Source organism: Perna viridis, chromosome 7 (assembly GCF_037379345.1).
Source record: "Perna viridis isolate PV_CMFRI_1.1 ecotype Kerala chromosome 7, ASM3737934v1, whole genome shotgun sequence".
Taxonomy (NCBI): Eukaryota; Metazoa; Mollusca; class Bivalvia; order Mytilida; family Mytilidae; genus Perna; species Perna viridis.
Genome location: NC_142451.1, coordinates 46568444 through 46712622, shown reverse-complemented (window position 1 = coordinate 46712622; position 144179 = coordinate 46568444). Strand labels below are relative to the sequence as shown.

Genomic DNA, 144179 nt, shown 5'->3' with positions numbered 1-144179 from the left:
TAATTTGCAATACACTCCAAAAATGGCTACATATTTTTTATTTTTGTTTTTTTATTAAGTTGTTTTATGGGTCTGTATGATGAAATGTATAATAATTCATTCCAATCTTTCTGTTCTTATGAGATAATTCACATCGAAAACCCAATAGTGCGTATTGCATTTCATTGTGATTTAAAGAGTTATCTCCCTTAATTTTGAATTCTACAGTAAATTCTTTATAATTTATATTTCCCAAGAACAAGGGCTATATAAAAAAATCACTATGTGACTTGTTAATACATTGAATTTGTTTACTTCAACATTTAAATTAAAATAGCAAAAATAAATATATGTACGCTTTCCAACCATGTATCATATTTTGCATGATTCTTATCTGAAGTGCTACTTAAATGTGCAATTTCATTTGATTTGATGATATAAAACTCAAAAATTAAGAACTTAGCCATTTTCACTACTTAATATTGTATGTACTTTGTAATGTGTAACTCAATACGTCCTAAAGGATATCATTCAAACTATTAATGGTTGACACCTACTTCAGCTTGGCCATTTTCACACGTTACGGTGTATCCATCTGCACCATGAAAACTGATTTGTTCGATGTGTCATAGTTTTTCTTTCCTCTTTCTTCTGTCTTGGACTTCACTTTTTATGAGAAAAACTTTTCTAGAAAAGCTGAGGACGCTTACCCTACCGGTGCACCTGGTCCATGTCCCAGTTTTTAGTGGAGTCTAAGTTGCTCATGTATTTTTGTTACTTTGTATGTATTATTTTAGTTACTTTATGTTTTTTTTGTGTTTGTCTGTTTTCAATATCTGGTCTTTGTCTCTGGATTACAGTCTTTTTATTTCCGCTAGAATTTTGGTTCCTTTGATTTCTCTTTCACACTTTATGGTATATTAGTAATACATAAAGTGTAGAAACAATATTGTTCTAACTTATAACTTGTACAATGTTTACATACATATTGAAAACGTGCATCTCCAATTTTTGATAAATTTGATATGATTGAATTTTAACCTGTTAACTAAGCCATATTTTAGCAGTATATACACTTTAGGTATTTGTAGCCCACATTTTAGTTTGTAACTTACGTGTAAGTTACCTGAGAGAAACTTGGATCATTCAAGTTTAGAGGTCAGGTAGTCATTTGTCTATTTAATTTCATATTGGACTACCTTGAAGTTTTAATAGTAGTCCTTTGAGCTCCCGGATTAATTCTTCAAATTTTCTCAATCTTTAGGACAGGACTGCTAAATAATAACGAGAAAAGTTAGAGTCAAATTCTGATAAGTCAACATTATTGGAAGACAAATTGGAAGCAAGTTGGTGGATACAGAGTAAGTCATTTTTTAGAAGGTAATACCAAATAACAACAATAGAACAGATCTATAAGATACTCCTTTATGATCGATCTTATAGCTTGAAATAATCAGCGGCGGATCCGGAGGGCTTGAAGAGGTTGGCACCCTACTTTTTATTGGAAATTAGTCATTTATTTATGTGTAAAATTGACAAACAAATGGCCAATAATGTTCTAGTACCCCCTTTGTGAGGAACCCCGGCTAGCACCCTCTTTTCAAAGTGTCTGGATCTGACCCTGAAGTTGTACAGCACCAACAAAGGTTAGTTAACATGTGCCATCAGTCATCCATATGTCTGGGTATCTTTGTGAAGATAATCTTACCAGATCTTTTAAATATACTGTTTCCCTCGTGATTATTCAACAAATGTATGATGTTAATTTGTCTAGGACAACAAGAAGCTGGATCCAGAAATTTTGAAAAGGGGGAGGGGTTCCATAAGAGGGAAGTTTTCGGGTTATAACTTGCTCATTTTCCCAAATTTTGCAACGGAATAAACAATTTTTTCCAACAAAAAGAGGGACGTTCCGATCTTGACCAGCCACTGCACTAATCATCACCTATTTTCAAAAAGAACGGTCGTCGGCCAAGTTAAGAATGACTCTACTGTATCGGGTTCAATTAGTAGTATCAGATTTGATTTTGCCGATGAAGCATCTGTTTTCAATTTATTTGACTGATGGACCACCAAACGACTTCCTTAGTTTCTATATTTTATTTTCTTAATGACATTTTGATCACGGAATAGAAACTAATAGTGCTTACATGTAATTATAGGCAGATCAAAAGGAGGGGGACCCCAAGGTCACTTGTGAAGTTTAAACATTTTGAAACGTTAATATTTAATCTCAGTTTCCGCTACATAGATGACGTATTATAGTTAAACGATCCTAGTTTCGGGGATTTGATACACTGCATCTACCCCAAAGAACTTGAGATGAAGGATACTACAGACACTGTGTAGTCAACCTCATATCTTGACCTACACTTACAGATCGATAGTAAAGGAAAACTATTGACCAAACTATACGACAAACGCGATGACTTTCCATTCCGTATTGTCAACTTTCATTTCATCTGTGGCGCTTGCGTATGGAGTATGAAAACAAATTTGTTCAACGTGTCATAATTTTCCTTTCCTCTTTCGTCTATACTAGACTTGACTTTTTATGCGCAACGCGGCGGATGTTTCTAGAAAAGCAGATGACGGTTAAACTACCGGTCTATGCTCCCAGTTTTTAATGGCTCGTTTACTTTCGTTACTACTTTCTATTATTTTGGTTATTTTACGTTCTTTTTGTGTGTGTGTCTGTTTTCCATGTCTGGTCTGTATCCTGGATTACATACTTTTGATTTCGGCTCTTGGTTCCCTTGATTACTCTTAGTGTTTAAAAATTGAAAAAAGAATCAAACGTTCAAAACACAATAAAGCAAATACATTATTTAGCATTGTGTTTTAAGTCAAAATGAATATGATGCATATTTCATGAGCATAAGTTAGGTATGGTGCGGTTTTTTTACGTGTTTATGCAAATGCTAAAATCGAATTAAGAATATGTATAAATGCTTATTTTTTACTCAGATATGGCGTGATGTCAAGGTCAAAGATATGTATTTATGCAAATGCTTAGATAATTGTGCATATGCTAAATTCGACATATATATGCATATGCTAAAATTGAATTCTGTAACTGCTAAATATTTCTAAGCACATGCTTTATTCGAATTAAGGATATGCTTTAATATTTTGCCATATGCAAAATTTGAATTTATCCCTATGCAGAAATCGAATTAAGCACATGCTTAAATGCTCGTTTTTACCCTGATACCGCGCCATAGTCAGGCCATCCTTTGGTAAATCTTAGGCACGCCAATGTTAATATTACATTTGAAAATGAAACCGGTGCATGGGCGGTTCCCATTCTCTTCTTATTTGGAAATGTTGAAACGTTTATAAGTTTAATTATTTGAAATGTGCGATTTATTAACACATTGTGTTGTTTATTCCACCCATTGTAACATAACACACGTTCACATTACAAGTAATAAAAAAACTGAAGAAGCCGTTTGTACAATCTTCATTACGTTCGACCTTTATAAGTATAATATTTCAAGGTGAATTTCAATTTAGAGCTATACCTTAGCTCTCCAATCCTCCGTCGCCTGCTACACCCTTGATATGTTAAGGGACCAGAAGAATGATTTTCATGACTTGTTCCCTATTCATAGAACAAAGTTCGTTATAAAAATAACACTATATCATCGTAAAAATGTAATTTAGGCGGATTTAGTATTTTTTGGAAAATGATATGATAATCGCACGTTATACGCCTAGTCATATTCACTTTCCTATGTGGTTTAACTTTTCCTCCTGAATCAGGTATAGTTTTTGGCAATAAGCCGGACGAGCAACTATTGGATGGAGGTGCTTCTATACATCTGCTGAAGTACCAGTGTCTGTAAGACTCAGGAAGACGGTGAAACATGGTTTGAAACAAAAACAAGCATTTTGTAAGGCTGATAACTCTGTCAAAAATCTCCAATGAATTTCTAACATTCCATTGATTTTTTTGCTAATCCAATGATGCAGAGGTAAAAAAATGGTCTTTTCAAATAATGAAAGCATCCTTGAGCGAAATTATATTGTCAGATTGGTGGGTTTCGATCAATCTAATTAAAATTAGACCTTTCAGTTGTTGCATTCAGTCACGGCATGTATGGGATCTAACAACACTTCATTCTACTTTCTGTTCTGATGACTTTACTGATCAGCTAATCATATTTCATCTTTCATGATTCTGAAAGCATTATTCAAAGAAAAAAAACAGAGGATTATGAGGTCATCCAAACAGAAAATTGAATGGGGTGTTGCTAGATTCTATACATGAATTGGCTGAATGGAACAATTGTTAGGACTTACTTTAATTAGATGGGTTTTCGACATGTTTGTTTCTGATTTTCCCACTTTGCCTGATTCGTACAAGAACTTACACTCAGTACTGAACTAACTACCTTTCAAACACATCTTAAGTTTTTCACAATTTACTGACAATTTCTTAATTACAATGTAATTATATTCACGTGAATGGATAGACAGGTAAATGCGTGTGTACTGTTTTATTTTTTCACAGGTTCCATCTCCCAATAAATGTTGACCGGTACCTTATGTTGAACACACTGGTCCATGAAAACGCTGTCGATGCCAAAGCACTGAAGAGAGGTTAATTTGAGCGGAAACATTTTTATATCTCCGTACTAAAATCGGACGGTATAGATAATTCGGTATTTTCGTCCACCTGTTTTCTTATATTGAAATGGACACGTTCACGTTTCTGCTAATACTAATACAATAGATCTTTCATACTATATTAAGATAACGACGCCGAGAAAAGATGATCTCTTGAATTTAGATAGGGTCATACCGTTACTTGATTTCTCGTGCGAATGTGGAATATCATTTACAAATCATTTTGTAGCATTCCTAATTGACTGACAACCAATAATCTCTTGCATACGCGCACGTTTCATTACTTTCGGTTAAAACTGTCAAAATGCGCAATTACAACACCTACATGAGAGCACCGCTTCTCTTATGCATATCAGTGTAAACAAGCCAAGAACTATGTTTTTATTAACTAGAACTGTTTACAATTTGTGTATGTTTCACACCCATCTGTCATGATCTTTGCTGAGATTACCGGATATATTGTTTATTCAATGATGTTGTATGTCTTCATTTTATGATAAGGAGAGTGGGAATTCTTGTAGGAATTCCAGATAGTTTTTATCCTTGTACAATGAGTTGCGATACGTGTGAAATAGTTTTGTGGTAAATTCATTCAAGGTATGGCATTTTTCTTTTTATAAAACTCTTGCTGACTCGTCTATTTTCAATGATTTTTTTCTCTCTTTTTTTTGCTATTAACTGCATATTTATAGTTATGCTAGTTAATGCGGGATTAGTACAAGTAAAAAAATGTCAAATCTGTTTTAAATTGTGTTTAAACAGACAAAACCAAATATAAATAGAGACGTCTTATGTCGAAATTGTATCCCTTTTCCATTTATTGTAAAGTACATGTAAAGACCATACATTTTCTTTATCACATACTGTCTTGTTTTTAATATTTAAGTGTTAGTGTTTGTAAGAATCAGGCAAAATTGAAAAAAAAAAAAAAAACAGAAAGACGCAAGTTCAAAACCCACCATTTTACTCAAGGGTGCTTTCTCTATTTGAATAGACCATTGTTCAGAAATATGTCAATAGAATGATAGAAAAATTAGAGTTATCTGTCCTTGAAATGTTCATTATCAGTGCATTTCAATGAAATTATAACTAAACTTACAAAAATGACATGGAAAATCTGGTCTTTTTTCTTTTAAATTTGATGGTGTAGTTAAATTACAATTACAAAATGATGTTTTTATCATGCTATGTTTCGCCGTCAACCTATTTCTTTCAGAGACTTACTTAAGTGTAGGTCTGAAAAAATCAAGCAGTAGATGAAACTTGGTATAAATTGGCCCACCACTTTGGCAGCACTGTTTGTGCCATCAAAATCAAGTAAGACAAGATTATCCGTATTATTTTGGTAAAATAAGACATAATTTCAAAGACATGAAAATTATGTAAATACCTTAATTTTTTTAATAATATAGGTCATTTCACATAGACAAATATCCTAGTATGATTGAAATAATATTGTCATATCGGTGGGGTTTTGACATGCATGTTTGAGATTTTCCCATTTTACCTTATTCTTACAAAGACTTTTACTTAAAAGTACACGAAACAAAACATTGGTATGTCCTTCACGTGTCGACGAAAACGTAAATTTTGGTTTAATGTAAGCTCTTCATTTGGGTTCCAGGACTGCGCTACAATATTATGCTAGAAAGTATTTATACGATTCTAAAAAAAATCTTCCAAAAATTATTAGAAAAATCAGTGTTGCCACCATTGAAAATAAAACGCTTGAGAACGATAACAATGGAAATTTATAAAATTGTCAAAAAGGATGGTCCTGTTTTATTACAAGATCTTGTAACTACAAAAATAATTCCTATAACTTCAGGTACATCAGCATAACAGACAACCAAAGGACAAACTACCAGGTATGGTCTTAAATCATTTATGTATTCAGTCCTAAGATTTGGACAGTCTCACAAATGGTATATGTATTCAGCCCTAAGATTTGGACAGTCTCACAAATGGTATATGTATTCAGCCCTAAGATTTGGAATAGTCTCCCAAATGGGCTGATAAACAAGTATAATCTGATCCAGTTCAAAACCCTCTTTTATACTCGGACAGGTCCTACCTGTTCATGTGTTAGCTGTACATCATAGGAGCTGGATGGAGTTTGTTTATTCTGTTGTATGTTTTCATATTCATGCACGTATTGTTTTAGATTTATAGTGCTTCTACTATGTGCTTTTTAGCTTTTAAGTCTTAATTTATGTTGCTCCTGCATGCTTATTGACTTTAGAATTATAAATAAGGAATAGCCACGTTTAAAAGGTAAAAGGAACTACATACAAATTAGATATAAATAAAACGTAAACAAATTAAAGAATATCAGAAATATAAAGAAAAAAATACAAGAAAAAAACAAACGTTTTATTTATATTTTATTTGTATATAGTTTCTTTCTACCATTTAAACGTGGCTATTGTTCACTTATTTATTATTGTAATTAACGTTTAATTTGAGCCACTTCACAAAATGTATAATTCTCATTGACTAAAGCTTATTTTGTATTGTGCGGCTTATTCATTTTATGTATGTCTGCAAGCTTATGTTTTAATATTTGCATGTCTCAAGTGTGTTATCACATTAAAAATTTAAAGTTGTATCAAGAATGATTGGTGTGTTCATACTTGTCCCAACCGTTCGGGGTTCGACATCTGCACTCGTTTATCGAACTGCACCCTGGGAAGAACTTGATTGAGGAGCAGAAGTAACAAAGAAAAAAAAACAAAAAACAAAAAAAACAAAAAAAAATTAATATTCTATACTTACCTCCTACAGATCATGGCTTATTCAACATCAACTAGATTGTTATCAAACGAATCTTCATGGATTTGTTACAAAATTAACCGGTTAAAATATGCGTTCCACTTAAATCATTTCTGTCAGTTAGATTCTACAGCGGTGTATAATAAAAAATCTGTTATTATGGTACAGATCATTCATCATTGAAGTTAAGTCCTGATACTTGTACCTCTCAACTAGCTACTTGTCTCTGTTCCTACGCTTTATAGCTGAAGTGCTGCAAGCTATCGCATAGACATCTATTTGTCATGTAAAAGCGCGCAGTGTCTGGTCACCTAGTTCTAGAGACACGTACATTAGAATGATTATTACAAAAAGCAATATCACCAGACCACAGACCGATAAATAAGTGTGAAACAAGTCTCTTGTTCGGAACGACTGCCCCATTTCTGTAAATGCTTAGTATTTGGAACCACCAGGGCCTGCATGAATATCTGAAGACAGCTCTTCCAATTGGTACTCTGCATTCCTCTTTATATTTCATTTCAATGATCGATGACTACTTATAATCTCGCAGGGTTTCCATTTCTAGCTCAATATCAAATGGTTTATTATGTTTCTACATGGATTTATATATCTAAACTCACTAGCGTCTATAATTAAGAATAAAGCATTTGTACGCATCTTAAATATATCGACAGTGAACGAATGGTTTATTCGGGTATAAATTGCATATAAATACAAAACAAATTAATCAGCATATTTAGTTAAAGTTGTTTATTGGGTTTATTTATTGGCGTAATTAACATCGAAATAAATATGATGTATTAGAAAGTATTATCAATTAAAGTGGACCTACATGTAACTTCAGTTCATATCTGCATTTGAACCTTGATGAGGTATGCCATTGAGACTATTTTTCTGCGGTAGAGCAAGATAATTGCAGATGCTAACAAATCTAATGGCTCTTGCGACTGGTATATCAATTCAGATCTTCGATCTAAATTGATAAAAAGAAACGATACATAATTTACTTCATCAATATTTATTTATTATTTCCATTAACAGCTTCAATAACAATTTATTTCTTCAAAAGAGACCTAAACACATCCCTAGATCTTTTTTTAAAATTCTGATTGTCACTTTTTTCTTTTTTCCTTTTCCGACGCTGTCGGTATAGTTTCGCTTTGTAACATTTGACCTTAAGAACGCTCTTCTATGGAAACGCAAGTCACCTGATATAACAGTTCTGTTTCGCGATTGGCCAAATATTGGTAACTTAGTGGCATAAAAAAAACGGTATAAAAATTTGAAATTGCGTTCGAAAAAACTGTATCGAAAATTTGAAATTGCGTGCCATGTTCTATTCCTTGAAAGAAATTTAGAAACTTAGTTAAATTATTCTGCGTCGGCTATCTTTTTTTAAAGATAGTACTTGTTTACAGCATATAAACATGTCATCTAAAAAAAGTGGAAAGCAAACCCAGATTTTGAAGCTTTCGTTACTCCGAAATGAGCGTAAAAAGACAGTAGAGATAGTTTATAATATAAGTTGAATAATCGCAATATATTATTTTATCTTCACCAAGCATCTCATGAAAAAAAAAATGAAACACGTAGACAAAAAGTACTACGTATAATCTACCTGAACGTTCACTATTGACATGCTCGCTTTTATATCATTTTAAAGGTTGAATCAAAATGACGGAGGTGTCGACGAATAAACCTACAGAATGTATGAAACAAAACAGAAGTAAACTGCAAATAGGTATCCTCTCTACATTGGTTGCCGTGTTAGCAGTTTGCATAATCATCATGGCGGTATTCATGTCCAGAGCGCAGACTCCGTCGTGTGAACAAGGATATCCGGTACAACCGAGAAACTTAGAAAAACCGTCAGTGTTTGAGCCATTAACACCAAATGAATATACAGCTACAACAGATTTCCTTATGAAACAGAAAGATCTTAATTTGGTTCCATTGCATAAAGGAACACCTAGTAAAGCTTACATATACTCAGTTGACCTTTTACTACCATCGAAAAAGAAAGTGCTGGATCATTTGGATACAGGTATGGAACAACCAGAGAGAAAAGCACAAGTGATAGTTTTTCGCGGTGACTATTATACCCGTTTGGTCGAAGAGTACGAGGTTGGACCTTTACCAAAACCAACGTATTTCAAAAAGATAAACAAAAACCCAATACCGTACTTCTTTAAACCAATGGATGTTCCTGAATATACTCGTATATTTGAAATTATTACCAAAATGTCTGAGACTCTTTATCCTTTACTCATGGAGAGCTATCGATTAGCCTACCACAACTGTACGGAGGGGGTTAATTGTTTAACGTTTTATGACGTTGCTCCGCGTGGAATTAGCGATAATGAACGTAGAAGTTGGTTTTGGGGATTCCGAGATGTTGAGGGATTTTATATTCATCCTCTCGGACTAGAAATTCAAATTGACCATTCAGACAGAATGTTCTCTAAATGGAAAATTATTCAAATAGTTTACAACGGGGAGAGTAGACCGACAGCAGAAGCACTCCTACGCGATTATAATAATGGGAAGATACCAAAACTGCTCATACCAACTCCTTCAATAGAAGAAGTTATGTACTCTTCGTATAAAAGGAGGGGATCAAGTAGATTGAAAACCCCGAAGAAAGGTCCGATGTTAATTGAACCAGAGGGACATCGTTATCAAGTGAATGGATTGCACGTCTCTTATATGGACTGGGACTTTAACATTATCAATAGGTTTACTTCAGGTGTTCAACTATTCGACATCAAATTCCACGGAGATCGCATTGCGTATGAGCTATCCCTCCAAGAGGCATCAGTGTTTTATTCCGGATATGGACCTGCGCAGGGTATCACAAATTACTACGATACCTCTTGGATTATGGGAGCCTACATGAACGAACTGGTTCCCGGGGTAGATTGTCCAGGGACAGCAACATTTCTTGACATTGATTTTTTAGCAAACACACAAAAACCCAAACGTATTAAAGGAGGCATATGTATTTTTGAGGATTATGGAGATCATCCAATTAGAAGACACTATGCAGCAGATTTTCAAGGAGGATATTTCTTCTATGGTGGACTTGGTGACTATCGTCTTGTTGTTAGATCAATTTCAAATGTGTGGAACTATGACTACATCTTTGATTACGTATTTCATTTAAACGGTGCTGTAGAAGTCAAAGTGTCTGCTACTGGATATGTACAAGCCGCTTTCCCACTAGAATCGGAGCGGCGGTATGGAAGCAAGCTTCAACCATTCATGATGGCTAACATTCACCAGCATTTATTTCATTATAAAATTGATTTTGACATAAATGGCCAACACAACAGGTACTCAACTCTAGATATCAGCACGGAAACAATTAAAGCGCAGTGGTATCCAGATTTTAACAAAACCCAATTTAGATATGAATTAAACCCTAAGCTCAATGAATTTGATGCTAATTATGTACAAAAGGCTAAAACGCGATATGATATATTCTATAATGACAAGTTTGAAAACGAATTTGGTCATAAAAGAGCATACAGAATTATGAACTTGGGTCAAACCGAATTCTTGCTCGCCGAATCGAGAGAAACAAATGCTGCTCGTTGGGCAAAGTTTCCTATAGCTGTTTCTAAATACAAAGATAGCGAGTCGTCAAGTTCTTCTATATATGCAAATCAGGGACCAAGAAATCCAATTGTTGACTTTGAAAAATTTATATCTGATAATAATACATTAAATGACAAAGATTTGGTAGCCTGGGTAACAATGGGAGTCCATCACATTCCACATACAGAAGATGTGCCATCGACAACCACAACAGGATCACAGTTCAAGTTTTATCTCCTTCCGTTTAATTATTTTTCGGAGTGTCCAAGTATGGCGGCATTCGACAACGTTCGTATAGTACCAAATGGTGAAGACGGAAAAACTGTAGATACAACATACACAGATGTAAAATGTTTTCAAAAACATAAGGGACCAGAGTCATTTAATGGTCGGTTATTTGATATAGATTGATATATATATGTTATCTACTCCAATAATTTTTTTATTGATATGGTTTAATACTCATTGTATACATGGCACATTGATTTTGCGTCTCTAAGTTTGTCCTATTGGTATATCAAGGAAATAAGAAATGATTTTACAAATGGATACAGTTGAGAATAAAAAGGATCCAGGTACTTTTAGATAATGAAACATCTTATCTGAATATAGAGAATGGATATGGTGAGTATGTTTTGTAGACAACAACACCCCCCACCCCCCCCCCCAGGATGAAAATTGTCAGCCCAGAGCCACCCTTTGATCTTCAATGAACGACGAAGAAGCCCTCGTACCATCAGACAAGCTGCCGCTACTTCCAAAACAACATTATACACAGGTACAGCGAAATATATACTAAAAAAACAACAACATAAAAGTAAACTGTAAGTTCAAACGAAACAAGACATTCCTGACTTGGGACAGACGCCAAAACTGCGGCGAGGTTAAAGTATTTTGGCGTGATCAAAACACTTCCCTTTAAAATATGGACACTGTGGAAAATGTTACACAAAAATCTTTGAAAAAGTCTAAGTACCTTGTTAAAACAATCATAGGACTACTAGGGTCATATAAGAGGCGAAATATTCGTTAATGTCATATTAATCAGACATTATTTTGTTTCCATGAAAAATCACAAAATAAAGGCGTTCAACATATATGTTGTAATATGATTTAAAATATATTATTATTACTTTCATTCCTTTCCGTAAAGTCCCGATGTTATAGGTTACAGACCACCAATTCAACCAATGAGCATTTGGAACGTACGCAAAAATAGTCCTACGCAGAAATTACCCCTGTTCCTCATAGTGCTGTGAAAAAAGTTCTCATCTTATTTTAAAAATTTAAACAGTTTCTGAAAGGAAAAACATTTCTGTACATTTTATAGGTGCATTTTGCTTCTTGTGATGTGAAGCCTAATCTCCATAATGATTTTTAAATATACCCCTATCTTGTGAAAACACTAGGATTTCCCATGCTATTTATAGACCCTTCACTTCCGGTGACCAGTACTGCACTGCAAGTCTGTTAACCCCACATGCCATTCTGAGGGTTGTGAGCTGACATATGTAGAATCATGCTGATATATAGTCCTCTGCAGGTTAAAGTTAAGGTAAAGTCCAGAGAAGCCATTGAATATTGTGAAATTAGCATAGAAGCCTATGGAAAGTGGAATTAGTGGTTTTTAGCCTGAAGGAGAAGCCATGGCAAAATGAAAAGTTTCTTGAAATAGCTTTAAACTACTTGAAGATCTTGTTAACTTTGCCATGAGAGGAATACACTACAAAAATCCTTCAAAATATGCATTTCTTTAAGTTATAGGTCCAAATTATGGAAAATTGGTCTTTTTGGCTGATTTTTATGTCCTATCTTGTAAAAAGTGTAGAAAATTTAGTAAAAATATCAAATATTAAACTTTGAGGGCTATATTTACCTAAATATGGTGGTAATAAGCACTTGAAATCAAGTTTTGTGTAGATTTGAGCAAAAATTAGGTTAGAAATGAGGAAAAACTCACTTTCATTACTGCGGTTAAGGCCATATCAGCATTCCCCTATGGCAACATGGAAAATCCATTATTGAGTACTTTTTTTGCTTTAGGTGCCCTTTACTGGTCATGTTTTAATGTGAAAACACTGTATTTACAAATTTAAAGCCAAATATATCACCTTTTAGTGCTGTGAAAAAAGTTCTCATCTTATTTTAAAAATTTAAACAGTTTCTGAAAGGAAAAACATTTCTGTACATTTTATAGGTGCATTTTGCTTCTTGTGATGTGAAGCCTAATCTCCATAATGATTTTTAAATATACCCCTATCTTGTGAAAACACTAGGATTTCCCATGCTATTTATAGACCCTTCACTTCCGGTGACCAGTACTGCACTGCAAGTCTGCTAACCCCACATGCCATTCTGAGGGTTGTGAGCTGACATATGTAGAATCATGCTGATATATAGTCCTCTGCAGGTTAAAGTTAAGGTAAAGTCCAGAGAAGCCATTGAATATTGTGAAATTAGCATAGAAGCCTATGGAAAGTGGAATTAGTGGTTTTTAGCCTATAATACAAAAGGTTCAAAATATTGGGGTTCTTATCAAAATTTACAATATATATATATATGTAACCAGCAAACTTAATGGGTATCGGATCGTCGAGTCATGACGATGCAGCACAAACAAAAATAATTATATAAGTCTAAAGGATTGTACAAAGATACCGATAAAGATGTTAATACACTATAATAAAATATATAATGAGCAAAATTTTCAGTCAACAAATGACCTTCTTCAGTGCCTTAAACATACATACATACATATAATTGGTAAGTTTTGTTTGTATTTTATAACCAGAGGGTCGATGTCGCTTCTGGTGTACCAAAGGTTCCCAAGGGTATTCGTCAACACAGTAGTCAAACACCTCTGACCCCGATTTATATCTGATTTTTATTTATGATATCTATCAAAATTTGTAGTGTAACAATCTCAAAATACCTAAAACACTGAGACTTCCTTGAACTGCATATGGTAGAACCTTTCGTCGATGGATTTGGCTTCTTCTTTCGATAGTTTTGGTTTTGAGCAATTGTTGTGTACAATTAATGTTTGGATTTTGATTTTAATGCTGCGGATGAGAGGTTACTCCTTGTACAGCATATCGAAATTTGCACCAAATATGATTGGTAATATATATATTTTATTTCATTGTTTCGTCATCAGATGTCCAAAAATTAAATACTGTAATAATTTAAACCATGCGCGGATCCAAGGACTGGCGTACCGGGCGTACCCCCCCTAAATCGATAAGAAAAAATTTTTTCACCACAAGTTTCACCCCATAATATTTTTTGCCTTGCTTTGCACGGCATTTAATTCAAATAACGCCCCCCCTAAACTCAATTCCTGGATCCGCCCCTGTAAACAGCTGAATAGACCGACTGAAATAAAAAAAGTTTCACAGTTTTACCATATCAAGTAAGTGGGTGTTACCGACTTGATTTATAAAAATTGAATGAATCATGCTTTACCTCACTGTAACTTACTATAGTGCACTCCCATTTATTGCCAAATTTACGATAAATTGCATAATAGATATTTCAAATGGTAAATTAAAGAGAAAGATATAAGGTTGTCAAATAAAATCGCAATTGGAGAACATAAAAAATGAATCAGAAAACTTTCCCATGTATTTGCTTAAAATATACAGGACGCGATTACACAAAACAAGTTGTTTTTATTTTAAGATGATGTATACAGGTATTTCAAACATAATTGTAACAAGCTTGTCACAAAGTCAGGCAGGCGTTGGTTGAATGACAATAATTCACCGACTCAATAAAATGCATAAAACAACAAACTACCCTCTACACAGGAAAAAATTGCAACTTATGTTTTTCGTATGTTTTGAAAACACCCGATCTGTTTTTCATATATTAAAGACTGCAATGAAAAACAAACGAAAAACATCTGTGAAAGACTGAAAAGTTAATTCACGAAAAACATGTAAATAAAAATAATATGGTTATTATATGTCTCCACTCTTTTTGGTGGAGTCCGACTTTTTGTTAACTTTTTGTATGTCTGTTTTCCATGCCTGGTCTTTGTCACTGGATTACATTTCTTTGATTTCCGCTAGAATCTTGGTTTCCTTTATCACCCTTAAACATGTAAACAAAGATTGAATTATAAATGGGGATTTGGAGCTCTGTAAGATAAAAAAGACGAATTTTTAGGATAAGCTTAAGATGTCATGACCGAGCGTAATAAATCATTTGAAATGTTGTCATTAGTGAATTCCCACAGAAGAAAATTAGTCATATCAACGCAGAAATTTTACGAGTAAAAGCACACCCTATTTCTTCTTAGGTGATTTTTTTTTTCAGTGATAGCATGTGCTTATTTTGTGATATTCAATAAATAGAAAGAACATAGCTTAATTTACTTATAAGTTTTAAGTTGTCGAGGGGCGGTCAGAGCCATCGTTCTCATCTTAGTATTAATTTCTGTTAAAGCAGTCAGAGTATAATTTCTCATTTGCACGATTCTTTTTCGGAGCGGTAATTTGCTACAATTATTTTATAGTAAACAAGTACATGTCAATCAATCATTGCGTGAGATGACCAACAATGACAATAAACAGCGGATTAAGGCTCGTTTGCATAATCCCATTTAAATTAGTGGGATTTCCATAAAAGCAAAGAGTTCCGAGAAAAGATAGTATTTTTAAGGAATTTTAAGTCGAAAAATACCTGCGATCCCGTATATAAAGAAGGAGCACCATGCATCTTCAGCAGTGCATGACTAAAAGATAGAACAAAAGGTATGTCAATATTCATACTCAATAAGTTGTTGTCATTTATCGAGTTCTATTTCTAATACACAATGAATGCTTTTAAGGTAGGTCAAATGTATTACACGGAGAATTCTTTTCTGTCATCTTGCAAAACCACATATAAATGTTTATTTTAAATGAGCAAATAATGTTTGAAAAAGATCCAAAAATGTCTTTAACTTATATAAGGTTTTTTTAAAGTCATAAACCGATAAATGGTAAAATTATAAACATTAACTTTATAAACCCTCTTTCAAGGGGCAAAAAGGGGCGGGAAAATATTCCATAGAAATGTAATAGGAATTTAAGGTTTTTTTAATATTACAAGAAAGAAAGTTCGGTGACCTCCAATTTTCTTTTTGAAGTAAGAAATAATGTGAGGTAAATGTTCTTTATACAAAATTTTAACAAAATTTATCTACCAGTTTTTTAGAAGTAAGCGAAACTGTAAAAAATCACTTTAGAATCTATATTTAGGTTCAATTACCTGGAAATTAAGTTCGGTGACCTGTATATTTTTTCTCAAAATTTTACAGTATGTTCGTTCAGGGTCATTTGTGAAAAAAAAACTTAGGAAAATTTATTCACTTAAAGTATTAGGTATGATCTACCTTCATTACAAATAATTTAGTATACCTGTTTTGGTTAATGATATATTCTATCTAATAACATTATGTCTTTTCTTGTATTTTTCAGTGATAACATATCACCGAAATTCAAAGATGAACTCTAGACATGTTAAATTGGCGTTCTTCCTGGTGACTTTTATAACTATCGTAAGTTTTTTTTAAAGGCGCTTTAAGTCTTTAAAAAAATTATTTCTTATACAAATACATGTATACGATTTTATTACATAGATAGCAGTGATTTACCGAATGTTCCCAGTGTAAAAATTTGCGATAATTGACACTGAAATTTATAATATGGTAATTTCACTCTCGCACTTTCTCCCGCCAAAACGTCACAACACAAATATTAATCCGCCGTCCACAAAATTTAAATTTTATGTTGAAAATAGCAACGAATAATGGAGATAATCTATATAATAAATAGGATCAACAATTGGTTATCATGAATAACCAAGATAATGATCACTTGTGCCAAGAACGCAATAAGATTTAACTCGTGCGCGAAACAAGTTCCGCACACTTGTTAAATCTAGGCGTTCTTCGGCACTCGTGATAATATTTTGTTTATTCACTCTTTCCAATTGATTATCCTATCATTCTTTCTTAAAAACGTAACATTATCCATTGTAATCGATTTCACCTTTCAGATTTCTTAAAAATCTAATTTTAGTATTGTGGGTAAGATGCAAAATTGTGAGCTAATTCAACGGTCTGGTCTACATCATCTCTAATCTGCTACACTCATTATTCAGTGATGAGAATTTAAATGTGAAATTCGAACGTGATAATGTTCAAAGAATTAAATAGAGTGATACAAAGTTGATAATGAGTTTCATCGGCAACTTGATCCATTTTGCGTTGATCCTACATGCCTTTAAATGTCTTGTCTCAGTCATACTAAGTAATATTGACATTACGTAACATCGAATGTGACGTCGCCGATAAACAGAATAACATCAGATTTGAACTCCTCGACAGAACAATTCACTCTGTCGGGCTCGGTGCAATATTTTCTGCTTGGCTTCAAAACTGTCGTTATTCTGAATTTAAACGAGTTATTGATATACACTAATCATTTGTATAACTTATCAACATTCAACAAATTAATTTACGTCAATTTCTTCATTTTAAAGGAAATTGTAAGCATATTCTTTATAAAAATGTCCTTCCGCGGTCAAGGCTTCCTACCGATTAAAAAATGCACGCATTTTTCAGAGGCTAATTATTAAACAACAAATGCCTTAAAACCGTTAAAGGTATTACAAATGATTTCAGGAACTTTTTTCAAACCAAATTGGAGTAGATGAGGGCAAATGGTTTCGCATTATAAAGAAGGGAAACCTTGAGTTGTATTAATTTTAATTCTTGTATCAATATACATGACTGTAGTAAGATACATAATTCATTTCAGCAACTATCTTCACATCAAACGGGAGTTGCTGAGGGCAGATGGTTAGGTCGATTACTACCAAAACTTTTGAAACCAACATGTGCTGGATGCGCAGGTATCTGTGAAGTAAAAGTTCCAGGAAAATGTCGCTGTAGAGTTGATCAAAATTGTATGAAAAACAGGGGCGGATAAAATTAGCACCATGTTGTTAATTTGATAACTTACTGTTTGTAATACTTTTTTTGTTGAAATTAATTGTTAGTTTTGTTATGAAATCCCTTACAATTTAGACATTAAATATGTTCTTTGTAAACTTTGTTTGTTGTTTGTTTCTTTTTAATAACACACATTAATAATTAAATGACAGAATACCTGCGATTGCATTGTAATGTTCTTTTCAGTCTTATCAAAATTACATTTATCAATTGTTCAATTCAGTCCCTATATGTAAGATATAACAACAATTCATTTTATCTTGTGGTTTGATAACCTTCTCAGAATCCTCAGAGTTTTCCATTTGAATATTGCTTTCAAAATCAATACAGATGAATTCTGACTGGCTAATAAGAAAAGGTTTTATTAATCGACCAAAAAGAAGCCCAGACTTACAACAAGGGTATCAAATTTAAAAACAAACGCAAGTATTTGTCACGTGAAAGTTTACAGGAAAGTCTTGTTACAGTACCAACCGAAACGTCCATTGAGAACAGGAATGAGACTTATTTACCGGAAGTTGCAACGTTTTATATTTGCTTTGATTTTGCAAGTCCATCTAAACAGCAGAAAAGTAAAGAGTAAGACATTAAATGTTCTGAAATAGGAACAATACAATTTTTACCTGAGCGTAAAAAAATGATATATTCATCATTGACTGTAATAAATCTTCAAACTGCTGAAACACATAAACTGCACCTTTGAAGAATAATTCAGAGAGGGTATTCTTAATAAGTCAAAGAATACTTTATTCTATGATACATGTATTAAGTATCTTCTTTTATTAAACACACAGCTACAAATAAAACGAACTATAGTATCGCAAGATATTTAAAGGTACATTGACACAATAATTACATAATCGATACTCAGACGTTGTGTAAGACCAGATACATATTCAACAAGGGCTTGAATTAACGAGTTTGATCCATAAATTCTCAATAATGCTACTAAAATGCAATTTCAACGATTTTTGCATTTTAATATACATTTTACTATCGCTTATAACAGTATATGAAGTATACGACTCCATTAAAATCAAAACTAATTAACTTTTTTTTTCAATTTTATATGAACTTATACATACGCAGGCAAATATTTTTCACCTGGAATTCATGTTAATCGAGCTTCACGTGAAATTTACGTGAAATTCACATGAAATTAACATGATTTTCATGAGAAATTCACTAAATACGAATTTCATGTGAACATTTCGCTATAACCTTGGTTCCTTGATTACTCTTTTAGGTGAAAATCATGTGAAATAATTTTGCCTTTGTACAAGATATAAGTAAGCCCTTTTACTGGTTTTGTTTTATTTTCATATTTTTGTTGATTTTTATGCTGTTGTTATAGTTTTGGGGGTTTGGTTTTGTTAGGGTTTTTCGTGAATATTCTTATAATAAATAGTAATCAATATGAGTTTAACCATTGATATTAGAACACTAAGAACATGTGAATCTGTAGTACAAAAAAGGATCTTTAGTAGTTTCGTATCTTTAACCACAAAAAAGAAGAAAGAAAACCATCTGTTCATGGCTCACAACGTTATGTTTTGTTTAATTGTGTAAAACTGAAAAAAGCATTATTATTTTTAAAACCATCTTATGGGTTTTAGGTCACTAATTTAAGTACAAACATATTAAATTTCGTTCTCTTACACGTTACACCTGCCTCATATTTGTATCTTTAGTGATTCTTCAAGTTGTGAATTAAACATATTTACATAGGGTAGCGAAACGAAATGTATACCATGCAAATTATAACACACCTTTAAAGACAACACAGCAGCATTGAGATCAGACAAAGCAAGAACAAGGGAAAGAGTATAAAAATGAAAAATAAATAGATTAAAATAAATAAAGAGAGAGAGAGAGAGAGAGAGAGAGAGAGAGAGAGAACTCAGGCTCCAGTAAAGCTTAAGTCATCTTTGTTGTTGCTATTTTAATATTTTTACAGAAGAACTTTAAACGTACTTTTTTCAATTATAGGCGTCATTCAACTGTCTCTTAAATATATAATTATAACTAAATCCAAGATTTTAGACTGGCAAGGTACCAATTAAGTTTAAAAAAAATACACACCTGAACAGTAACTATATTTGAAAAGTCTATTAAAAATTGTATCGAACTCATAAGAGTTAGCAAAATTCGAAATTGGAAAAAAAGAAGTTAACGCTAACGCTTACTGTAAGTAAAACGTCGAAAATAAGACTCCCCCTCCCCCCCACAAAAAAAAAGAGAGAAGAAAAACAACAATCTTAACAACAGAAATGTAAAAATACACTTCCGACAATTGATGCACTCATACACTTCCGGCGACTGATGCACTCTAACATTTTATGTATTTGAGCATACTGAGAGAATACTATTGCACGTGGGGTTCTTATTTTGGTGGTTTTTGTGGGTAGACTAAACCGCGAAATTTTGTTCCAAACGAAAAGAAAATTTTCATTGATTTGTACACTGAAAACCATAAAACCACGAATTAAAAAATCCACGAACTTGTGTTTCTTCTTTTATCCACGAAAATTGATTTCCACGAATTAAAGTAATTTCACAGTATATACAAAAGAACTGATATTTGAATAAAAAATGAAGTACTCCAGTTAATAAAGAATTTTTTAAAGGATATTAAAAACCAAAGTATATAAGATTGAGTTTCGGTTAACAGTAGAACGGGTTCACATGGAATTACACACTATCAACATAAATATAGTCTGTTTGTTCAATGAAATACGCCATGGTTGTCTCTCTTTTACCGCAAAAAAAAAATTAGTTCTACTTCAAAAAAGTCTTGCAACACTTGTTTTTTTTAATAACACAACGACGAATTATTGCTTGAGGAATATTTTGCCATTCAAAAGCTGAGCGAATGTGCAGATCCAGCAGAGGTTGATGTAGGTTAGTGCGGCTGAAAGTTCCGTTTCTCAAGCGACCGTGCTCTCGTATGATCAGAAAGAAATGTTCTCCCTGACGCCTATAAACATTAAACATCATTAAACTTCAGGTTAAATCTTGACTAATCGGAAATCATCATACCGTACTCAATTGACATTTCAACGCAAAAGAATGTCTAATTGGATTCACACGTTTACACTTACAGCTTTTCTACAATCACTCTGAAGATTAGTTAACACTAGAGACGAATGTTGATAATTTTTAGTTAACACTGGAACCTGATTTATCGTTTTCTCAGCTTGTCATCCTTTTTGTCACTCTGATTACCATCAGAAAAATATCAACATTAAAAAATGGACTAAAATCAGGATTCAAGCCCTATAAGTTTTTTTTTCAACATACAATTTATTTAATCAAATTAAGTGTGGCTTTGAGCTTTGTAAAGTAAAACGGCAGATGGCGGAAGCGGTGGAGGACACCTTCAATAGTAACTACGCATACAAAGAGTATCTAATAGAACTATTCTAGAACAACTATATCTAATTGATTACATTAAAAAGGAAAAAAGGAAATAACAAGATCCACCCATATCTTTACCTTGATCATTTTTATGTGTTTATTTTTTGTAATATTCAATAAATAGGCGAAGACATTACCCAAATTAGGATTTTAATTAGAAATATCGAACATGACTGTAGTCGAGAAAAAAAGGGAGACTATCCGTAAACGAATGGCAATAGTCTAATTCTATTAAAAGCAGTTTAATTTCATATTTGCATGAATCTTACTCGTAGCGGTACTTTGCTATAATTATTCTGTCGTAAACAAGTACATGTCAGTCTTTCACCGCAAAATATGACAAACGACGACAATAAACAATTTAAATGATCCCACAAATAAAAATGAGCCTTAAAATTTGGTTTTTCCAAAGTATCGAAGAAAAGTTCCAAGAAAAGTTCCAAGAAAGGCTAACGATTATATTTTCCAGTCGTGAATTCCTCTCGATCCTATATATAAAAGGGTTGCACACTGTACCTTCACTGTATCAATAGTACAATTGTAATAACTACATAACATCAGGTAAGTCAATATGATTATTTATTATCTGAGTACTACCATTTCATTAACATTATCAAGATTAAGAATTTTACACTACTTTATAAAGTGAAATATGTTTAAACCAAACTCCTTTAAGAATGTTGGATTTGTGCAGTTTAGAAGAGTTTCCAGTTTATCAAGATTCAAAATACATTTTGACTGATATGGATGACCTTTCAAAGTATTATTCACGACTGTTTGAACAGGTTTTTTGTTATTCAGTGCTGTTCAGACAGATTTTACTGGACATAATGTATACATCTAGAATTTCAGTGGTCGTTGTAACTGATCTTTTTTTACCTATTAATATTTTTTTCTTTTCTTTACAGGAATAATCATACTAGTAACAAATATGAATTCTAGACATGTGAAACTGGCATTCTTCTTCATGGCATTCATAACTATCGTAAGTTGTATAGTAAATTAATTACTAAGAATCTGAGAAGAAATACTGCGTTGTTGTGATAACTTTTTTTAAAAAAGGCATGACCGAGTTTTCAGTTACTAACGTAGGATTTTTGCCCAATTGTAAAACATCAATAATTATTTTAGTAAACTGCAATGCAATACAAAAAGCAAAATACTGCACCTAATATTTCCTGCAATTTATTTCCGTTTCTAGGGGTCTGTAGAGTATGCTAATACAAAAATCAACAATGCATAATGTAACTTCACTAAATGTGTGTTACAATTAGTCGGAGACGAATACGATCAAGAAAACTTTTATTAACCACTCACAAGAACGACAAATCAAAGAGTAATCAAGAGAACCAAGGTTATAGCGCAATCAAAAGAATGTAATCCAGGGACAAAGACCAGACATGGAATACAGACATACACAACAAAGAACACAAAGTAACTAAAATCATACATACAAAGTAACAAAAGTAAATGAGCAACTCGGACTCCACTAAAAACCTGGAGCATGGACCAGGTGCACCGGTAGGGTAAGCGTCCTCTCTGTGTAGTTTCGGCGAGCTCTAGCATAACGTATAAGTTGTGATATGAACATTCCATACGCAGGGGCCGAAGGGATGTTGCCACAGATGAAAGGAAAGTTGACAATTTTGAATGAAAAGTCATCACGTTTGTCTTAAAGTTTGGTTAATAGTTTTCCTTTACCATCGATTTCTATGTGTAGGTCAAGATATGAACCTGCCTTCACAGTGTCTGTGGTATCCTTTATCTCAAGTTCTTTTGGGTAGATGCAATGTATCAAATCCCCGAAATTAGGATTGTTTAAAGATAATACGTCATCTATATAGCGAAAACTGAGATTGAAGGATCTAGCCAAACGATATTCTTTCTTTCTGATCAGATCAGCTATAAAGTCAGCCTCATAAGAGTGAAGGAATAGGTCAGCAAGTAGAGGAGCACAATTTGTTCCCATTGGAATGCCGACCGTTTGTTGAAAAACACGTCCACCACACTGGACAAATATGTTGTCGATTAAAAATTCCAGCATTTTGTAAACATCTTCCTCTGTATATTTGGAAGATGATTTGGAATTATTTCTTACAAAGTCTGAGGAATCTCTACCAAGAACTATATATTTGTATCAAATCATTAACTATCATTAAGAGCCATGATACAGTTAAAATGCCGACAACCATTACTTTTCATGCATTTGAACTAACACAAAAGCTTTCTTTTTTTCAAATAAAAATTGATAATCTCAATATTTCAATAAATATGGACCACGAAATAGTAAATGCAAAACATTAAAGGGAACATTGAGTTTCATTATTTTTTCTCCGAACATGGCATATATCAATGTACATAACTGCACGATATATACTTTCTTTCAGCAACTATCTTCAGATAAAACAGGAATAGCTGAGGGTAGCTGGTTTCGTAAATTATTACCAAAAGTCTTAAAACCAACATGTGCTGGGTGCGCAGGTATATGTGAAGTAAAAGTTCCAGGGAAATGTCGTTGCAAAGTCGACCAAAACTGCATGAAAAACAGGGGCAGATAAAAAAAAATCTAACATGTGAATTTGATATCTTACTGATTCGTCTTGCATGGTTTATTTACTAGTAATGAAATCCTTCAATGTTTGAAAATAAAATATATTCTAAGAGAACACATGCTTGGTTCATTTAAGTATTGTTACACTTACGACTATAGCAAAGTATACGATAAATTAATGAGTACTTTTTACCCAATAAAAGTATAAATGAAACCGTTATGTACAGCTTTTTCTTTTGGGGAAGGAGGTGGATTGCATTCTACCGTGAAAGACTAAGACGTTAAAAAACAAGAACTGAATACCATAGTTATCGTAATACGAAGCCAAATCTACAATCGATTAGTTCTACCAAAGAAAGTCACAGGAGCTACATTAATGTCCCATGTTTGATATAAGGATTAAAGCCTTAAATTTGTCGGTTAATTATATGTTATTATGCATTTTTTAGACAGAAAGTAACTCATCACAATACAAACTACTTCATATATATATAATTATAAAAAAACCAATCATATACATTGCTTATTTCGATATATTGTACACAGGTTTCAATGAGTAACCTCTTATCAGCAGCATTAGAATCAATGTTAGTATATAGGAAGATCTAACAGTCGCAACATTAAGTAAAATGTATCAGTTGAGACATATTTCATCCGTTTGAGCAGCTGGGATGTTACAGCTTTGATTAAGATAGTTAACAATTGGCAGATCAGAGTCGTCGCATTTATCATACAGTTTTGTTGCAAGCTGCCAACTTTCGCCAATTTTCAAGATGAGGGGCAAGATAAGTGGCAAACGTCAGTGTGTCTGTAGTTTCTTTAATATCAAACTTTTTTGGGTTAATAAATTGAATGAAGGTAGTCACCAAAACTATTAATAGATAAAACACTATTTCCAAATGGAAGTTAAATTGTGCCTACTGTGTTATGTTGAGGTTTTAGATGAGATCTATCTCAATTAATGTATAGAAGTAGACCAGCAAGAAGGATTGCATAATTGGTGTCCAATGGACACACTACTGTCTGTTAGATGTTGTACAAATAGGTTGTCAATCAAAAAAGTTTAACATAGAAATGATATCACTAACTGTATATTTGCACAAAGTAGGTTTATTCTGACCTTTTTTTTATTTTGGTATGTCGCATTTCCCGTCCTTTGCTAAAAGGATGCATTGAATTAGAATTTGAAGTCTTCCTTTTACCTACGTACGTAAGTGAGAAAAAATGCTGCTACTTAGAAAAAGGGATATGGATTATGATTTTCTGTTAAGTCCACACCCGTGGATTAACGCAGATCAATACTTGTAGGAGGTTTAGCTATTGTAATTTCCGAAAATTTGAAGAAATATGGCATCAATCGACAATGCATTTAAAATCTAAAGTACTGCACGGGTTTTATGTTCATTTGACTGCGTTGGTCACCTGTTTGTATTTTGTAGAAATAGTTTTATATTTTACTTGTTTAGCTTGTGGGTACATGATAATAGAATATGATCCTTACGCCATTCAGAATCATCATATATTTTTGTTTTGTATCATTTTTCCCAATTCAGTTGTGACAAAGCATAGTTGTTGATGTGGTGTCTATGATTATCTATAATCAATGTTTGACACTAGATGCAAGAGTCATCAAAGAAACCAAGATACGAGCGGAAATCAAAAGAATGTAATCCAGGAATAAGACCAGACATCGAAAAAAAACCAAAAAAACACATACAACAAAAAAACCCCAAAAATAATCAAATTAGTACGCACAAAGCAGCAAAAGTAAATGAGCAACTCCACTAAAAATTGGGAGCGTGGATCAATTGCATCGGTAGGGTAAGTGTCCTCTGCTTTTCTGGAAATATACCGAGCTGCTCATACAAATTCAAGTCCAGGATAGACGAAAGAGGAAATGAAAACTATGGCAAGTTGAACAAATCAGTTTTCATGGCGAAGATAGATACACCGTAACGATCCACAAGTACATGATGACGGGTATAAAACTTCTGTAGTGATATTATTAATTTTGTAGCAACAAAACCCTTTTGCAGAAACCTAATTGTAAGAAGTCTAGCGCGATACAAAAAATACCGCAATCTCTGGCATAACGTATGAGTTGTGATACGAAACATCCATAGTTAAGTGCAGAAGGGATGTTACCACAGATGAAAGGAAAGTTGACAATATGGAATGAAAAGTCATTGCGTTTGCCGTATAGTTTGGTCAATATTTTTATTTCCCCTTCCATCTATATATGTAGGTCAATATATGATATGATATCTCAAGTTTTTGGCAGTTGATGCGAAACCATGATTATTTAATGATAATACGTCTTCTATATAGCGGAAACTGATAAGAGGATCCGACTAAAGGATGTTCTTTCTTTCGGATTAGATCAGCTAAAAATTCAGCTTCAAAAGAGTGTAGGAATAGGTCAGCGACAAGAGTAGCACAATTTGTTCCCATTAGAATGCCAACCTTTTATGTAAAAAAACTGGACAAATATGTTGTCGAGAACAAATTCCAACATTTTAAAACCATCTACGGTATATTTGGAAGATGATTTGGAATCGTTTTTACAACGTATGAAGAATCTCTACTAAGTACTACATATCTGTATCTAGGTGTACCGTCTTTTGCAGTAACAACGATGTATAAATGGACTCGGAATTTTAACAGAGTATGGGGAATAGAAGGAAAAAAGAGTTGATGAAATCATATGTTTTATATTAAAATATTCTGATAATAAACTTAAATTGACGGTCTTTGAAAACTCATGTAGTATTGACGCTTACTGACCTACATTTTACATTTGAAAATTGGAGACCTCACAATCTTAACCCACCCCCCTTACAGTGAATCAATGTTTTTTTGTTCTCGTTTTATCCATTTTCTTTCCCATAAATTTATGGGACTTGGTTCACGGTACTTGGGACCTTTAGAAAGTACCTTACGGAAAGATTCTTATCGATGATGTTTAATTATCCCCCAATGACGTGACTGGAAGAACCATATTTGAGGAGACAGTTTTTGCAAGAACATTCAGATGGTTTAGGCTTAAAGTCCTCAATCTTGATGTCCTGGAATAGCCTTTTTTTAGTTGAAAATTTAGGATGTAATAGGTGGAGTATAGGAATATGAAATACTGTCAATGATGAGGTAGGTTCATGACTTGTTTGTAAAGGGAGTATAGTAAAGTGAGAAGTATAGAATAAAGTTAAGTTCGAATGTGATGAAGTCAAAGCTGTTTTATGAAAGGAAAATGATCATCTATGGAGGAGTAATCAAGGGAACCAAGGTTATAGCGGTAATGATAAGAATGCAATCCAGGGACAAAGACCAGACATGGAAAACACACATACACAACAAAGAACATAAAGTAACTAAAATCTTACATACAAAGTAACAAAAGCAAATAAGCAACTCGGACTCTACTAGAAACTGGGAGCATGGACCAGGTGCACCAATAGGATAATCGTCCTCTGCTTTTCTAGATATTATGTATCTTAGGTGATGTATCGTGGCGAGGCCATGACTCCATATCCGTCTTGCATTTTTGTCAAATATGTTATATTTTTCGTGCATTGTATTTAAGTAATATAACGACCGTGTTAAAGGTAAACAGGTGGAATTCTTGTTTTAGGTAAGTTCTTCAATACCTGGCTATGTTCACGCGAGTTTTAGATTAAACAATCGGTTATAGTCAATATCTTAAGTGAACCTGTAAATTTTATGTTTAATTGTTTTAGAGAAATAAAAGTTTTTAAGAAAGGAACAGGTACAAACTTAAAGATACGATTGTAGTTACCATGACTGAATCATGCGCGGTAACAAGAAGCATAATTATAAAACTAGAATGTCAATTGATTCTAAATCAAGTCTTTCCATTTAAAAGCTTTTCCCTTGTTAATATTTGAACTTAATGTTTTTTTTAAATGTGCTCATTTAGACCTTTAAAATGATGTTTCACATGACCCCCTTCGAGGAAGTTGAAAAAAATGATGAAATTTCAATTCCGTAAATAGGTACTGATAAAATATACAAAAACATTGTAAAATATAAAAAGAAAATTTAGTTGTTATGGTTTCGTTATTTTGTATATTGGTCCTTGCTATTTTGTAAAACAAAATTTCATTTTGGGTAAACAAAATTATTTGTGTATATGTTGTGGTTTTTGAAATGGATACCCCGACCTTAAATACTAAAATTACATAAGATTCAAAACAAAACAAAATATATCAAATTAAAAAACTGTATGATAGTCTGTCGATCATATACAACACATTGACAAAATATTCGGGCAATTGTAGAGCGGTATGTGGCCACAATGAATAATTGAAATATGATGCAATACCAAACTCCAGAACCGGTAGTATTAGAGACAAAATATTACCACCCTACAACTGGGAATCACTTGACCCTGAAAAACAAATCACAAGGTCAACATCACAAACCTGACCATGTTAAACAATTAAATTGTCAGAACGTTTGAACAAACAATCGGACTAGTCTTTAAACTTATGCTCTTATAAAAAGTGTCATTTCACACACTGCATGTATGCACTTCTTTCTTAGCATTTTCTTAAAATCAAGGTCTTAACTTTGCAGTGCAAATAAAAGATCATTGGTACACGAGTTTCGGTTCTCGAAATATAAATAATAAAATCTTAAGGATGAGATTTCAAGGGATATAATTCCCATATGGTTATGTTCATGTTAATTCATTAGGTGGTCAGTTTGTGTACTTGTAAGCAATTTCAGATTGATTATGTCTATATTGGTTTTCAAGACATGAACGATTCAAAGAAATTGTTTTAAATGGACATAACTCTTTAAAAAAAATGGTGAAAACCTTAGCAGGGACAATTGCTCATAAAACATGATGATGTTTATATGTTAACAAAGTATGGCCAAGATATCCTTAAAAATTAAGAGGGGCCAAGCTGAAAAAATGGCAAAAAAGGGGAGATAACTTTTATAATGGATGATGAAACCCTTACAGGGTCATCATGTAAAAGTCCTAAATGAGGTCTATCAATGGTCTAAATTTTGTTATGATATATTAAAAGTCATGTCAAAGTAAATGTTGGAAGAAAAAAATAAACATAAGAAAAACAAAGAAAACCTGTTACAGCATAATTTCATAATTGAAAATAACATTAAAACTCATTTTCGTTGCTTTGATCCCTCCTAACTTTGAAGACGTTGATTCTCTGTCAGAGTGGTTAAAGGTCGTGATGTCCTTAATTTTGAAACGAATGAAAATTTAAGTAGGTCAATGAGTGCCAAGGCTACATCAGTTTTCAAGGACGCTGATGTAGCAAAAACATTGTCTACTATACATGACACATATATTGTCGTATCAGCAGATAGAGCCCAAAACAACATTGTTTTTGTCTGCAAAACGTTTTACATCCAATGTTTATTATCAGAGGTTGACACAGAAAACAATAGCAGTGATAAGACCTATACTGCTACCACACTCTCCAAAGAAGAAATTGTGGAAAACCATAAATCTGTGCTATCCTCTTTTGGTCTCTCTACCAAGGACGATGACTGTGATTTACCGTCTATGTACTGGATTCCTAAACTCCACAAGAATCCTTACAAACAACGTTACATTGCTGGATCTGCAAAATGTACAACCAAACCTTTTTCAAAACTTTTCACTTCTATACTCACAACTGTAAACGAGGGTTTACACAATGCTTGTTACTCCAGTAGTGGTATTAATTCAATGTGGATCCTGAAAAATTCGAAAGATCTTTTGGAGACAATCAGTTCAAGACAATTATCAGAATATAATAGCATTAAAACCTATAATTTTTCGATACAGTATGCTCCTATTCCACATATTCAGTTACAATCCCGACTTAAAACATTATACATCGTTGTTTTTTTCTCAAAAAGATGGTACACCTAGATACAAATATATAGTTCTTGGTAGAGATTCCTCATACTTTGTAAGAAATAATTCCAAATCATGTTCCAAATATACAGAAGAAGATGTTTACAAAATGCTGGAATCTATAATCGACAACATATTTGTCCAGTATTGTGGACGCGTTTTTCAACATACGGTCGGCATTCCAATGGGAACAAATTGTGCTCCTCTACTTGCTGACCTTTTCCTTCACTCTTATGAGGCTGACATTTTAGCTGATCTGATCCAAAAGAAAGAATATCCTTTAGCTAGATCCTTTAATCTCAGTTTCCGCTATAGAGCTGAAGTATTATCTTTAAACAATCCTTATTTTAGGGATTTGATACATCGCATATACCCCAAAGAACTTGAGATAAAGGTTACTACAGACACTGTGAAGTCAGCCTCTTATCTTGACCTACACTTAGAAATCGATGGTAAAGGAAAACTTATGACCACACTTTACGACAAACGTGATGATTTTTCTTTCAAAATTGTCAACTTTCCTTTCATCTGTGGCAATATCCCTTTAGCACCTGCGTATGGAATGTTCATATCACAACTCATACGTTATGCCAGAGCTTGCCGAGACTACTCAGACTATTTGTATCGCGCTAGAATTCTAACAAATATGCTTCAGGAGCAGGGTTATATTTCTACATGATTGAAGTCATCACTACAAAAGTTTTATGGCCGTCATCATGAACTCGTGGATCGTTATGGTGTTTCTACTTCGCCATGAAAACTGACTTGTTCAACGAGTCATAGTTTTCCTTTCCTCTTTCGTCTAAATTCTCTAATATTTGATTATACAATCACTAAAAAAATCACTCTCGAAAAAAAAACAAAACAAAACAAAACAAAACATATAGCAATACACATTTAATTTTTTAGAAACAGTGAAATGGGAAGAACACACAAAAAAGCTACACATTATTATTTTTTACTACGTTGCTTTGTATGTCTATAAGATTAAATGTATAATTACTCATTCAAATACGTCTGTACTTTAGGAGATAACCCACATTAAAAATCCAACACTTCATATTGTTTATTAATGTCAGTTACATAGTTATCTTCCTTTTTAAAAAAAAAAAAAAATCTACAGTACATTCTATATATTTATTTTCTCCCCAAACAACAAGGGTTATATGAAAAGCAACATGTAATTTTCTATAACATTGTAAACAAGATATCAAAAAGAATAATATGTAGGCTTTGCAACCATAAATCACATTTTGGATGATTCTTATCATGAGTGCCACATAAGTTTGGTCTTTATACTCACTAGGCCTAGTTCAATTTATCGGTACCCTTTGATCCTATCTATAAATAGAAATTCTATCCACAACTGTCTCAGTGTGATATTACAAGGAATTTACTCTGCTACGGAGAACATTTGAGATCCGATATTGTTTATATCATTTGAACGTTGGTTATATTTTCATAAAAACCAATTAAAGACAAAATATCACAATTATAAGAGTAAGCATATGGTATATTCAAAATGAATGAAGGTTAATTGAAACCTTACTGTCACTAATAATATTAAAAACTTTCAAAGTCCAATTTACGAACCAAGTTTAGTCACAAATCTTTTTGATATTAATTAAATATATTAAATATTTCACGTACAGCAATTATCAATGAAAAGCATAAAAACACTATTTTAGATACAAGTGGCACAATTACGTCAACACGTTGTTGACCTTTGGTAAGATTTTAAGTTGATTACAAAATAATTGTTACACGTTTGTATTTGTACTATGCATATAATGATTAATGATAAAATATGTAGAATCCCCTCGAAAAAAACAACACAAAACACCGCACCCCGCAAAAAATCCACAAAACAAAAGAAAGACTCGACAACAACAAAATTTCCAGTTAATTATAAAAAAAACTTCAATCCCAATAATTTAAAGTAGCTGTAAATCGAAAGTGGTAAAAGTTAAGCAGTTTCAATTAAAATGGGATGCACTTGATACTAAAACCAATCAATGATTGGTTTCAGTTACAATTAGAACCTATGCCGTTTTTTATTCTTTTTATTGATACCACGTTATTACCGGGAAGATGTATATGTATATCCACATTTCAAACCGAATTTAATTAATTAAAGAGGTTAATTCTCTGACCGATTCTTCACAAATAAGTTTACTTGATTCCTACTTTTTGCAATATGAAAAAGAAGTAAAATGGTTTCACACTGATTAGGAATACCTTAATATTGAGATAAAAGACAGTATAAACCTAAGATGTTTTGATATTGAATTTAAAATACGACTTTGAGCTGTCAATTGAAAAAAGATGATGAACATGGAAAACCAAGGAAAGTGGTGACACATGTCAACTTAGTTTTAAAACTGTTTTCATCCATAAGCGTTCACAAACTCGTGTTTTCTAAGAAATGAATGTTAGTTTGTCATTTACTGAAATGGTTAGAATGAAATAAATTACAAAGAAATCAATGGAAACTTCTATAAAAGGAAAATAACTCTTTGATATGTTCATAATTTAGTTATAATTTAGATTTGTCAGGGAACTCTGACAATATAGTCTGAATCATTCATTTTCGGTAGGGAAAACGTCTTGCTCTTTCTGACATCACAATGAGTTAGACATTCCACTGGAACCGAAACAATTGGTGGGATAAAATTGACTCTGACCCACCCATATTAAACAATATGGTTTTTAAATGGACAGACTCTTAAACTACGTTGCTGAAATCTGTAATGAGATTATATCCCTAGAAAAAAACAGAAAACAAAAACAAAACAAAAGAACAAAAACGAAAAAAAAACAAACAAAAAAAACAAACAAAAAAACAACAAAAACAAAAAAAACGAAAAACAAAAAACAAAAACAAAAACAAAAAACCAAACAAAAAACAAAAAAAAAATAAACAAGTAAACGAACAAAAAAAAGGACAAAAAAAAAAGAAAAAAAATTACACCTCAGTGTGATGTTTAACGCCAATCGCTAGACATATATAATAGCAATAAGTAATTACTTCTGGTCAAGGACCCATACTAAGTACGTCAAATTAATTTATGTAGCCTCAATATCTGCTCATAATTAAACATTGAAGCTTCCAATAAGGAATGACTGTTATATATTTCGGTCTAGGAAGAAATAATCTCAATCTCTTGATCCTCTACTTGCTGACCTACTCATTTACTCTTATGAGGCTGATTTACAGCTGATGTGATCCAAAAGAAGGAAGATCGTTTTGCTTGTTCCTTTTATCTCAGCTTTCGCTAAATAGATGGCGTATTATCTTTAAAAATCCTAGTTTCGGGGATTTTACGCATCTCATCTACCACAAAGAACTTGATATAAAGTGCACTGTGAAGCCTCATGTCTTGAACTACACTTGTACGATGTTTAATTTTACATTACTGTAACTAAAAACTTCCGAAGTCAAATTTACGAACCAAATTTAGTAACGAATCTTTTTGATATTTAATTATATGACAAATAATTCAAATACCGCAATTATCCATGAAAACCAAAATGATAATCCGACCTATTTTAGATACACGTTGTACAACTACGTCAACATGTTGTTGACTTTCTGGTAAGGTTTAAATATACCAACATAATTGTTACACGTTTGTATTTGTACTATAGAGTAATCATGTCAAGTACACACTGAATACATCAGTTTTGAACTCTGATGTAGAAAATAATTTGTTAGAGTCTAGATCTTAAACCCATTGTTTTGTCAAATTTCTAAAAGGAAAGTAGTATGTTTAGTACCTGCCTATTTTCACTTCACCGTTATTTCTTAGAAGCCATTAAAGGTATGCTGCAAATTTTATGAGAGAGTCTTTAAAGGGTTTTCTCTATGATAAAACCTGTTAAAGTTCATTTTAACAAACTTTAAAAAAGATTGGGACCTTGAAAACTGTTTAATTCAACATAGAAAGTAATGGGACTTTTAATAGTGGTTTGACACCTTCTTTGGTTTAAATGCAGGCAGACGAACAGACATATCCCTACAGTGTTGAATGTTTACTGGGTACAATAGGTAAGACATAATAAGCGCGTACATGTCATTGTTGATAAACTTTAAGTTAATTTCAACTGAAATCAACAATACCTTATAATACTTACAAAACTTTGAAATGTATAAATGAAAAAAAAAATTCATTAGTACTGATGACTATGAAAAGGAGTAAGTCAATTTTCGACGGCGAAAATCGCTAAAATGTCTTATTTTAAAAAAAAAAAAAAAAAAAAAAAAAAAAAAAAAAAAAATATTATGACAATAATAGATCTTGCTTTTTTTATTTTTCTTATGAGCTGTCTTTTTTATTTCTTTAAAATTTCAATCTTTTCTACTACCTCCGGGTGATGAAAATCAACTGGAAGTTCCCTTATATGAGCTAAACTAAAAAGTAAAAAAAATGGATATTTGAACAGACACTAAAACGAAGATATTAAAAACTATTGGTTTCAAATGAAAAAAGAAGTGAAGGACGCGATTCAAAGTTAGTACATTCACGAACATGCATGCATGTTTACAGCAGTGTTATATATTTCAAAATCGAAATCCGATCAAAGAAGATTATTTCAAACTTTATTTGATACAAAAATGACCTATAGAGACAAAATATCTTTAATCAATGTATCTACTGCACTTATTACGGTGCAATTAGTTTTTAGGGGTATTTAATCATGTGAAAATGAGCTAGGTCACGTGGTACATTTAAAGGTAAAGTTGGAACTTATCATTTTTGAAGCGATTTGAAGCGTGATGTTTGAAAGTTTTTTTTTTTACTAAATGGACATAGATATCCAGTCTAAACCAAAATTCCATTTTTCCTGTTGAAAGAATGAATAAATGCACACTTTCAGTTTGAATGGGTTTTTTTTGGTTATCGCTGGATCTCATCACAAAATAAGTTGCAAAAGCCTTATTGGCTCCCATCCTTTAATTTGTCTAGTGAACAAGTAGACAACATCCACTTCGTAGGTGTAATACATATGACGACAATGACCCTTAGCCTTAAGTCCATCTGAACAATATCATTCCAATTAGAAATGGTTATGACATGGTTTTTACATAATTACTGACTCACGATGCTGTATATAATAGGACAGCACCATGTAACTTCAGTAGTGGAGCGGCTTCACAAAACAGGTACGTAATTCAGACAATATGTCTGTATGTTACTTTGATATGTACTCTGTAGAAATAAGTATTTTCAAATTGTTTTGTTTTAGTGGAATAACAATTCATGATACTTTAAGTATGTTTTTCATTATTCATAAATAAAATGTTTGCATTAGCCGTAAAATCTCATTTTGTCTTTTTTTTTTTACAGAAAATTTGAATTCTAAAACAGATTCAACCATGTACTACACGCATTCAAAGCTGGCTTTCTTCTTTATTGCATTTATAACCGTCGTAAGTTTTATAGTATATTGTTTGTTGTCTTTGTATACGGATTTGCAGGATTTTATACGCCCACGTTATATTGTATAGACGGGGCTTGTAATGGTAAACTGATGTCTGTCAGTCCCTCTGTCTACCTTTATGTTGTTTACGCTTCGCACAATAACTTAAAAATATTCACCAATTTTCATGGTAAGGACCCTATTTCTATTTATGTGAGGTCCATTTCTGTTTATTTAATTTCCCAATTTTACGTCTTGAAGTTTTCATTATTTAGAAATAAGATTTAATGAAACTTTCAATTGACAATAGCCTCCTTCTGATTTTTTTTATACAATTTTGTATGGTTTTTAAAATTTAGGGCTTTGTTAAGAATGGGGTTCTCCACTATTTGCTTAAAATTTTAAAATGAATCAGCAGGTGGCGAATATGCATGATATTTGTTAATAACAATAATGAAAGCAAAAACAGTTTAGCATCGTCCTTAGTTACCGTTCATTCTTCTTCCGTTTCTCTCCTTTACCCTTCCTTATTTTCTTTATCTCGCCTACTTTTCGTTTGTCTCCCATCCCTCTGTTTCTATCCAAACTGCAAAAATGTGTCAGCCTTACATTTTGGCCTGTATTTCAACGTATTTTACAATTGTGCAAATTTTTAGGGCAATCCTTTCATTCGTTCTCAAGTTAACATCTGGAAACATATATCTGTAAAAAACGGGATGAAAAGAGCGAGAAATTGCATAACTCGAAAATAAGTTCTTGAATTTGTATGAAAACTGAACTTAATCTGTATTTTATAGTACTTAACAACTGTGCAAAATTTCAAAACAGTTCATTGGCTTTTCTCAATTCAATTAATCACCTGCAAACATGTATATATTGCTCAGGAACCTAGCCGGGTGATAGGCGCTCTGCCCACAGAGCAACTGGGATGTGTTCCCCAGGTGTTGGAATGTAGTCCCCCTAGCGTGTTGCATGCTGGGGTTGTCAGGCTATAATACGGAAAACCTGACTTCAAACCATAGTGGTGCACCGTGTTGGGAAAAAATATCACATTCCTCGCACGTTAAAGAACCCTGCTGTGGTATTCGATAGGAGTAGGAATCTTTGTTCTCCGCCATAGGAGGCTAAATTGCCCGACCCTACCCATCCCTCCCTTTTATCTTGTGGCAATCAGAATTTGTCGACCCTATTATCCCTGTGTCCCTTCTCTTTTTCATTTCATCATCATCATCATCCATTTCATGTTCATTGCCTGAATATAGCTGAAATATTGCTGTTCGGGCGTTAAACCCCAACAATCATTCAGTCAATCTAAAAGTATTTTTGAATTTACATGATAATTACAACACACAACGGCAAAACTGTTCTGAGGGTATCACATAATACCTAATAATGAAGGTTTCCTCGTCTTTCATTGAAGACCAATGGGTGGCCTTGGGCTGACATGTTCATCCCGATTGGGTTATACAACATATCTATTTTTGTTATACTTTATTTCAGCAACTTTTTGCACAGCAGACAGGAGTAGCCGAAGGATTATTTATGCGCGGACAATTTCCATGTGGTAGATGCCAAGTCTATTGTGACAAGATTACAAAGCTATGTAGTTGCATATGTAGCACAAACTCAGGCAAATAAGTTTGACGACATGATATGATAAAAATACAGATACATATCTGATGTTTATGTGGCATATAACTGGTTCGTCTTTCTGTGTTTATTTGTCTTAAATTGCTTTCTGATTATTTGAAAATAAAATATATAAAACAACTATTTTTTTTTGTTTTCATTTAATTATGCAACAATTAGTAATTTTGAATTTTTGCGAAAAAGGCCAAAACAAGCGTTACCGTTAACAGGAAGGTAATAAAGAACCAAACTGGAAATGGACAACAACACAATTGTTTCTTCATTTTTTTCCGGAAGATCGCAAATGCAGTACACAACACGAAAACACACATGAAATATCAAACAAACAAAAATAATGAGAATAAACTTTATGAATATGGCAGAGACAACAACCCTACCGGGAAAAAATGTCAGCTCAAGGAAACCCATGCATCTTCAATGAATGACGAGGAAACCCTCATACCAAAAGGCAAGCTCTAGCTGGCCCAAAACAGCTTTATACACAGCTACGATGATATAGTTGTCCTTACAGACTACAGTAACATGTAAGAAAATTGAAAACGAAACAAGAGGCCAAAAGTGCCTGACTTGGGAGAGCCAAAAATGTGCGATGGGGTTTAGGTACTACGGCGTGATCGCAATGCATCTCCTTTTAAAATTGGGCAACTGTGGAAAGATATTACATAATTGCAAATCAGTTCAAAAAAGGTCTAAGCCCCTTTTTAAAATAGAAATAAATAACTAATTATAAGTTACACTAATGCACAAACAAAGGACTACTAATATTTAAAGAGTAATCAAGGGAACCAATATTCTTACCAAAATGAAAAGAATGTAGTCCAGTTAACTGACCATAAGTTATGTTCTTAACGTATGTAATATCAATGCCAATAGTTCCCAACCACGATTAATAATTACGGTACATTATAAGTGATATGATAAAGATACAACCCATGTAGCATTTCGACAAACAAGCAGAAAATATTGATTAATACTTAAGACTGACAACCGATAACGACAAATATGAATTAAGGTATTTTGAGACAAAAACAAATGAGACAGATAAAAGATAGCAAAAAATACATAATAACAAATCGTTGTCATCTCCAGCCGCTGGATATATTGTTCAAGTGATGCAGCAATAATTCATCTTGGTATCAGATTGTTAATTTTGCTGAAAGTGAAATCCTTAATGTTCCAGGTCACCTTCACATTTGGGATTATAAATTTCAACTACTTACAAACAAAATGTCACGTACGTTCGGGGTAAACAAAAGAGGGAAGTAATCATGAACATTTGCATATCTGCATATGTACTTTCCTTTCCTGGTTTGTCTACCACGGACTTGATTTTTTATGAGCAACTCGGCGGGTGTTTCTCGAAAAGCAGAGGACGCTTATTCTACCGGTGCACCTGGTCCATGCTCCCAGTTTTTAGTGGAGTCCGACTTGCTCATTTGCTTTTGTTACTTTGTATGCATGGTTTTAGTTACTTCATGTTCTTTGTTGTTTATGTCTGTTTTCCATGTCTGGTCTTTGGCCATGGATTGCATTCTTTTGATTACAATGTGAAAAGGCGGGATGCCAACCCCATGCATCCCTCTGGATCCGCCGCTGCTCTGAACGGATTATACTAAACCAGTTGATAAAAACAAACCAGACTCCTTGTAAAAACTCTAACACAAAAAGAAGAAAGAAGTTCAGACGCAATAAAAACTTCAAAGATGTTTTATCTGTTGAAAAAGACTCCAGATTTAGAAGCCGTATGAATAGCACACAATGGTAACATGGTTGTAATAGAATATTAATTCAAAGAATACATCATAGTCCAGGCCAGGAGCGGATCAAGAATATTAGAAATAAGAGAGGGGCTCCGATAAAGACGTTTATAAACAGGGGATACTATTGTTTGCTGTATTTACTGTCTGTAAGTTGTTATAAACTTACTTTTTTGCGGCGTAAACATACATGTACAGAGCTATTGTAGTAAGTGGTTTGTGCATTGAATTTTGCGTTACTTCAGTTGTCATATTTTGACAAGGAAGAAGAGCTGTTTTGCACATTTACAATGTCAAAATTTCAATTTTAAGGTAGCCAATCACGTCTGTTTGTTTCACGCAAAGAATGAATAAGTGAGCCACTTTATGGTTCATTTCTCGAACTCTGATTTGTTATAATCTAAATACCAATAAGAATCAAAGTGAACATGAGATCACAACTGTAAAAATATCTTCCCAAGCCACGGGTTACGATCTTGCCCCTTCCCTTCACGCAACGGGAGGATCAGGACCGTAACCCTTGCCTAGCAAAGATGATGTAAAATCTAGGAATCGGAAATAAGACACTGATAACTTGGAAACTTTTCATTGGTCTATATGATAGTAAATGCCGATTTTATTTGACATAATCCATTTACAAAACATCTTTGTAACGTTCTCTTTTTCACCGTCTTATACTAGATGATTTTTAAGCAATGCTAAGAGTTTCCCTCCTCTGTTTAAATCCGGAATGACCTCATTTATATAAGAACAGATAGACGGGCGCATAAGGGAAAACAGAGAAAAAATTAATATCCTACCAATGAACCTGGTTCAAACCCCAGGTTTCCTTATCAAGCGTGGCTTGCTAATTAATTCTTTAAATTTATATATGTTATTCTATTGACTATTTTTGTAATTTTGGTGCTTTGTCTTGACTATGGATATCTTGTTCTTCATTCCAATTTCCTCAAAACGAACATTGTTGAGCGCTCAATTATTGAATAACAGACAAAATATGTCAAACTTTTCTCAATCTGCTTCAAAAGCACTTGAAATATTGATCATGTCAAAAAGTAAGTTACTTTGGCTAATATTCATGCTTTTCTGTTGTACCAACAGTTCGGAAACAGAACGGGTTGCCCGGAAAATGATATCGTAGTTTACATTTTTAGTATTAGTAGTTAAAATATGATATGTGGAAATTTGCAACTTCAAAAACACATTTTGTAAAGCTCATGTTGCATATCGATTCAAGAGCGTTGTGTTTATTTTATTTGTTATTCAGTAAAGAATATTTAGATATACATTGTAATTTTCTACGGTGTCTTATTATCTCTTAATCATTGAAAATGCACTAAAATTCAACCATTTTAGGGGCAATTTTGTTCTGTGAAAAAATAGTCAACTTTCGTCGGAAATTGTTTTTTCTCACATTTTTGAAATTCTATACATGTGCTCTTTACATCTCACTTGTTTCCCAATACCTACAAGAAACGTTTTGACTTAAATTACGTATGAAAGTGTATTGGGGTCGATTGATCTTTGACCACTACTCTAATTAATGCAAAATAGCAGAAAACTTTACCGTTTTTCATTTTGATAAGTACGATATTCAAAAACCTCATTGATTTATCTTTCCATTGACATATGATATAGCCGTATACCCTCTAGGGCCATTAAACTCGAGAACTAAAGCACTTTTTGATACCTGTCCGCAGCACTAATATATATATTTTATCAGTTCTAGGTTTCTGTTGTCTATAATTACATTATTAAGGTTACCTCATTAAAAATGCTTTCTTTATAGTTGAATAATAAGAAGTTACATTAAAAGTATGTATGAACGTGCCAAAATATTTCAATCCTGATTTTAATTTGTTCATTTCTTGTCGACGGTATCAGCAGTAGAATCTATTGAAAGAAATTATATACACATGTTGATAATAGAGTTCCAAATCTGAAATGAAAAAAAAAGTATTCACCATTAGGTGGTTCTAATATCATCAATGTATAACTGTTCATAAAATTTACTGAAATTATTCATTTTTTACCAGGTGGCACATTTCAATGTACCTCAATTCTATTGATACATTATTATATTATTATATTTATAATAAATCATAAATCAATAAATTATATAAAATTAGAGTAGAGATTGTCAGACAATAAGCGTTTTTCATAATTTGCTTTTTTTGTGTTTTTTTTGTTGATTTTGTAAAGATTTATTGGATGGGGTACTTGTTCGTTTAAGAAAGAATTCCTGATTGCTTGTGTTTTGGTAACCTTTTGTTTTGCTGAATGTTTTTAATTCTGCTTTTTTATATCTCTACGAAATATTTACATACTTTTAACCGCAGCTGGTAACAATTATGTTGTAAACAATTGTAAAAGTTGTCAAAAGGTCAATAACAATTTTGTGGTTGTGTTTCAAATATCTCAAAAAAGTAATATGGCAATTAAGGCAGTAATGAAACTCTTTACTTTTTGAAAAATACATTGTGTTTATACATTGAATGGAAAACACATGTTTAAAGACATAAAAATACTAGAATCCTGACTATGCTACGTTGTATTAAAATAGGTGAGTTAGCTAGAATTTTCAGTTTTCATTTCGTTAAAACATGTATCACATATTAAAGTTATAATGGTTTAATTTTTGATAGTCCATAAAGTCATTATATATGCACTGGTTCCTGTCTCTAATTTTGTTCATTTTTGTCTATACACAGAAATTGTCTCCTTGGTCGAAAACATGAATGCATTCAAAGGTGGCTTTCTTCTTCATGACATTTATAATCACCGTTTGCCAGGACATGTCATTCAATCTGTGTATTATTTTAGTCAATTGTCGAAAAAGGAATCAAGGGAACCAATGTTATAGCAGTAATCAAAAGAATGTAATCCAGGGGCAAAGACCAGACATGGAAAACAGACATACACAACAAAGAAAATAGAGTTAGATGTTCACAAATGTTTACTCGTTCATACCTTCCATGCTGTTACTTCTTCATATTGATTCTTTTGAAGATAACACGACAAAGGTATAGGTGAGTAAGAGAAGGTCACTTTTCTCGGCAATTAATATTCAAATGACGATGCCAAAGGGCAGGTGTTATGTTACGAAAAAAAAACTAAAAAAAAAAAAAAACTAAATTTACAATTAATTTTATTTATCGAATTTCATTTTATAAATAGTGTGGTGTTAATATGTCTAAAGGGTAAACCTATCAACCGAATTAGACACCAAATATATACTGAATGTTACATGTAAAAATCTGTATCGCATGTGGTTTCAATCCGAGACTCCTATTTCGTCCCAAGAGCCACCGGCCTGCGGGGAGTATAGGTTTAGGATTGACTCCACAATTAATTAATTTTTTATTTATTTAAATCTGTGGTACACAAATAAAAATCAAGCGTGTTACATGTATGTTTTATTTGATGTAGAACATAGGGTGTGAGTTTGTCTACCGAACCTCATTAACTTCATAGAAATTATTATATACTTTTGTAACTTCCATTTACAATTGTTTTTTCTTAAAAGATTATACTAGAATGCTTACAATTGTACCCCACTGGGTTAAACCAAATTTGCTTAGTTCAGGTGCATAATTTCCTGTGAAAATGTGACCTTAAAAGAGATTTTTCAAATGTCATAATTTCATTTTTTATCTTTTTTCCCATCTTCGTTTGGCAATGGGTTGGTTTTTAGCGCATGTTTTATTGCTTTGTGAAATAAAGTTAAAGATGAAATTTGAATGTTCAACAAATTATTGATAAATGACACATGTTTTTGGATTTGGATGATTTTTCGTTGCTTGAATCTAATTTTGTCGATTTCGGATGTTTGTCCACTATTAAGTTATCTGCAGCGCTTAAAGCATAATACTTGGTTAAAATGAATGATTTACCTTAGTGTCAATAGTGATTAATATTGTTTGTCATTAATGCGTCTTCATGTCATTATTTGACTAGTTAGTTTATTTTAAGAAGTGCCATCGTTCTGTTGCCGTGGATTTTATGACATTTGTTGTCGGGCCATTCAGAGCTTACTTTGTATGATTACATTTATTGATCTCTGTAAATATTTACTATTTATATAATGGTTATACGATGGAGCATTTATTGCGTTTCACCATATCTGTTCCTTTTTCTTCTGTAATTGATATTAAAGAATACTGTAGCTCAAACAAGATTTATATAGTGAAGTAGATTATTGACAATGTAACCGTGCTTCATTTATTTATATTAGATGATTGCATTAAAATTTGTTTTGGTGGTGAGTATTTATGCTTTTGATTGGAAAATTAACACGTTTAATAAGTATTGCATATCCGTCACTGCAATTTAATCAGTTAAATATTCTCATTACTATGAAGATAAAGCAGAAAAAAGCACAATGAACGAACTGACATGCACGTGAAACAAATATTTCAATAAAACTTATTACAATACTTAAAATTTACGCCCAGTTTTGAAATTGAGATATACTTCAATTTAATATCATTGTATGATAAAACAAAATGTGGGGACAGCTTTATTTTCTGTTACTTGCACGTCTTACTATGGAAATGGATAAACAAAATACAAAATACGTCCGACTTTTAGGTAACATACAAATTTGCACCAATCGTTCACCCATCACTAGTCGATCTGTTTCTACCCTACAACGAAGCAACATTACCAACAGAAGAAACACAAAATATTTTCTTCAGCTTCCGCTACATTTTTTCTGTATAGTTTTAATCGCTAAAAATCATAGATTTAGTAACTATATTTATCACTTCTAATTATAGGGTGAACGTAACGGCTCCGACAGACAGAGTGAAATCTGCTTCTTATCTTCACATCCACCACGACATTTACAAAGCGTTCAAATCCATTCTAACTTTGATATCAAAATTCTAAAAAAAAGCTTTCCAGCTGATTCATTGTATTTTGTCTGCCAACTCACACATTTTGCTGGAAATTTTTACCAGTACCTTTTTCCCAGAAAGAGTGTTGCGGCGTACACAAAGGCTACTTTGATAGCTTGGGCCAACAACATTATATTGACATTATAAATAATGATCGACCTCTTTATTTCCCTTTTACCCTCGGCATTGTTAAAGGTGTGGTTTTATTGGATACAAGGTAGTTTTTGAGGCAGTTAATAACTAGGTACAGTACATGGAAGCTTGATACACCCTTTTCATAATATGCTAATTTGAAGTCAACGTACCGATTTTTGTAATCTAACTTTGTCTCCATTGTAACTTCGTGGCATTTTAGATAGTTCAACTCGGTGGGTGTTTCTAGAAAATCAGAGGACGCTTACCCTACCGGTGCACCTGGTCCATGCTCCCAGGTTTTAGTGGAGTCCGAGTTGCTCATTTACTTTTGTTACTTTGTATGTATGATTTTAGTTACTTTATGTTCTTTGTTGTGTATGTCTGTTTTCCATGTCTGGTCTTTGTCCCTGGATTACATTCTTTTGATTACCGCTATAACCTTGGTTCCCTTGATTACTCTTTCAAGCACTTAAATTGATAAGATTGTTAACAAGTAATGCAAAATTAATTAATTCATCACATTTCCACAACACATTTATTCACCAGTACAAAAATTGATATGTCAAACTTTTCTATTTTGTGTTTGCCTTTCCAATCAAAACTTCCAAGTCTTATTTTAAATGCATCTTGATTTTAACAAATCATTGTCATATAAGCGAATCAAATGCATGAAAAACCAGATATCCTTATTTAAAATCAATGTTTTTGATAACACGAATAGATATTCAGTTCTATGGCCCTTTTTAGAGAGTAACTTAATACAATGTAAGATATCTCTAATTTTATTTTGTCTTTTTTTTATGATTTTTTTTGGAAAGAAGTTGGATTGGAATTGCAAAACAAAAAATCTTTTGGATACAGGTTGGGCTATGTGACATTATGTTGTAAACGTCATTTGCTTACAACATATCCCTGACTCGTCTTGACATGTTTTCAATATAATGTTGTATTCGAACTTGTGATATCATGTGTCACTCATACTTGAACGAGTGCTGAGGATTTTGGTTGATGTATTTATTTTGACCCACACGGTTTCAGTTTGTCATATTAAAACGCATTCAATTAAAGTTCTTCGTTTATGATTGAATTGTAAAGTAGGTCAGTATTTTTGTTTATTATTTTTAACCTTTCTGAACAAATTCGACATTGCATTTATTTTTGAGAGCATACGCAATTTTCAGAATCGTGTATGTCTCCAACGCAAACAGTTTTAAGCGTTTCAGTAGGTGTGGCATATATATGTAAGGCTAAAATAGACCTTCCGTAAAACAACCGCTTTAGTTCAGCTTTGAAACTTTTACATGCTGAAATGACATATTAACATATAACAGACAAACGCAAAAATGTATTACACCAGCAAATTTAAAAAGGGTTCAATATCGTGATTTTATGTGGTTGACGTATTTCGTAACAACGTTTCAGTGTGTTGTCATTTGATGACTTCTCATGCAGACGAGGTTATATAAAATACTTAAATACCAATAATATAATGTTTCAAATTTCGATATGCTGTACACGTATTTCAAGGAGAAACATCTCATAAGCTGTATTAAATTCAAATCCAATAAAATATTTATATCCGAAATGACTTTGAACTAATGATTATTAAATGCAAGGGTACCAATCATTTGATATAGCAAATTTCGATATGCTGTACACGTATTTCGAGGAGTAACATCTCAGCTGCATCCAAAAGAGGATATAAATCCTAAAACTATTGTATACAAGAAGTTCTCAAAACTTAAAATATCAAAATAGAAAGTCAAATGAAGCCTTCGTGTTTTATGAATTTTAAATTTGTAAAAAAAGTCTGATAACTGGATTGGCGAATATTCGGAGACCTTTGGCCCACCAGCAGTTGCATCGATCCAGTGGTTATAGAAAAACAATACTACCAATCATAGAATATCGCAAATGTTGAAATGCTGTACACGTGTTTCAAGTATTAACTTCTCATTAGCTGCATAAGAATTAAATCAAGTACAAAGAAAGATTTAAATCCTTATAAACATTGTATACAAGAAGTTCTCAAAACAAAAAGGATCGAAATCGTTCTTTTCATACCAGTCATGTTAACGACATTTACATACAAATTAAACGCACACAACGAAGAACATGAAATTGTGTTCATATTTTCGGCGGGTGTTTCTAGATGACGCTTATCCTACCGGTGCACCTGGTCCATGCTCCCAGTTTTTAGTGGAGTCCGAGTTGCTCATTTGCTTTTGTTGCTTTGTGTGTATTATTTTGGTTATTTTATGTTCTTTGTTGCGTGTGTCCGTTTTCCATGTCTGTTCCTGGATTACATTCTTTTGATTGCCGCTATAACTTGGTTTCCGTGATTACTCTTTGTCATTGTTTTTCATGTGTGTGTATCAATTTAATAAAGTATAAATATAAAGTAAATAGAATGTATCATATGTACACTGTGCTTCAAACTTTATGTTTTTCCGTGTGCGCTTTCTGGGGTCAGCTCATATATTTTTCAATGATTTCTAAGAAGGGAATTTGGATTTTCAATTTTCTTTTTTAGGAATGTTATGCAGAAAAGTTTATTAGGACCAATGGTGAACTCTATTACTTATTAGGATGTAAAGATAGCACGGTTAGTATTTCATTACTTTTTCCTGTTCTTATTTTAAATTGTTCCAATTTTAAAAAGCATTCTGATTTGTCATTTTGGTTCAATTTTCTAGATACAAAATTAAAAATAATATAACTATTGCCAATTTGGTATGCTCTACACCTGTTACTAGGAGCCTAGGAGTAACCTATCACTAGCAACATTGCAAACAAATACCTAAAAAGAACTAAATCCCAATCAAATTGTATACAAGAAGTATTTTAAACCAAACATATGAAAATAAGAAGTCAAATGAGGAATTTAAAAGTTTACATGGCACAATAGCAGGAATGAAGCACCAATGATTATACTTAAACCTAAAGCTATTATGATGCAAAAAGGAAAGATTGATACACAAAGTTTCTCAAAGATTGTCGCAATACACCCGAGTCAGATGTTACTCTGTTTATTTACAAATGCGTGCAACAAGACAAACAAAAATAAAATGATAATAAAAACAAATAAAACAAAACGAAGAACAAAACAAACAATAAACAAATGTTTTTTGTTTAAACCATTAATATTGTAGTTTATTTCTGTATTGACTGTTTGCAACTTTAACAAGTGGCACACGACCATCGTATTATAAGATTAAAGATGCTACCTTAAAAAGTTACTTTCTGAAATCCAGATCTTATTGAATAATATTTTGTGTCCAAAAAATTATAGACGATGGATATTTATGATATCAATATATCATCACATGGAACCTCCAGTCTTACCACAACACTTGTTACTCCCGTGGTGGTATTAATTCAATGTGGATCATGAAAAATTCGAAAGATCTTTTGGAGACCCCAATTCAAGATTATTTTCATATTTTCATAGCATTAAAACCTATGATTTTTCAACACTGTATACTTCTATTCCCCATACTCAGTTAAAACCCCGACTCAAAAGCATTATACATCGTTATTTCTCCAAATAAGATGGTACGCCTAGATATCAGTATACAGTTCTTAGTAGAAATTTCTCATACTTTGTAAAAAGTAATTCCAAATCATCTTCAAAATATTCAAAAGAAAATGCTTTTAATCGACAACATATTTTTCCAGTGTAGTGAACGTGTTTTTCAACAAACGGTCGGCATTCCAATGGGAACAAATTGTGTTCCTTTATTGGCTGACCTATTCCTTCACTCTTATGAGGATGACTTTATAGCTGATCTGATCAGAAAGAAAGAATATCGTTTAGCTAGATATCCTTCAATCTCAGTTAGTTTCCACTATATAGATGACGTATGATCTTTAAACAATCCTAATTTCGGGGATTTGATACATCGCATCTACCCAAAAGAATTTGAGATAAAGGAAACTACAGACACTCTAAAGTCAGCCTATCTTGATCTACACTTTGAAATCGATGGTAAAGGAAAACTATTGACCAAACTTTATGACAAACGTGATGACTTTTCATTCAGAATTGTCAACTTTCCTTTCATCTGTGGCAACATCTCTTCAGCACCTTCGTATGGAGTGTTCATATCACCACTCATACGTTATGTCAGAGCTTGTCAAACTACGCAGACTTTTTGTATCGCGCTAGAACTCTAACAAATAGGCTTCTGGAACAGGGTTATATTGCTACAAGATTGAAGTCATCACTACAGAAGTTTTATGGTCGTCATCGTGAACTCGTGGATCGTTATGGTGTATCCATCAGCACCATGAAAACTGATTTATTCAACCGGTCATAGTTTTCCTTTCCTCGTTTGTCTACCCCGGACTCGGCGGGTGTTTCTAGAAAAGCAGAGGAAGCTTACCTTACCGGTGCACCTGGTCCATACTCCATAAGTTTTTAGTGGAATCTGAGTTGCTCATTCATTTTTGTTACTTTGTATGTATGATTTTAGTTACTTTATGTTCTTTGTTGTGTATGTCTGTTTTCCATGTCTGGTCTTTGTCCCTGGATAACATTCTTTTGATTACCGCTATAACCTTGGTTCCCTTGATTACTCTTTGAAATGCTGGAATTTTTTTATCCAGAACATATTTATGCAGTCTTGTGGACGCGTTTTTCAACAAACGAGCGGCATTCCCATGGGAACAAATTGTGATCCTTTCCTTGTTGACCTATTCCTTCACTCTTATGAGACTAACTTTATAGCTGATCTGATCCGAAAGAACTTCGTTTACGTAGATCTTTTAATCTCAGTTTCTGCTATAAAGATGAGTATTATCGTTAAACAATCATAGTTTTGGGTATTTGATGTATTGCATCTACACCAAAGAACAAAGATGAAATATGCTGTAGGCACTATGATGTCAGCCTCATATTTTTATCTTAATTAAGAGATGGATGGTAAAAGAAACGTATTGACCAAACTTTATGACAAACGTGCTGACTTTTCATTCAGAATTGCCAACTTTTTATCTGTGGCAACATATGGAGTTTTCATATCATAACTCATACGTTATGCCAGAGCTTGCAGACTTGTTGTATCGTGCTAGACAGGTGGGTCCGAGTTACTTTTGTTACCCTGTATGTATTGTTTTAGTTACTGTATGTTCTTTGTTGTGTTTGTCTGTTTTCGATATCTGGTCTTTGCCCCTGTATTACATTATTTTGATTACCGCTACAACAGCAGTCACACTAACATAAGCCCAGACGATTGTTGTAGTTAAATTTACCTTTTTTTTATTTTCGTTACACTAGCAGTCACACTAACGTAAGCCCAGACGATTGGTTTAGTTAAAATTATGTGTTTCGTTTTACAGTGTAATCTCTAATGAGGTCTGTATATCGATATAGGAAATTTTAGAAGAGCAGATGGATCAAGTCTGGTTAATGAATATGTGTATTAAATTAAAAATCATTCTATAAAAACTGTCTAATATAGTTAAACACGCATTCTAATTTTTTAAAGAGATGCCTCAGCCCAGCGTTTGGAAGAAGAAACGAACTAAACTACCACCATCAAAACGATATTGGGGATATATCTTTTTGCCTTCAATGTTGTAAAGGGGATGTATATAACAACGGTGTCTTTTGTGCTTCGCCAGGTAAAGGATGGGAATGTATTTAACAGGGTCTCGGTAGGAGTTCATAAATGGAATTTGGGAACAAAAACAAATTGATGAAAAATATAGATGCTTTTTCTGGGTTAAGATGTATTTTTACGTTTTTGTACAGATAAGGGTGTTTGTAATTTTTACATGCTATAAAATGTATTTACAAGTTGACTTGTTTCGCTTAAACATGTAATGTTCTGATATTTAACACTATGCTGTGATGAGCGTATTCATTTTTTTAGCATTGAATCATACCGAAAGCAAAATGTGTTTCTCTTGCAAGAATTAAGAACATCCTGGTTTATGTCACAACGTTGCAGTATGTAGTTGAGCTGAGGTATTTAATTTTCATCCTTCTATTTTATTCTTTATGTTCCTTACAGAAAGTATTTTTTATCATCAGAGGGTTTTCATGTCCGATTAAAACCAGGGGGTATAAGGCTATTGTTTTACAGAGGTTTATAAAATAATTGGATAAGCCAAAAAAGTTTGTTAATATGGTATTGATGTCAAATCGAATATACCCGATAGTGATTGTTAAAATATATCTGTTACTTGACTATACGTACGATTGTAAATCACGGACAGTTTAATTAGTCAAATGACCAAAACATGACATCTTGTTTCGATTTCAGTACAGTATAAACGTAAATAAATCCTTAAAAGGTTATTGTGAGTGAACATAATGTTGAAACAATAAACACTACTTTTCATCTAAATAGAAAAGTGACAATAATTGTTAATTAAATTAGAAGTAATGACAAATTGCAAACGATTTTGAAATGCCACATTGCCGGATGTATTTTTTTTTGTTTCAGGTGTGCCATGTGGAACGATATATAAACAGCTTTTCTAAGTTCTCTATAATGTTTGATGTAAAAGAATGGGGGTAAGAGCAAATCTATTAGCGATAGTCTGCTTTGTTATAAAAAAAATGTTATTCTCGTCATACTGTTATAAGCAGTGAAATATACGTCAATAAAAATGAATGAAATGACACAGAAAATGACACGGGTTTGTCGAAAGCTAACACTACAACGATGATATACTGTAAGCATGTTATAAATATAAAGTAACAGTTAAAAACTTACTTGGTTTTTAAAGTATTTTTTAAGTATCTCGAATGCATTTGTTATGTCGAAAAAGCATATTTTGTTCGGTGGACTTTCCGGGACATTGAATCCCCACTACAATTGAAAGTGAATAAATTAGATGTAGATTAACTACTTAAGGTACATCGTCTGTTGTCGTTATCGTAATTTATCTCAATAAAACTATTGTGCAGTTTTTGAAATTCATGTACATTCATATTTATTCATATCATATTTTGAATATTTTTGCTTTGGGAGTTTTCTCAGTTTATACTAATAAAATATTATTATATTTCTTCTAGGGTTGTATGCTAACTGAAGATGAACGACGTAGACACGTGTATCAAAAATGCTAAATTAATGTCTTATCTCTTAACAATTAGTGTATGGTAAAAGACTACCAAATCATTTTTCAAATTTTATTTTTTTATTCTAAATAGCAATGTAATGATAATGAGTTTTGCCGTAAAACCAATCTTTGTAATGATCATATGCGTAAGTATATACACAAGGATGTATTTTTGCACACAATTTTAAGAAGCGTGTGCAACGTTGCTATTTTAATTAGGAATAAAAAAAGTTTTTTGCTGGGTCTTAAACAGTTGCACGACTTAAGTCATTTTAGCATTGTCCACTTAAATAATTACATCTTTGTACAAAAAAAGGAAGAGGTTTAGTTTTATGTGGTTAAAGTACATGGGCTTTGTTATATTTTTGATGCTTTGGTAGTTGTCGATATCATATATCATATATAATCATATATATCAAATATACTATCCACTAGCATGCCAGGTAAATATACTATCTACTAGAATGCCAGGTAAATATACTATCCACTAGCTATGCCAGGTAAATATACTATCCACTATCCACTAGCCATGCCAGGTAAATATACTATCCACAAGCATGCAAGGTAAATATACTATCCACTAGCATGCCAGGTAAATATACTATCCACTAGCCATGCCAGGTAAATATACTATCCACTGCTATGCCAGGTAAATATACTATCCACTAGCATGCCAGGTAAATATGCTATCCACTAGCATGCCAGATAAATATGATAATGAAACCAAAACTAAGTCCGCCGTACGAAAAGAATGAAATTTACAAGTTTAGCTGTACATTCCAATCAGTGACCAATAATGCGGATGCGACATATAAATTCAGGTGGTTGGTAGACGGCAAACCACTGATAAATGAAAGGGGAGATACCATCATAGACATACACAGGCAAAATTATTTCACATGATTTTCACACAAATTTCACACGATTTTCACCTGAATTGAGGAAATAAACTACATGACAGAGTTCACGTGAAATTTGGGTGAATGGATCCTTCACGTGAAATTCACACGAAATGTTCACATGAAATTCATGTTTAGTGAATTTCACATAAAATTCATGTTTAGTGAATTTCACATGAAAATCATGTTAATTTCATGTGAATTTCACATGAATTTCATGTGAAGTTCGATTAACATAAATTTCACGTGAAATGCCTGTGTAGCAATATATGAAACACATGGTTTTTAGAGATTAACCAAATGAAAGGAAACTTGAACAAAATGGTAAGGATACTTTTATCTTGTTTCTTCTGGGTGATTGTATAGTTACATCAAATAGTTACGTCATATATTATTTCAAGCATTTGATACTTCATTACCTGTTGACGTTTTGTAACCAATACTCACTATTTGTGTGTTTTGCCATATTAAATTTAGATTTTTCATCAAAGTATTTGTCATTTAACTAAGGTTGTTAAATAGTTAGATTTTTTTACGCGCAAATGTCTAATGCAGTTTCTTCTATTAAATTAATAATGGTAAGATTTAAAGTAATAATATAGATTTTCTTTAAGGTTTATTTATTTCGCAGCATACCACTTGCTACTTAAAGGCATCTAAATATTTGGAAAGTCATTAAGGGGAATCCATCAAAAAAAAAAAAAAAAAAAAAAAAAAAAAAAAAACCGCAATGAGGGAAAATATTGTTTTGGATATTCAGAGTCTTTAATAGTTATAATGATTAATAAAGAATAACTTTAACATTATTGAAACTTGTGATCTAGTTATTAAAGGGAGCAGATTCTTTTGTTATTTATCCTTACCCAAAATTGATACAATGTTTAAATGAATTAGATTGTCATCTTCTTAAACTTACACTTATAAACAAAAAGGTATGTACAATAGAGACAGACATGTATTTCACACATATTAGAGACGTTAAATGTAGTGGTTAGTCGTCATTTATATCATTACATGTTCTCTTTTCGTAGATCATGACATTATATACATAAAGTCATAATATATTACAAACAATTAAAAAATAAATTTCATGAAATCACTGCAAAATATTTTCAATGCATTGACAAATAAAAGAACGATTTCTTTATATAGTTAAGATGTTGGTATACCTCATGAATAGATTTTAAAGTTGACCGATGCAGAATCGCATGCAAATTGTGTCTTAAACTATGACATTTATAAGAATATCGGATTTACTACAGAAACAATAATAAACTTGTATGTTTTACTTTTTTCCCTTTTTGTCTCTCCCAGACTCCTTTCCCGAAACAATGCATTTTTATTTCTTTTGGTGGTAACAAAACAGTTATGAAATTTATCCAAAAAAAAAAACCCCTAAAATGTAATCAGCTGAATAGAATAAAACAATAGAGTTAAACATCACATATTTTTTTCATACGAAAACAACAAGTCTATTAGTACTTAATAATGTATTGAAAGATAAGTATTAGTTGGTATATCTGATAGGACTTGTTGATTTAATAATGTATTCATAGATAAGTATTAGTTGGTATATCTGATAGGACTTGTTGATAGTATTTTTCATAAATGTATAACTGTCATCCAAAGTTTTGAAACAAATTTTGTTAGTTAACTGTTTTAGTTATTCTGTTATATTTAAGTATAGATGAACTTATATTTTAAGTAAACAATCTATAAAATGCTTCACACCCGTTAACAATAACTACTATAGAGGTGTACAAATTTCTTTTATAGGGTGGATGTGTGCTGGCCAATGGTCTGAGTATGCTGAGGAGTTTGTAAGGTCATATCTCAAAACATAATCGTATACATTATGTATAATTTTAGTTGCGATGTAAAGTTCAACCTATATGATGTCATGGGAACCAAATTGGAAGTAGAGAAGTCCATAGTAACCCTAACTGCATTGGCATCAGAGTGAGTTAAATATTATATGAATAGATAATTTGCGTTATTTCAAAAAAAATGTTTACGTGTGATAATGTCGTAGTCAAATATTTTTTTCATTTACATGATAGCATCATTTCAATAATAAGAACGGAACGTCAGCGACGTCCTTTATATATATATATATATGTGGAATGTAAGACCAGAACTATGAATGGCGAAGAAACATGCTGACGGAAGTGACGAAATTAGTCAACACGGAAGTAGACGATTTAGCAAGTGCCGATGCGTAGTTTTGTCTTTTTATATGTCGATGGATATTATTATATATGTATTTATCTATTTGATAATAACTAGGAAATTATTGGTTGTGTAGAAATGTATTCCAAGAAGAGTCTCACACATTCTCCACACCCATAGCAACATGCTGGTAAACTGTAAATAAAGAATAAGCTCCGTTCATCATAGACATAGCCTAAAATAATATTATAATAGTCAACAAATAAAATTAAATTTGGCTAAATTTGTAGTTATTTATGTTTTTGATTTTTTGTCTTTAACAGCTTATTTCTGTGCAAAGACACAACAAATATGTTAATCTATTTAAAAGAGTAATCAAAGGAACCAAGGTTATAGCGGTAATCAGAAGAATGTAATCCAGGGACAAAGACCAGTCATGGAAAACAGACATACACAACAAAGAAAATAAAGTAATTAAAATCATACACACAAAGTAACAAAAGTAAATGAGCAACTCGGACTCCACTAAAACTTGGAGCATGGACCAGGTGCACCAGTAGGGTAAGCGTCCTGTTTTGGCTAGAAACACCCGCTGAGTTGCTCATCAAAAGTCAATTCCGGGGTAGACAAACGAGGAAAGGAAAACTATGATCCGTTGAATAAATCATTTTTCATGGTGCAGATGGATACACCATGACGATTGACGACTTCATGGTGACGACCATAAAACTTCTGTAGTGATGACTTCAATCTTGGAGCAACATAACCCTGTTCCAGAAGCCTATTTGTTAGTGTTCTAGTGCGATACAAAAAGTCTGCGTAGTTTCGGCAAGCTCTGGCATAACGTATGAGTTGTGATACGAACACTGCATACGCAGGTGCTGAAGGGATGTTGCCACAGATGGAAGGACAATTTTGAATGAAAAGTCATCACGTTTGTCGTAAAGTTTGGTCAATAGTTTTCCTTTCCCATCGATTTCTAAGTGTAGGTCAAGATATGAGGCAGACTTTACAGTGTCTGTAGTATCCTTTATCTCAAGTTCTTTGGGGTAACAATTAGAAGACGAAATGATGAAACGTCTGGTACAAACAGACTTAACCTATGATGAATCATGCGCCGGAAGAGGTAGTAAAGTCACGACTCGGGATTCATTTGTTAACTTGCGGAAACACGACCCGAAGAATAATATGGACATCATCACTACAGAATTTTGGGTCAGCTGAAAGATGAAATATTTGTTCTATCTAATTCCACAATTTGCAATTCCTGATTACTATATTTATCCGTCCTTATTTGATACAAAAACTGCCTTCGACGCTATTTTTGTTTGTTACTGCGTCACATAGAACGTAATAATTAAACATTTTGTTTATTGGTGTTGTTGTCTACAAAAGATAAAATATTGTTAAGGATGGAAATGTTGTATCTATTCTTTTGCTGATAGTATATTTTGTTTCATTGTGGTGTCAATATTGGGGAAACATAAATAGAGTAAAATGTTTTAATTTTTTTTATATTAGTAGAAGTAGTGAGAGCAAAAAACATTTGTACTTGCTTATGAAATAGGATCGAATTTATGAATTTATGCAAATGAATACTTTAATCAAAGGTCAAAACTTATTCAATTTTAAGAATAAAATAAACATCATCTGTTTTGTCTTGTATAAAGTCGTCTGATAATATTTGCAGATATCACCACTTAAGCTTACACTAAACACTCAAATTGTTACCATGGACACTACAATACCAATGATTCCTACTGACAAATCTAAAGGTTTACCAACAATCCAACTTCAAAATGGAAAGACATGTACCTATTGAAGTAAAATAATTAGTTTAATTTATCTGTTTTCATTTTTTGATTTTGTACATTAATTATTTTCCTGGAATCCTTAACTGACTCTCTCCAAGACGCTCTGATAAAATCATGTAATGTAACTTTCAGTCCGTGATTTGGTTTAAACAAAAGTTTTTTCACAAATATAAAAATCACTGGCCAATTGCTATACCATCATTGAAATATATCGATATTTCCTCAACTTATCAGGATAAGATGTCCCAGTGCCACAAAAGTTAAAAAAATACTTTAGTCTGAGAATATTTTTAACTTCAATGGTAACCCCAATCTAAGAAAAAGATGACGTCACAAACATTTAAGATTTTTTAATTACTTAAGTAATGTTTTAAGTTCTGTAGGGCCATGACTCAATTCTCAAAATCTGTGATGTTTAAAAAAAATGACGTTTTTCCCAAAACACTCAAGAACCCAAGAAAGATAATGACAGGAACATGGAACGTGCAAAAAAAAAAAGAAGATCATTTAAATCGACCTAAATATTACAATCGTTTAACCAAAATCGGATACACAAATACCAAATTTTTCTTCCCATTGGAACATAAAATTTGCCTATTATTTTTTTAAAAATGCATGGTGTCAAATATACTTTTGTATTCCTTTTTTACAGTAAACTACGTTTTCGTAAGAGGAGGTAAACTTGACTTCTGGCATTTTAGTTGTTTATGTTGGGTGCATTTTAAGGAGCGGATAGCACCCCTTTTTGGCATTGTTGGTGTAATTGGCTTCTTATTTCAAAAGTTTTGATTTATTTGCTTGATTTGTTTGCTCAATTAGCTTTTTTGGTTTTATATTTTACATTGTGCTTCATTCTAATGCTGATAATGAACGATTACTCAAAGAAACATGTTTACAACATATCGAAATTTGCGATATTACAATGATTGGTTACAAATTTCAAAACCCCTAGAATACGGAAGCTTGATTCTTTGTATTAAACATGGTAGAAACAATTAGTGATGGATTCGGCTTTCTATTTCGAAAGTTTTGAAGTTGAGTTCTTGTAAGAATTAGATTTTTGATTTAAATCTTCAAATGTATTTAAGTACCATTCTGTGTAAGAATCGGGTAATGGGTGGCACATCATATTTCTCAATTTGGTCTTTTTTGCCTCAAATATATTCAATACATCTAGAAAACAACTATTAAAATTTATCCTGAAGCGCCTGTGACGTAGATATTTTTTTACTGCTTATATAAGAAAAAAAATGCGGGAAAATTTTTCCGACATTTATCCATAGCGCATTTTAACTAAATTTGACCTACCAATGTCTGAAAAAAAAATTTACAAACACTTTGATGGTTATTTTTGGAGGTTATCGGATATACATATTTGGTTAATGCAGTAAAATTTCTGCGTTTTTTCCTTCATGTGCCACACCTTATATACATTTTTTCCAATTATTAGACGGAGAAGTACTTAATTTAAAAGTGACGATGAGAAGTTACGCCTTAAACACGTGTCCAGCATACCGTGAATTTGCAATATTAATATGTATTTTTGTATCTTATCCATATATCAGGCAGTTTTGATATGCAAAGCTTGAAAAAACTTTTTATTATTGATTCGACTTTATTTTATTGCATGTCATAATTGGAATAGCTGCAAGTACCATTTCCAACCAACCAACAATGACACTATCAGTTTTGTGAATATACCAGTTATTGTAAAGGAACATTCCTTCACAAGGAGTAGAGATACACTTATTTTTAAAGTCTTGACGGATACAAACTACCCTCTGTGGATGGCTTTCAAGACTTCTTTAATTCAGATTGGAGTAAGATGTTTCACTTTTTCTAAAATGACGCGAACGCTAACAGAACCCCCAAAACTGCCAAGTAAAGCTTTGATAATGGATCAGAAAGAATGATAGTTGCTTATTGTCTATCTGTAACGTTCAATCTCCTAAATAATTAAGGATTGTCATAAATGTTTGTTAATATTATGCGATGGGTCAGTTCACAGTTCCTAAAAAATAAAATGTCCTAGAGTGACTCATAGAAACTTTACCATTTACAGCCAAAAACACTTAACAAGAATAAAAAGACTATAAGGTATACATTTGGTTGATTGATAATACAACAACCCTTTTACCTTCTTTACCGATATCTGTCATAATTCTATTTCAGAGTTATATTAGACCCGATGTTATGAAAACGTGTCGACTGAAAGGTGATATCCATAACATATTGGACGGGTAAGTCTGTAGTGAAAGTCTCTAGTGAAAGTATATTTGTTTTAAGGAAATTCGCCAGAATACGTTTTTGAGAGGTGAACTAATGTAACCAGAATAAGATAGGTAATAAAAAAGAACATTCTTCAGGGGGAAAAAGTAAAAAGACACACACACAAAATATGAAAAACACAAATGTCAGCTATTGAGCGGAAACTGAGATTAAATGATATTTTTTACATGTTATCTTTCGGATAAAATCTACAAAAAAGTAAGCCTAATAAGGTGGAAGCATATGGCGAGTAACAGATCACAATGTATTTTCATTGCAATGCCAACCGTCTGCTGAAGTGTAATCAAGGGAACCAAGGTTATAGCGGTAATCAAAGGAATGTAATCCAGGGACCAGACATAGAAAACAGACATACACAATTAAGAACATAAAGTAACTAAAATCATACATACGATGTAACAAAAGCAAATTAGCAACTCGGACTCTACAAAAAAACTGGGAGCATGGACCAGGTGCACCGGTAGGGTAAGCGTCCTCTGTTCTTTTAGAAACACCCGCCGACTTGCTCATAAGAAGTCAAGTCCGAAGTAGACGAAAGAGGAAAGAAAAACTATGAATACGCCCATAACACTAGACAAATATGATGTCGATTGAAAATTTAAGAAGTTTAACAAATCCTCTTTGGAATATTAAGGTGACTTGATAGTTTGTACACAGTGTAAAAAATCTCTGTCAAATACTGCGTATTTGTGTCTAGGTGTTTCATCTGTCTTAAAGTAAAAACATTTATAATGCTTTTGATTTGGTACTTAAACTGAGCATGGTAAGTAGTAGCATAGAGAGTTGAAATCATAAGTCTTGATATTCCCTGAATAGTGTATCATTGAATTTCCAAAAGATCTTTTGCGATGCACATTCAATTGATTCCTCTCCGAGAATAAGTGTGGCGGTAAAACTGGAGATCATCTTCTACAGCTTTGCGTATGGAAGTTATTGGTTGCAAATTTCAATAGAGGTTTTGACGTAATTTTGCATATCTATTTATGTAGCGTTTTATATGGATTCTTGTGGATTTGTGTAACCCAGTACATAGACGGAGGATACACAATCATTTTACTTGTTTTTTTTTAAACAAAATGACGCGTTAATGTATATTCCTTACACATAGAAATCATTTTGACAGCCTTTACAGATTTGTTGTTAAAGTTGCGGATTTCTTATATGACAGTGTTTCAGTTGGCTGTAACAAAGACGTAAGAAAGCAGCCAGAATGTCTGCAGAGGGAGTAATGACTTTGCCTTCCCCTTTGTTCATAACTATAAACATGCTCTGATTGCCAGGAACTGAGTGTCGAGTTCCTATATGATCAACAACCTTATATTTTCACAATTGTTTTTCCTTTTACTGGATGTAGCACGGTTGATGACGCTCAAAAAGTATACTCATTCTTCTAGAACACCTAAGTACACTCCGTTGTTAATTTGTTTTAGGTGCTTTGTGATTTTCGTCTGCGGTCCGCTTGGTAATTAGCACTAATTTGTCAACAATTAAACTCTCCCATGAAAAATCAAACTTTCCCCATTTGTTAATTTACATATAAGAGGATGTTGATAGTCAAATGACTTTTATATAAAGCAATTGTATGCGAAGACATTCAACAATGTTATTCGCTTGTAGACAATTGAATATTAATAATACAGGTGTCACACATTTGGTATTATACAGGACAGATTCAAGGCACTTTTTTTGAAGTGAGATTTATACTTTCTTGTCTTTACCAACCAAAAATTTGGCAAAATTAATTGTTAAGTATCTGTGACTTTCTGCCAATCAATCCGCCTTTGAGATCCGTAAATAAGTTTAATTGAGAGATAAAATGACTATATGATCTTCGCATCGATTATTTAGCGTTTTGATGTCATCCACGAAATTTGTACACCTTCAAAAGTACTTCATTAAGAGTACATAAATATTAAGGTCTATTCATTTCAATAAAAACCTTGATAATACACGTATACCTTTGTAAAGCGTTTCTTTGAACATTGGCGTAATGTCGACGTTTCTTCGTCGTTATATCTCACACAACAAATTTGCGGGTATATAATGTTTTTGACCCGTCTGTCCGTGTGTCATATCATGTTGTCGCCTTGATCTCGCCACCATCTTTGACCGATACATTCAAACTTAATAGCAATAAAATCTCGTATGGAATAGATGTTCACAGAAATATTTCTTTTAAAGGAGGACCATTTTTTATATGGGGACTTTTCACAGATTTCCTTCAGACTTGAATGTTAAGTAGTTATAAAATATTTGATTGGATTGATTTCACAAATATCTGTCCAGTGTGACCACTTTTTATCAGGGTAGATGAACCGAGTTGTGTGCGCGTTGGATATTGTGAGCGTGCTGACAGAATTTCTTTTATTATATATGTATCTTACAGGACCAATAATTGCTTATTTTTGAAACAGTACTTGAATTTGCATATTCGTTTCTCTTTGCAATATAATTGGTTTTAAATCCTACAGTCAGTAATGCATGATTTGTCCACTATATGTTAGTCAACAAAAGAAACGGTACAAACTTAAAAGTTAAAAATCTTAATAATAATTTTTAAAAAGTTTGAAATTGTTTATAACCGGAAAGTTATAACTGGTATTTTAGATGTAAATAAAATTAAGCATTAAAATATATTTAGGTTCAGATAAAATAGTAGGCTTGTACTAAAGGAATATGTACATGCGCAGTGGCGGTGAAGGAAGGAAACGATGTTAAACAGATTGATGTTTGTGGACACACAACAGATTTGGTGCCAGTTGTCACGTACCTGTCAAACAGCTCTCATGAGACTATTTAACGCGCAAACTCAAAACATTCTCTTTATATACCTGTAACATAACCTTATCTATTTAACTATCTGTATTATACCGACCAAGTCAAGTGAAACGTCAATGATAATTTTCGGCTACATATAGATTTATAGCTGAGATAATCCTTTTTAATCCTTAAAAATCAAACTTTTTTTTTTCGAAACCGATTTTTGATTGATTTTTAAGTGATTGTCTTGTATAATAAAATTAGAAATAGAAATAGAAGCTAATTTTCAAAATGAGAAAACTATAATGTTGTCATGAAACTTTCAGCTTACAGTTTTATCTGGGGCATATGTTATGGTGAATATGAGTGGCCCTGAAAATGATATGGACATTACTCTTTCTGTAAACTCGGAAGATATTGGAAGACCTGGAGGACTTTGTGGTAATGAAACATGGCTATACATTCCCGGGTTTGGAAATATTGCTTCTATAGGAGAAGTTACTATTACAGAAACTGACTTCTTTAATAGATGGAAGTAAGTGTAACCTCTCTTAACTATGGGTCATCATTTGCATGAAAACTGCGATATTCCATTCAACAGAATACTTTTTCTTAGTTCAGATTATATTTGAGATTTTTGTTGAACAAATCAAATACTACAAATCCGTAAGGATTTTCTCGATTATATTTGAAATTTTTAACGTTTATTAAACGTTATTTACTTAATTGACGAGGTATGTCATTGAATCAACATTTTTATTTTGCATGTGAAGAAATAGAAACTACTTAAAATGAAACAACCAACTTTAAACAATCCTAATAATTATAACTATGACTTTTTAAAAAATAATAATTGTCAACTTTCAGCTATGCGGCTTTTCCGAAATTTAAAGTACGTTTTTAATCACGGATTATGGATTATTCCTTATCGACAACTTTGTCGTTTGTCTATTGTTATGACTGTCTGATATTTTCTATATGCAGTAATACAAAACAATTACAATGACAACATTGCGTTAACTCGACTGCGGTGTCGCCGATAAACAGCTAGATTAACGTCAGTTTGGAATGTCTCGATAGGACCTCGAGAGGATGTGATTTCACATTCTACCTCATCGGCATTGGTGTGATATTTCCGTCTCGGCATGAAACCTTTATATGTGGCGTTAGAATTAGAACAAAACTTTATTCTCTACCTCTCACTCTACTACACTCCCTCTACAAAACAAGTCTTGACACTCCTGTTTCTGACCCCACCTCATCATTATACAATCTTGTTGCCATCATTTTAGATATTGGTTTCCACAGACTCTTTAAACCAGTTTGTGTGAAAAGTCAAGATGAAGAAAAACTATCATTCTTCCACTACCGTTTGTCAACAAAGGTATAGATGCAATTAATTTGGCTAACATCCTCCATCACAAAAACGTTACCAACAAAATTCCTCCATATTTCAAAGACAAATCCATACCAATTATTTCATATTCCCATACTTCACCCATCGCCTCCAAAATTTTCAATTATAAAAGGCTATTGCAGAACCTCGAGATTGAGGACTTCAAGGCTAAACCACCTAAATTTTCTTGCAAAACCTCTCCATTCAAATATGGTCCTGCTGGTCACGTCGTTACGGGAGATCTAAACATTATCGAAAACAAATCTCTGCGTAATATCCTTTCTAAAGGTCCCAAGTACCGTGAACCACGCTCCATAAATTGAAATTATAACATTAAAGTTCTTATGGATGCCGTCGAAGACTATACAAGAAAATGGATAAAACGAGAACAAGAAGACATTGATTCTCTGTCAGAGTGGTTAAAGGCCGTAAGGTCTTTAATTTTGAAACGAATAAAAGTTTTAAGTAGGTCAATGAGTGCCAAGGCTACATCAGTTTTCAAAGACCCCGATGTAGCAAAAACATCGTCTACTATACATGATAAATATGTTGTCGCACCAGCAGACAAAGCCCAAAAAAACATTGTTTTTGTCTGCAAAACGTTTTGTATCCAATGTTTATTATCAGAGGTAGACGTAGAAAATAATAGCAATGATAAGACCTACACTGCTACTACTCTGTCCAAAGGAGAGATTGTGGAAAACCATAAATCTGTGCTATCCTCTTTTGGTCTCTCTACCAAGGACGATGATTGGGATTTACCATCTATGTACTGGATTCCTAAACTTCACAAGAATCCATACAAACAACGTTTCATAGCGGATCTGCAAAATGTACCACCAAACCTCTTTCAAAACTTTTAACTTCTATACTCACAACTGTCAAAGAGGGTCTGCAGTCCTACCACAACACTTGTTACTCCCGTACTGGTATTAATTCAATGTGGATCCTGAAAAATTCGAAAGATCTTTTGCAGACAATCAGTTCAAGACTATTATCTGAATATTATAGCATTAAAACCTATGATTTGTCAACAATGTATACTTCTATTCACCACACTCAGTTAAATTCCCGACTTAAAAAACATTATGCATCGTTGTTTTTTCAAAAAAAGATGGTACACTAGATACAAATATATAGTTCTTGGTAGAGATTCCTCATAGTTTGTAAGAAATAATTCTAAATCATCTTCCAAATATACAGAGGAAGATGTTTTCAAAATGCTGGAATTTTTAATCGACAACATATTTGTCCAATGTGGTGGACGTGTTTTTCAACAAACGGTCGGCATTCCAATGGGAACAAATTGTGCTCCTTTTCTTGCTGACATATACCTTCACTCTTATGAGGCTGACTTTATAGCTGATCTGATCAGAAAGAAAGAATATCGTTTGGCTAGATCCTTTAATCTCAGTTTCCGCTATATAGATGACGTATTATCTTTAAACAATCCTAATTTCGGGGGTTTGATACATCGTATCTACCCAAAAGAACTTGAGATAAAGGAAACTACAGACACTGAGAAGTTAGCCTCATATCTTGACCTACACTTTGAAATCGATGGTAAAGGAAAACTATTGACCAAACTTTACGACAAACGTGATGACTTTTCATTCAGAATTGTCAACTTTCCTTTCATCTGTGGCAACATCCCTTCGGCTCCTGCATATGGAGTGTTCATATCACCACTCATACGTTATGTCAGAGGTTGCCGAAACTACGCAGACTTTTTGTGTCGCGCTAGAACTCTAACAAATAGGCTTCTGGAACAGGGTTATGTTGCTACAAGATTGAAGTCATCACTACAGACGTTTTATGGTCGTCATCATGAACTCGTGGATCGTTATGGTGTATCCATCAGCACCATGCAAACTGATTTATTCAACGGGTCATTGTTTTCCTTTCCTCGTTTGTCTACCCCGGACTTGACTTTTTATGAGCAACTCGGCGGATGTTTCTAGAAAAGCAGAGGACGCTTAGCCTACCGGTGCACCTGGTCCATGCTCCCAGTTTTTAGTGGAGTCCGAGTTGCTTATTTACTTTTGTTACTTTGCATGTATGATTTTAGTTACTTTATGTTCTTTGTTGTGTATGTCTGTTTTCCATGTCTGGTCTTTGTCCCTGGATTACATTCTTTCGATTACCGCTATAACCTTGGTTCCCTTGATTACTCTAAAACACCTAAATCCTGTCATAGTTTTTGTAATTGGTAAAATGTCTAATGATATATGGTTTTTATTGTCCCTATGCATGCTCTATTGTCATGGCATGAGATACGTATGGGTCGAAATGTCCAGCTTTTGTAAGGAACTGTGGGGTTACCATGGTCCGAAATGTCTTTGAGTTGTATAGTCTGGTATCGATTTAATAATAATTTTGGTAAACATTCGGATGCCATGTCGGATTCGATATGTATTTAATCATCGAAGCTAGTTTATATTTCCTAGACAGGTGTTGTCCTCAGTAGCACTTACCAAGTATACGAAAATGACGCTGTCATTATACCGTATTTCATTCCCGATTGTACATGCCCTTAAACCTGATATTGATGCTGTTTTTTACCCATAAGTACGCACGTCTCAGTTGATAATACAGCCCTTTATGCTCCCTTATAATAATCTATGATGTGTTCTCCAAAAAAAAAATCATAAATATTCTATTTTTAGACAACGTGAGCTTCATTCTGTCCTTTCCAAGATCCTGATTTATGCTCCCAGTGTTTAGTGGATAATTGGTTGCTTAGTTACTTTTGATTCTTAGAACATACTTTTTGTCATTACATGCTCTACGTGTGTGTGTGTGTGTGTATGTGTGTGTGTGTGTGTGTGTGTGTGTGTATTCTCTAGTTATACTCTTTACAAAGTTAAGTTATGTCAGTAAAGTCCTACTTGAAACATTAGTGAAAACGTATTCATTTAACTTAACAATCGTGTTTCGTAGAAAAGAAACAAACTCTTCTCAAATGAAACCTTTAACGTATGACAAGCGGATAATGCATAAACCAAGATTGTGTGCCTTTAACCAAATGAAAGTGAAATTAACGAGACAACTGACACACCACTTCAGCATCACACCTATACTGTAATTCATACATTCTAAAATTCCTCTTTCGTAGTGGCAATATACTAACATCTCCAGCCTACAGAGCATACAATTCACTAATGAGGAATTCATGTTGTAAATAACAGTTGAACACTGAATTTTCAGTAGAACTAGGGTACTGTAAGAAAACTACCAAAGCAAGAGTATATTAACTCTTTGTTGTAATGAGTTCACTACCGTCGATTTAACGATTTAAGGTCGTCAGCAAAATTTGATAGACCGATATGCAGTTTCTATATCACAAATGAGACAAGATATTCCCAGATAGATTTCAGGTCTTTCAGGGCAGCAAATTATATAAGTAAATTAACTTTGCAAATTAAGTCCCCAAAGATGTCTACTAAAGTTACCACAACGTACCAAGTATAAAGAAAAGATTACACTGAAATTGGTAAAATATCTCTTCAACAATAAGTAGTAAATATACATTTGGTTGTCTGAATAACAATACAATGCCATGTGATCAACGAAAATTGTTTATATCCAAGACTTTTCTTGTTTATATCATTCTTGAACAGCACGCATGGATTTAATTTTTCCAAAAATGGACAGAGTTATTATAATGATGACACATTCCGCTTTTCCTCTGTTCACTCCATTTCAGTTTAAAACTAAATACATTTTGTTTAAGACAAAGATCTGATTTTAAAATATTTGATTTGTTTTCCATGTGAAATTAGATATTTTCTGTTATGACCAAATATATTCGATATCCGTATCTTAAGATAGGGACTAGTACATGCACACAATATTTGTTCAACAGCAGTGTGTGGTTACTTATTCAACTTTCGACATTTGGTCCAGCACCCGATAATGTAGGGTGGTTTAGAATGAACAGGATATTCGTCCATCCTTTATTCGTTCGGAGGGAATGGATGCTCACCATTTATCCGTCCTGTATTCGTTCGGAAGGAATGGATGCTCACAATTTATTTTCTTTTAGATACTGCGCTCACACATATTGTACATGTGATGTCAATAAAGAATTGAGTGCAAAACAATGGTATAATCATTTAAGACATAACGGTGAAAGACTACACAATAAAAATTAAGGTGTATGACATTTTCTGCTTTTGTTGTATTTGTTTTTGTTTAATTCATGACTTCAAAAGAACAGACTGAACTAAAGTATCAAGTAACATTCCGTACAAGAAGACAATATATTTGTTATATAATATAAAAGATAAGTGAAAGATGTAAGGCAAAAGGACTTAAACGTAATCATTATCTATTGTTTTGTCTTTTTACGGCCCTGTTTAGGTTCTAATTTTGTTTAATTTTGATCGGCAAGAATTTTCGAAAGCATATCATCTCTTTTTACAATAGTATTATTATTGTATAGTGGTTTTCATTTTTCATTACTTATACGTCAGGCAGTTACTTCTTAGACACGGAGAAACGCTTTTTCAGACAGTATTATTTCATCGTTAAAAGTCTGGTTAAACCGGGCGTGGCTTAAATTCATGACCTCGTTAATTGATCAGTTGATAGTAAAATGTTGTATCGATGATAAAATAAAAACGACGACATCTTGTGTAACAGTAAAAATGATATTTAAATATAAACTACATTTTTCATGCAATTCTAAAAACATACTTGTCAAACACAACTTTAATTGGCCTATAAATCTTCATTGTAAGTTGTGTATTGTTTTCAACTTGGTAGTATCTTAACCGAACCTTCATTTTTATGGGTGGCAAATATCAGATCTCTAAATTTGAATTTGTAAGAGTACAATCTCAAAAAACATATATATTGCTTTTATAAATTTTTATAGATGTATTATAAGCATTTAAATATGTCTATATCATACATTTCCCTATTCGCAACTTCCCTTCAGGACCTACGAATGGAGTGTTCATTATCACAACTCATACTTTATGCCAGACCTTGCCGAAATTACGCAGAGTTTTAATATCGCGCTTGAATTCTAACAATTAGGCTTCTGGAACAGGGTTATATTGCTACAAGATTGATATCATTCTTTATACTAGACGTTTGGATAGCAATTTATGATACTGATAATTGTTATAGACAAACAAACTCCTGGTAAATGGTGCATTGTCTCATTTCTAAACGTCAATGTAAGTACTTATTGCAAAATTCAGACGTTTTACGGTCTATTCGCAAGATCATTTCAAATGCTCTTATTAAATCGTTTGAATAAATCGGTATTAGAACAGTCTAGCACCAGTTATAACAAAAATATTGTCATAACAGAAGTCGTGGGTTCTTCAGACATTTAAGGAAGCAGTTGTACGACCCTTACTATCGAAATTCTTCGAATATGATACAGATAGTAGGTTGGAGAAAACATCTCCAGTAAATCTTAATGATAGTGTTTAATTGGCTTATCTTGCTTACAAATGCAGTGATATAAGACATTTTGGTCTCATTTATAATACCCCTGATCATTCAAGTTTACTTATCCAAAGTTTGAGCTTTTTTTTGCTTGAAAAGGTAGACAATTTCATTCATACTGTTTATGAGAAATAAAGGAAACCGAAACTCGAATGGTGATAGAACAAAACCATGTATCAAGGATATAGACAGTGAAAACAGACACACAACACAAAACATGAAATAGCCAAAAGAACATATATATAAAAAAAAATTTAAATGAACAACTCCGACTCCACTAAAGACTGGGAGCATGGACTAGTAAGAAAATGTTCTTGGAAAGGACAAGTGAGCTATACAACAATGACCAAAAATGGAATTCCTATGAAATTCCTATGAAAGTTACCTTTTAAATTTCAAATCTAGAATTACTGTGAAATTTACCACTAAAATTTCAAAAACAAAAATAATTGCCATTCAAGAGTTGCGTTTTTTTTAAAATTAAATGTTTCATTGAAATTTCGGAGATATTAAATCAGGAACGTTTATGGAACACCTTCACGTCTGTATGTCATTTTTATGTTTTCATTGTATTTTAAAAGACAGTACATATTTTTCTCGCGTCGTGTGGTTTTTGTTTTATAAATTTTAGTACGCCTTATGTTCAGTTTTTTTAATTTGAAAAAAACAAATTATATGCGTAATATATCTATAGAAAACATAAGAAATACATATATTATTACAAACCCAATAGAGAAAATAAATGAAACACACACAAGTTCTTCCGCATGAATATTTTTATATAGTGTATCTATTGATCTGTACTTAAACTGTTGTACCACATTCAGTTCTGTTTTTAGCGTTGCAGAAACAATAAGAAATATGTTGCTCTAACATTGGATCATAAATAAGTGTAGAGTTGAAAAGGTTTTCAGTCAGCGTCACACTAAAAATATTAAAAAAAGAAATATGCACAATATATGCCTTTTCGTTTTCAAAATGTTCATCAATTTAAACTATTAGAATCAGTGTTTACATATATTTAATACAGGAATATATTTCATATTCATAAAGGTAGATCTAAATTCAAAAACTAATTATATACAATAAGTACTCAAAACCATAGCTGTCAAAATAGGAAGCCAAATCCATCACCGGGATATTGTACCATTTACAATACAAGGAATAAAGCCCCAGTGTTTAAAGTATTTTTGAAATTTAGAATACAACAAATTTTGATAAATATGGTGAAAAAAAAGTCTGACAACTGGGTTGGGGAATACTGTCGGGGACCTTTGGTCAACCAGTTTTCATTAACCCAGTGTTATAAAATACAAAATACCAATCATATATATTGCAAAATGTCGATATACTTTATACGTGTTTCAAGAAATAACCTCTTATCAGCAGCATTATAATCAATCTACATCCACCGTTTCGTTTAACAGATTTGAAGTAAAAAAAATATGTGACATTCTTTTTTTCTAGATGTTTAAATTACATTATTAATATTAATCGGCGACGCCACAGCCAATTTTACGCTGTAATTGGAAACTGTTTACAGTTTCACGGTAGTAGCCAAAAAATAGAAAATATCGGGAGTTAGAAAAATGGACAAATGATAACAAAATTAACAATATCTAACACAACCGTCGTAATATCTGATAAAACTATTTTTGAAGGAAATCTCAGCGTTTCTAACACTTGCAACTAAAATCGTAATTTTGTGTCTATTAGTATAAATTAAAAAGTGTAACGTTAGAGATTTAGTAAGCATTAACGTTTTGCATTTTAGTGCATATGTAAATATTGTTCATATGAAAAATAAATTTGATGATAAATCTCATCAAGAAGTTTCCGATGGTACGGAAGACATTTCAAATAAAATTAAAAGGCATTATTTAAAAAAAAAATTTTTAAATGAATTTGAATAAAATTTATGTGTAAACACATCTTAAATTATCCGTAGTTAAAAATCGAATATTAACTAAATTTAAAAAAACTATTCTGCTGAAAGAAATTAAACAAAACTGCCATCTTTTTTATCTTGACCAATATAAAAACCAACTTTAATGTCTTACTTGTTTGCCAGTTTTACTGAAAAAATAAGGATCATATGAGTCTGCGCGTAAAATGGTCTCATATGATCAGTTTGACAGGAATGTGACAACCGGTACCAAATCTGTTGTCTGTCCACAAACATCTATATGTGTACAATTGTTCTCTCCCGTCACTACCACTGCGTATGTGCACATTCCTTTACGACAAGCCTCCTTTTTCATCTGGACCTATGTATAGACCAACTTTAATGCCTTATTTGTGTATAGTTTTTATGGAAATAAAAATGTCCAAAGTTTAGAGGTGGTATACTTACTTCCATTTGTTAAAGAAGTCGGTTTCTGTTTCAGTAACTCCTCCTATAGACCCAACATTTCCAAATCCGGGTATATATAACCATGTTTCATTACCACAAATTCCGCCTGGCTTTCCAATATCGTTCTTGTCTATAGATAGAGTAATGCCCATATCATTTTCAGGGCCACTCATATTCACCGTAATATTTGCTCCAGATAAAACTGTAAGCTGAAAATTTCATTAAAACATTATAAGGTTATCTGAATTTGAAAATCGAAGATGCAGTTGGGCTACTTTTCTTTTTTACATAGAAGACAATCCATTAAAAGTAAATTAGAAATCGGTTATGAAAAAGAAAACCTCTGTTTTTTTAATGATTCAAACGGATATCCAAAAGATGGTGCATTCATACAAAAGATAATAACTTTGCATGGCCCACCTAAGAAACGGCTCTACAGATCTAAGCTATAAACCTATATGTAGTCAAAACATTTATCATTGACGTTTCAATTGACTAGGTCGGTCCGATAAGGATTGTATGAATGATTATATTACTGGAATATAAAGAGGATCTTTTGAGTCTGCACGTAAAATGGTCTCATCTGAGCTGTGTGACAGGTATGTGACAACCGGTACCAAATCTGTTGTTTGTCCACAAACGTCAATCTGTATACCATCGTTTCCTTCCTTCACTACCACTGCGCATGTGCACATTCCTTTACTACAAGCCTCCCTTTTTATCTGGACCTATGTATAAACTAACTATAATGCCTAACTTGTGTACCATTTACTTAATAGTCGACGCACGTTTATCTGTTTAGGTTTTAAGTTTTCGAAAATTCTTACTTACTTTTTAAAGAAAATAATACGTCTAAAAATGTGTTAAGTTTACTTAGGTAATATCATTATCAAATATATTCAATGATATAACAACACAAAGAAATTGATATTTTTGTACAAACTGTTTTGTTTTTGATAAAAACATTTGGAGTGTATGTTATATGAGTGTACAATACAGCTGGCTACTTTCCCGAGTAGTAAATCTCTAAACTAACATGAAATAAACATGGCATTACGTGTTTAAAAGGATAATCAAGTTAATTTTAAATGCCTTTAAAACATGATTCAATATATAACTGCTATATATCATAAGGTTAGTTCTGAATTTGAACAGGAATAAGTAAGAAATTAATTTGTAAGGATTATTTCAAGTTTTGACTTATGTGTGCTTAGCTTTGGAAAAATATTCGTTTGATCATAAACTGTTTATCTGAACAAAAGTCGTAAACAATCTTGCTGGTTCAGGTCAAAACTTGAAATAAATCTTTTAAAAATATCTTGGAATGTATAACAAGAATTAATAGAACCAGGTTTTGAATGGTAATCAAATTTAAAAATAAGAAAAAGCCACATATAACACAAAACACAAAAAAACAAAACAAACAAAATAACAACCTCCCCCCCCCCACACACACAAAGAAACAAAAAAATAAGCAACCCGTATTCTGCTTAAATCTGGTAGCATAGACCAGCTGCAACGGTAGAGAAAGCCTCACCTGCTTTTCAAAAAACTCCGTCGCGTTATTGAAAAAAAATGTCACGTCCTGAGTTGTATGACACGGTGAAAACATCGGTCCTTATGTTGTAGATTGATACACTACAACAACCCACGGGTTCGTGAACTTTTTATAGTTATTAAAAAAAGATGAAAATGAATAAAAGGAGAAAACATACATGCTAATTAAACCCATATAACAGCAAATCAGAGAGTATCTTTTTAAATTACAACTATACAATTGTAGACTAGTTATGTATATGCTGGTAATCATTTTCAAGACTAAAGAGCACCTGTATATGTGTTATGTGATCGGATATATAGGGAAAACTTGCAAATCAACATTTAGTTACATAAATATTTGATCGGTATGCAAAACTATATTACACTTACTTCCAGAAAAGGCTTTGAATTTGTTCTGTATAGTACCAAATCTGTGGCAGCAGTATTATTGAGATTCAACTTTCTGAAAGAAAAATACTTATTTACAAGTTATGAACTAAACTTGGATTATTCCTGATACACTGCGTTGAAAACATCTACTTTGAAATTATATAAAAATTGATATTTCAAATGATAATCTGAAGAAGTGCATAAACATTCTCTGCAAATCTTATATATAAATCTTATACATATTCATAACAAACATATTTCGTAATGGATTCCGCAACTCCCAGACTATTATCCTCTAGAATACATACCCGTCAAAAATAGAAAGTGTGTCTCCTTTCAGCTTACACGTTTTCAGCGTATCTACAGCATTGGTATTATAACTCTAAAATAAAAGAGCATTTGTTATTCTTCGAAACAGGATAGCCCACTATTTCATTAATTTTCTTATCATGATAGTATACTCTGATTTTAAAGCATTTAAAATTTGAAATTGTTTTGTTACAAGAAGGAAAGGCCTTTTGTTGTTGTCTTCGTCAGTTAACATTTCTTCAAACATCTTCTCTGAAGATGAAATGATCTTCATGATAAGGCCTTAAATGTTTCTACTGAATGATGACTCCCTTGTTAGAGTTATTGCCTATGAAAGGCAAAAAGAATAAGGTGAGCATTAGTTAATTTTTTTTTCTATTTTATCCATGTTCATGTTAAATCAAATTCCGCCTGACATATATACACTATTTGAGAAAAAGGTGCCGAGCGGAATATATGTGTACCCACCCCCACCTTCCCCCCCCCCAAAAAAAAAGGCTGAATGCAGATAGCAAACTATTTTCAAAGAGTCTCTTGCAGTTTTCAAAGCAATAAAACAAATGTGCAATTTTCTATCAGTATATATACAGTTAAAGATTGTAGTGTCTCCAATTTTCCCACTGCAAAAAGTGTCGATAGTGCATATGTAAAATACTTTTATGATTTTTGTCGGGTACACAACATAGCATTTATAGAATTCATTGAGCCATATCCGTTTGAAGTGGTAATAATATACTTATGAAATCTTTTTAATAATATATTGATAATCAATTGATAGTCGTAAATAACTTAAATATGATCCTGCATCCGAGGAACGTCAGTAAAAACACAACATAGTCACTACGTCGTGCGTTTCCAACACTCGTGGTCATAGAAATTTTTTACATTATTAGTTTTTTTCACTGATTTTTTCTATAGAACGTCTACTTATATTTTTACAGAATATAAAAAAATCAGCTGAATGGCAAAAACAAAACTTACTTAGCTTTTTGTACGAACCACTTCCGCAAAGAAGGTCTTGTGAATGCTAAGTAAAAAATCTAGTAAATTTAGATATGCCGAGTACCCAATAGTGTAGTATAAGTATTACTAAACATCATTAACCTCAATTGTATATTCTATGTGACCTAAATTGACAAATCCTGAAAACCGGAGTAAGTGACACTTTTGTTTTTGTTGTGACATTCTTAAAGGATATATGTATATATAAAACAAGAAAATATCAAGAAGTCGCTGACGCAATGGTTTCCGTTCAAACATAATGTGTACTATAGTACACTAAATTATACAAAAAGGCTGATTTTTCATGATTAAATCTCTTAAGAAACATACACTGCATAACAATGCATTAATTGCAAGAATCCTTAGTTACCCAACATGCTTCTAATAGGGTACCTACCCATCTTTTTCAAACTACTAATGTGAAAGTTTACAGCCTTTAATTCATCTAAAGGAAATTCAGTTTGGCAGAAAAAAATCCTATGTACTGATAAGATATTGACTGAAGGTCACATGCAAATAATTGCACTCTTTGAACTAACAGAAGCTGGCAGAATATGTGTTGTTCTGCATACATTACAATGTTACAACAGTGTACGATGCATCCAACATTATTCACATGTAGAACCCATACAAAAGCAAAAATACTATAATGTAATACAAAACTGCAACACCAAGTACCAAATAACTTGCCTGTTTACCTTTTCTTTTGCTTGAGGTCAAATTTCAGCCGAACGTAATACACGGAGTAATCAAAGGAACCAAGATTCGATCGAAAGCCAAAAGAATATATTCAAAGGATTAAGACTAGACAGGGAAAACAGACACACACAACAAAGAAAATGAAATTACCAAAATTACGTGTACAAAGAAATAAAAGTGAATGAGCAACTCGGACTTAACAAAAAACTAGGAAATGGACAAGGTTAATCGATAGTCTGCGTAGTTGCGGAAAGCTCTGGCATAAAGTGTGATTTGTAAAATGAACTTTCCATACGCAGTGCTAAAGGAATGTTGTCACAGTTGAAAGGAAGTTGAAAATACAGAATGAGAAGTCAACGCGTTTGTCGCATATATTAGTCATGAGTTTTCCTTTACTATCGATCTGTAAGTGTAGGTCAAGATATTTACAAAAAATTCACTTTAACACACAAAGGGGATAAATTTTGTACATTAGTACCAGGTTGCGAGCTGATAAGATTTATTTGTGAAATAAGACTTCGCCCAGACAACGCATGTCAGTCTCTAACCGTTTTAATCTGTTTTTGTTTATCTCTGATATTAGCAGGTGATTAATGATGTTTTTTTTTAAATATTTTTTCCGACTAGACATGCTTGGAAATAAAAGAAGGCACTAATCCGGCTCCAATATATAGTTACTTAACCTAAAAATAAAGGCTTTCGACTCCTATGGTCTGAACCCGAAATGTGACGAACTGGCACACTTTGCTTAAAGCTTTGTTTATTCAGTGGAATTGCAATAGATACATATATACCAAAATAATATGCAAATAGGATAACAGTCAATTGCTACTGAGGACTTGTTTTCAATTTTTCATACTCAATTAAACGATAGACTTCGCGTGTTCGCATTGAAGGCTAATAGATGCATATTTGTATGAAATATTTTTTTTTAAATCTTACGCTGATTTGAACAGGAGGAGACTTGAAATTCATCCATAGAGGGTAATATATGTCTTTCAATGGTTTGAAAACAAGCGTATCACTTTGTTTTGTTAATGAATGTGCTTTTATGACAACTGGTATATCCACTGAATACCCAAAACCGTTGGTCGCGGGTTTGAAACGGTACCTGCAGTTAGTGATGTTACGACCTACAATATAAAAAAAAATATTGAATTAGTTGATTAAGATACTACTTTGGCAAGTGTGAAGTCGACACAGAAAATATCGTACCGTACCCGATAGGGCGAGATGTTATGTTTTGTCGAGACTTTCAGAACGTATATCATTTTGTTAACAGGCTATTTAATAGATGATTGGACGTTATATTTCTATTATTATTCGAAGATATAACATATCAAGCAGTTGGAAAAATGTAAAAACGATAAAGTTGCCGACAAACTTCAGAAGTTAGAGTAAGGTATGACCGCTAATTAGCGATAGACGGTATACGAGCTGTTAGTACCTATAAAAGGATATACAGAAAGCAGAACATTTTCTCTTTTGCTTATTTTTTTAATATAAATCACGGAAAATAATAGATGGGTCAATCATGACTCGCAAGTAAGGTCATAAAAGAAAGACACGACAAAATACTGAAAACACAAAATTGCTCACCAAAGATGAATTACAGGACGAATCTGCTATATGACCACCCTAAGAATGACTCATTTATTTACCGATGGCATAAGGAAAAAAAACAAAATAAAGCAGAAAAATATAGAATAGTTGTTCCTTGTCAATAATAATACAGGCAATCTCACACTGAATATCTCGACGAGAGATCAAGTGCGATTTGAAATATCCCGCTATATTGTCAGTATTAAAAGCGAAAGTAGCTTTTATTCTGTAATTCTATCTCTCACTGCATTTTAAATTTCATTATTAGAACTACTTTTATCCCGCATAAAATCTAGTAGTGAAACTTTATTCGAAAAGTGTGTTATATCATTTTCATTCAAATTCTTACAGATCTGATGACATCACAATCTATTGATTTTCAAGTATATTGTCAAGTACGAGTGAAATAGAAATATCTGCCAACAAGATCAAAGGGCAATTTACATATTGCCGATAAAGTCAATCTCTACTACTTTGAGATAATGCAGTTCATCATCTGACAAATTTGTTCTTACCGCAATGGACATTCAAAAATTCACTCAAAATATTATGTTGAAAATAAAATATGTTTCAATAACTATAATTCATGACATAATTTTTTGTTTATTTATCATTAGAAATTTTAAACATAGGAAAACTGTAGTAAAATGAGGAATAACAAATATAGAAACACTTCAAAAGATACCTGTTTCTTCATTCTGAAGTTGGAGTGCTGGAAGTCCTTTAGATGGGTCAGTAGATATCATTGGTATAGTTGTTTCTATAGTAAGTGTTTGCATGTGCACGGAAAGTTTGGATGGTGAAACCTACAAAATGTTTTCTTTGAACAATATTTAAGTAATTGATAAGCTTACTGTAAATTGATTGTAGCAGCACTAACTCAACTTGCAAATGAATAGTTCCGTTTGCTTTTTTACGGTAATAATTAATTCGTAAATAGTATTTAAAATATGCATTTCGGCACGATCAAAGTGACAATATTTAAGGCATTAAAAAAAACCGCCTGTACTCTAAGTGTTACTCTTATTTACCACCTAATTTAATGGAAAAATATTTGAAAACGAATTTTTGTATTTAAATTTATACTTACTTTGATACCAACCCAATATGGGTTGCTATAAATTTCACCACTTTCAATATTCGTCCCTTGGCACATGGCTTGAACTTTACAACGCAACTGAAATTTCGCATGATAATTTGTCAGTCAATCTTTATCGCACCAGCTAAACCATCATTTAAGATACTTGACAACGACAATTTTCTATGCCTATGATTATGTCTTGTAAAGGTTGTTTAAGGAGGCAGACCTAGGGTATATCTTTTGAAATTAGTGAAATGTTTGTACAATATTAAAGTTTACCTAAGCCTTTCAAGCTTTTCCTTGAAACAGAATGAAATCATACTTTAATGATTACTTGAGATTGATGTAAAATGTTGAATACAAACGTTCAAATAATTTGTAAGAGTTGTGTCCCTTACACTAGGTCTACCTCCTTAAAAGTTAAAACTGTTTGTATTAAACATTTATGAGGCTGTAAAATTGGTGAAATAACTAACGTCAATGAATCATTTTCGTTATGGGAACTCCTTCGACAGGGAACGAGTCGGTAAATAGGGTAAAATTGCACTAATTATTGTCTTCTTTTCAATATGAAGTTGATTTTTTATAAAAAGAAAACTTACAGTAATCCCTTGAAATACCAAAATATAATGTACAACACAGTTGCTGTACTATCTCCCGAAAAAATGGAAGACGAATTTATAAAAAAAAATAGATTAATCTTAGCCGCAAAAGGTTTATGTTCCATGCAGATAGAAACGACAATGTCTACCTACATGGAACTACTATAGATACGTATATACAGCCTTTACAACTTGTTTATACATAGGAGTAATAACACAGGAAACGAAATGCTCTTTACCATTTTATTCAGGTTTCCTTTCAAGTTGTTGATCTCTAAATACCCAACTTTGTCGTATTTTGCCCTGTATATGATTGGATAACCCTTGTCATTGGTCAGTGGTTTGCCATCTACCAACCACGTGACTTCATATGTGATATCGTGCCTATTAGTAATCGATTGGAATGTACAGTTAAACTTGTGAACACCATTTTCTTCGTATGGCAAACTCAGTTTTGGTTTAGTTGTTATGTTAACCTGGCATGCTAGAATATAAACGCAGTTAACAATGGTAATAACTTTTGTTCATATATTGCTTTTTAATGGACCTTCATCTGCATTTCCATGCGATGTTTCTTTTTATAATATTGTATGGTATTTAGCAATTTCAATACACGGGTGAATGGGCGTATAGATGGATATAATTGATACACATGACAGCTTTTATAAAACATAAAGAAATTTAAAAGAGTAATCAAGGGAACCAAGGTTATAGCGGTAATCAAAAGAATGTAATTCAGGGACAAAGACCAGACATGGAAAACAGACATACACAACAAAGAACATAAAGTAACTAAAAACATACATACAAAGTAACAAAACTCCACTAAAAACTGGGAGCATGGACCAGGTGCACCGGTAGGGTAAGCGTAAGCGTGCTCGGCTTTTCTAGAAACACCCGCCGAGTTGCTCATAAAAAGTCACGTCCAGGGTAGACAAACGAGGAAAGGAAAACAATGACCCGTTGAATAAATCAGTTTTCATGGTGCAGATGGATAAACCATAACGATCCACGAGTTCATGATGACGACCATAAAACTTCTGTAGTGATGACTTCAATCTTGTAGCAACATAACCCTGTTCCAGAAGCCTATTTGTTAGAGTTCTAGCGCGATACAAAAAGTCTGCGTAGATTCGGCAAGCTCTGGCATAACGTATGAGTTGTGATATGAACACTCCATACGCAGGTGCTGAAGGAATGTTGCCACAGATGAAAGGAAAGTTGACAATTCTGAATGTCATCACGTTTGTCGTAAAGTTTGGTCAATAGTTTTTTTACCATCGATTTCTAAGTGTAGGTCAAGATATGAGGCTGACTTCTCAGTGTCTGTAGTATCCTTTATCTCAAGTTCTTTTGGGTAGATGTGATGTATCAAACCCCAGAAATTAGGATTGTTTAAAGATAACACGTCATCTATATAGCGAAAACTGAGATTGAAGGATTTAACCAAACGACAGTCTTTCTTTCTGATCAGATCAGCTATAAAGTCAGCCTCATAAGAGTGAAGGAATAGGTCAGCAAGTAAAGGAGCACAATTTGTTTCCATTGGAATGCCAACCGTTTGTTGAAAAACACGTCAAACACACTGGACAACTATGTTGTCGATTAAAAATTCCAGCATTTTGTAAACATCTTCCTCTGTATATTTGGAAGATGATTTGGAATTATTTCTTACAAAGTATGAGGAATCTCTACCAAGAACTATATATTTGTATCTAGGTGTACCATCTTTATTTGGAAAAACAACGATGTATAATGTTTTAAGTCGGGATTTTTACTGAGTATGGGGAATAAAAGTATACAGTGTTGAAAAATCATAGGTTTTAATGCTATTATATTCAGATAATAGTCTTGAACTAGTTGTCTCCAAAAGATCTTTCGAATTTTTCAGGATCCACATTGAATTAATACCACTACGGGAGTAACAAGTGTTGTGGTAGGACTGCAGACCCTCTTTGACAGTTGTGAGTATAGAAGTTAAAAGTTTTGAAAGAGGTTTGGTGGTACATTTTGCAGATCCAGGTATGAAACGTTGTTTGTATGAATTCTTGTGGAGTTTAGGAATCCAGTACATAGACGGTAAATCACAATCATCGTCCTTGGTAGAGAGACCAAAAGAGGATGGCACAGATTTGTGGTTTTCCACAATCTCTTCTGTGGAGTGTGTGGTAGCAGTATAGGTCTTATCACTGCTATTATTTTCTACGTCTACCTCTGATAACAAACATTGGATGTAAAACGTTTGGCAGACCAAAACAATGTTGTTTTGGGCTTTGTCTGCTGGTACGACAACATTTTTGTCATATATAATAAACAATGTTTTTGCTACATCGGGGTCTTTGAAAACTGATGTAGCCTTGGCACTCATTGATTCACTTAAAACTTTCATTCGTTTCAAAATTAAAGACCTTAAAAAAGTCGGGTTCATTTTTCAACAGTAAAACAAGGAACGCACGCAGGCAATAATTGTTCACGTGAAGTGCACGTGAATCGAGCTTCACATAAAATTCGCGTAAAATTCACAAAACGAAATTAACGTGGTTTTCATTTAAAATTTATTCAACATGAATATCATGTGAAACGTTCTCATAAATTTCACGTGAACACTTGAACTCTATCACAAATTGTACTTGCTCAATTCATGTGAAAATCACGTGAAATAAATTTGCGTAGGTAGACAAGGTAAGGCTAAACTTATATGTGAGGCTTTGTAATTATGTAGACTTCAGGCTCAGAGTTTCTCTAAGAAGAACAAGATGTCCCAATACAATAATACCTACAAGATGTCCCAATACTACAATACCTACCAAGATGATCATTACAAAAATCCGTCTTGCAACATAACTCGGCATCATTCTTTTCACATTGCTAAATTAAAGATAAAAAAATCATTTGTGTTGAAGTTTTGATTGAGCACTAGTATTTCGTCGAGACTAATCTCATATGTTTACATACATCCAACGAACCATGACTTTTTAACTGATTCCCCTTTTCTTTAAAATGAAGTAAACGGTATGAGTTTTGCACCGCAAAATGCACATTTATATCATAATAAGAAAAAAAAATTGTAACGTCAATTTTTTTTTTAAAAAGATCTCCTCAATTTCAATTGTGTTCGTTGTCATGAATGAAGACTAAAACTGAATATGAAGACTGACACTTTTTGCTCGCGTTGACGGAAATTTTTGCGGAACAAAATGTCATAAAAGATTTCTTAGAACTATAAGGAGTGTGAAAGAATAGCACCATGTATTGTATGCTTTAAGATTAAGTTTTTGCTGAAAGTGGTCATTGTTACCCCAAACACATTTATAAACTAGGTAAAATGCATCACTGATTTCCTCGGGAAATTATTCGTCCCTAATTTTTTTTAAGTCCATCAGTTCATCAAGAAAAATTCCATATATAACAACACAGAATTGAGTGATGATAACGTTTTTATTGGATAGATAGATTATTTTTATTTTTAAAAAATACATTCTTATAAAACAAATCGAAGATGAACTAACTTATATCATATGAAAAAAGAGAAGAAAAATTGATATTCTTGGTAAATGTATTCGAAACACCATGGTGAACAATACGGGATATAATATACTTTAATGGCTAATTCGAAAAACTGATTCCGTGATGTATGAAAGCGTCAATATTTTTATTCATTGATGTTTCACTTAATATGGCGCAGGAATGTTTATGAAAATCAGTAATACATTTACGGATGCATGTATATCAGTTGAATACGAATAATGTAAACATTTATTGACCTTGCCTATAAAAGTATGATAATACAATTTATAATGTCACAGTATCGAATGTTGTTTAGATATATAAGATTTACACAACAAGGAGCAGAAATAAAAAATGCAACATTGCTCAATAAATCGTGAGATCACAACAAATCACAAAAATTTAAGATCCGAACAGCATCTGACATTCGAAATTCACACAAGACACTGCAGCTACCCCTCAGAGAAAATACAAGAACTTTACAAAGTCAAGAAAGTGAATGATTTTACGCGACGTTATCAGATTGTCAAACGACGTTTGATTTGAATAATGTCCGAGAATTTCGAAAAGGTTGTCTACAGCGGTAAGTAAGAGAGGAAACGAACGTCTGCCGTGCGCGGAGCTTGACAAAACGTATTGTTTTGAAGCAGGGAACGAGGATATGAACGAAATCCAAGGATAACGAGTGAACACGGAAAATAGACTCATGCACAAACAACATGAAATAACTAAAGAAACAGATGGTAATGAGCAAATCTTACTCCTCTTAAGCTGGAAGAAACGATAGTGTAAGCATCCTCTACATTTTCTAGAAACACGACCATAAGTTATTAATAGAACAATGAATTATTTACATATGCCTTGAGACCAAACATAAATTCTCTTAATAACTTGTTTATTGGATCCTTTCAAAAAACATATTTTTTGTTGATAGTGAATTATGAATTTGTTTTTGAGAGTGAAAAAACACTTGACAAGTTCACTCGTGTGCTTTATTATCCTACTACTAATCAATTGGTTTTACCTGCTTTAATTTTTTTAAAATGAATTTCGACCAAATAAAGAATTTAGAGTTATACAGCACTACTGTAAAATGGGAAAAGATTGTATACGGTTGAAACAAGGACCTACCCTTTCTTCTGATCTTTTACATCCAGAGTTATATAATATTCTTTTGGAAAAACTATTTATAGTTTGCTCCAAATGGCATACCTAAAACAAGAAAAAAATACTTTCAGTTTAAAGATTCCAAAAAGAGGTATGTATCATCGAGACATATTGGCATATTCTATCGTTCACAAATGATTAAAATGATAAAAACAGAAACCCATGGGCTATATACTATCCTACCCTATATATGTTGTATCATTTATCTATCTATCCTCTTCATGCCCATCACCACATAAGGTCACAACTAGCCAACGCCACAACTGCCTTTCTTGTGCTTTCTCTTTCATTTCCCTTCTTTTTCTTTTGTTACTTTGTATGTATGATTTTAGTTACTCTGTGTTCTTTGTTGTGTATGTCTGTTTTCAATGTTTGGTCTTTGTCTCTGGATTACATTCTTTTGATTACCGCTATAACATTGGTTCCCTTGATTACTCCTTCACCGTCCCATTTGTGCTACTTAACATGCTGCCTAGATATTTGAAGTTCTCAACCTCTTCTATGATGGTATTTTCTAGTGTGACTGGTTGATCTGTACTACTGATTACAGTCATTACTTCGGTCTTCTTTTCGTTGATGTTCGGGCCTATACTTTGTGCCACTTCATTTAATTTGTCGTTTTACACTGCATATTGTTAACATTACTAGACAGACGGTAGATGTCATAAAAAAAAGTCTTCTAAGAAGGAGTTCATGATCCATCCGATGTCCGTGTTTTTATTACCTAGTGTTGTTCTTATACACCAATCTATTGCAGTGTCCCCTTGCGGGTCCGGGTGTCAAAAGAATAAGCCCGCAGCAGCGCTAAGCTTGTCGTAAAGACGACTAAATAGCGATCAGAACCTTGGTCGGGGGTCAGGGCGCTCTGCCCAGAGAGCAACTGGGTTGTGTGCCCCAGGTGGTGGAATGGGGTACCCCTGGCATGTTACATGCTGGGGGCGTTAGGCCATAATATGGAAAACGTGACCGCAAACCATAGTGGTGCAATGTGTTGGGAAAGACGCACGTTAAAGAACCCTTCTGTGGCAATCTGTTGGAGTAGAAATCATTGCGGTACACCACAGGAGGCTAAATTGCCCGACATTACCCACCTCTCCCTATTGCCAGTGGCAATCAAAATTTATTGACCCTATTATCCTAGTGTCCCATCCAATTTGTCATTTCATCACCATTTCATGTTTATTTTATCATCCATTTCATGTTCATCGCCTGAATATAGCTGAAATATAGCTGCTCTGGCGTTAACCCCCAACAATCAATCAATCAATCAATCAATCAATCAATCAATTGCAGTGCTCAATAGGAGATGAGATATGATACATCCATGGCGTACTGCAGATGCCAGCGGGAACCTGTCTGACTGTTGACCATTATGTAATACACAGCACTCATAGTCGTTGAAGAAAACTTGTATTAAGATAACTATTTTTTATGGTAATCCATATCCTCTTAGGATGGCCCACTAGCAATCTCTTCTGATGTATTGACCATTATGTAATACACGGCATTCATAGTTGTTGAAGAAAGCTTGTATTAAGACAACTATTTTTATGGTAATCCATATGTTCTTAGGATGGCCCACAAGCAGTCTCTTCTGATACTATCAAAGGCTTTTCTGAAGTCTACAATTTGAGGATTAGTTTATTTTGCCACTCAATGATTTGCTCTATAATGTTACGGAAGGTAAAAATGTGATCAATAAATTCGCTGCCTGATCTAAACCCTGCCTGCTCTTTTCTAAGCAGATAATCTGTTGCATTATCTTTTCTATTAAATAGGACTCTTAACAATGTTTTGTTGGGTACTTATAATACGGTTATATCCCACCAGTTGTTTCAGTCGCTTAAATCTCCTGTTTTGGGTAGCTTTATAACAAGCCCTTTTGCCCAGTCTTTAGGTATTTTATCATATTTTCATATGTGTTGAAAGTTGTAAAATACTTCTGTGTTGGTTTTCAGATCTACTTTCAGCATTTCTGATGTTATAGAGTCCAAGCCAGGTGAATTCCCATGTTTAACTTGAGTATTACCTTCCTGATCTCTTGCCTCGATACTTCTTCAGTGCTTAAATCTAATTCTTCTCCAAACTGTTCTATATTGGGAATGTCACCCTAATGATCAATATTAAGAACTTTCTCAAAGTGCTCAGTCCATCTTTCAACTTGCAGTTTTTCTGATGTTAAAACTCTACCATTCTTAGACGTGCATGGATTGATGGTGTTTGCCACTTAGTTGTTTTGGGATTTTATATAATAAGTTGTCCCCTTGGGGCTGCTGTTTCTGCCTTACTGACTGGTGTTTCAAGATTTTTCTTATCTGCCTTAGCTTTTAGTTTAACTTCTTTATCTTTAGTAGAGTATTCTTTCTGTAAGGCAGTTTTAATTCTCTCAGATTTTGTGTTGTTTAGTTTTTTCTTAATGTCTTTTCTTTCTATAATGCTATTCTAGGTGTTGTCACTTATCCACTGCTTTCTCTCACGTTTCCTGTAACCAACTTTGTTACTAGAAGTGTCATTGTAAATAATATTTATCTCAATCTATTCCCATTCTAAGCTGCCCACAGTATCAGTTCTCTAAATCTAAATCTGTTCCTTAACTCTATTTGAAATGCCTTTTGTACCTCAGGTTGTTTCAGCTTGTCTATATAAACATTTCTCTCTTACCTATTACTTTCTTTAAAGTCTTTCTTAATTGAAGGTTGATTTTTCCAATATCTAGATGGTGGTAACTATAGTACAGTCTGCTCCCATCATCAGACGGTGAGTTTTGCCAACGTTCAATTATCATCAAGTGATCTATCTGGTTTTTGTCTCGACCATTCAGAGAGTTCCATGTGATTTTGTGTATAACTTTGTGCTGAAGCAATAATAAGGTAATTGACTCAACAAAAATCTGTAATACTCCATTTTCATTGATAGTACCAACTCCATGTTAGCCCATTATTCTTTTTCCCCTCGTTGTCATTACCGACTTTAGCATTGAAATATCTAAGGACTATAAGAGTGTCAAGTCGTGATGTTTTACTCACAGTGCTTTGTAATTTCTCATAAAATGCTGTTCTTGAGTCATCTTCAGCATCACTAGTGGGTGCATAGCACTATACCAAAGTAATTTTTAAAAATTTAGAATGGAATCTTGCTACAATCAATATCTTTTATCCACTGGTGACGATTCAATGAGTTCTCGCTTGGCTTTGTTCATGATTATAGCAACACCTTGTTGATGTTTGTTATCTTTTCCAACGGAGTATCGTCTAAATATAGCTGAAATATTGCTGCTCGGACGTTAAACCCCAATAAACAAACAAACCAACGGAGTATAGAGTCGTCTCTTCTATAGATGTAGTAACAGATCCACAGTCAGTCCACCTACATTCACTTACTCCAAGGATATCAAGGTTTTAAGATTGCATTTCTTTAGCTACTTGAGCTGTTTTTCCACATTCATACATTGTACGTACATTCTACGCACCTATCTTATGACATTATTTTGGTCCCAGAAGGCTGATCCTCTAGTTTGCATGTATTATTATAGTTACGGCTTTTTCAACCTATGAATAGATTCCTTTTTGTAAATTAGTCAATATATCATTTTTGTATAAAATTTTAATAAGGGAATGTCTTTAAAGAAACTGGTGTGCTATCGCTAAATTGTGCTATTGGTAAAAGAGTAGTCACGGGAACCAAGGTTATAGCGGTAATCAAATACAAAAAAAAATACCAGTTTAATATATTGTAAATTTCGATATGCTGTACACGTGTTTCAAGGAGTAACCTTCTCATCAGCAGCATTAAAATCAAATATGTAGGAAGATCATTATTAAAATATTAGTTGTATACAAGAAGACAGTACTCATAACCAAAATTATCAAAAGAGGAAGCCAAACCCAACACCAAGAGGTTCTACCATATGCAATGCAAGGAATGAAGCCTCAGTGTTTTACGTACTTCAAAATTTAGAAAACTGCAAGATTTCATAAATAGGGTAAATAAAAAAATGATATTATTCGAGGTCAGACAAGTCAGACTACTGGGTTGGTGAATACCCTCGAGGACCTCGGGTCCACCAGCAGTGGTATCGACCCAGTGGTTCAAAATAATGTAATCCAGGGACAAAGACCGGACATGGAAAACAGACATACACAACAAAGATCATAATTAACTAAAAGCATACATACAAAGTAACAAAAGCAAATGAGCAACTCAGACTCCGCTAAAAACTGGGATTATGGACCAGGTGCACCGGTCGGGTAAGCGTCCTCTGCTTTTCTAGAAACACCCGCCGAGTTTCTCATAAAAGTAAGATGTCAATAAGAACTTGTATATAAGCAATACTTCAAATCCTGATTGATTGCTTAATAGGTTTTCACTGATTTTTTGTTTTAATTGGCAGATTGTGTCGTTGGATTATCAACATTTCTCTAATATCTTAGGTATGGTTATACACAATAGACAAATGCTTTATGGCATTTCATTGAAACTTTGACTTGACTGTCAAATAAAAATATGTGGTTAATAAATCTTCCATATTAGACGTACAAAAGTGTTACAAATTTATTACAAATACAGTCAAACTTTTCTTAAGTACTTCTTCGTCTAAGAATCGGGCAAAAGTTGTGGCACATGAAGAAAACATACGCAGAGATTTAATTGCATTAACCAAATATTTATACCTGGCAACCTTCAGAAATAACAATCAAAGTGACTGTAAAGTTTGGCTTTTTTTAGATACAGGTCAAATGTAGTTGAAATACACTATGATAAAATGAAAGGAAAATTAAAAATAAAAAAATAATTCTACGTCAAAGATGCTTCAGAATAAGTTTAAATAGCTTTTCAGTTGTTTTCTAGATTATTGACAAATTTAAGGCCTAAAACATCAAAATGAGAATTATGATGTCCCATTCATTGCCCGATTCTTACACAGAATGGTACTTAAGTGACCTTTTTGAAAAGATTATATTCACAAAAGACCGGTAGCCATTATTATATACAGGTTCATTCAACACAGGCTGTATTACAGAGAGATATTTTAATCATAGTATTTTATGACAATTCAATGCTGTACGCATAGGCTCATTTAGAAAGAGGTTTGACTGCACTTTAATTATATATGGCTCATAAAAGTCAAAGTGAGTCAATTAGACTTTTGTTGCAAGGAACAGTAGTAGCTTGGTTCGAAACAGTTATAAATATACAGAGGCATAAAAATGTACATAAACACAATTTTGTTTTAGGTTAAGAAAAAGAAATCTATTTTACGATGATTAATTATCAATATAAATTTGGGTTTTGCCTGTTATAGAAAGAACAATTTTTTTCTCAAATGACCAATTTGTTGATAGCGCACCAATATTGTGTTATATTGAACATGTCTCGACCAAAGGTAATATGCTATATTATATAGAAACCTTCCATTTCTGTGTCAAAGATTAAAAAATCACTTCCAAATTACGTACGTCATTTCCGAAAGAAACATATGAGTCATTCAATATGCAGAACGTCTGCATATAAAGGAATTCTCTGACGCCCGCTCCGCCTTTACTATTTGCCTAGGTATACATGTTGTGTAATAATGAACCCTGCGTTATATACATGTATTGGTAAAAGTAATTTATCTCATGTAAAAAGTGAATATGAAAAAAAGGCTTATTTGCCTTAAACTTATTCTATACCTCAGTCTGGTCGCAAAGAGTGATGTGGTGACAATTTTGTGGATTTTCCAAATTATCACATTTATAACATATTGTTCCGTTGAAATAATGTGGCTCTGTAAAAAAGTTCAATGTTATGAACAATAATAATATACTTTAAGAAGTGTGTGTGTGTGTGTGTGTGTTTCAATTGTAACGAGTACAGCAATAGAAAAGAAAACTTTAATCAAAAACTAAGTATATAAAATGGTAATTTCAAATCACGTGATCTGATTTCTCAAATATTATAAGAGTAACGAGTATGAATTAATATTTGAAGTATACATATATTCAAGCGTTGTTGATTTTTTTTCCATTCAAGAAAGAAATCTTCCTTGATTAATCTATATTGAATGAAGTAATACCATTTGACGTAGATTTTATTAAAAAAAATTGTTGAAAAAAATGTTTAACAAAATCTTTTTATATCAAATCAAAGTGTCTTCAAATCCACTGAACCTGTCGTAAATCATTGGAACTGAATATACAGATATTTCATAACAGGCTCAACAGAAGATATTGACTGATTTCACAGGACATCAAGTAATTCGTTTTTACAGGATCGCTTTTCCTATGTTTAGATAAAATCAAATTCAACATATTGTTTACCTGGTGAGCCGCAGTGATTTTGTACATTACATATTTGGCCAGTGTTACAGCAGTGTCGGCAATATGCAGTGTCACCAACGTCATCCAAGTTTGTATCCTCTATCAATGATGGTGATGTTTCATGAGTGATTGCACTTTCATTCACATATCGTCTACCAAAAGAGTTGGCCGCTCCGGTACATTGCTTTGTTTGAAAAATACAAAAAATATTGATCGATAAATTTAAAACAAAATCGACAATTACAAAATTATCCTTTAACACCATGCAGGCAAATGATTAAACTAGTTTCAGACTGATGATTTGTGACATAATATTTACTTACAACGAAATCCCTGCATCCAAGTGAGTAATAAACTAATCCATCTGGTGTTACAAACTTGTCCACAAAACAATCCTTTAGACAGAAAACAAAACATCCAGTAAAGAAATTCTGCAAATCAAAATCTTAATTCCCATAATTTTAAAAGAGTTTGCAAGAAAAGTTAATAAATAATAAAGCATCAAGAATGCTTCTGAAATTTGATGGTAGCAGGGCTAAATATTTCTTCAACAAGGATAAGGTCAACTATCGATGATTAAGAAGATCAATCCCTATTTCCCTAAGCTCAACGCATATTTCTCTTAGAAAGATTCATACTACCCATTGATAAACCCCTTTTACTCTACGTAAAAATCTTAACCCCTTTTAATAAATTTACAATCCCCATGCATAGAAATATGTCAAATAGTTACCAACAGTTTAATCCCCAATTATCGTAGAGTAAATAAAATATTGGTCTCTTTAGATGAATTCTCCTTCCTGTGAACTACGTTAATTTTGTGTTCTTCATTATTCTTTTTGGAAACAAACTATTGCGGTTTTAATGATAAAGTTAAACATGTTTTAAATTCCCCTAAAAATTTAGACACTTCAATAAAATCTATAAACTCTAAAAAAAACATTCACAGAGCACAAAAAAAATGAAACACTTGAATAAAGGATATTTCACTGTACAAGGACATTCTACATATACATTGTATGTATAATACTTCAGTCGGATTGTTCCCTTCATCCAATTTGTTTTATCTGAAATTCTCAATCCCTTATTCCAAAATTCCAACGAATATAATTTTCTAACACATTCAAGGTGTAAATAGGTTTCTGGTGTAATGCATGCATATCGGCAACCATGTATATACGTGTGTGTTTGTGTTCTTTCATAATGTACAAGTCATGATTTTTCAAGACCTTCTTTTTTAAATGATAAGAATTCTGAAAGATAATTGTAATGTCTATTTTGCTTGACATGTTATTACTATATTTTCATCATTACTTCGTGCATCTTAATGTACTATTGCATCTCAACTTGCCTCATGTTCGCCACACCTGAGTACCCGTGTACAATCTTGTGGTATAGCCACGTGGTCACAATACAGACACAACCTTTTTTCTGCGGCACTTGTTGTAAACAATGTTGCAAGGACCAGTATTAGCTTCCTAAAAAATTGTCATTTTTGCACACTGTAAACCAGTTTTGGTTTAAGTATATTCATGTAAAGATATCGATCTAATATCATGGATATTTATTTAAACGTCTTATACAAAACCGTATTAATGAAATAAAACATTAAATTTTGGTAAAAAAAATCAAACACAAGGACAAATCAAACACATCAAAATAAAAGTACATGACTAAATACAGAAACGATATATGCACAGTGAAATAAAAGAGTAATCAAGGGAACCAAGGTTATAGCGGTAACCAAAGAGTAACCAAGGGAACCAAGGTTATAGTGGTAATCAAAGAGTAATCAAGGGAACCAAGGTTATAGTGGTAATCAAAGAGTAATCAGGGGAACCAATGTTATAGTGGTAATCAAAGTGTAATCAAGGGAACCAATGTTATAGCGATAATCAAAGAGTAACCAAGAAAACCAAGGTTATAGCGGTAATCAAAAGAATGTAATCCAGGGACAAAGACCAGACATGGAAAACAGACATGCACAACAAAGAACATAAAGTAACTAAAATCGTACATACAAAGTAACAAAGTATGATCATTTTTACTGTTAGAAAAGATGCCGTCTTTTATATTTTATCTTGGATACGTCATTTCTTATCAGCTGATCAATAAACAAGTTCGTGAACTTTAAACCACACACTTCTTAACCAAACTACTTTTAACAATAACATAATACAGTATAATAAAAGGTTTATGTATTGGAATAAACTAATATAAATTTATCATAGTTTTTGCTAAAATATTCAATTATAAGGAATGCTACTAATATTTGAATATATTATCTTGTATAAAGACCTTTGGCTCGATTTACGCATAACATACACCGTTTTGTGGTTTATACTGCGTACATCGAACCAAAGTTCTTTATACATATATATTCAGATATTAGTTACATTCCTTAAAAACAAAAACAAAAAAACTTTCACTGTTCAGTAACATTTTATGTATAAAAATAATATATAAATCTTACATAAACATTGTTCCAATCTCCCTTTTTGAGATATCCGAAATAAATCCAAAAATGATATATCTCTATGCATTTTAGAATTATATTACTATTTTTCAAAATGATAAAAATAATGAAACACCGCCAGTAAATGTAAAATTAGGATTTTCTGCATCACATGTTGTTGACTTTGAGTACTACTTGTAAACAATTCCTTTTGGATTTAAGTCCTATTTGATTAATGTTGCTGATTAGATATCATTCCTTGGAATACGCGTATAGCATTTCGAAAATTGTAATATAAATATGATGGATATTTTTTGTATTTGTATTATTATAGTCGTCTCAAGGAGATACACCAGTGGTAATGTACATACATACATACCTCTTTAAAACAGTGATATGTTTGCATAATATTCAATTTCATCAAAGCGTTCATTTGAAGTAGAATGAAATCAATCCAAGTTACCTTGATTCTTAGGTGAGATTGATGTAAAATGCTTTACACTACTTTTGGTCCGCGTTTGCTGAGTATTAACATATTCTTATCTCACAGAATGTTAGATGTTCATTTTACAAATACAGAAAGGGATAAAAAGTGTAAAATATTAGTTTCAACATGGTACGATTTTAGTTCTTTATTTAATTATTATTTATCATTATTTCTAGCCACTGTCAGTATGGCGTAACAATATAATTTTTTTTTCCAAAACAGTTCATTACACGTTATACAGAATATAAGGCAACAACCTATTAAAAAACCTTGGCTTGGTACTAAATGAAGTAATTAATCACTATTCCAAGATAATTGATAAGGTAAGAGTTTTACACTCTATAATAGAGCCTAATATTCTCAATTTTCATTTTACTTATTACTTTTGTTGTTGGGGCCTTTCAGACCTAACTCAAGGATACACTTACACGTGTTGAAGACCTTTTGGGGATCTCTGAGTATTTACAATTTTGCATTAAGGTTACATGCTGGTGCATTTTTTACGTTTAACCAGCGCAAAGTAATTGAAACGTTGAAATGTCGTCGACGGCCTATCGCCTGATGGCTTAATTTTTTTTTAGAACTTTTAATCTCCATTTAAAGGTCGTGGTGCTCTTATCTAAGAAAAAAATGTCTGTCAAGGACAACTTTGATATTTAGGTCAGAAAAGCAATAATATTTCATAATGAAAAGCTATATTGTGTAGTTAAACAATCATAATACTTATCAGCTTTAGTGAATGTATGCCAAAATAGTATATTAATATAGCGTTCTAATCAATCTACGAATAGCTCAGAGGTCAGTACTGTACTTCCAGTACAATAAGGGGCGCACATTTTGCATAGACAGGCTTGATACAGGGGGCAATTTAGGAATACATGAATAGATTTACGGCTATTACTTTCATATAGTTTATACATTTGTGCATCACTATATATTAAAGCAGCTCTATACAATTATTCATTCCCAGAATTAAATCCATTTTATTAACTGCTTCTGCGATACTATGATGAAGACAAACTTGCTCAAAGAAGAAATCATTACCTTCACACCTTATGAAATACTAAGAAATAACTTTCTTAACTTGAAAAACAGTGACATATTCTTCACATATGATACTCATGCAACATAACTGAAATTCAAAGAGCAACCGATAAAAAATCGATTTGAATGTTTTGTATTAACGATTGTTTGTTAATATGTCAACAGCAGTTAAAAAACCGGAATATAAATTCTAGTAAAACAACAAACACTACTGCTGTTATCACCAATGCATGTTTTAATTGTCACTTAAACAATGGATTACATTGCAGAAAATTGATTTTTGTATGCTGGCGGGAAAAATGTTATCGTCTCTTGCATGCGCTCTAAAGTCTATAGACGCTATGGAATTTCGCGTATCAATATTTGGTATGATTTCAATCAGTAAAAAAATAATGATAAATGAACGTTCGTATCTAATAAATAGGAGGATTTCGTAGGTAAAGAAACTCCAGGTAAAATGGTTAAGCCAATATGTTCGCTTCCCACTTCACAACAAATGAACCGAGTATATTCTGAAACTACTACTGTTCGTGAGTGTCATTTTTCGTGCTTTACCATCTCCTTGGATCATGTAATTTTGAATCCGTGGCATCAGATCTTCACACTTTCCACAGACATTTTAGATTTTGTTGGAAATTTGAATACAACAAAAACTACGAAAGTTCTTGCTGAAGGTATGATCAATTTAATGGTTTCTGATGTTTTGTGCCATAAAAAAGAAATAAACATTCGATAAAAATTAAACTTATTAACTAATGTCTCGTTAAATTCATACATATGCAATCTGTTTCCATTTTTTTTTCTTCATAAAAAAATTATCATTTAAACAGTATAAGATCTATTAATTCTTGTTTTGATTCTGTACCTATAATCTTCTAGGATTGTCAATTTGTCTATAGTATTTACTGTCAATTTACTTACATTATGTAGCAATGACATACATCCTTCCAACAAGTCACGACAAATGTACGTAGCCTTATCGGAGTGTAACACTAGTGTATACTTTGGTCTTTATAGAAAAGTCGGATACAAGTCAGTCTAGATATTGTCATTACTGATTTTTGATTTAGGTTATGTGGAACGAACTGCTTTGATATCAGAACTTTCTCAATAAAAGTCTTATTCATTAGACTCTTGGTGGAAAATACGAAATATGTAGTTACCACCTGTTACGTTAATGTTCATGATTACACTGACAGATAAGCCATTTCTATGGGAAGCCTGAAAAGTAGAACGCACATGTTTCCATTCATAAAATTCTTAATCAGTTTGGAAATGACCCTTTGGTTTAAAATTGTTAGGTTTGTATTTAACTGCTACTGAGTTTCCTTGAAGTGTTGGTTTTTTAAACTGTTGATTTTCGGTGAGGCTGGTATGAGCTTGCCGTTTTACTCCATTTCTATATTTTGTATATGGCTCTTAATGCCGTTATTTTCCATGATGATTTACCTATATTCTGCTTAAAGTTATATGAAAAATCAAAATATTATTTTCTGCCCACCAAAATATTTTGTATTTTTCAACTTATCGTGTTGTTTAAATCAAATGAGAAAGAAAAATGTTGATCTGTTTTATATTTTTCGAGAAAAACTGCATTTAATTGATTCATTTTAAATAATGCTTTCCGGACAGTAATGCAAATATTCATTGATCTCAATTTTGAACTCATTTGGAAATGTCTTGTGCATTTACATCTATATTTTAAATTCAGAAACTGCAATTCTCGGGTGAAACCACTAGCGTCACGAGAATCAATGAAATGAGACGCGTTATTGATAAGTTCAACCATCGGTCGTCATGCTTTTGCGCCAGATTTTGAAGTATTCACTTTTTCATTTGCACCACCCACAAGGCACAATCGTGGTTTGGACATGCAGAATTACAGAACTACAGATTAAAATTATATAATATAATGATATAATAAACAAACTATATTATATTAAATTCACCTGTAATTGGCGCAAAAACGATTTGTCGCGGCTTTCATCGAATTGACATTGTCGAAAGTAAAGAAGCCTCGTTCTTCAGTACAATCATGTTCAAAATGAAGTGTGTACGCTGCAGTTGAATATTTCTACTCCTTTAAGTGAACATAGAAGGTTTAAAGGTTTGTTTTAATAAATTTGTTAAGGACAGAGTTTAAATTGCGATTTTTTTAAAAAATTTTTTTCTTTTTTGTTCTTTCTTCCAAATAAATATAAGAGGAAGATCAAATGTGCTTTAACAAGAAATATTGTATAATATTGCATGAAAGCTCACGTGTTCCCGTAGACAGCCATGCAATATCCAACCTCATTAGCATAAATATTGCACATGGACAACTCTGCCTTGAGGGAATTGTCAGTTTGAAGTTGATAAAAAAAAAAGAATAATTAAAAAATCCCAATTCATGTTCAAATATAAATTCAAGTTTGTTTTATTGTCCGAAAAACTTAAGCCTCCCTCCCATTACTTAATATTTTATGAAATATAATAATTTACACGACCATAACTCTAGCAACAAAATTCAGCAGATCAATAATTCCGGGTAGAATGCAAAACTACATAAAATGTTTTTGCTGTATACAAAGTTTCATAGAATCGGTTTGATCAGTAGTTTAAATGGATTGCGGTGACTAGATGAATGACGAACAAACGGAAACATAACATTGTATCCGGGTCATGAATGGTATAACCTTGGGTAGACCTCTGGATATTTTCGTTTCAAATATTCTGAATATTTCGTTACGACTTGAGTATTTCAATGAAAACCTCTGAATATTCCTGTGAATACCTGAATGTGCTTGTGAAAACCTAACTGTTTTTGATTGACTGATTGTTGGGGTTTAATGCCCGAGCAGCAATATTTCAGCTATATTCAGGCGATAAACATGAAATGGATGACAAAATGGATATAATGATGATAATGAAATGAAAAAAGAAATGGGACACAAGGGTAATAGGGTCCACAATTTTTGATTGCCACAAGAAAAAGGGAGGGATTGGGTAGGATCGGGCAATTTAGCCTCCTGTGGCGGAGAGCAAAGATTCCTACTCATATCGAATACCACAGCAGAGTTCTTTAACGTGCGAGGAAGGTGGCATCTTTCCCACCACGGTTCGCCACTATGGTTTGCGATCAGGTTTTCCGTATTATAGCCTGACAACCCCAGCATGTAACATGCCAGAGGTACCCATTCCACCACGTGGGGCACACAACCCAGTTGCTCTGTAGGCAGAGCGCCATAGCCCCCGGCTAGGGTTCTAAGCACTATTTAGTCGCCTTTTACGACAAGCTTAGCGCTGTTGCAGGCCTATTCTTTTGACACCCGGATCTGCACGGGGCACTAACTATTTTTGTGAGGACCTCTTTATATTTCCACGATGGCCACTGAATATTACCGTGAAGACCTGAATATTTTCGAAAAGAGAATAAAAATAATGTTCATATTTTTTATTAATCGAAAAACTTTTTAACAAATACTGTTCGTGCTGAAAAAAAAAATGCCTACACAATAATAAAACAGAATATCTGAATATCAAAGCACCAAGTCATCTGTCTCAAGCCAATCAGGCGACGAAAAACAGCTATCTGCCATGGTCAACTTTTAGCTTTGAAATGATGACGACTGGGCTGCAGCCATTCAACAAGGCATTCATATTTCTCATTGGTCAATTATCGATTAATGAATATGGTTATTTCATGTCACAAACCATCTATAGCACCGCCTTCCTCGTTATCCAATGCTTCTCATAGTCTTCTTGAATAATTCAGAAGATCGTGCTATAAATATAACAAAAACATTTTTTTTACCAAAAAACAACACCTGACACTTGCAGCCTTCCTTACTTTTAAACTTGATTTCTCCAATGTAATATATTATTTAGAAAAAAAAACTTCCAAATCTTTCCGACTCAATTAAGTACCCTTGCATATACATATATTTTTACAATGTCGCATTTTCAGTCGGCATATTTTTTATACAGGATACCATTATACACCGCCTGTTTTGCGCCTGCCTGCCTACAGTGCTCTATATCACATGTTCATTGATTGCTAAAAATAGATTATACCACAGTGTTGTCAGTTAACCATGCCGAAGGAAGTTGACCACGGATTTACTGGGGAATGCTATCCAGATTATTTTAATCTTAAAGCAAGGCCAATAGTCAAGGAACAAAAGCCAGGACAATTATCGGACGAGGAAATTGAACAATTTTTCTCAAAGGTAAATAGCAATCAATGTTTTGAAGAATATGTCGAAACTGTCAAGGTAAAGTCCGGGTTTAGAAGTCATCATTATTTTTTTTACAATATTGTTTAGTATCATAAATTCGTACATGTGTACTCACATTGCAAGTTACAAATTCTTTCTTGATATATGATTGTTATTGAACAATCTTTGTATAAAACCAATGATGTTATATATCACATGTATATTTGTGTATTTTTATACTCCGATCTATAATTTAACATATTTAGATTACATTTGAAGAGTCGGTAGCTTTGTTAAAGTGTAAGGTTTTTAACTAGGATGACGAAATGTTTTTTTGCAAAATACTCTAAATGATGTATAAGAAAATGAAACACAAGATTTAGAACCGGGGGGAGGGGGTGGTGAGGAGAAGAACAAAGCTTTATTGAAATGACAAATGTATACATCATTTCTTCATTTCGGAAGGGTTCTGTATGTTACGAAACATCAAAAGATTTATTTATAATCAGATTAGTTTAACATGACAAACAAAACTTGTTTAGTCCTTACAATCAATAAAAAAGATCTGAATGCACCATCAGTTTGAACTTTCTTTGTTGACCATTTTATATCATCTTTCTATGCTTCCAGGGATATGTTATTGTGGAGAAATTTTTCACGGAGGAAGAACTGCAGCCTGTAAAAGATGCAGTCAGCGAAAATGTTGAAAAACTGGCCCAGAAACTTTACAAAACGAAACGGATTAAAAGTGAGTTTATTGATTCATACAATGAAGAACTGATGTTTTACAAATCATTCAATATTAGGAAAATGCATTCAGTATTTATCTAATTATGGAAAATTTATGTGTTGCTAATAATGTTGTGTAATGTTATTTGATCAATGGAATTACCCACTAGTTAAAAACTGGTTTTATTACAAATCCTCTTAATTGAAATAACGTTCAGAATTGTATTTAAGTGTCCATTGTGTACACAATATGTGTCTCGTACACAATTATCTTAATATATCTAATCTATCAAGGTAATTTTTGTCAAAGTGTTGTTGTTATCTAAGTCCTTGGTCAATATTCAAGTCGTTGGTCAAATTTCGCTTCGAGGTCAAGCACAAGGCTGTAAACTAAATTATAGAACATCTTTGTAATAAAAACAATGCATTCACGAACAAAAACAAGTGAAATTTATATTTTAGCCATACTAATCAAGGGGTTCGATCTGTGGCTGAGTTGAAAGCACTGCAGATTTTAATGTTTTAATAGAGCTTCAGATTTGAAATTGAAACACGTCATACAGCTTAAAAGACACCTAAGGGAAGTAACTAGTCCATTAAATGTTTATTACTTGATGTATCTGAATTATATATAAACACAAAACTCACAGCATCACCCGGGTTTATGCCATTGTCGTTAACATGGTACATATCGCTAACACGGTTGAGCAAAAACAAAACAAACCCGAACATGTTGTCAGAAAATGGTAAGTTTCTACTATTTATTCATCACTTTTCAGGATAATTAAAATATAATACGCCTTTTAACTCGCATATGAATGCTTATTTGACCGTACATGTAGTGACGGGATCGATTCAGTAACTTGCAAAAAACGACGTGTCAAACTAGGTACACCCCAAAAAAAGACATATTTTTTTCGTATATTTCCATCGAGTGTGGAAGGGGAGAGGAAGATTATGACAAATCAACACCTTTAACAACCATTTTACAACATTCCCTTCCTGAACCCGACACTTAATATGACGATTGATCAATGCTGAAACACCACATTCTACGAGTATAAATTCACGTAGACAGGTTTTCCTTTCCTGTTTTATTTCTTAGGTTTGCACCGAGAGTTGGGTTTTTATGAAAGACTGACAGCGATAGAGGAAGAATGGCCGGGAGCAAATATTTTGATGCACAAAGGAGATGGGATACCAGAGGTATTTACATCAGATAAACTTTCGAAGTGCAGCTAACATTATGTAGATGTTACATGTGTTAATTTTGGTTATTTTTTAATTTTATATAGAAGTATTATACTCTCTATTTGCACTTGTTATATGGAGTAATTTAATCGGATTGTATGATACTCATGTACTAAATCATTTTTTTTATGTTATAGTCTTTTAAAGATCTGTGGACCAACGAAAGACTTTTGAATGTCGTAGAACAGTTAATTGGACCCGAAATAGCAGGACATCCGGTATGGAATCTGAGGACCAAAACACCACAGAATGAAGCAACAACTGTTCCCTGGCACCAGGGTGTGTGTGTACAAATAAACAATGTGTACATGTTAGGGTGCTGATCTTTTTAGGGTCTGCTCATGCACTCACGATTTGTATTCCTGTTAGGCAATGTAGAGCAATGACACCATAACATTTACAATGGGATAAAGCACCTATGATCAATATTTTACAAACTGAGATATTCACAGTAAATCACAAAATTGTCTTTAACCTGCAAGTGTCTTTGGTTCCTGTGTTGTGTTGTTAACAACGCAGGAACTTGATGTTTTCATTTAACTGCAGATTGTGGTTACCTTGACAACACGTGCTATAAGACCTTACAACCAACAGCTTGGATTCCTCTCCTAGATGCCACTGAAACAAATGGTTGTATGCAGGTGAGTAAGGATTCAAAAACTTAGATTGCCATAGTACCATATGTATAAGGAAAAATGAATAAAGAATTATGTAAATTTGTACTTACCAATATTTAGTAAAAAAAAATCAGTTAAGGTTGTGTCCCTTTGTGTAGGTTGGGGTAAGGTATTCTGTTAAAGTGTAGTAGTACATGTATTTGATGATTTGCTGTTATGCAAGGGTTGAGGGTTTATTGCATGTTTGTTACGAGTAAGATTTACCTATATGCTGTTTCCTTTTCAAGCGAGTATTTTCTCGGTGTTATATAAGAAAAGTGTGCAAGCATCCGGTTGGGAAAAATGTTAGGTTTGGTGTGGAGAACACTAGAGTCCAATCCTTTTGAATTTCTGCATCAGTCACTAAATAAGGTGTTACAGTATAATTTTACATTACGTGTACCTTAAGGTTGCCAGTGGTGGGCACCAGAAAGGATTGGTAGCTACCCATCAGTGTTGCTATGGTAACACATGGTATGTCATGCTCGAGGAGGAGGAAATGGAGAAAACTTTAGGTTAGTATCTTTAGAGAATGTTAATGCATACTGGTACTATTTAAGGTGGTAGAACTAGGGTGAGGGACATAACTCTTGAAATCGATGATATGTTTGTATCATATTCAATTTCACCAAAGCCTATCAAGCTTTCATTTGAAACATAATGAAATCAGTCCAAGTTACTTTGATGCTTGCATAAGATTGATGTAAAATGCTGAATACACACGTTCCAGTGATTTGTGAGAGTTATGTCCCTTACCCTAGGTCTACCTCCTTGATTTCATTTTGAAATTAGGGAAAATGTTTATGAAGAACTCTAACAAATAGGCTTCTGGAACAGGGTTATGTTGCTACAAGTTTGAAGTCATCACTACATAAGCCGAGTATCGCCCTTCAACCGCTTGTAACGACTTTCAAGTTGAAATTGTGCATGTCACACCTACCTAGTTCGATTTCGGAATCATTTATGCATTTCCTGTATGCTGATACCAAATTTGCTACAAAAATTACATTTATTATTGAAGTTTCAATAATTTTCCACGCGAGACAATGTTTTGTTGACATTTTGAACCGTAATAGAGAGTAGGCGGAGCTTGTTACCTTTGGAACGGAACGGAGCAGAAAATCTTACAGAATATTTCAAAATTCCGCTGAAAAATTACGTGCCCGTTTCTCTTCCGTTCCAAAAGTAACAAGCTCCGCATACTCTCTATTACGGTTCAAAATGTCAACAAAACAGGGTCTCTCGAGGAAAGTTATCGAAACTTCAATAATAAATGTAATTTTTGTAGCAAATTTGGTATCAGCATACAGGAAAATGATTCTGGAATCGAACTAGGTAGGTGTGACATGCACAATTTCAACTTGAAAGTCCTTACAAGCGGTTGAAGGGCGATACTCCGCGGTACCGCTAAATCTCGAACTTTTTGTATGGCACATCGTTCTGACCCCAACCCGACATATCAATATCCAAATATTAAAGAGGAGGGTTGCAGGGTCAGAGGAAATTCGGACTACTGGTCCATGCTCCCAGTTTTTAGTGGAGTCCGAGTTGCTCATTTACTTTTGTTACTTTGTATGTATGATTTTAGTTACTTTGTGTTCTTTGTTGTGTATGTCTGTTTTCCATGTCTGGTCTTTGTCCCTGGGTTACATTCTTTTGATTACCGCTATAACCTTGGTTCCCTGGATTACTCTTTCCTTAAACGTGTGCTGTTGCATTAAACATTGACCATACATGTAAGAGGGGGATGCTGTATTGAATAGAACCAATAAAACGATCAAAAGATTTGACGAACTAATTATTGCAATTCATTACCATCAACTCTAGACAATCTGTAAATAAGGTTTGTGTTCATTTTGCGCCAATCGAAGAAAAGATAAACAAGGTACATGTAGTTATATGGTTCACTAAAGTGCCAATTGTATTATCTAGTAATTTCATAGAGAGATGTTATGATCTAATATCCTGGATCATTGCTAAGAGATTAAGTTGTACACAGAGGAAAAATGCAACATATGTTTTCCATATTTTTCTAAACCATATGAAACCCATACGTTTTACATGTGTTTTTCATATGATATTTATATGTTTTCAATCAATATTATAAATATGTGGTATAGGTTAAGAAATGTTTCCCAGATGATTTCAATCATTAAAGGCATGTGTTTTTATTTGAAAATATGCAGTTTTTTAATTGTATTATAATTGGCAAAGTAGATTTACTGGTCGTAAACATCTGCTTCCATATGATATGAAAACATGTATGTTACAATTTTTTTCTGTGTAGTCTATGAATTTCGTTCCTTTTCAGACCTTGACATGAAAAAGGATATTGTAACATGTGAGGTGCCATACGGGGGAATGTTGTTGTTGAACAACTTAATACCACATAGAAGGTATGGATCATGTAAAAAAAAACACATTATTTTTTGGGGGAAATTTATCAGTGGTTAAAAAGCGAGGATGTCTCGGTTATAATAAGATGGTCGTAGCAAGTGCAATCATAGATATAGATCTTCAGTTTGAGAATACTGGTTGTTGAGAAGCAGGGATCTTTTAAACATAATTAATAATGGCTATTGAGAAGCAGGGATATTTAATTTAATAAACACTCAAGGTGTAGAAACAGGCATCTTCATTCGAATAAAACATTCGGAAATAATATGTGGGCTGTGATTTCCCCACCCCACCGTGCACACACCCTCACTCGTAAACCAATATATGATTTTAAGCTACCTTTAAACCTCCCATTTATGAATCATTTTGTCGCAAAAAAATATACTGTAACATTTTTGTATTTTTTGGCAATTTTTTAAACCCCACTGGGGCAAAAATCCATTGTTTATGTTTTTTTCTGGATTCTCCGAACTTCTTCTTTTTACAAAACAAAGTGAATAGATATATATAGATATTAACAAGTAAACATATGTCTCAGCCTTACAGAGATACCCAGAAAGTTGCGGTAACACTTCGAGTTTTGGAGTAAAATAGAAAAAATGTACCCCTATCATACCGAAAAATCGCTTTAATTAGTATATATTTCAATGTCAAAACCCCTAGGGAATTCAGTGAAATGTGGTATTATTTGGTGATATTTGTCTAGCATTATCATAATTATTTTTTCTGGGGTCATTTTGATGACTTGTGAGGATTTTTACATTCAAAATTTTCAAATATTGCAAAAAATGGACTTTCGATTTTCCCGTCAGAAGTCGCATAAATTCGATCCTACAAGTTATTTCTCAACTAAAAGGTCTCAAATTTGATATCATAAGATACATATTTTTTTTTATTTTCAACATAAATAAATAACGAATAATTTTCAAGAGTGACAGTAGCAGGTGATGTAGAAGAAGTTACGAAATTCTAAAATTTCCCCTTTTTAGTGATCAAAGTACATCATTATCTTAATCATGAATCCCTAAAATACGAGTTTTACTGTTGCGGTATGCTGTGAATGAGACTTTAATATGATACTACAGAAGTTTTATCGCCATCATCATGAACTCGTGGATCGTTATGGTGTATCCATCTGCACCATGAAAACTGATTTATTCAACGGTTCATAGTTTTCCTTTCCTCGTTTGTCTACCCCGGACTTGACTTATATGTCGGCGGGTGTTTCTAGAAAAGCAGAGGACGCTTACCCTACCGGTGCACCTGGTCCATGCTCCCAGTTTTTAGTGGAGTCCAAGTTGCTCATCTGCTTTTGTTACTTTGTATGTACGATTTTAGTTACTTTATGTTCTTTGTTGTGTATGTCTGTTTTCCATGTCTGGTCTTTTCCCTGGATTGTATTCTTTCGATTACCGCAGTAACCTTGATTCCCTTGATTACTCTTAGACCAGTTTTCTAGAGGTAGGGGTAATATTTTTAACAGTTATTTTGAAAATTCATTCTTGAGAATTAATTTCGCCTGATTTATATAAGAAGAAAATTAAAATATGTATCGAATGATACCAAATTGTAGACGTTTTAGTTGAGCAAAAAATCGTAGAAACGGGAAAACTAGAAAATCCCATTTTTTGCATTTTTTTATACATTCTGACTATGAAAATAACCACAAGTCATCATCAAAAGAACCCCAGAAGTATCAATTGAAATAATACTTAACAAAAATTACCAGTAGGTCATTTCTTACTAAGACATACATACTCTAGGGGTTTTGACATTGAAAAAATTGTCAGTTTAAGCGATTTTTCGGTGGGGTAGTAGGGGAGATATTTTTTTTATTTTACTCCAAAATCTATCTTTTATTGCTACTTTCTTGAAACAATTGCCAAGCTGCAACATTGGGCTACATGATGGTATCTATACGTACTTAGTTTCTGTACACCTGTTGTCCCAGGGAGACTTAGACTTTCGAACAATTGAGTGCATTAATTTTTGCTTTCTGACCAAATTGGGGTACAAATATAGGCTTAACCTGAGAAAAAAAATCCGAAAATATTCTTTGGCGACATATTGATTCGATAATGGGAGGCAAAAAGGTACCTGAAAAATACCATGAAGAAGATGAGTGCACGATGGACTATAATGATAAACGGAGAAATTCAATTTGATTTGCTCTTACTCTGAAAAAAAAACATTGAAGCTTCGATTTGATCGGCACTTACTACAAACAAACAGGGACCAACTTTGTATGATTTATTCATGATTCGATCGAGGTTTGAACCCAGAATCATACGGTAACACGAGATCATTGGGACAACGCCCTCCACTTTAAAAAAAAAAAAAACACTATATTTTAACTGACTCTGATTTTCTATTTTTGCTTAATATTCAGCAGATACATTTGTTCTTACCCTATGCTATGCCATTTCAGTCTGCCAAATATGAGCAAGCAGATCCGGTGGAGCTTAGATTTGAGGTGGCAAAACCCAGAAAAACCTGCTGGATTCTGGGGAATGAAGGATTCGTTGTTGATGAGAACAACCAAAGATCCTAACTATAAAATTGATTGGGAACCATTTGATGGTGTTAATAGAAGAGTAAAGCAGCGAGAAGCAGTAGCTGATGTTATCCCTGTATGAATTTATTAGTTCAATATAGCAGTTTTAAATGCCAGTCTGTATAAGAATCAAGCAGTGGGCGAAACACGTATAAAAACACCATTTTGAAAGTTTAATTTGACTATTTGCACCATCATATTTTAAGGAGAAAAGACTTTTTCATCTCATTTTGGTAAAATGGGTTTTAATTTCATTGAAATGAACATTTCAAGGGGAGACAACTTTGCCAATAACCTCATTTTTCTAACATTCTATCAAATAAATTATAAACAAATCCAGAGATCTAATACTGGGTTTTATCATTCATCAATGAGGGAAATTGTCAGATCAGTGGGCTTTTCACAAACATATTTCTGCTTTTTCCCATTTGCCCGGTTCTTATAAAAACTTACACCTAAAATCATTTTGTTTTTCAGCTTCCTAAAGGTTTTTTTTTAATTGAAAATGGAAAGGTTTTTATAGATACATCACAAAGAATATTGAAATTTTAAATCTTAAGACGTTTCAACAGATCTAAATGTTGACAATAGTAATCGATTGCTAGCTGTGCTGTGGGTCGATTTGTATTATATAGTGTAATAGAGCTTGTATCATGAAAGTTGAGACAGAACTACTGAAAGAAAACATAAGGAAACCAAACAAAACACACATTAAAAACTCAAAAACTCGTTGGCAAACCGAATTTCAATCTGAGACGACGCATTGGTCTGTGTTCCTTGAAATTTTCTTATAAGACCTATGGTAATATTGCCGCATATACTATTGTGGGATAGAGTCATACTGTAATTGATTTTCTAAGATTCGAAATTTATCATACAGGTACATTGGGGTAACTGACATTTAAGCTGTGCCTGTAGATACTTTAGAGTTTGGTTTTAGTGAATTACTATGTGGGTTATAAACTACAATGTTGATAGATAGATAGATACTTTATATTGATGTACAGCTTTGCAGATATAATCATTATACCACATTCATAACACAGTCATTTCAATAAAGATATTAATGCTTTTTTTAACAACCACCCTCTAGAGGCTTATGGTGCAATATCATTAAAGATTTATTACAGTTGTAACATACTTTATATAAATGTATTATTACTTTTTAGCCTCCAGAAGTTGAATGGGACTTTGACACAGCATTGGAAGGACCATGGATGAAAAAATGGGAAATAGTTCACATGAACAGACATACAGACAAACTTAAAGATGGAATATCTATTAGCTGGCACAACATTACTAAAGCCTAAACAAAGAATTATTGATCAGTTTGCTATAATGTAATCAATATTATATTTTACTGAAATTTTCTATACTTAAAACCAGTATGTTATGTAACATATTTACCACCTCACAATATACATGCTGGGAAAATTGTTTTCTTTATAACATAGGATCACAGGGGCAGAACCAGGATTTGAGTTTAGGGGGGGGGGCGTTAATTGAATTAAATGCCGTGCAAAGCAAGGCAAACATTTTTTTGGGGTGAAACTTGTGGTGAAAATTTTTTTCTTACCAATTTAGGGGGGTTGTACGCCTGGTACGCCAGTCCTTGGATCCGCGCCTGGATCATCATTGTGTAAGGTAATATTTCTTCAGTAGGTACATGTACACTATATTAATGACTGACATTACACACACTTCATATACTCCTAGGTTATTGACAACATCCTGATTCAAAATCAGAACACGTTTTTTTTATTATGTATCATATTGTAAATATTACATTGTATAATTCACACTGCATTACCAATCAGGGTGTTAAAATGTTAGTGCAGTTTTAATGTATATCTGGTCATAAATATTTTAATTTCATATTAAATTTTATCATAAAGGCAGACATTTATATTCCTGGGCCTGTTTATTTATTTTTATATATGCAATAAACATTGCAGAGGGTTGTACAATGGATGCCTATAATATCATAAATATAAACATCATTCATGTGTATACATGTATATGTTATAAGTATTTTTAGGTATATATCCGTTTTTCCTATGTAAATGAGACGGGTATATTTTATATTATGTTGCTGTCATTGAGGTTATAGCATATTTTTATTGTTTAAGAAAGATAATTTTACAAATTGAATACATTTTTATTGAATAAAAGTGAAAGATTTAATAAAGCATACTTGTTTTCTTGAACGTGTGGCTGTTGTTACTATTAAAGTTGTCCTTTCATTAAGTTTTACAAACTATTTATATTGTTTTTGTTGTTCCCCGTACATCATGGTACTTTAGCTGCAACTGTTGATGATTATTGGCGGTTTTTGTGGTCTTGACTATCCTTACGGATCTCGCACGACCGCCCCTTACGGGCATTCTGTTAGTAAATGTCTGTTAGTAGTTGGAGGTAGCGGAGGCCTACTCCCAGATCCCACGTGGGTCCGAGAGCGTTTCCCTACTCTAAGTGTTTGGGAGTACGTCAACGTGAAGAGTGCTGTAACTGTTTTATGAGCCAAAGCTATTTATCAAAGTCTCCTTGAAATCGCCGAAAATCTAATGACCACTGATATTTAATTTCTTTACCTTTTACAAATCTCGTGTACCAAACTCCATGATGTTAACACCTGAACTATAATAGTTGTGCAATTGTTGGATCAAGAGGTTCTCTTGGGTAAAAACGCCCCGTAATGTTGGAAAAAAATGTATTATTTTTTATCAAAAAGGAGGACAAACATGAAGAAATAATAACTTTGACACTTACTTTTTCCTTTTCATAAACTGCTGGATGAAAAAATTACTTTAATGAACTGAATCTAAACTCCCTTATATAAACTATGATCTAACTGATCCGCCCCTGGTAATGCCTTTTATCAGCTACAGTATACTAAAATCCAGCAACCTACACGACTCGCACAAAATAACTCCTAACTTAACGCGTTATGTATTATGTCCTCGTTGCATATTGCATACAAGTATAGAACATATATTATGGAATATAGGAAAGTACATGTATGATCTATCGATATTTATTTCTTCTACTTGTTTTTAACACGGCTAGGTAAATTTTTAACAAACTAAAGCAAACTAAAACTGCAAATGCTCCCTTCGATGCTGTAAACACTATACTGGATATTGTACGAATAAATAATTTTACATGGTTGTACAGGAACCATATTATTTTACCATCCCAACTATGCCATGAACTTCCTCCATAGTGAGAAAAAAACGTGTTCCCATATAGCTCCTGGTTTAAAATCCATATTTGTCTTCTATGTTTGTATAAGGCATATTTTGCTGATAAATATACCGGCCCAGTAGAAGCCATGGCTGTTATGTAGGGGAAAGGGTATTTAACCTGTGCAGGTAACAGACCAGATATAACGTATTTCAGAAAAGGGTGACCTCTGGCTGCAATAATTAGATCAGTTGCAAAACCGTATGGCTGTGTTCGCATCAGACCAATTCCCTGACCTTGAAAATTGGACAGAATGAATCTAATTGACTTGTTAACACATTCAATGTCTAAATCTGAATATATTCCTCCATAATGATAAAGCAACAAGTATCTTACTGCGTCAGTTTTTGAAATGTGGATGTTGTAACTACGGTAAGCTTCATAAAACCAAGGATATTGGTTGCGCACAAAACGGTCTATTTCATAGTCTGTCCAAAACATATAAATAAATTCGTTGTATAAACGTTGTTGATGGTGTCTAACAGATTGTTCTATCCATGACCTCTGACCTCGCTGCCATTCTAATGGAATATGGTCATGATATGCATGTATGAATATTTGATGAATAATAAGAGGTATTCCATTCATGGTTGTTTCCTTGATTGGGCTGATTGTTAGATTCTTTGGTGCTTGTGATAATTTTATTGCCTTGTTGAATTTAAACAGTGATAAAATCAACAGTAACAGTATAAAATTGAAGCCTAAGACAAGAATCGCACTGATAGTTCTAAATACATGTCTTTTTCTGATCATCATGATGTCTAGGGGAAATGAAAACACCTACAAACGATAACAATTCAAACTAAAAGCGGCATCAAGTGTATTTTTATATTATTTTAATCCTTAACTTTTTTTCCTGATGTCAAGATGTAAATTCGTGGACTTTATATCAACTATAACGTAATCCAAAATTTGAATTTGCTGTAATGCACTCTATCTCTTTCTTCGTTTATGTTTCACTTGAAATATTTTTCTATAACATGAGATTTCGAATATTTTTCCAATTACATAGAAATCGCCGTTCTGCAGTTAATATATGTTTCATAGTTCTAATCTCTTGAGCAAACGGAATCCTCCTTTCTTTCAATTTAATTTAGCAACACTTTAAATTTAAAGCCTATATAAAATTAATATCGAACATACGTCTGAATTTAATATAATAGCAGATTAATGCATAAAAACATATGTCATAAGTTATCAAAGCGTTCAATGACATAGGTCTTACTTGAAGTGGCAGTGAAATCAATGCATTGTTGATATGGACTCTTAACTAACCAAAAATGTTATATAGCGCTTTTTTGTCACGATAGTAGGTCTGTAGAAACCATGTGCATTAGTACAACAATAGATCACATATCATACCAGCTTAGGAGAAAGAATAGGTTCAACTTTTTTGCTGTGTAATATCCATTGCTTACATTTAAGTAGGAAGTAGTGATAGAAGCGAGACGTCCAGTCAGCCTAAAGGTATGTACCAGTTTGGGTATTTTAAACGATTTTTCTGTTACCTGATCGAGAATAGTATGTAAGGACAATGTCACTCTATATTATCTACGTTTAAAGCACTCACCCATAGAGAAGTAATATTTAAACCAAAGAGGATAGTATTTTATAAATGTCAATCGATTGTTTTTCAGAAATAGGGACTATTGATTAGAAGTAAACTGAAAACAAAGTTCTATCTTTAGATGAAGTGCTGGCCTGTTATCTAGACAAGGAACGCGATTTTTTCCTCCTACAAAACTTCCATGAGAATATGAAAAGTTTAAAAGTACTTCTATTATAAAATTAATTAAAGGTGCTCGGTTAAGATAGGTTTCGATGACAAATGTTAGGGTAATAAAACTCCAAGATTTTGATACATGTTCTGTTTTCATGAACTTTATAAAAAGGGACAATGCAATATATCGACTGAAAAAGTGACAGTTTGTATGTCGGTAGGTTTTGAGTAAATTGATACTTTAATGAAAATAAACCTTGTCCTTGATCGCTTATAATCAAACTATTCTTAAGATGTCGTTCTCTGTACACTACTTATTATTTGAAATAAACATACCAAGAACTAATTGTGAAATTGACCTCTGTAGGTTGGGAGTACACCCTGTATGTCATGTTTTTGGATGCCACACAGTAAACCCCCTCTAAATACCTCAAAATTGTTTTCTTCAAATATCACACAACACATAAAGATCCCCAACAAAAACTGATTTTTTTAAAAGAAACTTTAAGACGTGTGCCAATGACGATACCATGGTGGGTAATTCCTACTATTCAATCAGTCACGTGACTGTCAAGAGCACATGAGTCTGTTTATGTTGTTCGATTTGATCGTTGTCTGTTGTCCTGTTGGTGCTCCGGCATCGTTTTATTGGTGGATTACCCTTCATTTGTACCCGATGTATTGTTGCTCCTTTTTCTCATCAAATCCCTACATTTTCCTGTTTCAAAATTGTGCAGTCTATCTGTTTAGTTTTAATCAAATTATTAAGTACAAATTTGTGTAAGAATCAGGCAATGAATGTCACATCATTTTTCTCAATTTGGTATGTTTTGCATCAAATGTACTCAACACATATAGAAAACAATGGAAAAACTATTTAGATTTATCTTAAAAAAAACTGTGAAGTAAATATCTGTTGACTGCTTATAAAGGGGAAAAGTGGAGAATTTTTTCACATCATTTTTCCGCAGTGCATTTCAACTAAACAACTAAATTTGATCTATCGTTTTTTTAAAATGCAAAAATTACAAAAAATGATGGTTTACTTATTTCCTGCGATTATTAAGTGTTAAAACTTGGATAATGCAATAAGATCTCTGCGTTGTTTTCTACATGTGCCACACCTTATACACATATTTAGCCTTATTTTTAGACAGAGAAGTGGTAAACATACATTTTCCAATCTCTATAAACCTTCATATTATTCTACCGTCTCAGTTGTGCTTAGAACTTCCTCCATATTGTTGAAAATATTTAGCATAAAGCGTCGGTCTTAAAGCCCATATTTCTTCCTTATTTTTATACAAAGCGTATTTTCCTGTTAGATAAATGGGACCCGTTGATACCATGGCGGTTATATATGAGAAAGGGTAATCAATCTGTGCTGGTATTAAACCTGTAATAACGTATTTCAGAAACGGATGACCTTTGGCTGCAATAATTAGATCAGTTGCAAAACCGTAGGGCGTTGTTCCCATGAGGGCTATTCCTTTATTCTGAATACTTGACAGGATGTATCTTATTTGTTTAGCATTACTTCCTACGTCTAAATCTGAGTATATTCCACCAAAATGATAAAGCAACAAATATTTTAATGCGTCAGTCTTACAGACAGGCATACTGTAGCTTTGGAATGCTTTATAAAACCAGGGATATTGTTCACGTACAAAAACGTCTATCTGATCATCTGTCCAAAGAATGTATACAAATTCGTTGTAATGTCGCATTTCCCCATATTTAACCGACTGGTCTGTCCAAGACTTTTGTGCCCTTTTCCTTCTGGAAGGGATGCTATCAAGATACGTGTGCATAAATATTTGATGTATAATCAGAGGTATACCATTGACGGTTGTTTCCGTTTTTGTGCTGACTGTCAAGTTCTCTGGTGCATGCGATAGATGTATGACCTTGTTGAAATTCAGCACCGAATAAATCAACAGTAATAGTACAAAATTAATAACAAAAATCAAGATCACAGAAGCAGTTTGTAGTATTAGCTTCCAGCATCTTAATAACGTCACCATGTCTGATGAACAAAAAGCAAAACATTTAATTAGACTAGTAAAGATAGTGAGCCCCTATAGGGACAGGTGGTGGAAAAGATATCGAACGTATAATACTAGTATAATGGTAATGTATGATAAATAATTTTGAATTTAGCAGTTGTAAAACATTTGAATTTCTAAATTCTAATTGTTATCATTAAGTATAACATGATGGGCTTTTTTTTTTTGGTTCGTTTTTTTTTATTGTTTTGGTTACAACATACCAAATTGTGGGTGAAATTAAACATGCTGTGAAGTGGCTTACATTAATCATGAATAAGAATAATGAAAAAGTGAAAAATAGCCACGTTAAAAAAGTAAAAAGGAATTACAACCAAATAAAATACAAATAGATCTCTTCTTTATTCTTTATGTTTAATCTAAGCCACTTCACAACATATATTATTTTTATATTTGTAGGGTAGATATTATTAACATTTTTTACGTTTTATTTGTATAAACTTATGGTGGCCTTGAGTTTCCTTTTACTTTTCATCATGGTGGGGATGTTGTTTGTTTGACATATTTAACATATTCACCGTTTTTATTCCCGTCACCTTATGTCTGATTCAGTCACAATAAACAAACATTCTCTTCTTGTTTGTTTGGAACATGTAAGATTTCTTTGATATTTATTTCCGAACAATAATAGTTTTCCAAATTATTTGTTTTGAAGCCAAATGAATGCCTGCATTGATTTACCGTTATATCATACTTGATAATAAACTTTTTTTTCTTCTCTTTTATTTTAAAGATATTTGTAACATTTCATATCAGAGTTTATTCCCGTCAAAATAATTTTGCCCTTTTCTTTAGAAAATATCAACAACAGACTATCTACTGGATACAAAGAACTTGCTTAGGGAGACTATACAGGTAATATTACAACTTATGTTCATCATTACTTCAGAAATAAAGTGTTTTCATATGTTTAGAACCACCATAATTATTGTTATGGTTAATTTATGAATAAAAGAAAAACAAATAAATGAAATTTAAATTGTAATTGCGTATCTTCCAGAGGTCTTCATGCACAAACAAATATGGTTTTCATGTAATTTTGGAAAGAAAAACATTTGTTTTCATGCAATTTCATTGGCAAAAAAATATACTTCCATATCGGTTCTAAACATAATTTAATATTCCGTCTGATTAAAAAGAATATGAAAACATTTTGTTTCAATTTTGCCATTAAAGGTCATACCTGATAATGAAGAATATCCTTAACTCAACAACTCCTTTACGAACGGTAACTTCAATTCTCGATTTCTGCTCGATTCTTCGAAACTCTTGTAACGTTTATGATGAATGTAATTATTCAATTTAAATTGCGCTGGTAACTTGTCGTGATATTCGAAATTCTTTGTCTTCAATATTTAAACATTTTGGCATTAATTTATAATAGGGAATAACACTTCTAGGCAAAGGCTACTAAACTATACATTGTTGTGCCTTTTATATTTTTTGTGAACATCTGGTATCTGTTCAGTATCATTTAACGTATTTTCAGATAACGAAGATAACATTTTCCCTAATTTCAAAATGAAATCAAGTCTAAAAAAACACTAATAAAAAAAAGAATTGGAGTTTAATTCTAGAATTATTTATTATCTTACATAAAAGTATTAAAACAAAAACAATATCATATAGATGTTTTGTATGTTGATACCGTCAGTGAATACTCAATTTTCAAATATTTGAGACACGGTGATATAACAAAGAAAATAAAATCGTATAGTTTGAGTAACTAGGCAACAGTCTATTGCATCAACAAGGTGAGCCAGTAATTGGAGCTTTGATGCTATACACCCCAGCCGGAAGTATTCTCGGGTTATCTGGACACTTGTATCAGTAACTTTCTTATATTTCCAATTGTACATGCTTAATTCATTATCATTAAATTTTTATTTGTTTAAAGAATAATCAAGGGAACCAAGGTTATAGCGGTAATAAAAAGAATGTAATCCAGGGACGAAGACCAGACATGGAAAACAGACATACACAACAAAGAACATAAAATAACTAAAATCATACATACAAAGCAAAAAGCATGAATGAGCAACTCGGACTAAACTAGAAACTGGGAGCATGGACCAGGTGCACCGGTAGGGTAAGCGTCCTCTGCTTTTCTAGATACACCTGCCGAGTTATTTTCGGTCACTTGTTATTTTTTATTTAAACACTTTTAATTGATAGCACCAGACCTTACTTCTGAACCCATTACTCATCTGTCTGTAATATATAGCAAAATATGAGTATGTTCTTTTTCTATGTAGGCAACATACAGAACATTGATAATAATACAATAGTTCAACGACAGGTAACAATTTAAACTGATGTCAGACTTTTTATATCAGTTTCCACTACAGTTGCAATCACTTCTAACCTCAGATAGAACAGAAATCCTGACAGATCCTGACAGGGTCTGACAGAGGCTGTCCTGGTCTGACAGAGGCTGTCCTGGTTCAGGACACATTTTGTCCTATTCCCTGACAGATCCTGAAGAAACTGCCTTGGGTCGTGACAAAGACAATACGAAAAGCTGTTCTAAACTGTCATACCCCTGGACAGTTCCTGACATAAAATCTTTCTTTCTGTGTCACGTAATTTAGAACAGGAAGTCCGCGATTAATAAATGAAACCGTGTGACTAATGTAAAAAAGCAAATCCGATCAGAAAAAAATATTGATTTCAACATTTACATTGAATTTTCAATTATATATATAAAGCTCATCATGATCATCATCCCACAATCACTCGATCGTTGTTCCTGTTCCAATTTTCGTCGATCACAGCACGTGGATCACGGTCCAGCCACTCGTTCAGAAATTATCATTGTTTACATGTACATTTTTTTACATTCTGTCATACACCGTGATATTAATTAAATTTAGTTATTTAATTATAAATTTAAAGGTCTATGTTTTTGTTATAAGAGTAAAAGTGGTAACTGATAACTTTCAGATGTTTGGTAATTCTCCCCGAAGTTCACGATTGACAATGTACTTTTTGAGTGAAAGCTACTTCTAATAACATAATCATTCTAAAAAATCTTAAAATTGCTAAATATTCCGGTCAAAACTCTTCAAAATGCCGCTTTTAGCAACGATTATGGATTAGAACACTTCCAATTTACCTGCATGATCTTATATGTAGAAAATGTAGAAATTAAAAATGTTGATTTCATATTAGTGATTGTGACACCTGTATTTAAGCAAAAATTCTAAAAATTCTGCAAAATGTTTGAGTGCGAGCAGTTTTTTTCCATAAAGGTCTAAAACTATTGGTTAAAATGCTTTTTTTTCAATTTAACTATCATGTGGGTGACTGGGACACATATATTTCTGTTAAAATTCTTCAAAAATTTCATATTCCAGCATATGTATGAGTGCCCACTCTTTTGATTTCTATGAGGATCTACAATTAAAGACTAAATGCTAAATTTTGCAATCTAAATATCATATAGTGGGTGTGACACATTAATTTGAGTCAAAATTCTTTAAAAATGCCATATTCTTGCAAAATGTATAAGTACGAGCACTTCTCATTTCAATGAGGGTCTAAAATTAATGCTAAATTTTTCAATATGAATATCATGTAGTGGCTGCGACACATTAGTAAAAAAATGAAAATGTCATATTCTTGCAAAATGTATGAGTGTGAGCACTTTTAATTTCCACGAAGGTCTAAAATTAATTACTAAAATTCTTAATTTTTTCAATAAAACTATCATATAGTGGTTGCGACACATTATTTCGAGTCGTAATTCTTAAAAAAAATGTCACATTCCTGCAAAATGTTTGAGTGCGCACACTTTTAACTTGGTTGAGGGTATAAAATTTTTGACTAAAATGCTAATTATTTCAACATAACTAACATATAGGGCTGCGACATATTAATTTGAGTCAAAGTTCTTTAAAAATGTCATATTCTTGCAAATTGTATGAGTGCGCACACTTTTAATTTCCATGAGAGTCTAAAATCAATGACTGAAATGCTTAATTTTTCTATATAACTACCATATGGGTGGCTGTGACACACTTACTTGAGTCAAAATTCTTTAAAAATATTTTACTCTTGCAAAATGTATGAGTGCGAGCACTTTTGATTTCCACGAGAGTCTAAAATTATTGACTCAAATGCTATTTTTGTTGTTATATAACTACAATGTGGGTGACTGCGACTTATATATTTCAGTCAAAATTATTCAAAAACGTATATATACATCTGTCAAAATTCTTCCAAAATGTCATATTCTTTCAAAGTTTATGAGTGTGAACAATTTAAAGTTCCATAAAGGTCCAAAATTTCTGGATAAACTGTACCCTACCGGTGCATCTGGTCCATGCTCCCAATTGTTAGTGGAATCCGAGTTGCTCATTTACTTTTGTTACTTTGTATGTATGATTTTAGTTACTTTATGTTCTTTGTTGTGTATGTCTGTTTTCCATGTCCGGTCTTTGTCCCTGAATTACATTCTTTTGATTACCGCTTTAACCCTGGTTCCCTTAATTACTCTTTGAAATTGTCAATATATATAGGTACTATAGGTACTCTTTATCTGCAACCAAAAGAATTCAGTCCAAATTCTTTAAAGTCAGGTGCGTAGCAGGTATGACAGGCAATATTTTTTGTTGGTACTACATGCCATACATTAAAGTCGGGTAAAAAATGAAAAAAAAAAGTTTAAACATAACACAGCTTCCTTCCCGTCGTTCGAATCAGGATTCGGGTGCTACGCCTTTTTTTTCGGAATCATGCACATGTAGTGTATGTAATTAAGTCAGAGAAGTATTCTCGAGCTAATGACTATCGGAATCTGTCAGGAACTCTTCTAATCCACGTATCTGTTCTACTTAAAATAGTTCCTGGCAGGAGGGTGTCAGGACCCATGACAGATTATGACAGAGCTTATCCAAAGCCCTGACAGACCCTGACAAGGTGTGTCGCGGGTCAGAACATTTTCTGACAGTTTAGAACTGTTCTACGACAGCGAATCCTGACAGGATAGAAGAGAGGTTAGAAGTGATCGCAAATGTATGTATAGATTTTATTTATTCATGTTAATTGTTGTGTTAGTTTATTTTCTTTGTTTGATCGTTGTTCTGTTGATTAATGTTCTTAACATGGTTGCCTTGGTTTTCTTAAAGTTTTATATTGATGTTATCAGTAGCTGTATTTTAGGTGCACCCTCAAATGGTAGTTTATTGTAGAAACCTTTCAATATTGTCATTCGTTTTGATGGAAAAAGAGACCACCTCCATAGTATCGAAAAGAAATCAAGGACACCAAGATTCGAGCAGAAATATAATTCAAGGATAAAGACCAGCCAGACAGGGAAAACAGACACACACAACAAAGAACACGAAATTACCAAAATGACATCTACAAAGAAAAAAAGATAAATGAGTAACTCGGTCTCCATCAAAAGCTAGGAGCATTGACTAGGTGCACTGGTAGGCTAAACGTCTTTTCAAGCAACACCTGTCGAATTCTTCATACAATGTCATTTGTAACGAAAATGAAAAGGAAACCTATTACACAGTGAACCAATCGATTCTAATTGTGCAGATGGATACACCATTACGTTAATAATATTTCCACAGATTCACCCTTCGGGTAAATCTGTATTTCTCTCAAGTACATCACTGTCACTGTTTGTTCTATACTTTTGAATGAAGTATATATATAACTTATTATTATAAAGATAGCAGTGATTTATCGAATGTTCCCTGTGTAAAAATTTCGACGATCCGCACTGTGAAATAAATTGGGCAATTTCACTCTCAGACTTTCTCCCACCAAAACGTCACAACACATCACACCATGGAAATCAATCCGCCGTCCACAAAATTTGAATTTTATGTAAAATAGCAACAAATAAGAGAGAAAATCTATATAATAAACAGGATAATTAATTCTTTATCGTGAATAACCAAAATATAATCACTCGTGTCAAGAACGCATTTAGATTTAACTCGTGTGTGTGCAGAACAAGTTCCGCACACTCACTCGTTCAATCCAGGCGTTTATCGTAAATATATTGCAGTTTCATCAACTAAGGGAGATAATTCAATTTTGCCCTATCATTCTATTGCAATCTGCTGAAAATTGTTGGACGAACGAACTGTATATTCGTCTTCAATAGACCATAAATTATGCGCCAACATAATCAAATTCGTTTGTTTTTTTTTTTCGAGCACGATCCCATTTTTTAAAATTTTGCTTGATTCTGACAGATTCCAGCACTTAATTAAAGCCCGCGGTCATGCTAAAATTAAGGTAGTGGATATTTATAAAGTGCTCTAGTTTTTGAGTTAATTTTATGTACGAATTAAACAAAACAGATTAGTTTTGTATTTACTTGTCTTTTTTTATTATGATATAGATTACATTCCATGACATGAATTATAAAGCCCGGAAAGGACTGGTCCTGTTTTGATTCGGAAGAGTGGATTTGAAACATGTTATGGCTGTGGTCGATTGATTTTATTGCAAGTGAAAACAAAACAAAACAAAACAAAAATACTTCTTTGTCGCATATTTATTTGATAACTAGTGACGGTCATATAATTCTGATATAATTTAAGTGGTCAATACTACTTTGAAATATGCATGGTGATACAGGAGCTTAGGATTATGAAGTGTAAAGGATATAACATATTATAAATAAAGTCAAGAGAAGTTCTTACCGTCTGCATTGGATTCTGAATTATTTTTAAAGTTAAACCGGATAAATATTAAAAACCACTGAACCATGGTTCAGTTGACATAGGGTAAAAATTCAAACTTTAAAAATTCAAAAGATCAGTTTTATTACATACAAAATTGATAAAATTATACCTCATACTTTCACGGATTGCCACACGTCCTTCTTTGACTAGGGGGTCATGATGTCCAAACACTACACTGTGTAGTTTCGTATTTGCTTGTCTTTTTTATTATTATGTAGATTACATTCCGTGGCATGAATTATAAAGCCAGGAGAAGGACTGGTTACAAGCTCCTGCTTTTATCCGAAAAAGTGGATTTGAAACATGTTATGGTTGTGGTCGATTAATTTTATTGCATGTGAAAAAAATACTTCTCTGTCGCATATTTATTTGATAACCAGTGTCGGTCATATAATTCTGATATAATTTAAGTGGTCAATGCTACTTTGAAATATGCAGATAGATTTAGGAGCTTAAGATTATACAGAGTAAGTAAAATACTATTTTTTCAACTTCCTAAGAGTAAGCAAGGTAACAAAGATTCGAGTGGTGATCGGAAGAATATATTCTCAAGATAATGACTAGAAAGGGAAAAAGACACACACAAGAAAAAACACAAAATATACAAAATAACTCGTACAAAAAACTTGAGTAAATGAGCAATCCGGATTCCACTAAAAACTGGGTGGATGGACCATGTGTACTGATAGGGTAAGGGGGTGTAATGGAAGTTAGTATGTTCCATTAGTAAATTTTAATACATTCACAAACTAAGAGACAGTTCGTAATCATCTTTTTCATATGAAGTTGGGTTAATAAGTAGTTTGATATTATGTAGGAAGCTGGAAAAATATTGACGTATCGCCTTCCTCCTCATGTAAGTGATGTAATTTGTGATTCTGCAACTGAACGTTTACTGTTTACAAATTTGATCCTTGCTCCCAGTTTTTAGTGGAGTCCGAGTTGCTCATTTACTTTTGTTACTTGTATGTATAATTTTAGTTACTTTATGTTCTTTGTTGTGTATGTCTGTTTTCCATGTCTGGTCTTTGTCCCTGGATTACATTCTTTTGATTACCGCTATAACCTTGGTTCCCTTGATTATTCTTTGAAGAGAGCCTCTTTGAGAAATATAAATACTAAAAGATTCTTACCTATTTTTTTCTATTAATTTGTGTCCGTTTTCTTGGCGTTTCTACTGTCAGTTCCTTCCTCGGACTCCACTAAAAACTGGGAGCATAGACCAGGTGCACCGGAAGGGGAGGCGTCCTTAGCTTTTTTAGTTATATCCGCCGAGTTGCTCATAAAAGTCAAGTCAAGGGTAGACGAAAGAGGAAAGGAAAACTATGACACGTTGAACAAATCAGTTTTCATGGGGCAGTTGGATACACTGTAACGACCCACGAGTTCACGACTATAAAACGACTATAAAACTTCTGTAGGGATGACTTCAATCTTGTAGCAACATAACCCTACTCCAGAAGCCTAATTGTAAGAAGTCTACCGCGATGCTAAAAGTCTACGCAGTTACGGCAAGCTCCGGCATAACGTATGGGTTGTGATATGAAAACGCATGTGGTGAATGGATGTTGCCACACATGAAAGGAAAATTGACAATTTTGAATGAAAAGTCATCGCGTTTGTCGTAAAGTTTGGTCAATCGTTTTCCTTTACCACCGATCTCTAAGTGTAGGTCAAGATATGCGGCTGACTCTACAGTGTCTGTATCTGAAGTTCTTTTGGGTTGATGCAATGTATCAAATCCCGAAACTAGGATTGTTTAACGATAACACATCACCTATATAGCGGGAACTGAGATTATTAAATGATCTAGCTAAACGATATTCTTTCTTTCGGATCAGATCAGCTATGAAGTCAGCCTCATAATAGTGAAGGAATAGGTCAGCAAGTAGAGGAGCACAATTTGTTTCCATTGGAATGCCAACCGTTTGTTGAAAATGCGCCCACCACACTAGACAAATTTGTTGCCGATAAAAAATTCCAGTATTTTGATAACATCTTCTTCTGTATATTAAGAAGATGATTTGAAATTATTTTTTACAAAGTATGAGGGATCTCTTCCAAGATCTATATATTTGTTTCTAGGTGTACCATCTTTTTTTACATAAAAACAAAGATGTATAAGACAAAGATATAGCAAGTAAACTTTGCAAAGGTTTAATAAACGTTAGATGAAATTTAATTTTAAAACTCAAAAGCAGCTATATTAAATTTTATTGAAAGAGAAAAGAGAACGAGATAGAGAAATATATAAAATATCAGAAGGACAATGTAATTCAATAGAAGTATTTATCTCTTGATAGATTTCATCTTCTAAACTACAAACTATCGCTCGCTTATTGAAAGACTCTAAAGCCCAACTTGTACAGAACTATCAACCGCATTTATTTTTAGAAAAAGTCTCTTGTCAATTGAAAAGTTACAACCCTTTAAACTCAAAATTTCATTTCAATTCGGGGTAATTTTTTACTATGATTTGCAAACAAGCAAGTAATATGGGCGTGCCTGTCCAACTATTCTGCCTATCAACTGAAAAAAAATACTAACGAAGTCACCGAACGAATGCTACTTCCAATAACAAGTTCTCAAAGGAGAATTATGTTATGTCATCTTTGACAGGAGATACACAACTTTTCTACGCAAAAACCCAAACACTGCTTTCAAGCCATTGAAGTGGACAACATTTTGTGCCTATCTTATGCAATATGTCACATTATTAATGTGGTTGAGTTTCGGATGACGTTTTGATTTTATTTTTCTTTAAAAGACCAAATAGCTGAATAACATTATGAAAATGTATACCTAAAATCCGCAAATGCATTATTTAAGAAAAAAAACATCTTTCATTGATGGTGCAACTGTTGCGTTTCACCATATTCATTAATTTTCTATGATTCGCCTCTTCAGTCACCTGCAAGCTATTATAATTAGGTGATCGGAAGTGAATTATTTTTCTACAAACTTATGGCCGTTGATAGGCAAATAAATGTGTTGTGTTCATTTTAAAGTTTTGAACTACACAAAATACCCATCTCAGTTTTAATCCAGTACACAGCCAAATGGGCAACATATGATAATAAGCCAGTGTAGTAGGCTGTTTTGCCATATAGTGACGGACGCATTCTCACGTGAATGGGGTAAACGAGGTTAGCGAAGTTATGACAATCATTCATTTTTGGTCCCTAAAGTATGTATGACGTCCATAAATTTTGTAGTGTGACTTTTGTCCAAGTATTTATGGCGTCCAATCAATTTGAGTGTGACTGTTGACCCAAGTTAACTTAATGTTTTTTTCTTAAATTTATTCCTTATCAAAATACAAATATGCCTACCATACAGAAGAAAAAAGTGCACTTACACTCGTTTAAAAATTAATAGAAAATCTCTTGTGCTCACCACTCGGTACAGTCATAATAAATAATAAAAACTTGATAAAGATTTTACAGTTATCATTATGAACTCGTTTTATTAAGTCATTATTCCTTCAAATTGATTTTTTTAAAATTTACAGTAACAACATTACTTATAAGTTGTTTTTATTTTAGCAGTTGGTTTGTATTTGGTATTCACGTGTCTGTTAATTGTCCTTTTTTTCCTTTGTAATTGTCTTGCTTCCTTATTTAATTTTGTTTCTTAGTACGCGTTGTTATTTAATGTCCGTTATTGTCTGTTTCTTATCTGGTCTTTATCCTTGAAATGTATTCTTTTATATTTCCGCTTGAATTGTGGTTCTTTTTGTAGCTCTTCGTAAATATTCGGGTGTCAAAGTATGGAATCGTTTGATTGTTCATGTTTGACAGTACCATCTTTCCATAGGCCATGAATAGTATATAACAATTTTATTAGTGATATTTTAATTTTAAAGGCAAGACAAGTGGTGACAGCTTAATATTGACAATTAATTGTGAGTCTTTATCCGTCCACCATATTCATACCCACAACTCCCAATAATTCACATTCAATATTACCATTTTTCTCAATACATACATGACATTACTATGGTTCGTCAACATTGACATTTGAAGAAAAAAATCTTCTTTAAGCAAGTTTAAAGCAAAATAATATTGAGAAAAACATTGACGGAAAGACAAAATATTGCATAAAAATATATTAACAAAAATAAAAGGCAATGTATAAATGTAAAAACCTCTAAAATATCAAACATACATGGTACACTTCTAACAACCTTTCTTTATCACAATCTCTTTGATCTCGATTTAAAATAAGCATCTACAACACCTTGAAGATAAGCTACAGTCCAATCTGCTACATTTACTACTGACTGACTGACTATACCAATTTACAAAATTGTAAAATATCCCTAAAAATTAGCACAGTTTAATCATCATTAAAAAGCAATACATTTTAAGCTAGTTTATTGTCCCAACAATGCTTCTTCTATTTTAGCACTGTTTTGTTTAGTTGTATGCTGTTCTTTGTCTGTGAGTTGCTTTTTCCTACAAGCAAAAAATAAGTACAAGTCAAGATACAAATAAAGAATGATACACGAAAAATCTAATTATAATATTGCATTCAATTTACATAAAAACCCATGCTCCTTATTATAATAATATGTACTATCAAAGAATATATATTTTAAAATGTAAGTACGTAAGTATGTATCGATCTTGAAATTTGTAACAGCTGTTCCAAACATCGATAATTACCTCCAAACATCGATAATTACCTTAAATAATAGCTGCAGTCTTCAAAGTTTAATTAATTTGAAGTTTAGTACATTCGCTGTAATGTCATTAAAATGTAAAGCAATTATTTTAACTTTAAATGTTCAAAGCATTGGCCAATTATATATTCACCTCTCCCTTTTCGTTGACTAGGCATGTAGAAACTTGTGATCCTACTCCCCAGGTCTCTTCATCACGGAACACCAGATCATTTATACCAGCTTCTTGGGCACTTCCACGCGCAAAGATCTAATGAAGAATATTGATATGGTAATTTCAATGCCCTACTCTCTCTACATGACAACATGCATGTCATACACAGCCTATTCCAAATTAATATGCTTCGTTTTATTTGATTTCAAATGAAATCTCACAAATACATGCTTTTGATACCTTTTAAGTGAACAAATGAATTTAAATTTTACAATTGTGCTTGTTTTTTTTTTAAACTTTAAAGTGTAATAGTAATGAAAAATATAAATATTTTCATTATGAATTATGACAACCCAAACTAATTAGATCAATGTTAATGTGTAACTTGTAATTTATTTTTAAAAAATCTGTGACATGCTAGACAGCAAATTTTGCATTTTGAAAGTAATATGCATTTGTCACTTAATGAAAAAAAATTTAAAAACCCTCAAGTAAGTAAGTAAATAACATAAATAACACAGCAGTTCCGACTCCGTACCTTTACAGACTTGTGTGGTTTCAAAGTAAAGTTCCTGAACGTGTAGACTACCTCTCTCTGGCCATCAAGTTCCCGTCTGATTTTCCATCCATCTAAATTCACTTCCTGAGTTTGAAATCAACATAATGTAAGTCAACGGACAATAAAATTCTTGAAATATATATGAATGAGCAGTAATTATCCGAGTAATATTATTTTTCATCCAAAGAAGTTGATTCGGTAAGGGCAAATTTGGCCTCAAAAAGAGAGTCTACATGAAGAAAATTTTATGTTGTTTCTCCAGCTCTTTAATGTGTTTTATAGTTGATTTGATTGGTTTGTGGTAATAATTTGAACACGTTATTCAAACTTGGCTGAGATTGGGAAAAATCTGTTAAAAAGGCAGGAAAACACCTAATTCTGTGCAGTGTTTCACTATTTTTAAGCATGGCCATATGGGTGTTGACTTTTCATATATTTTGTGTATAGTTGCCAGTTACAACTCCTGTAAAAATATTTTGAGTCAACAGATGTGTAGCCACTTCAGTTCTACACAACACAAAAACCATTTTAAAAATTCCAGAAATGTTTGAAGGTTTTGTAAAAGTTACATAAATGCATACTATTATTTCTGAAAAAAAATTCATAAATCTGATCAAAAACATCTTACATTCAGCGTTTGAGACCATTTTACTAAACTATTACTACCTAGAAATCAGCTTTAATCAAATTTTCAAAAATGCTCAAATTATGATAATGATAAGCTCTTGCATTTACAACCATTTGTAGACAAGACCAAAGCCATACTGTTTATAATATTACATTTTTATAATTACATTCATTGTGCATATTAATAAAATGCGCTATCTCATTGGATGATAGGCTTTACACGTCATGTTTTATGAGTCAACGAAACACATTTTCCAAATATTTAATCGGGCCACGCCCACAAGTAAGTTGAGTACTTTTACTGATCACTGTATATTGCCTATTTTCTATGTATATCTAAACTAGTATAGAAATGAAATAAAAGAAACATAAGACAAAATGTAAAATATGAGAATTGAATGTTTCATGGGTGTATAAAAGCGAAAACCGGTCGCACTTTTTGACGTAAAGCGATTGGAGCTTCATAGAAAATGCCAATGAAACATGAAAAATGAAATTTTCTATCCATAAATTTGTCTTAATACAGTTCAACTAATTTAATCTGAGTACAATGATACCTATAAGGTATGTAAGTCTCGTTCTAGTTTCATTTGCCTAATTTCCGATGTATAACGCATCGAAAACTGACGACCGATCTGAATTTTATTGTTTACTTCCGGGATCTCGTAGCGCTGTACTACTACGCAAAATCTTCTATTTTATGCTTTTTCTTAACACCTTTATCATATAAAAGTATATACATGTCATTTGCTACCGGTATTATTGCACAAAAAGATAACAAGAAGTTGTTTAGTTTTTAACACTCAACTCAACGATCTGTAAATGACAATTTTCCATTCACTTGAATGGTAGCCCATGACCAATTCTTCTGAAACCACGGAGTCATATGACGAGACTTGCATACCCTGTTAAAGGTTCCATATAAGATTAGTCCTTACCCTTCTCTGAGAACTTGTGTTTTCGAGTGTAATAAATTTTCCTTCTGGGTTAACTTCGGCGATGGATACTGGACCAGTAGATGTTTTCTGGTAGGTTGTTTTAGCTGAGACCTCTCCTCTCATCATCTTCATTGATGAATGAGAATCTATAGAACAATAGAGGAAGAGTAAAATTGAGGTATTTTAATTAAAAAAAGGAAATAATGATATCGAGTTAGAAAAAATTGAGACAGTTTTATTTGAGATCATAAGTAGTATAATGTTATTTAAAAAAAAAAACATTATTATCAGTTCAAGACAGCTTACACACAGAATATTTTGGTCATCTTCGTTAGTTATTTAAAAATAATGAATAAGTATAAGATAAACAAATAATTTCAAACTTGATTCTATCTCACTTAAGTTGTGTCGCAAAAAAGTCTATATATACATTATATAGAATAACTGCAGACATAGAGATCTAAAAATACATCATCATTCCGTTTCTATTAAAAACAGTTTCTATCCTAGTATCTCCATGTTGTGTTAACCCTGTTTAAACCCTTACTTTAATTTAACATTATATTTCGAATACTTTTGCTCATCTGCAAATTCATCGGAACTATATGATATGAACAGATATATAATTGATATTAGTAAACATTCTGGATTAGATATTCATGCATACATCTACCTTGCAACTCAAACCAACACACTGTGAATGTTTAGATTTTCACATATACATACAATGATAAACATTCCTAATTTCAAATTAAATAATCCCATAATTAAAACAAAAATAAAGTGTTCTCTAGTAAATAAATGTAATATCATATTCTGTTTACATTGATAAATTGGAACCAAATACATTGCATTTATATACAGGAAGCTCTACGAAGCAAAAGCTAAAACTAAGGAGAAAGATAATGCTAATGATTTGCTAATGAAATGTGAAGATGCAAATAAGAGTTGTTTTAATAAGCCTCGTCAACGTCTCCAATTAAAATTTTCATATAATGTCTTATTAGAGATAATAGGTATCGTTATTAATCAAGAGGCGATATACTTTAAATTATGGGATAAATACGACTATACTGGAACGTGATATAAATCGACAGTTCAAGGTTAGATGTTAGTTACAAATATATAGAAAAAAGTGAAGCATATTTGTTACGATTTACTTCATACAAGTCGAACGCACGATTAAATTAAAGATTAAGTCGAGAAAATCGGGAACTACATATGTTACGTTAGGAAACGAGTGTTATGTGCCAATCGATACCTTCTGATACCTCCGATACACTACTACTTGTAGTACCTCTACCAAGAGTCCCTATCCCACTGAAATTTTGAGACAGCAAAACTATTTAATACTTCATTGTTACTGATTGAAAACATGATTTAAATGAGCTATATAAATATACATTTTTCAAGACGGCAAGGGTGTAACTACAGACTTTAGTAAGTGACTATATGATTTACAAATTTTGTTAGTAGCCTCACTCCACGATCAAATTTACTAATTTACGAACCGCCCTTAGTTTCGTATTCTGTGATCATTTCGGATAATTGTGCTGCTCCTCGGCTTTGTGTGTTCATGGATTGTTCAATCACATTTCTCATGCCAACTCTGTTCAGAAGAAAGGAAAATAAAAATAACTAAAAGGAATAGAAAACAACATTCACCATGTGATTGAAAAGTACCTTCCGGTTTTGAATCAGAGTCAGGTGGTTCGTCCGGATCACGTGTCTCCGGTTGGACGGAATCATTAGGAATATCAACATCAACAGTATCAATCATATCTATAGGAAAATTTTCATCGTTGTAGCGTCTATAGAAACCTGCTCCCCGTATTCGTTCAATGATATGAGACCTGTTCAGTGGACAAATGAATGAAAATGAGTTGAATGAGATCGTGACTCAACAAAATTCACAATAACCATGCAACATCACGTCAAAAATCACAATTTGGCAGGTAAAACAGTGCAATAAGTACAGAAAGCAATAAAATAACCTTCATCAACCACATTATCTTCATTTATATCGGCTGCATCCCCGTTTATTGTAACACTTTGTTCATCCGTGTACCCATTGGTGACTTTAACTTCCTCGATTTCTTGTTTGTCATGTTTTGTTACTTGCTCATCTGACTCAATTACTTGTTCTTGTTTCTCATGGCCTGTTTCTTGCTCAGGCTCAGTTTTGTTTAAGATATGTTCCTTTTCTGGTGATTTGTTTGCAGCTGTAGAGGAATCATTTTCACTAATTTGTTTGAGTAATGCTTCTGGATGTAGATCATCTGTTGATATGTCTTTTGTATTTATATTGTCATCCTCCATCCTCACAGACGATGTTTTGTTTTCTGTATTATCTTCATCAATATTTGTTTTATCTGTAGATAGCGAATCCTGTCCATTTATCTGATGTTTTGATTCACTGCTTGGTAAGATAACATTGACATCATCCTTATTACTGTCAACATTAGTAACCGTTTTTTCGGTTGGGCTTGAAGAAGTACGTGTCTGTTCTTCTTCTTGTGAACCCTGATCTACTCCTGTTTTCTCTGATGGATCTGATTCCGCAACACGTGTATCCTGATTTTCGTCCAATTCATTTGGATTTGATAACTCCGTCGTAGACTCGGCTTTTGTGGGAGAGGGTGTCTTTCCATTCAAAAATTTTGAACCATCTGACTGAACATCTGTTTCAGCCTTTAAATCATATGAACTTTCAGACCGCTGTTCTGCAATGGATGGCTCGTGTTTTAAGCTTTCAGGTGTGGAGTCTTGTATTTCGTCTTTACCAGGGCTGGGTGATACTTCACTATTTAAATCGTCTGTATCTTTTGATTGTTGTTCGGTTCTAGAAGGCTCCTGCTTTTGGCTTGTAGGGCTATCAGGTGTTGGACAATCTTTTCCGATATCATCAGATATGGCTGAATCGCTTATTACATGAGATTCATCTTCTCCCTCGGTTCGTGTTGATTCCTTGTTTTCATTTGTTTTTTGTACTGTATCTGTTGTTTGTTTTTCCTCATTTTTGGTTACTTCCTTTGATGCTGTTGAGTCTTCATCTGCCGCTATTCCATCATTAGTATTTTGAGAAGTGGCCAAAACTGACCCTTCTGTTTTGGTTTCAATATCTGCATTCAATGGAGTTGAGTCCACAATACTATCCTTGTCAGCAACCGATTTTAATTCGTCCACCTGGTTGTCTGTGTTCGAAGTTTCGTCTGGGCTACCAATAGGAGACGGTTTCGATTCACTCCTATCTCCTTCTTTGACACCAATATTTATTTCCGTAACTTCTTGTCGGTCCGAGATATCGACAACAGCATTATTGGTAGTTTTATCATCAGATTTTCCATATCCATCATCGATTGTCACCTTATCTGTTGGTTCTGGAGTTACTACACGGGCTTCTTGTTCAACAACATCTTCACTTTTAATCTGACTCTCAGTCTTAGTGCATTCTATTTTGCTAACAATTTCCTCTACCATACCTTCTTGTATTTCGGATGGCTTCCGTTTAGCGTCGGCGTGATCAGGGCTAGTAACCGATTCAGACTTGTCTGTACTTAATATGACTCCAACGCTATCTGATTCCTTAGTTGTAATTTCTATACTGGAAACCTGCACTGTTGGCGACTTCTCTATCCCATGGCTTTGATCGTTTTTGTCTTCGATAGCATCGTGGTGTTGGGACGTTTTAGACTGCAAGTCTTTCAATTTAGCATCTAATGTATTACTAGCAAGTGTGTGATTTCCTCCACTGGCATCATCATCGGGTGTAATATCCCGTTCAGTCTGTTCGTCGTCAACTATAACACCACTATTGAACTCAAAGTCGGCTTTTGTTTCAACAGGAGGACTCCTAAAAGGGCTTCTAATATTGCGAATGTTAATTCCAAGACGCCTCAATCGGTCAACTCTTTGGCAAGAAAATCCAGAGCAGCAGAAAATGAAATGTATTTCATAAAAAATAAAATACTAAAAAGCAAAATTCGTCAGTTTTCATTGAAGAACACTAACAGTAAGTAACAGAACAATAGTGATGAAGAAATGTAATACTTATAAAAAGAGGATGTAAGGGAGATAACTCTAATTTAAAATTAAAACACTTCCAAACAATAGTATAAATTGATTCTTAAATGTCAACTGACTTTTTAACTTTTTTACAGTTCTTGATATCATCAAAATTATTCTGATCTTTAAATGCCTCTGAAATCACATGTTTTAATCTCTGGTTATATAACTTATGAAATGTTATATTAAATTGCCTGTATTTTAGAAATTGTTAGGCAGTGCAGGAATAGATTACCTAAATAAATCACTGAAAATAAACTCAAGTTTATAAAGTATATGGGATAGTGATATTATGGGGTGATATGTATTAGTAGTTCATTTAAAATGTTCCAATATCTTTGAACTTTACATGGCTTTTCTGTATGAAAAAGTAGGTAAGGAAATGAATCTTCTTAATCCAAAATTTTATGTTAAAGTTCAAGTCGTGAAACTTGTCGCAATTTCGCTTATGAAGATGGCTTCCATTAAAATATGCTATAATAAAATGCTATCAGGACTTGGCACAAACCATACAGATATGTCTAACAGATTTAAAGGTAAACGAAAAGGTACATCTGTCAATCTACATTCAAATACTGACCTGCTTTCTTCACTTTCCAACAGTTTCCTGTAAGCAGCAATCTCAAGCTCCAATGACAATTTGGCGTCCATGAGTGATTGTAACTCAACCAAGATGGCTTCCATTTCTGCTCTTAGGTTAGTGATCTCTTCCTTAAGTTTGACAGTTTCCATGGTATGTTCACTCTGCATGCTCTCGTATTCCCTTAGTAAACTGTTGTATTGCGCCTCTAATTGTGCATTCTGTAATAAAGAAATTGAATGACATTTTAAAACTATAGATGAAAAAACTGATATTATGGTATCAAAAAGTAAAATTTTTGTAAGCTATTATTGATCAGCTATCCGTCAGAATGGGACTTTATAATAAATAATTAAGCTAATTAACATGTGGTACAACAGGGGAATCTGTGATTTACAATACCTGGCTTATTTCCATGAACCAGTACGGACCATCATCCTTAAATCTATTTCCGGTTTATCTGGCTTTCCAAACGTTTACAAGTTCTGACATTTACTTATGAAGAATCATTCTGAGTCTTAGGAAGGTTTGGAAATTAGCGTGTATTTGGAAATTTTCAGGTAATGGATAAATTGTTTAAATTCATACACTAAAATACTTAAAATCAGTCGGAATTTGTAATGATAACTGAGGAAACTTCCGTGAACCCTAATGTTAATATTTGAACAATTACTGGCTGAATTAATCGATCATGACTGTCTATTAAGTGATCTTCGTTACTTTTTGTGATTGCATAATAAAATCGATTTTGGGTTTTATAATGCAACCTCATCAGAGGAAAGTTTGAGAATCCAGATTTTCTTTCTTTGATAATCAAAACTCACTTCTTCCTGTTTGTTTGAGAAAACGTTTTACTCACTCTAGCTTCCAAATCAGCAAGTCTTCCCTTCAAATCAGAGATGCTCTTTACAAGTTTCTTGTTTTCTTCCTTAACATGAGTAACCTCCATGTTTTGTTTAGTGGCACCTGTACGGAATTCTTGTACCTATTCAAAACAGCAAAAAATGTTCGCTTGTTATATGATAAGACTATTGAACCAGTACAGACTATAGGTGTAAACTTGGAACAAAATATGTTTGTAGTGTTCAGTCTTCAATTAATTATTTGGGATTTTCTTTTCTATGGATTTAAATTGTTGATCTTCTTCAATATCTTGACTTGTTTTGATTGATCTATATTCTGCCTAGCCATTGTAATATGCTTTTACTTGACTGAAGTTTTTTTAAAAGTACTCTTACTTGTACAACCTATACCAATTGGTAACTTAACATATAACATTAAATACAAAATTAATATATCTTCAAAATATCCTGACCTGATAGCAAGAGTTAATAGAATGTCTACTGCTGTGTATTTTAAGGGACTTTATGCTTCACAGCAAGAGATAAGTAGGTATTTCTGTTACCTTGAGATTGTAGTAACTCTCCATGTCTCCTCTTATTTGATCAACCTTGTTGTCATACTCGTTCTGAATATCTCTGATGGCCTGTGATAATTCACTCTTCCAGAATTCTCTGTTCTCTTCTGTCGTATCTCTGTAGGCAAGGGCAGCTAACTCCTTAAGCTCCTGTAAAAACAAGGAGATATATTGTGATAAGCTGAAAGCAAATAGTATATGTTAAAGTGAATTCAGAATAATTCGACATGATGTAACGTCTCCTGTTTTGTCATTTCAAGAAATTTAAACATCTTCAATGCTACAAATTAATTATTCTCTTGGTGTTATATGGTCAGCTCTTCCCATATTATATGCCATCAATGTAACATATGAAACCTTTGTGGAGTAATTAGTCAAAGTATTATCATCGATTGTTTCTTATTTCAGGAAATATGACCACTAATGTGTCTGGCTAAAGTCAAGATTCCCAGACAGGTTAACAGGTAACTGTACTTTATTCCTTTGTAATGTTTAAAGGTAAGAAGGGCAACAGTCTAAGTATCTGTCTGTGTAACAATCAGGCAGTTAGTGAAACATGGCTATAAAGGTTCCACTACTCTGACATTGTAATTCTACTATTTACTATATTAGGAGGAAAGAATAGAGTCCAAATTAACTTTTATTTTAAATTGAGTAACAATTTCATTAAAACACACTGTAAATGGACTATCCAGAAAAAGATAACTCTGTTAAAATACAATTTAATGCAGTTTAAAAAAGGCAGAGACCACACATCTTATAATGATTGACAACTTCCATTAGATCGTTGGGTGTTTGGCATGCATTTTTAAGTTTGGATACGTTTGTATATGATCTATACAGAATATATTACACCTCTCATTGGTTTCTCTTTAGATCTGGATCAATGCTAATCTCGAATTCTATATCTTAAATCACATTGGATGTGTCTTGGTTTCCATCAGCTTTGTCAGCCAACAACAAATGTTGCCGAATAATGAGAAGAGAAAATTTAATCGTCTACATTGTATTTTACTTATGATAAATGGAATAATTCAATACATTGTCTTTCCCCTTCGACACAGACATCGTATTTTCCCACTGCTATTATCAAATTTGCAGAAGTAGTCAAAAACAAATAAGGCTCAAGAAAAGCCAGACAATTGTTTTAATACGTGGGTAGAATGATAATATCGATTCTAATTTATCGCGGACCCGGCTTTATGATGTGTATAACAATAAAGCGACAGTAATGTAACAGAATATTCAGTCATGGTTCCCTTGTGATATAAACAAACTGTATACTTTTACGTCTTTTGGTAATTATTATAGCTTTTACATATTGGAAATGTATCATATTGTCTCGGTTCTACAAAATAATTCCCAACCAGATGAATTTTATAATGCATCATTATCAAAATTATCTGAACCGAATTGCGTAGTGTGAACAAAGTACATGTATATATTTCTGATATTGCACTGTAAAATTTCTTTCCTTAAATCAACAATAATTACATACATATTACCAATGTCGCTTTTTAACGATTAAAAATTATATGTTACTTTTGATGGAATTCACCAAAGATTACTTTTCTATATTCAGTCAGCACATGTTATTATCAAATTTTGATGATGAAGGATAACACGATAGTCAATCAAGCATGCCCATTTTCCATAGTTACCATTTTTTGTTAAGTTGAACTAAGAATGGGTACGATTTTTTTTTTTTTTTTTTTTTTTTTTTTTTTTTTTTTTTTTTTGTGTGTGTGTACTGTTTCTTATTAAGAAAACTCAGCCGCAGATTACTGCGTAACAGGAGTAAATGCATATAAATATACATATAAATATTACACAATATCAATCACATTAATGTACGATGACAAAAACAATGAATCATTACATGAACATACAGTTGATAAATCAATTTAACAACTTTCGAATTTTTTGAATGGACATTGATAACTTTATCAATACTTTGACATTAAAAAATGTTAATATACCATATATGTTTACTCTATTAGGATACCTAATATAATAACTTGGAATAAATTCTCTTCTGATATCTAAAACTATATTTTATTATATTCAAATAAATAATAATATTCGTCCCCAAGACCAGATCCACATACTGTACACAATCTTTCATCCCTTGGTATATTCCGCCATCTACCAGTTTCGATAGGAAATTTAATATTACAAACACAAATTACCGAGCTACCATATACACGTGACCACATACCTAATGATATAGAAGGTTGAAGGTGGGTTGTTGTTAGATATAAAACTTACATAGAATTGCAACAAGAGACTACATGATTTCGTACCTGTTCGTGGACTTTCTTTAAGAACTCCATTTCCTCCTCGAGTGTCTGTCTCCTGTTCTCTGCATCAAGATGATTCAATGTCTCGTTATTCAAATCCTACAAATATATAAAGGCTTTAAAATGCAGAACGGTTATTTAGAACTTATTTGTTTTTGCGAGGTACTTAGTCATACAGGCTTTGAGGGGACTCATATTTATCGTATGACAACGAAATTAGATTAGCAAAATGGCATTGATTTGCAAATTTGAGTGACTATTAAAATTTGCTCGGATTTGAAAGGTGAAACTTTTCATCATATGAGTTTTTTTATTGTTTCCTTCACTTCTGGATCAATTAGAACAACGCTCTTTCACAACAAACCGAGAAACTGCATGCATTATTGAATTAACGGGTTTCTTTAAATCAATCCTATAGCGCAGCAATGCATACTGCAATCCAATTGAGGAAATGTTGAAATGTTGATTGGAACAAGTGGCATTTTAGCCTAAAATTAAATTTGGATTCAAGTCATGCAACACAAACAGAATTATGTTTAAGCAGGAATCAGCAAAATTTCACTTTATCAATAGTTCATGTTGCATAATTTGAGCTGGCAGCACAATCCGACCGCTTCCCTGTACAACCAAAAACCACCTTAAACAAATTATTACTTGATAGACTTTTGCAGAATGCAATTATTTTACAGAAATGTGTTTTATAGTACTTCATTTGGCTTTATTTATTACGTAATAAACGAAAATCGAGAAATATAGCATGAGAGGCATTATAATTTGTATTTTTCCAATGGAAAAAGTCGGTAAAAGTAATTTGAAGTACGAATCATGGTTGGTATAACGGCGTAGACGGCCCTAAGATAGAAATCTAATTGTCTAGGTAATAAACGGTTTTGTACATTGTTGTTGATGATCACCATACAACAGATATTTTACAGTCTCAAATTGTTATTGGAAAATCTTAACCAGTAATAAGTTTTACCGTAATCTACGTAAAAGGCTTACAGACGCAAGTTGTCTAAATCCTTTTGTACTATGATCAACCATTCTGCGTATTGATTTGCCGCAAAAAAGACAGCTACGAAGCACAATTGCATTAAATTGTGTTAAATTCGGAAATCGTTGCAATGTTATAATCATTGCAATATATGCGACTGCATAAATTGTAACCGGAGTACTTATAAATCGCATTTGCTAACTTGACGCAATTGAAACTAGATTTTTTAACACACTTGTGTCTAAACTAACAATACTGCAATAAAAAATAGGCACAATAATGTCTGTAATTACAAGAAATTGAAGGTAGTATATATTTGAGTTTTGAGATGCAAATTTTGGCTACCCATATCGCTCACTTGTTTGCAAGTGGAAATATATCACTCACAATTCTCAACCTATCGACCTCTCCCTGGAGTTTGTTAATCCTGTCTTTGTCACGTGCTCTCTCGGTTTCCAAGGAACTGATAGTTCTCCTAAGCATGTTAATCTCGCTTTCGTAGTCTGACAATTGTTGGTTGAGTTTGTTGATTTGCTCTTGGTCCAAGGCGTGGTATTTCTTCAGATCGTCCATTCTGCGGGAAAAATTCAATGATATTTTATAATTTTTTGTTTTAATTCAAAATGCATATATACCCTTGAGGGTTAATTCATATACTACTCGATAACGCAATATAAGTACGAGAAATAAAAAAACACGATAGTTTCCAGTGCATGCTTTCTCTGTTTATGTATTGAGTGTTCATAATTCTATTATATATATATATATATATATATATATATTGTCATTTAATATATGGAAATCCCTTCCTTTATGCTATTCCAATTGAATATTGCCTGGAATTTTTGCCTATTACTTCAGTAATTTTGTTTTTACTCTTTATCAATACTTATAGTAGGCAAACTTTGGAATGATGGACAGTCATGTTTGGAATTTGCAAGTTTGCCAGACAAATATAACGTATACACCTTACTGACTGCAAGTACGCCGACCGAAATATATTTTCGACGTGTTATTATTAATTATATACTGCTGTGCCATTTTGTAACTCCAAATGGCCTTTTATTTGAATAGACTTGTCGCCCCCGATTTGGAATGAGGAATTAAGCATCCTCCATCATTCTTAATGCTGATAATTTAACAATATTGTGGCCGTCAGATAATCAATCTATCACGGTTCCGTATAAGTCGATATTCTGCGACGGCCTTTGATTAACACCGTCTGAAGCAGTATTGGAACTCAATTCCAAAGACAGGAACAATTTTGATCAAAGAACTGATTGGGATAGAAAGTCAATTACAGATTTCCTGCGTCTGGGTACCTGAATTAGCCGGACAACACAGAAGATTCACTGATCTAATTAGAGTTACAACTACATTTTGTCCTTCAAAATTACTGGTACCTGAATGGTGCTAAAAAGGTGACTTGGTTGAGATTGATCTCATTGGGAAGGGTAACGGTTTAAGATTTTGTTTTTTTGGGGGGTGTTTCAGTGGTGTAATCTCTGAAGTTACTCCGTATTTCCTTGAGAAATGTTGTGCCGATGTTAAATTAGATTACGTTTTCATTAATATTTACGCACATATCATCAAAACTTTCACACGCTAAGTGTATAACAAAATACCCCATGCTTTATTTAACTTTCTATTTCCACAATATTCACACCTATTGGAGATGACCAGGTTAAAAAAATACAAGACGTCACCCTAAAACGACGCTTCATTTTTTATTCCGATGTGACGATTTTATTAAATAAATAAGCAAAATAGTAAATTGTCTGAACCAACAATATCAAAGTATTCAATGTCTAATACACAAATAAGCACAGAAGGTCAACAGCAAAATGAACTTAATTTTTCAAAAGATACGCCTATGTTCGACTGGTACACGCCCTACTACTGGTTATCTTTGATATTTTTAATTTTCATTTTGCACAGTCGCAAACTACTTTGTACATACATGTATATGTAAGACTCGTGTGGGCTGTATAGACCTATGCAAACCTATAGTCGCACCATGCTTAAAATGTTAACGTTTTGGTACAAAACTGTTAACGTTTTGTGTCCACCTGTTAAACATATTTCATGTTTTGAGAAGCGCTTAAGATAGTCTGGTCCGAGGCAGTTATGAAAAAAATGAGCAGATGGCCTTGATTTAAATAATCTGTATAGCTGAATATAATAGTTCAACAACACTAAATTAAATAGAGACTTATTATATGAATTTACGATTTAAAGAGGCGGTGAATTTAAACTTGTTTTCAAAGGGTTCGCAATGACTAAAATTTTACAGTAGATAAGCAGGGTTTATTATTCATGAAGGTTGAGTGATCTTCAACCTAGTGTGCTTACATGTATAAGCTAACACCCACGTCATGTACTCGATACCCAGGTTTTTATTTGAATAATGTTTGGGTGTAAGGTGTGCATATTTCCACAGGTTAAGCTACTGTCATCAAAATATTGTTGGGAGGCTAAAGATAAACAAGAGTTTCATAGATAAACCAAAACGCCAATGCTTAAATAAGATAAAATCGGAAACATTTAAGTAAAGCAAAAATGACACATTCCATTCACCGGCATAGGAGGAGTAACGAATAAAACACAGATAGGTATCTATCTGAAAAAAATGAAAGGAAGATAGTACGGACGGTAAGATAGTCCCCTGTCGATATAGTATGCTAAAATTACCACGGATATAACTTTACCTTGGGATTTAACAAAGTGGACCATATAATCTATTGAAATGTTTTAAAATGTTTCCTACTGCATATCCTTATCGTTTTAATCTCTATTATGACATAACTAATCAAAAGGAACTACACCTGCCTTAGAACGGGAATAAATATATTTGTATACAGATGATCGTGACCTTCCAAATATTACACTTGATCCTTTTGCATTTTCTGTAAGTACACAAATTTCTGATAGGTTTTGATCGGACTGACCCTTACCACACTTGTGCATACATTAACAGATACTGCTATTTTACCACTTCCCCAAAAAGAGCCCTCTAAATGCGAATTATTTAAGCTTAAACAAAATATGTATTTATCATTTTATCATTAGTCCGATCTTTAATCGATCAAACTAGTCTTTAAAACTCATTAAATAATGTTATTTTCTCTTGTATTGTAAACATATAATAAACCACATTTAATCTGTCTCGAAATAAAATGGTAAGTATTTTGTCCTTAGATGTATTAAGCCTCACAAGAGTACAAAGGGTAATTACTAACTACAGTCGTACATGTACTGTATATATATCTTTCTCTTCAGTTCAAATAATGCACAATTCTTGTGTGAACACGACTTCATAATATAATGCCGAGAACAACCGCATGGAAAATGACGAACACTGATGAAGATCAAGGGGTTACCAAGGGAAGGAAAGGAAATGACACAGAATGTTGCTGACTAGTCAGAATTCGATCGTATATAGTTCGGCAATTATTGTCTTCGGGTGATAAAATTTGATCATAAAAGATGGTACTTAGCATTCTTACGAAGTAGTTGCCAACTGTATAGGCGATATAGTAGGTGGTGTGAGGACTACAATCTAAAAAGCTGGAACATGAAAACATCGTAGGAATGTCTTGATTACCTAGAATGTTTTTGAAAAGCTTTGAAGAAAATGATACTTGAAAAGTCATTAACATAGGTCAAGCACTCCATATTCGGCACATTAAGAACGAATACTATAGAATTAGCAAGGTTGAGGTTTTGCTTTTTAGGTAGGTTTGTCAACATTCCTGAGTAGAGTGCATATTTACTGTCACACATCTACCCCTATCGATACGAATTCGTATTTTTTTATAAATTTAAAATGCAGGTTTCAAATAATCTTGTGAAATAGGATATTGTCTAGACCACAGCCTAAATTGTGCTAATAAATGCGATAAGTAGGTAGCAAAATTAGCCCATTTTACTATGCCATGTGTATGTATACTTTAGAACCTACCCCAATGTTTGAAGTAAAGAAAAATGATGTTTAAAGATATTTAAATGGTATTTGATCAATCTACGGTCACAAATACTTCTAATTTCTTCATAACCTTAAATAAACAAAGCGTGGTGTTTGATAAAAGTACACTTTTACAATTTAAATTGATATAATTTTTATTATGTTAGATTTGAACAAATAATGTTTGAAAGCAAAGTGGTTATCTAGATTTATTACTATTAAATTAAAGTTAAAGAAATCAAAGAATATTTGTTAAGTTAAATTACAGGCCATAAAGAACATTAAGCTCCTCCTTTCGATTATAATTAAAGATGTTTTCTTTTACAATCAGCACATTTTCATAGAGTTTAATATAATTTTGACTCGTTTTTGGACTTTTATCTGCATTTCCGAATTCAAAATTAAGCTCCCCTAAAAATAAGACCAACTGTTCTGATAACATCGAAAAAGTTTTCTGTAGTTTCCTGACATAATGAAAAACAAACCAAAAAAGGTAAATATAAAGAAGTAGAATTGGCATTAAAAATATACAAAGTTACTAACTGAAATTTCGCCAGTCATTTGTTACGTTATAAAGTATTCTATGCGTAATTGACTTGTAAGAATATGTAATACATCAGAAAAGCCGAAGGCGACCTGTCAAAATGCATGTTTGTATTGTCATGCAATACACAATATGTACAAGACCCATCCAAATGATCAAAATAATACAAAGTTCACTATCACCTCATGAATTTAATATTTCTTAAACATTGTAAAATTTTTATAATTCACTGCACATACACATGCAAAAATTTAAAAGTAGTCTTTAAAAATCACGGTTGACCTTTATAATACATTGTGTTACACTTATAATATCGTTTTATCCAGGAGTGTATGTGACACATTAACATAAAAAGCACAAAAGCATGTTTGTAATCATCGGGACATCATTTTAAGAAATTGAACATTTAGAATAGCTTGGGTAATAAGGCATATCCTACTTATTTGGGTTTAAGTATGAATACATTTATGAAACTCGAAAAAAAATCTTTAATAAAATGTACCTACGCCGATCTGTTTCTTATTATTTAATATGCAGTTAAAGAATATCAGAGTGCATAAAACATGTTTCATAAGCACATTTTAAACATAAAAATGTAAATTAATATATTAAGTTGTAAAATTGTGTGAAATTTTCGACACAAAATTTTGCAATACCACTGCATTGTTAGCACGCTTAAAAATTAAGTTTTAGATAAAAAAATGAATAACTGAAATGTCTCTAAATTCAGTCTACTAAATATCCCTTACTATAATACACGACTTGTTGCCAAGTTAGGATATAGCTATCAATTACGAATTTATAGGCTGGGTCCATAGGAAATTAATGGGCAATATAAGCCATTCAAAGTATTCATTGTTACCACCAGGCAGTCGTTTGTATGGGTCGAAAATTAAATAGACTCCTTTTAATGGTATACCTTTTCTGTATATAGAATACAGTAGCAGAAAACTCCAGTATCAGCTGTTAGAACTGTTATATATATTTATATATATATAGTGCAATTTCAATGCATTGTCAAGTTAGAATTACAGAAATCCATACTGATATTTCATTAAGTACTTTAATTAACCACTAAAGTCAAATTAGGACACCATGTGTTTTCACGTGATTAAGTACATGTTGACAATTTAAACAAAGTTATGTAACTGACAAATCGGCCATATCTAACTACCTTTGCGTTTATCAGCTCAACAATGAAATGACAAATAGTTCAAAAAGGTAAAGAAATTTTCTGCATTGTAATATAACTTTCTTTAACCGAAAATTTGTACTTGTGTTAATTTAAGAAATACATGCATATAAATTTGTAGCGCTTTTACGAAACAATATCGTTTTCTGCAAGTTTTAATTAGACGCCATAAAAATGGGATATTAATATCAAGGCATATCCGGCGATCAAAACTATATGCAGGTACTTTGCTTTTTGCTTTCATGGTACATTTCAACTTATCAGTATTTCGTGAAATGGTCTACCCTGCACGGTGTTCGACAGTAAATGATGTTTTCATTTGTCTTAATGGAAAGTATTTTAATGCAATAATAAGTTTTTATGGCAGGGCATTTACCAGAAATGTACATTTTTTACAAAGTTTTACTTACTGTCTTCTTAAACCGTTCATTTCTTCTTGTAAGCTGCTATTCTGGATTTCAAGCTTGTTTTTATCTCTTGTTAAATCGTCTATAAGTTTTCGTGCTTCTGCTAATTCCTGTTCGTACATAGATTTGATAGCACTCGTTTCCTTGCCCCATTTGGTCTTCAGATGTTCGAGTTCTCCAGCTAACTTTCTATTTTGTGCCTCTAAGAATCTCACTTTTTCTATATAATTAGCAAACCTTTCATTAAGGTCTTGCATGTCTTTCTTTTCTTTCTCTCGGGAAGACTTGACAGTCATAACACCGGTATTAGACACTTTCTCATAACTCCCTGGGCTAAGATTCCCAAGACCTGAAGAACGTCCCATTCCATACTCGACAGTCCTAGTATACACGGTACCGCCACTACCTCCACCGACGCTAGCCCTCATACTTGGTCCAATTGATGATCGGTTGACCACAGTTGATGATCTGGGTTGAATCCCAGACTTATAGTATATGGAGTCATCTCCATCATCGTAGTTAGAACTGGATGATGTTATCACTGTTCTTTTTTCAGTAATCCGTTCACTTGACTTTGACATCTTGGAAACCTAAATTGCACACTAACTTCTGAATTAGCTGAGACGAAATGTAAAAGGACCACAGTCTCTTTTCAGCCTCCTTTTATATGAATGGGAAGAGGCTTCCAGCGGTTGTAACTACCTACCAAACGCTGTCATTCGACATCAGATTTATACGTTCAACTCCATATATATATATTATGCTGAAAACCGTTGTAATTTATCAAGCAGTTCAGGATTGGTTTCTGATGTCACGTGCTCGCTACTCCCATGCCTGAAAACATTTGTAAATACAACGTCCGAATATGTGTTGTTATGATTCAACTGTAATTAATTCCTAGATCTGCACAACATTACTGTACAAGTCCAGTACTATAAAAAAAATATTTGGAGACACCCACATTGAATATTCATATAAGGTATTGTATTGATTACGAAGCCGACCGTTTTCACGTTCTATAAATATCGTCTGCTGACATGGAAGTCTTATTCATAAAAATGCTTGTGAGGTTCCTACTCCCAGCCCTGGAGCTTCGTGCAGGTTTGATCATAGCAACTTAAAGCAACTTTAAGGCTTAGCGTATAAAATTCAAATATAATGTACAAAATCCCGTCATAAAACTACAGGTAAAAACTTTTGTTCAGTCAGCCGTTTTAAGAAAACCGGCTATTGATCGGCGAAATATGTTTATCTTCCCAAGTGGCCTATGTGTAATAACCGTAAAATTTACTACAGTTTACCGAAAATTTAAATGTGAAAAATTCTTAATACAATAGTAAACTTACTATCCCTGGTGATTGACTTCTAGCTATTTAAACGACTCTCGTGTCGGAAAAACTGGCCTTATCTTATCCATAATATTGCACTACACTATACATTGTAATCTACTATATGCACACATGAATGAATTATTATAGTCTTATTTGAAATGCATATTTGAACGCCGTATTAACATAAATATTCACATGTTGTAAAGGCTATACTAGGAGTTGTTTGACAAAGGAAGTAGACAAATTTACTTCTTTTTCCTTAGCAAAAATAATCAGGGAATCTTCAATATTTGCTTTATGTAAGGAGATATACGATCAAGTTATACAAATGATCACACATAACAGTCAGATAACTTTTACGCGGTCTATTTGTTTATCCTAATGTACAAAAATGAAATAAATTCTTCTCTAAACCATACCGTGAAACAGAAAAGTCGATGAGCAGGTCTTGTGAGGAACTATAGAGCAATGTTCAACTTTCAGTAGTTTTTTTTTACAGAAAATGAGTAAAGTAAAATAATGGAAGTTTTAATCACGAATTATAGTTATGTTCCTATGTTTAGGTTTCCTGGTCAGGTAAGTTGATTCCATCTGTTAATCTATTTATATTGCGTATATAGAATTTAGTAAAAGGTCTCGTCCGTCCAAGTTAACATAAAATTTTTGCGCAATTGTTTCCATTAATTAGTTTAGAATTTATGAAACGACCACCCGAACATGATAAACACTGTGTTAATTTCATTATATTATTCCAATGTATGCATACAAACCGACATCTCTGATAAAATAAGTTGACTTCCGAACAGACAAGGTCAATTGCGGCCATTGCCTGGCCAGAGAGCTTGTCTGTTAGCTATCAATACCTTTATGGACAATGTCTGTATCGTAAATAATGTAATTAGAACTCTCATAGTTCACCAATTTGATTTGTTTAGACAAAAACCTTGAGAAATGATTATTGTGGTAGCTAAGTCTACACTTTAAGAGTGACGATGTACTGTAGCTGTTTCGAGGAACAAATGGTATGAAATAAATAACAGACATATTCGGTATACTGCACACGTGTTTCAAGGAGTAACCTCTCGTCAGCACCATCAGTACAAAACACATAGGAAGATTTTTTTGTTTTTTAAATTGTATACAAGAAGTACTAATAACTAAAAAAACGGGTCTACTATGTGCTACACAAAGCATGAAGCCTCAGTATTTAGGGTTTTGTTTTGTTTTGTTTTGTTTGTTTGTTTGTTTGTTTTTTGTTTTTGTTTTTGTTTTTTGTTTGTTTGTTTTTGTTTTTGTTTTTTTTTATTCTGCTTATTTCATTACAGCTGGTCCGATGAATTATGGCAAGTAGCTTACGTATAATGGAAAAGGGGACACAAAAGACAGTAGAGTCAACGACCCCGTCAATCTAATTGACATAAAACAAAATGCCGTTCACGGAGATACTACTTAACAGTTAAAATGTGCAAACCTTTTAATAGCTGCAAACACCTGGATATCGTCTTAGAACCTGTAATTTGAAAAGATCGGAGAAAAATTATTCTTTCTTTAAATACCGTAAAATTAATAACAAATAATGCAGATAAGGGTCGGCAACCTTTACTTGTACATCTTGTTCTGTTGAAAGGGACCAATTTTAGTAGTTGGTACTCGTATTTCGCCGTCTTAGAAAATTAGTAACCAATATTTTAGTGTGTTAAATTCTTCTGTATTGTTGATTTATAGTCTACAAAAAGGTGACTTTCTCCCCATGCATGACGCAATTATTGAATAAGATATGATAAAGCGTGCCTTGTGTAATTGCAGCCATAATTTTCTTGGTGGTCGTAAGAACTTATAATAACAGTATCTACGACACAATTAGTCCTTGCTATAACTAGCGTATCTATCAATTGTGTCTCGATCTCAAGTCAATATTCCTGCCACTAACTAAACTAACTGAAATAATATGAAGAAACAGAATAGCTTGCCAATAGAAAATTCTTGGCCAGTTAAGTTGCGGTTCCAGCGATTCCAATCACCGGAACCCTTCTCCATTTTGTTTGAAAACTATGTTTATTTTATGCAAAATGTAGGCAAAATTGAGAAAATAATAGAATGAAACCCCCTTTCCTTGAACCTCTTTCTAAACCTTGGATTTGTTCTTGCAGTTGGCTAATATCTACAATTTTTGTTGCTTCCGAAATTTTTATTCATTAGCTTTTTTTCAAATTTTAATCAAAGAGGCCTTTAAAAGCAGCCGTTTGATTTGTTTTAGCAGGTAGGAGGCAGGGCCATTGTTTGTGACAAAGTTGACTGGACAATTTGATTGTGGAAAAAAATGACCTGTGTCAATAAGATAATTTAAGGTGTTGGTGAAAGGTTTGGCACGTGGTATAATCATGGTTATTACCGCCATAATTATCAAATTCAGAGAAAGAGTCTCGCTATAAGATTAAAGAGTTTCGCTGAGTGCGACATGCTGAACTCTCTTCACTATGGTTAGTGTGGACACACTTAAGCATAGGAACTTGCAGATCATAGTGGCCACATCAACTGGTTTGGACACATAAGAGCACAAATTCGAAATTCAATTAAACAGGGAAAGTGTTGTTTTAAGAATGATAATCAAATATTTTGCCCGTGTTCCCTGTAACTAAACACATAAATGTAAATCGGATAGAAAAACGCAAGCAGGCATTTTTTTATAAAGAATCCAATAAATAAATTCAAGAAATTTCCAAATCGGACCAAAACTTTTTTTTTTTTAATCATTTAGGGAGCGTGACCCTCTTAAGACCCTTAATAGCT

The 144179-nt window shown here is 33.0% G+C and overlaps 5 protein-coding genes and 5 long non-coding RNA genes across 18 annotated transcripts; 6 read left to right on the top strand and 4 right to left on the bottom strand.

The window, feature by feature from the left end:
- The first annotated feature begins 4930 nt into the window (after positions 1-4930).
- LOC148612978 (diamine oxidase [copper-containing]-like) lies at positions 4931-12080 on the top strand. Of its 2 annotated transcripts, none has more exons than XM_088594919.1 (3): positions 4931-5208; positions 6440-6479; positions 9050-12080. In XM_088594919.1, exon 3 carries the CDS (start codon positions 9061-9063, stop codon positions 11392-11394), a length of 2334 nt encoding a protein of 777 aa, XP_088451045.1. In that variant the 5' UTR covers positions 4931-5208; positions 6440-6479; positions 9050-9060; the 3' UTR covers positions 11395-12080. The 2 variants fall into 2 exon arrangements, with proteins under 2 accessions (XP_088451045.1, XP_088451046.1); XM_088594920.1 differs by lacking the exon at positions 4931-5208 and adding an exon at positions 5821-5928.
- Positions 12081-15547: 3467 nt separating this feature from the next.
- LOC148612977 (uncharacterized) lies at positions 15548-18084 on the top strand. The gene is made up of 3 exons (XR_015924536.1): positions 15548-15740; positions 16449-16528; positions 17793-18084. It is a non-coding gene; the product is annotated as an uncharacterized LOC148612977 (long non-coding RNA).
- Positions 18085-21828: 3744 nt separating this feature from the next.
- Positions 21829-24069, top strand: LOC148612976 (uncharacterized). Its single transcript, XR_015923954.1, has 3 exons — positions 21829-21964; positions 22312-22388; positions 23791-24069. It is a non-coding gene; the product is annotated as an uncharacterized LOC148612976 (long non-coding RNA).
- A 10809-nt stretch (positions 24070-34878) lies between these two features.
- LOC148612975 (uncharacterized) lies at positions 34879-37041 on the top strand. The gene is made up of 3 exons (XR_015923953.1): positions 34879-35011; positions 35196-35278; positions 36769-37041. It is a non-coding gene; the product is annotated as an uncharacterized LOC148612975 (long non-coding RNA).
- A 31289-nt stretch (positions 37042-68330) lies between these two features.
- Positions 68331-93188, bottom strand: LOC148612974 (uncharacterized). The gene is made up of 16 exons (XM_088594915.1): positions 93030-93188; positions 89474-89600; positions 88446-88517; positions 88123-88306; positions 87496-87590; positions 81788-81868; positions 79957-80017; positions 77389-77633; positions 76557-76643; positions 76152-76272; positions 74807-74997; positions 72163-72236; positions 71855-71927; positions 70462-70653; positions 69926-70134; positions 68331-68497 (listed from the first exon to the last, which is right to left on the bottom strand). Coding segments are annotated over exons 1-16 (1935 nt in total). The 5' UTR covers positions 93032-93188; the 3' UTR covers positions 68331-68376.
- A 2338-nt stretch (positions 93189-95526) lies between these two features.
- On the bottom strand, positions 95527-96939 carry LOC148612973 (uncharacterized). Its single transcript, XR_015924535.1, has 2 exons — positions 96441-96939; positions 95527-95871 (listed from the first exon to the last, which is right to left on the bottom strand). It is a non-coding gene; the product is annotated as an uncharacterized LOC148612973 (long non-coding RNA).
- LOC148612972 (uncharacterized) lies at positions 96140-106098 on the top strand. The gene is made up of 9 exons (XM_088594916.1): positions 96140-96316; positions 96935-97052; positions 98139-98239; positions 98422-98563; positions 98831-98925; positions 99350-99455; positions 101252-101336; positions 103766-103967; positions 105061-106098. Exons 1-9 carry the CDS (start codon positions 96182-96184, stop codon positions 105199-105201), a joined length of 1125 nt encoding a protein of 374 aa, XP_088451042.1. The 5' UTR covers positions 96140-96181; the 3' UTR covers positions 105202-106098.
- An 802-nt stretch (positions 106099-106900) lies between these two features.
- LOC148612971 (uncharacterized) lies at positions 106901-108595 on the bottom strand. The gene is made up of 2 exons (XM_088594918.1): positions 108497-108595; positions 106901-107914 (listed from the first exon to the last, which is right to left on the bottom strand). Exon 2 carries the CDS (start codon positions 107888-107890, stop codon positions 106916-106918), a length of 975 nt encoding a protein of 324 aa, XP_088451044.1. The 5' UTR covers positions 107891-107914; positions 108497-108595; the 3' UTR covers positions 106901-106915.
- On the top strand, positions 108465-117587 carry LOC148612970 (uncharacterized). 7 transcript variants are annotated; one of them, XR_015924533.1, is made up of 5 exons: positions 108465-108601; positions 111716-111775; positions 113176-113219; positions 115765-115936; positions 117288-117587. It is a non-coding gene; the product is annotated as an uncharacterized LOC148612970 (long non-coding RNA). The 7 variants fall into 7 exon arrangements; XR_015924530.1 differs by having other exon boundaries at positions 108595-110984; XR_015924534.1 differs by lacking the exon at positions 113176-113219.
- Positions 117588-121470: 3883 nt separating this feature from the next.
- On the bottom strand, positions 121471-141558 carry LOC148612969 (uncharacterized). Of its 2 annotated transcripts, XM_088594913.1 has the most exons (12): positions 141405-141558; positions 140062-140892; positions 134339-134525; positions 132961-133056; positions 130646-130807; positions 130100-130225; positions 129241-129461; positions 126590-128505; positions 124596-124741; positions 123010-123114; positions 122451-122567; positions 121471-122090 (listed from the first exon to the last, which is right to left on the bottom strand). In XM_088594913.1, exons 2-12 carry the CDS (start codon positions 140637-140639, stop codon positions 122052-122054), a joined length of 3693 nt encoding a protein of 1230 aa, XP_088451039.1. In that variant the 5' UTR covers positions 140640-140892; positions 141405-141558; the 3' UTR covers positions 121471-122051. The 2 variants fall into 2 exon arrangements, with proteins under 2 accessions (XP_088451039.1, XP_088451040.1); XM_088594914.1 differs by lacking the exon at positions 141405-141558 and having other exon boundaries at positions 140062-141233.
- Between the last annotated feature and the right edge of the window lie 2621 nt (positions 141559-144179).

Coding starts and splice junctions, on each gene's coding strand:
- LOC148612969 (XM_088594913.1), bottom strand. CDS start 140,639: ATGTCAAAGTCAAGTGAACGGATTACTGAAAAAAGAACAGTGATAACA. Junction 133,057..134,338: donor AGGTCGATAGGTTGAGAATT/GTGAGTGATATA, acceptor ATATATTTGTAG/GATTTGAATAACGAGACATT. Junction 130,808..132,960: donor TAAAGAAAGTCCACGAACAG/GTACGAAATCAT, acceptor TTGTTTTTACAG/GAGCTTAAGGAGTTAGCTGC.
- LOC148612978 (XM_088594919.1), top strand. CDS start 9,061: ATGACGGAGGTGTCGACGAATAAACCTACAGAATGTATGAAACAAAAC.
- LOC148612971 (XM_088594918.1), bottom strand. CDS start 107,890: ATGATGATCAGAAAAAGACATGTATTTAGAACTATCAGTGCGATTCTT.
- LOC148612972 (XM_088594916.1), top strand. CDS start 96,182: ATGCCGAAGGAAGTTGACCACGGATTTACTGGGGAATGCTATCCAGAT. Junction 96,317..96,934: donor TTGAACAATTTTTCTCAAAG/GTAAATAGCAAT, acceptor CTATGCTTCCAG/GGATATGTTATTGTGGAGAA. Junction 98,564..98,830: donor AACTGTTCCCTGGCACCAGG/GTGTGTGTGTAC, acceptor ATTTAACTGCAG/ATTGTGGTTACCTTGACAAC.
- LOC148612974 (XM_088594915.1), bottom strand. Junction 76,644..77,388: donor AAGGAAACCTGAATAAAATG/GTAAAGAGCATT, acceptor GCGAAATTTCAG/TTGCGTTGTAAAGTTCAAGC. Junction 76,273..76,556: donor CATATTGGGTTGGTATCAAA/GTAAGTATAAAT, acceptor AACATTTTGTAG/GTTTCACCATCCAAACTTTC.